The 144179-nt window shown below is 34.3% G+C and overlaps 1 protein-coding gene across 1 annotated transcript; it reads left to right on the forward strand.

The window, feature by feature from the left end:
- The first annotated feature begins 13668 nt into the window (after positions 1–13668).
- On the forward strand, positions 13669–113908 carry LOC143237329 (TWiK family of potassium channels protein 7-like). Its single transcript, XM_076476452.1, has 2 exons — positions 13669–14891; positions 110453–113908. Exons 1-2 carry the CDS (start codon positions 14441–14443, stop codon positions 111154–111156), a joined length of 1155 nt encoding a protein of 384 aa, XP_076332567.1. The 5' UTR covers positions 13669–14440; the 3' UTR covers positions 111157–113908.
- Positions 113909–144179: the final 30271 nt, after the last annotated feature.

Below are 144179 nucleotides of genomic sequence, written 5' to 3' on the forward strand. Positions count from 1 at the left end.
AGATTGTGACCATATGTAGCGTTTTACTGAGCTCTGGTGTTATAACTACAGTTATCAGGTTTCGTGCTTTAGGAAAATCTAGTTCAATTTCAGGTTTCTTCGAATAAAAATAAACCAACATCGGCTTCATCGTTTCATTCGCTTACTTTTCAACAAAAATCTTCCACCTATTGCTCTTGTACTGGAAAGTACTTGCAATCCCTTTGAGTTATTTTGCGTACCTTATTATTTATATATTCCAGTCTCTTTATTAGATGATCACAGTGTTAGATTCATTATCGATATATTCGGCTAAGCTGGGCTTCAGTTATTAGTCAATTTTTGAGCTTATTCATAGCAAACAATTCTAATTAGAAATACCACGTTTATCCGTCATAATTTTAACTTTATACACTAAAGCTAACTTAACATGGCGAATTCCTCGTTGTAATAAACAAACGTTGGCCTGCTTTCTATAATTTGTTTGTTTGGAATTTCTCGAAAAGCTACACGAGGGCTATCTGCGCTAGCCGTCTCTAATTTTCCAGTGTAAGACTAGAGGGAAGACAACTAGCCATCACTACGTACCGCCAACTCTCGAGATACTCTTTTACCAACGAATAGTGGGATTGATAGTGACATTAGAACGTCCCCACGCCTGAAAGGGCGAGCACGTTTGGTATGACGGAGATTCGAACCCGCCACCCTCAGGTTACGAGTCGAGCGCTCTAACCACCTGGCCACGCTGGGCCATTTCCTCATAGTATTAAAGTACTCGTTACTACAGAGTAAAAATTAGCAAGTTTTTGTTTGGTTATTGCCTCATCCCTAACTTAAGTAAAATTGTATTTTTTCTATAAGAAATTATGTTGTAAGTAATTTAATGTACTGAAAAATACTTTGATACAATTGTTGTCATTCCTTTGTATTCAGTTTGCCAGTTTTAGACCTCCTAAACAAACAAAGTGAAGATAAAGATTTATAGCTTTCTAACAATACTGTTTCTGTCCGATATATTATTTATGAATCGAAAGGCAGCGTGGGTTTGTAACTGCTATGCGAAGATATCAAATTCAAAACAAATAAGCATACCCGCTAGGTCTTAGCTAGCGCTTCTACAGAACATTTAATGTCATTCGCAGAAACGGTGAATTACAATATGCTAATTTTCCTCTGTTACACTAAGTAATGTAATGTTTTGTATATAATCCTATACGGATTAGATGTTTGTGCGGAAGACTTTAGCTGTGGAATTTCAACTACTATATTTGCAAAACGTTTGCAACTTTCAATGCATGTTTTTGGTTTATTACAGAGAAGTAGATGAAAAAACAAACAACAAATAAAACTGCTACTTACATAACACAGAATCATAGCTGTAGCTTTTTAATGAAAATGTAAAGTTTTATTTCTGTTTTTTTTTTATATTTGAATGGAATAAATCTAGAGAAATGCTATCTTCCCTGAAGCACTATTTAGAACAATTTAAAAAATCTGAAAACAGCTAAAATGGGGTAGAAAACAACATATGAAATAAAAACAATGTCTCACCACTGTTAACTTAGCATTATCAGGTACTTAGCAAAACTAAACATGACAATTAAATACATCCGTTGGTGACATCACAAACGTTACGTAGAGTTTAGCATAAGTACAAACCACCTTTTATGTCTTATTCATTACAGGTTTATATTCCTTTATTAGTGTTTTTTTTTATTTTACGTTTGTTGATATGAGGTTCATGACAAATAATTTTAATTGTATTTATAGTACAATGTTCTGTATCCTTATAATATTCTTAGACATGTTATGGAGCATGTTCATATTCCACTGTTCTTGTATTTAAAGTTTTACCTTTCTCCACAACATAGAGACTATTACAATACCTACAATCTACTTCTTTCTCAACAGTAGTTGGTTTAATTCTATTTATTAAGATTGTATTCAGCTTTTCCTGGTAAAAATGAACTTTTCAACAGTTGGAAGCTTATATATATACTTTTATTTCTTTCCATAACCTTTTTATCGTATTTGACAAGCCAGGTACATACAGAATTATACTATAAACCAAATCATCTGATTTAAGTTTCTTTTTCTTTTTTTCCTGTCAGCTAATCAATTCCTAAGTATATTCTAACCACACTAATGGGATAATCATTTGCTTTTACCAATACAATGTCTAGATAATGGACTTCCTTATTCAGCACTCCTTTTCAAAGTGGGGGTCTGGCATGGCCAGGTGGTTAATCCGAGGGCCGCGAGTTCAAGTCCCTGTCACACCAGACATTCTCGTCCTTTCAGCCGTGAGGGCGCTATGATGTACAGTCAGTCCCACTATTCGTTGGTAAAAGAGTAGCCCAAGAGTTGGCGGTGGGTGGTGATGACTAGCTGTCTTCTCTCCAGTCTTACACTGCTAAATTATGAACGGCTAGTGCAGATAGCCCTCGAGTAGCTTTGCGTGAAATTCAAAAACATAAAAAGCAAACTTTTAAAAGTGCAGATAGTTTTTTTTACAATAACGAATAAAGTTTTTATGATCCATATTTTTGAAACATGTGATGAGCTGACGACCAAAGTAAAGATCAGAATGTGTTTCATTTTTAAATACCTTTGTTTCAAAGGCATTATAAATCCTACTAACCTACTATGTCATTTAGAAAAAATAGCTCACCCTCATTCTCATTGGTAAATTTGGTATTAAAATGTAATGAATTTAAAAATAATGAAAACTATTCTACCGTTTGTCCAGAAACAAACCCAGCAAATGTATTATTAACATATCTGATAAAAAGCATAATCATAGATTAACCGTACTTTTATCTTTATAATCCAACACTTTTATAAAATGTTAACCAGAACAGATGCTAATGGACTGTCCACACATTAAATTGAAATACAGTTTGTGTTGACGTAAAGATTAACATTCGTTCTAAAACTTTTGAAGAAGGTTGTGTTCTTCTATTTTCATCTTCTATAAAACAATAAAGGGCACAATCAATAGATTCATTAATTAGTACTTGTATAAATAATGAAACAACACCAAACTAATTAAAAAAAACAAGGGCTGAATGTACCTAATAACTTAGTAATACGTTCTGTATTTTATTTGCAACAAACTCTATCTGCGATGCATAAGTTCTCAATATCCAGGCCAAACATTTACCTCAGTTACGATCAACCGCTTCTCTAGTGGGTACAAGTCTGAGAGGTACATCTTGTTTACGTGTCTGATGCAACTCGAAAATGAGTGTTTTTGCATCACTAGGTCTCAAAAGTATAAAGAGAATCATTCAATAAGTTTCGTTTCTTTAAATCAAATGAAAATAAATCCAGTTTTTTATCTTTTTTTTATTTGGGCGGTTTATAACTTACAGTTTATAATGCTTTGGATTATTCAATAATTCCCTTATTTGACTTATATAAGTACAATAATTCATCACTACAACAGCAATCAATATCTTTCGCAGCATTCGTAATAACTAGATTATTTTTTCTCGTAATTGTTATGTTAGGCTTAATACATTTCGACCTAATCTCTAGTCTTCTTATTTTCTTGGATAGAAACTCCTATGACGTTAGATAAACACCAATTCTTTGGTACCTGTGGAAAGTGAGCATAGTTGTTCCAATGTGGCTTTGCTCTAAAACAAACAAACTCTTGAAATTACAGTTTCACATTTCTATTCAACTTCAATGAGTCATTTGAGAGTAAAGAGACAATATGATTTATTAATTCTAATGAATCACAACTTTGTAATAAATTTACTGCATTAAGCTACTTTAATTAAGAAGTAAAGCAAGCAACAAGTTTCTTTTGTTTTGTAGTTCGATGTGATCAAACCATTAAAACAAAACTAAAAGACTTATTTTTTATGCTTTAAATATAGATTGGAGGTTTTGAGTATTATTAACAGAACAATGTGTAAGATCTGCACAAGGTTGACATCTTTGGTAAAATATTTAGTGTTATCAACCTGAATGAAATTTTATGCAACACCTAAGCTAAGCAGCTAGGTCATAGGCTCCTAATGCTTAAATATAGTCAATCCTAATTTAGAAATTTGTAACACCCCAAAAGTGAACATACAGAGTATGTTCATTGACATATCGCGACTTAAACCTTGGATGTTTTGATCCGCAGCCCGGCACTTAACTACTAATTCAGATCTGGTGTTTATTTTCTGTAGGTAAAATTATTATCATTTCCTTGTATAACAACATTAATAGAGACAATAATAATAAATGCAAAAACTTGTAAAAACATTCTGCAACCCCTCAAGTGGCACAGCTGTATGTCTGCAGACCCACACTGTTAGAAACCGGGTCTCGATACCCAAGGTGGGCAAAGCATAGATAATCCATTGTATAGCTTTGTGCTTGGATTGGAATAGCCAGGCGGTTAATGCACTCGACTTGAAAGTTAAGAGTCACGGGCTCGAATCCCAGTCATACCAAATATGCTCGCACTTTCAGCCGTAGGGGCGTTATAATGAGACGGTCAGTCCCATTATTCGTTGGTAAAAGAGTAGCTCAAGAGTTGGCTGTGTGTGATGATGACTAGCTGCCTTCCATTTAGTGTTACACTGCTAAATTAGGGACGGCTAGCGCAGATAGCCCTCGTGCAGCTTTGCGCGAAATTCAAAAGAAAAAGAAGAGCTTTGTGCCTAATTCCAGTCAATCAATCCATCATCCTACATTTGTTGTTGTGTTACACTTGCAATAAATGTTTCCACTTAAATCATATCTTAAACTTTAGTAATCTCAAAACTTAAAAACTTAGAAGGTGTAATATACCATAATATAAAATATTATTCTCATTAATATAACGAATCGTTCCAATGTCCGAACAGAATTAAGTACTTGGGAATATTAAATGGCGATGAAAGCTGTAAAACCAAAAACAAACAAACAACACAATATATATGCCCGTCATGGCTAAGTGTGTTAAGGCGTTCGACTCGTAATCCGCGAGTTCAAATCCCAGTCGCACCAAACATGCTCGTCCTTTCAGCCGTGGGGGCGTTATAATGTTACGTTCAATCCCATTATTCGTTGGTAAAAGAATAGCCCAAAAGTTGGCGGTAGATGGTGATGATTAGCTGTCTTTCCTCTAGTTTTACACTGCTAAATTAGGGAGGGCTAGCGCAGATATCCCTTGTGTTGCTTTGAGCGAAATTAAAATAAAACAAACACAATATGTATATTTGCTTGTTTTTTTTTTAACGCAAAACTACACACCAAGTTATCTATGTCGTGCCTACTGCAGAGATCAAACGTCGGAGATCAACATTATAAACTCCAAAGTTACCGGTAGGTCACCAGGTGAAAAACAAAAACACAATGTAATTAAAAATACTACCAAAGGCTACCCTTCTTTATGCATGCACACACACACATAATTAGTGAGAAATAAAAGTAACTGTTGAACAGAATTGTACCCAAAGAGTCACAAAACTAACATAATTAAACAAGAAAATTAATACCATGAACAAATACAAATGAATTAGGGTAAAATCTGAGTCTTATAACGCTAAAAGTCGGATTTTGATAGTCACAGTAGGTAAAACAGTGTAATTTTGTGCATAACAACAACAAAATCAAAACAAAACAAAATCAGTTACGTGAATAACTTTGAAGCTAAAACAGCGGATGTAAAATCTACAAACAATGAGGAAATATTACATTTTATAATTCAATCCAATGATCAGAGGCATTATTCTATTATTGATTCTATCCCATAGTAAAGGGATTTGTTCATTATTCGTTACCCTCTGTGTCGCTTTCGACCATTATTTCTATTAATTAATTTTATTTTTCCGGAATGTTTTCTTGCAGATGAACAAACTTAGATACAGAAACAAAAATACGTATTTGTAGGTCTACACAGTCTCCAGTTCTGGCCGTTTAGAGTACAAGGCGCTCTTAAGGTTTAAAATAGCTGTGTATCAAGCAGCTTTGGATATTGATCCTATAGCCCTAAGGATATGCGTCAGATAACCGATCCAGCAGTTTGCCACTTATAAACAGACATACACACACACACATGTAAATTTTGTTAAATAATAGTTTGGCTAGTTCAATTATTATTTACTGCCATATAACACCCAAGCTCCCCTGCAGGATTATAATGTTCCAGTGTGATTCAAAGAGGCCTCAACGTACCAGTCAAACATAACCATTTTCTTTATTACTTCCATAGCTACCTCAACCCGCCAATTCTTTAATTTATTTATCTGTTGCCGTTCGCTCTTGGGACTATGATGGTCACATACTCCAACGTACAGATTCTTTTATTATTATATATAAGACGTTCTATTATTTATTCATCATGTGAGGATATAAACGCATATGAAATGTTTAATATTTTGGCTAAACGAAACTAAAGTTACTTGAAATAAGCCCGAAAGTATATTCCTGGAATGTTTCTGGTGCCTATGATATTTTGGGTTTCTTGAACATATATAACTACCAGATTTTATAGAAAATATAACATTATTTAAGTCCTGTTACTTTTCAGCTACAGAAAATAAATCTCTTTGAGTTCGTTCAGCGTGTGATGCTACCTGGTGTTAGTATTATATTTTTTTAAATAAAATTTAGTTATTTAAAACATAGTGGTTTAACTTCTACCTATAGTGGACGGCACTGTAAAAAAACAAAACAAGTTTATTCAGTTTTGACTTGTTAAGTTCATCAATTTACAAAGCAAAATGCTTCGGAGCGCCACCTTTTTTATCGGGTCGAGGGGAGATGATAATTGATTAGTTATTATGTATCGTTCTTATCTTTAAGATACGAAACTCTATAACCCGAGCGCTTTCAAACGGTGGATCTTTTTCCTTTATGGGGAAGTGGTATTACCTCGAATTATTCTTTCCTTGACACAAAACATGAATGCAACGACAAGTGATGTGATTAAGTTTAGAAGTCTAATATTTCTCATGTAGAAGAATACCTGCTGGTTAAAATAAATTATTTTCAAACGTGGCCGTTCACAGCAGCTACCGTAATGCACATTGCACAAATGAATATGTTGAAATCTCTATGATAAACGCAGCTCTTCAAAATAATATATAGCAAACAGAAAATCTCATATATTTACCTTGGCCGTATTTTGAAATATTTATATTTTTCATAAAATCCGTCTCTAGACAATAATTTGGTTTACGGATAACTTTCCATTGTTATAGCATGAGAAGGAGACACCTATTTGTGGAATTACTTCGTTATACTGGGTACTAGTTACACAAAGACCAGAGAACAAATAAAAGTAACTAAATTAATGTAGAGTTATACTGGGTACTAGCAGCACAGAGACGACAGGGTATGTGTGTGCATTTTACTGCAGCAAAGCCACATCAGGCTATCTACTGAGCCTACAGAGGGACATTGAACCTCTGATTTTAACGTCGTAAATCCGTAGACATACCGCCGTGCTAGTGGGGGACTAAGACGACACCCCCGAAGGAAATTTACAAAACATGAAACATGCGTATAATTAAAAATAGTAAAGCAATGTTAAACAGTATTATTCCGCTTCACATAAATAGAGTTTGTATGTAGAATACAGAAGAATCGAAATAGAACCGTAAAGAGATAAGAACACGCAAGCTTTCTACTTTACAGTACACATGTGCCAACATAATGAAGTGTGCACATTTCTCAAAGGCCCATATAATGAAGCTAAAGGTCATGAAGTTGTAATACAAAGAGAAAATAATAAAAATCCTCAAAACGCTGTATCTGATTTTATAAATTTCATTTTGGGAATGGAATAGTTATGAGTACAATTATTCAATTTAAAAGTAGTATACTGTTCATTTCATATCCATGAAAATAGAAGCAAGGATGTAGTATAACATGTGGTATAAATAATTGTAGGGTTTAATTAATAACCTTAAAACGTGAGCGTAGTTCTGCTAATTTCACAGTCTCTCAAATATATACCCCTTGAAAGTACAACACAATTTTATTAAACTCACAATTACATTAAAGATTATAGCTAAATGTAAGTCACGAGTATGTTAATTTATTTACCATTAATTTCTCTGTCTGATATTTAATATTCCACTAGGGCCGTGGTGTGCAAACTGTGAAGCACACTCTAAAGCAGAGCGCGGGGAGTCAGTAGGGGGTTTGGTTTGTTTTGAATTTCACGCAAAACTACACGAGGAATATCTGCGCTTGCCATCCTTAATTTAGCAGTGTAAGTCTAGAGGGAAGTCATCACCTCCCACCGCCAACTCTTGGGCTACTCTTTTACCAACGAATATTGGGATTGACAGTAACATTATAATGCCTCAACGGCTGAAAGGGTGAGCATGTTTGGTATAACGGGGATTCGAACCCGCGACCCTCAGATAACGTGGAGTGCCTTAACCACCTGGCCATGCCGGGCCGTCATTAGAGGAAAGACTCATTTTAAAAATTACCGTACAAATGTGACTACTCTTAAGTAATATTGTAACAAATATAATTACAATTAAGTAATAGAGTAACGAATATTACCATAGTGAAATGACACGTACAGTATATACACAAGTAATTTACACGTGGTGGAGGGGGACGCAAAAAATGAATATTGAGAAAAAATGGGAACCATAAGACTTTTGCATACCATTACTCCGAATATTTACGTAAATCTGTATGAGCGTATGTTTTCTTATAGCAAAGCCACCTCGGGCTATCATCTGTGTCCAGCGAGGGAAATCGATACCCTGATTTTAGCATCGTAAATCTGAAGATTTACCGTTTTTCCATCGGGGGTACAAATCCATATGTAAAATATCATTGATAAGAGGTTGAGCAACTCAATTTAATAAATTCAGTTTAAGAGCACGTGATAACTGAATATGTAAATAAACGTATCTAAACGTGAATTTGCAAATTGTGAAACTTTATAAAAGATACCGGTTTGAAATTTTATAGGTACTAGTTTGGAGTTTCCAATACAACTGTTTCCAAAAGCTACTTTTCCAGGAACGATACGGATGAGTGAAATGTAAAGAAAACAGAAAATATCTTAAAGTACTAAATGTATCTAAAACAGAGCCTTTAAAAACAGTGTTTACCTGTCTCCCTAGGAAACGGTTTTGTAACTATTCTATATCAATATAGAACTTCCTAGAGGAAAAAGATAATTTTAAAGCTCACTCTTGACGGCAGTACGAATAGGCTTGGTGACTTGGTGGGGTGGGGGGGTTGAATAAGTTGCTCAGATGATGGTTTCCCTGTGGGTGTCTAGTCATCAGTGTTAATAGATTATTTCAAAAGATAATATATTATACACATGTTATGTACGCCGGAATTACTGGACAATAATGTGAATTCATACTGAAATAAAATTACAACACAAGCCATCTTACGCAATATTATTTTCCAACAATCGTATAGCGTACATAAGACCTCTCAAGAATTACACTGTAAAACCTCCTAGCAATCTTACATAATAATAATTTCCAGTATCCTACACTGCAACACCCTAAAAGATTTAACATCATGACTTTCTGACAATATTCCATCACAAGATCTTCCAATTATCTTACATCATGGCTTTCATTTTATTATAAGACTCCAAGAACCTTACATCATAAGGTAAGAGTATAATATTCAACAACTCGTAAGACTTTCTGACAATTTTACACTATAAGAACTTATACCAGTCTAAAATTGCAAGACCTCCTAATAATGTTAGAGCATTAGAGTTTTAACAATTTTACATCAACGTTCTACCAATTTTAGTTCGTAAGACCTTCAAACAACTTTTCGTCCACTTGCCAACAATTTTACAGAGCATTGCAAAAGCATTTGCTTTTCAAATAAGACTTCATATTTATAATCTACAGAATCTGCTCCAAAGTGAAAATTCTGAGAAAACGCCAATCTTATGAAAGTAAGCAAGATTTTCAAACAAAAATTAGAATATTCTCAACTGCATAAGTATTCAACTCCTTTGCTCTGCCTCTATGTTATCAAAGTGGTTAAACTGACTTCAGAGTAAATGCATCTGTTCAAGATACAACTTACGCAGTGATATGACAAGTCAACTATAAAAACCAAGAACTTTCCAAACAAGTCAAGGATAAAGTGTTAGATGAGCATAGATCAGAAAAAGGTTACAAGAAAATTTCAAAGTTGCTGATTAACCCTTTGACTGTGGTGAAGTCCATCATTAAGAATGTTCTTTATACCATCCAGTCACTACCCAGATCAGGTTATCCTTTCAAGGTAAGTAGCCGTGCAAGCAGGACTCTGTTTAGGGATACCACAGTAAAGTCAATAGTGACTTTCAAAAATTTTCAAAGTTACGTGTCTGAGATGAGAGTCAATGTTCATACCTGGACAGTATCCTAATCCCTACACGAAGCTGGCCTATATGAGCGAGTGGCAAGAAAGAAGCCATTACTGAAAAAGAATCATGTTAAATCTCGTGTGAAGTTTACAACAAAGTACGTAAATGATACTGTAGACATGTAGCAGAAAGTTTTGTGATCAGACGAGACGGAAATTGATCGCATTAATCTAAATTCAAAGCGTTATGTCTGGCACGAGCCCCACGCAGCACATCACCTTAGTTAACACCATTCTACCTGTCAAGCATGGTGATGGAAACATCATGTTATGGGAATGTTTCTCATCAGCAGGGTCTGGAAAGCTCATCAGGATTGAGGAAAAGATGGATGTTATAAAGTACAGGGAAATACTAGAGAAAAAAATCTGCTTGAGTCAGCCAAGAATCTAAAAATAGGTCGAAAATTCGTATTTCATCAGGATAATGACCTGAAGCATAAGTCAACAGAAATGTTATACTTAAATGTGCATCGTATTTGTTTTCTTATTTATCACTCCACTCACGTGATTATTCTCCCATCATTCATTTGAAATAATTCGAAAATCTCTGAAGATACATCTCATTTTACAGTTTTGCTGTTTGCTTGAAATAAAAGTGGCCATTAGAAACCTTGTTATTACTGATTATAAATCGCTAGCTTCGTTTCTAAAGTCAGATCTTGTATTATTTCTGTTTATTTGTTATGAGAATATTTATCGAGATTCTGTGGCTATGAATATTTCCGTTATGACGCTCTTTTCATGTTATCCCATAAAGTAGGAAGTGTGGTGTAAGAATGGTATCAGATCTTCACAAAAAAAATCTAAGCCCATTACGGTTTGTGATGTTTCTCATATTTGTCTTCAGGTATACAAAAGCCAATACACATGTGAGAAACTGCACTGCTTCGGAAACTTCTGCAATTTAGTGTTAGCGCTTAATATAAACACTCAATAATAAATAAGAGTAGAATAAAAATTGGGATATTTTTTCGAACAAAATTAATGTTTAGTCCTTCGTTGTGTTGGACTGGTATGTGGTGTTCCTCGGGGTATATTGGTTTCATGAACTGAACAATACATGTAAATAGTCAGTTACATAAATGTCGTCAACAGATGGTGTTAGTGTTGTTAACCATGGACGTGTTTAACGGCTCTTGATCTTTCTAAGTAAAGGAGATAAATCCAGTCAAATATATCCACTTTACTGAATTGCTCGACATACAAGAACATTGTACGTGTGCATAGTTTTGTTCGTGTATAATGTGTAAGGAGCGTATATTCGCACACGTAAAACGTTAACTTCTATCATGAGAGGTTGCCATAGCATTTTAACCGAGAACAATTCTTTAGTGAGCATTTCTATCTTCTGTCGTTTGTGAAGAAATATGTTTATCTAGGTAGCTAAAAAGTAAACTTTTGTTAACGTTACAGACTTATAAGATTCACTATAAACATTGTATTTATTAGTTACAAGATTAGAGAAAACAGACAAAATAACTCGACCGATGATATTTCGAGGGTAGAAAGGGTCACATTAATAGTTAATATAGAAATAAAGAAATCCAATTACCGAGTTCCTTCCGTAAGTGGAACTTCCTCCATCAAATTTGTCGCTCAAAAATGACGAAGCTATCGAGTTTTATTAAATGCACAGAAGAGATTTAACTGACTTCCATCTACGAATGAAAACGTAATTTAAGGTATGTGTGTGTGTGTTTTTCTTAGCAAAGCCACGCCGGGCTATCTCCTGAGTTCACCGAGAGAAGTCGAACCCCTGATTTTAGCGTCGTAGTCACAGAACATTTTAAATACTGATAGAAACTATAAAAGGAATGGTTCTTCTTTGAGGACTAAACATGTTGAATAGTTTGTTTTTTTAAAATATAACTAACCATAGGGACATATAATAATTTCTTCAGTTACTCAAGGGTAAAAAATATTAATTACAACTTAGTGACGAAAAACATAATTATATCGTTCTGTTCAGCTTTTCATGAAATGAACTAGTGTCGCATAAATTAGAAAAACAACAACAAATAAAACATATAGCTGTGGTAAAGCGCCTGATAACCTCTTCAAAGGAATACGTCATGTAATCTGTTAAAGTGTAATTTCATCGTTGTAGTGCCGGCTTTCCTCGAAAAGGAAAGCGCAGTTAATTATGGCGGATATATAAAAGACGCCAGTAATGCATATACGAAAGAGAAATTGGTCCGCAGTTCTGGATGTTCAAGAATAAATTAAAACCATGTTTTTGAAAAATTTTGTTAGTTAGATTTCATGCCAAACTACCGAGGACTGTCTGCGCTAGCCGTACCTAATTTTAATGTGACATGTTTATTTGTTTCAGTGTAAATCCACACATTAGGTGATCTGTGCTCTATTCATCGTAAAGAACTGAACCCTGGATTACAGCACTGCAAGTATGTAAACTTACCATTGAACCATCAGAAGACTTTCTAACTTATATACAAAGTGAAGGCAATTTGTCGACATTACCCACCGCCTGCTCCTGAGCTTCTGTTGTTAGACTGAATAGTGAGATTTTATTGTCACTCTTATAAGTCACTCACAGATCCAAATGCGAAGCAGATGCTAACTACTCCACTAACCCTCACTCATTATTTCTCCCACAGATGACTTATAACTGGATGACAAAAAATCATGAGCTGTTAAGATATTTATATAAACCAACTTTATCCAATAATATCTCCGGAAAAAAGTTACTGAAATACACACATATATAATGTTTAATATAGAGTTAATGCAGCCTATTAGGAAAACAACAAACGAAGGAAAAATAGAGAGCAACAAACCAACAAGCTATCATCCTGATGAAACTGACTTAATTACTGACAAAAGTTGAGTTTTTGTAACATGTTTATCGCCGTAGCATTCTTCACTTAGTGCCATTGGCGTTTAAAGCTTTGAATGTTTCTATTTTTTAACTAAGCGTACTTTGTTAGGTTTGTTTTGTTTCATATATTCGTGCAAAACCACAAATAGGCTATTTGCTCTAGCCGTCTCTAATTCCGAATTGATAAAATAGAGTGAATGCAGCCAGCTAGTCAACAGAACTTACTCTCAATCCTAGGGTTACCCTAATCTAATAACAGAATTTAATAGTTCCTCTCGTAAAAGCACCCCAACGCGATTATCATCTTTGTGTGTGTATGTGTATGTGACAAAGAGATGCGAGCCAGAAACCCTTGGATTCATAGTCGAACACACTAATTGGCTACGCTAGGCCGCTTAGGTAAAAACTGCCAGTGTAATACCGAGACTCGCGTTTCTTGTTTTGTTTTTTAACTTTCATGCTCCAGAATTCTGAGACTTGTACTCTTTCATTACTCAGTGTAGTCAGATAGTTTCGACCTTCGCTGACGTCCAAAAGGGAGCGCTGTTGTATAAAGGAATTTTTCTCGATGTACGCTTCCACACGCAGAGCTAGGGCGCTGAGAACCCGAGTCAGTCAGCGTTAAGAGGCTGGAAGAGTACTTTCACCGGTATATTTTGTGGAAGTTTTACAGGTAGCCTTAATGCTACATAACAGTCACTCTCTACGATGTATCAGTCGTTGCATTCTTTATTGTTTCTGTTAAAGCTATGTCGGTATGACTTAGTCACCTCGGATAACTGCTTTTCCAAATACTTATTTCAAAGCAACGGATCTAAAGAGAAACAAGTTTTGCAGGATCTATCGCAGCATGTTAAACCCCCGTTAAAGATGGCTGTTTGAATTAACGAAAAGAAAAAAAAAAAAAAGAGGTTATTTAACATCTGCATGTAAACCCTTAGAACACGTGTTTTGTATATCTGAGTTTTCATAATGGTTTTGACGAACACAAGAAAGTTCGTTTTTTTTTCTTTGTCCAACTACCTCACACAGACATTTTGGAAAAACTTCATGAAAACTATTTTGTATTGAAAGAATTAGCCGAGTATGGTTTCTGGTTTTCTACTAAAGGCCTACGATTTGCTGAAATCTTTACGCTAATAGAAGGAATTCTCTCTCATGTATGCTCTCATCGTAGGCACAACCGTATAGGAACAGTAAATATTGAGCCGAGCCTGGCTACCTGTGAAGGTTGGCCCGGCTCGGCCACTGGTCACTCGGTGGCAGTTGACTATGGCTTTAGAGCGAAAGCGTTCCACGAAACGTAGTGGTTCCCGCTACTCCGGTAAGAAACGTCCGCCGGTCAACAAATGCAAGACGTGCTGTCGCAAGTTCACGGCCTTCATGTTTTCGCATGTCGGTTTATGTGGTCTAGTGGTCGGCTACACCATCATGGGCGCTTTCGCGTTCAGGGCGCTGGAGGCTCCTTACGAAGAAGAAAAGGCAGGGGAAGTGACAGATATGAGGCAGAAGACCGTGAGGCGGCTGTGGGACATCACTTACGACTTGAATGTGCTGTATAAAGACAACTGGACTCATCTCGTAGCTGCAGAAATTAAACGGTTTCAGTCAGACTTGATAGCGGCTGTAAAGGACGGGTATGACGGGAAGGAGTTAGGGGCGGTTCAGCAATGGTCCTTCTCTGGAGCGTTCCTATATTCTCTTACAGTTATTACTACTATAGGTAAGTTACCAAGTTATCAAACTTGCTAAAGATAAATTCCACTTCTCTTATATACGATATTATGAACAGTTTAGTACAAATACACTAAAACAATGTTATTTCGTGATTTGTACTGTTTTGTATATATTATATAAATATTGAGTTTGCAGAAAATCTAAAATGACAAACAAACAAAATAAAGACAGGGAATTTCTCAGACAATATTAAGATACAATAGGACTTTTCGATGTTTAGTTACGTTACCTGGAGAAAAACTACGTTTTATTCATCTTCCTGGCCAAGTTTCATTTGCGATTGCACAGCTTGAAAGACACAATGAAAAAGGTTTACTGCATCGCTAACCAAGTGACAAACGAACCCAATGTCATCAGTTGTTCCACACTTTTACAATATTGTACGGATCCATTAGCAACATATTCGATGAAAAACATAACTGAACAATGTTTCCTGGTGTCATTCTTGGTAAAGAGAGAGAGACCTGAGAGTCCATTATCTGATGTTTTGCACAGAAGAACGTTATAATTTTTTTAACAGGAAAAATAAATCTAATTTTGGAGAAGTTAGGTAAACTGATTTTAACACATGAGGATGTGATTTTTCTTAAAAGCTACTGAGGATATGAGAGGATGTATAGACAATATAAATTTAGAGCACATTGAAACGTTACAAATGATACATTGCTGATTTACGTATTTGTGTTGGCAAACCTAAAAGATCCGCACGTTTCCTGCTGGGACAGCGGTACATATTCGGTTTACAACGCTAAAATCAGGGGTTCAATTCCCCAAAGTAAACCCACCAGCTAGATCGTTGTGACCTTACTAAAAAAACAAAACACTCACAAACACACATAGATCGGCGCTCCTTCCAACGTTCGCCTCTTTACCATTTGTGTAAGTCGTGTCTGCTCATAATCCAGTTGCTTCACGGACATTATTTTTTTTCACTAAATGAAAACAAAAATATTGCTAGTATGGAACATGATCCGATAGCACGCTTTCTACATTAATATAGAGGTTAATCAACTGTGACGTACTGATAAACTGGCTGGCCCTGTAAAGCTCATTTAACATTTCTTATTACACACTGCACTAGATACTGCAGACAAAGCAAGGGTCATATGATCAATACAGAGTGATTCGCTATGAGTTTGTAGGCGAACGCAAAATTTTTTCGGGATGTAAGAATCCTACACTTAGTACAAACACCAATACCATAACGGTTTATTGCTTAGGTCAATGAAAATACTTATCTAAGCTCCTTAAAAAATAATGGTTGTATCTGCATTTTTAACATAAAATGCAAATAATCAGTTTTAAAAAGTAGTTTGCTATTAAGAACGATCATTAGCGAACTTGTAGTTGATTTTTCTGATTTACATATTTCATATCCGACAACCTACTAGCGGTTATTTAGAAGAAAAACAATAGCTGTTTTTTATATTCAGTGTATTACAAAACTTAACTGTTACGTGTGGGTGTGCGAAAATTGTGTTTTGATTTTGCTGTACTGAACAAATGATTTACTTCTGAAATACATATGAAACACAGTACCTGATAGTGTTACATGGTTTAAAATGCCTTTATTAGTAGATCAATGTGCCAAGTGTTTCAAAATTCTGAAAATACTAAACATAATTTTTTATTTGAGCATCATCTGGTGAAAGTTATCGGGAAAGAAATCCATGAGATAAATGATTGGTTATAAATAACGAACATTAATAATAATAATTAAATTAAAAGACTATTATAGAAAAACGTTTGATGTTTGAAAAAAACAAAACAAGAATAAGTACAATTTTTATATTATTTGTATTATGAAGAATGACATGAACGTCGTTTCTTAGTCACTATGATTCTATCATCTCCTTTAGTTACTCTGTTTCTGTCATCTCCTTTAGTCACCCTTATTCTGTTATTTCCTTTAATCACTCTGATTCAGTTATCTACTTTAGTTACCTTGTTTCTGTCATCTCCTTTAGTCATCATGATTCTGTCATCTCCTTTAGTCACTCTGATTCTGTCATCTCCTTTAGTTACCCTGTTTCTGCCATCTTCTTTAGTCGCTCTGATTATGTTATCTCCTTTTGTTACCCTAATTCTGTCATCTTCTTTAGTCACCCTGATTCTGTTATCTTCTAATTACCTAGATTTAGTCATTTTTCTAAACACCAAGGCTCAGCTATTTCGTAATCACCGATGTTTAGTCATTTCCTAGTTATGAAGATTCAGTAATCTCCTAAATACCCAAGATTTAATCATCTCCTAATAACCAAGATTCAGTCACGTTTCTAGTCACCAAGATTTAGCTATCTTATAACCAACAAGATTCAATTATTTCATAATTACCAAGATTAATTCATCTTTTACTAATAAAGATTCACTCATTTCCTAGTCACTAAAATCCATATAGCTTTTAGTTACCAAAATTCGTTTATTTCCCAGTCGCCAACATTTAAGTTTCATTCTTTTTCTAGTTCACAAGATATAGTGATTTCATTGACCAAAATTCAAGTAATTTTTAGTCATCAAAATTAAGCCATCTCTTACCGACCAAGATTCAATCATCTCTTAGACACCAGTCCACCGCTGGAACGGCGGTAAGTCTTCGGATTTACAACGCTAAAATTGGTGGTTCGATTCCGTTAGGTGGACACAGCAGGTACCTCGATGTGGCTTTGTCATAAAAAAACAGACACACATTCCTAGACACCAAGATCAATATCATCTAGTCATCAATATTTAATGATCTCATAGACTATTTTATTCTAGTACCGCCTAAAATAATTTCAAGTGTCACAGCTATTGAGGTTTTCTTCTTATTTACATCTTATTTCAAAATTGTATCTATAGATAAAAATACCATATTAGTTTTTTGAGTAATTCTTGATGACGAGAAACCCACTTGAAATAAAAATGTATCTCAGAACGGCTGGTATCGGTATTAACACTTTTATTAATAAACAGAGAACAACGTTTCGACCTTCATGTTCAGGTTAATCTGAGAATGACCTAGGAAGGTCGAAGCGTTCTTCCCTATTTATCAATAAAAGTGTTAATACCCATACCAGCCGTTCTGAGATACATAGTTTTTTGAGCTTCAAAAAAGCAACAAAACGTATTTGGGAGATTGTTCAAGCATATTTTTTATTTATGTCAACATGGCATAAAATCGGTCTTTTTAAGCTTCCGTAGTGCATAAAGTGTAGCAGCTTGGTTTATTCATTAGCACATATATTTACTAACACAAATTCAAAATCTTCTAAACTGTAAACTGGATATGGTTTTAAAACTTGAAAGGACACTTCAGAATTTAAAACTTGGAGCCACTGCTAAGCCTAATCAGTTCGAAATAATTATGTCACTGGTTAGCTCTAAGGATCGTTAAATTTGTGATCTTTCAAATGTTAATGCTAAGCTAACACAACATAACAAATTTATATCATTAGGATTTGGTTCCGAAACTATACCTCGCAGTTTGTACTGTCTCTTGGTGAGACAGCGGTAAGCAATTTTCCAACAGTTTTTTCTCATGTGATTTGTTGTTAAGAATTAAATAGTTTGTCAATAATATTAAAAACTATTGTCTAAAAGCCATTAAAATATTTTAATAATTACGCCACTAACTGTGAACGTAAAGCGAAAAGACCACAAATAGTTCAAGAAATAAACAGAGAGATTTACTTCGGTTGGATACATTTCAATTCCGAGATTAACAATGGGTGGGACATAAATTTCCGTAGGATTTTTACACGTGATGTGCTATGTAATTACCTCTCTTGAAAAATTATTATAATCGCGGTTATTTTTAGTTTGGTATTTTGTTTTAAAATCCTGAAACAAACCATCATCTTTCTTTCCCGTTTATTTTTATTTTAAGTTACAACGGACAGCATTGCCAGAAAAACAATAACAGACAAGATGTCAGTGAAAATTCAACGTACAATATCTTCATTATGGTTATTTCTCTCACAGAGGGCCTGGCATGGCCTAGCGCGTTAAGGCGTGCGCTTCGTAATCTGAGGGTCGCGGGTTCGCACCCGAGTCGCGCGCAAACATGCTCGCCCTCCCAGCCGTGGGGGCGTTATAATGTGACGGTCAATCCCACTATTCGTTGGTAAAAGAGTAGCCCAAGAGTTGGCGGTGGGTGGTGATGACTAGCTGCCTTCCCTCTAGTCTTACACTACTAAATTAGGGACGGCTAGCACAGATAGCCCTCGAGTAGCTTTGTGCGAAATTCCAAACAAAAACAAACAAACTCTCACAGAGTACCCTGTTCTCTGTGTTTCTATTTTTTGTAGTGCGTAATTTATGAATTTTGAGTATAAATATAAATACTCACTGCACTGTCTAAGTGATTTTTCAACTTTTCAAGGCTACAAAAATAAATAAAAGCAAGTTTATTTTTAGCGCAACTATTCCATTTATTAAACTGGTAATCGAAACGTATCTGACGAAGTAATAATAACGCATTGCGCTTAGGAAATTATATCTACATTAGCAAAATCTTTGATATGTTAAAATTACCTCTCCATGACTTTACACTTTCAAAGTTTAATACGGTTGTTATATATATTCTATACTTACATATATATATATATATCTGTGTGTATGTATGTTTGTGCATGAAGGTACTAGTACAAAAATTAGGAAAAAAATTCAACTACTGCTTTTTGTTTCGCATACTGAGCTATCTGCATAGGGCCCTCTCTAACTGTTAACTAGTAGGCTACAGAAAAGGCAGTAACCATCGCCAATCTTGTCTGCCTGAATAGTGAGTTTTGAACTTTACTTTTATATCACAATAACGGTTCCAATGCACGTTTTAATAAAATGAGCCTTGAACCAGGAACTCTCGGATTCACAACACTAGCCCCTTAACTAACATATGGGTGAAACAAATACTGGTTCCTGAAGTCAAATTATTGTCTACATGGTTGACGGTTGTTTATGAAAGTGAAAGAAGTGTAACTAGTTTGTTACATTTCTGGATGACTAATCATTATACAGCATATTAATTCTTGTTTAATGTTTTATCTGTTTGATATTATTCTGCAGATGTAAGTGAACAGTGGATAAGTGAATTATATTTATATTGGAAGTGCTGACTAAACAGCTGAATATATATATTTTTTATTTGGGTTTCACCACTTTTCTTTTTATAGTTATTTGCCAAAGTTTTCTAAAGTCATTCTGTTTCACTTTAGACATTTGTGATACCTTGTTCTCATTTTGAAAACAACTGATTGTGGCTATCGTATCGGATTAAAAAAAAAAAGATTTTCCCAACCTAATTGTCTTTTAAACCATATTTAGGGTAAGGGAAAGCGCAAAAACAGCTCTATTGATTATTAACTGGCTCCGTAGGAGAAGTTTGTTTGTTTTCGAATTTCGCACAAAGCTGCACGAGGGCTATTTGTGTTAGCCGTCCCTAATCTGGCAACGTACGAGTAGAGGGAAGGCAGTTAGTTAACACCACTCACTACCAACTCTCGGGCTAGTCTTTTATCAACGAGTAGTGGGATTGATCGTCACATTATAATGTCTCCACGGCTGAAAGGGCGAGCAGGTTTAATGAGACAACCTTTGCAGACATTCAGTGTTTGAGTTACTGCTAAAAGAAAGAGAACTTCATCATTGTTTATTAAGGTGCTACGTGGACTCAAACCTCCCAGTAGTTCATCACTAAGTTTGAGGACTTATAACGTTAGTAATTGGGTGAGCACTACATAGGTAGTATATTGCGTAGCTGTGTCGTTAACAAATACAATAGCAACAACAAAAAAACAAACATAAAAACAGCATTTAGTTGTTAAGTCTTTCTTATTACAGTGATTCCCATGAAGTTAGCTTTAAAAATGTACGAAATATGTAAGTGGAACATTGCTTAACACATCCTAGCTCTTAATACTTTTATGGGTTAGTATGTTAAACTGAATGGTCTGTAGAATTAGTCCCCTGCTGGGACAACGGTAAGTCTATAGATTTACAGCACTAAAATCAGGGGGTTTGTTCCCCTCGGTGGACACAGCAGAAAGCGCGATGTGGTTTTACTATAAGAAAAATACACACACACACTGTAAAATTGAAAATGCGTATAATGTTAAAAACTTAACGTTATGACTGTTTCCCATTAACTTAAGACTACATTGTATTTTGTATTGATTTATGAAAACAGAGGAAGGTCCATGGAATGTTTTATAAAAGTAATATAAAAGTAATACATTGGAAAAGACTGTATTTAAATATCGCAGTATTGAAATAAAGTGTTTTCATAGACAGTTTGTTTAACGCTTCTGATACAACAATTGTGCGAAATTAATTTTAGAAAAAACAGTGTTGAACAAACGTTAAACCATCAGCGTACTGGTTGCAGTGAAAGACTAGATGTATCGGAAAATACATTAGCACGTAGCCACTTTACTGGGTGTTGCTCTAGGTCAAACTGACTTTTGGGAAACTAAGATATATATATATATATATATATACAGATATGCTCATGTTGTGACCAGCTGAACACTGAAAACCGATGAACACCATTTTTGATAAACGGACGACAAGAAATATAATCGTAAAAAAGTGTTATCGCAGAAAGTTAATGGCGAACAGAGATTCAGATACTGTGTTTTTTAACACAAGATTCTGAAAGTTCCAATTTTATCGTTTGAGGTTTCACACATTACTCGGCTCTTAAAAAATAAGCATACAAGCAGAGATTTGTTTTCTGCCTGCTGACTTAACCATTTAACGTTCGTACTGAAGAAACCTGAAGTTATTTAAATCTACAATCTTAATCTGGTTATATTCTGCTTAATACAAGCGTTTAGTGAAAAGATTTAAAATAAATATCAGATGAAAATTTACAGAGAAACAACGGAGTTACCTCTGGAACACTGGACCTTTAGCTTTGTTTGTTTGTTTGTTTTGAATTTCGCGCAAAGCTCCACGAGAGCTATATGCGCTAGCCGTCCCAAATTTAGCGGTGTAAGACTAGAGGGAAGGCAGCTAGTCATTACTACCCACCGCCAACTGTTGGACTACTCTTTTACCAACGAATAGTGGGATTGAAGGTCACATTATAACGCCCTTACGGCTGAAAGGGCGATCATGTTTGGTGCGATGTGGTTTTGAACCCGCGACCCTCAAATGACGAGTCAAACGCCTTAACCCACCTGGTCATGCCGCGCCAGGACGTTTAGCTAGTCAATTAAAAACATTCTGTTATTCATTATTTTGTGTGAAGCTCATAGTTTTTTTTAATGATGCCTCCGAAATAGTTTTTATTTTTTATCATTTGTAAGATAATAGCATACGAGAAGGCAAAGTTAAACGTAATTTTGTCTTGTCAAAACAATTTTCTGAAAAATAAGAGAACAAAAAAATTTACATGCCATACATCTGTCCCGCTGAAGTCGTGGTTTTGTATGTACTTATAACAACGATTCTGGTATAACCTTTTTATCATAAGACGTTTGTCCGTGAAAGCGATTGATGAGTTTTTATTGAACAGTACTAAGATTACATTTCTATGTGTTTTATGAAATGTTTTACTGTTCATGTTATGAAATCTCAGTTTTACTTTATCCATGAGGAAACTTTGAACAAAGTAAAAGAGCTATACTGTATAAATGAGTGCACATTTGCAAAATTAACCTGATAATTTGCTCAATACACGTGAAGCAAAATTAAAAACAAATTATTTTCGATTAGATACGCCTAGAAGTGAAAGACATACGCATTTTGGCATCAATATTATGAGAACATTAACGCTAAAACTTATATTACCCACAATGTCAAAACTACACTTATTAAATGTGCTTCTAAAGATGAATTTACAGGAATAATAACAACATATAACGATACATAACATCAAATGTCTATTCATAACATACAAAAGAAAAGGAGACTGGGAGATTTTTTTAAAATTCTTATTTCATGCTTAGTTAAAAATGTAGGCTTACAGTTCGCTACCTCTAACGATCTTACAATTGCTATGAAAAAAAAAGTTTCAGTTTTCAGCTATTAATACTTAAAAAGTAAGTTTCTCTCTTATATTACGAATATATTTATAAGAATGTCTGTTAAATACGTAAAATGATTTCGTGAATTTAAGTATTTATAGAGTTGCAGTAATCTAAGTAATTCTAATACTTGTTTGGTAGTGAACAGTGGAAATTGTATGACTAAAAATTTATATTCCTCAGTATGTGAAAACATCAGAGATTTTTTATACTTGTTTTTTTAAAAAAACGTGTCAGTGTCTCGCTATTTTTGTTTAATATCATAAATATTACTAAAATAAGTTTATATTATGAAATACACGATCATACGAATGAGAACTCTACTCTTGAACATAATTTAATATTGATTTTAAACTGTGAAAATTCGGTCATTTCGAACATTTTCTTCCTTGGTATATAAATAAAAACTTAGAACAGAAACACACATGAATTTCCTGTTTTAAACCACGATTTCTTTTCTCTTTTATTTTTGATTTTTGTTATTTCATCAAACTATATCAAAGCAGTGCCTTGTTTATGTGTGATGGCGCTTATGAGATGTGTATTTTTTCATTGGTTTGTTCACACTTGATTTGGAACATCTACGAATAGATTTAACTGGTAGTAGGTGCACCTGTAATTACGTGAATACATCGATATGAACAATATGAAGTTGTTAAACCTTTCGGGATTGTCTAATATCACTGAATTATCCACTTTCTTTAATTCAGTATTTCCATTAGTTGTGTTTTATTATACATCAAAATATATACAGTTGTTGATTCGTGTATACTATACATGCTCTGATGTCAGTTTTCTTTCTGTTTTTGTATAAATCGGAAAACTAGATAGACACACTGAAAACCGTAGCATGTATTCTACAGACTCACTTATCACGCATAGTGTAAAAGCTCTTAGCAATCATTGAAATTACAGGTTTCGTAGGTTTGTTTTTAGAATTCGTTCTTTATTCACGTTTGAGATATTATTCTATTACATTAAACGCTGAAACTTGAGACGCATTCGGAAAACTTCTAGATTTTTTAATACCATTAGTACATCCATCCATCCTCCTCTTGGATGACTCATCATTAAGTTTAAGGGAATATAACGCTAATATTTGGAGCTTCGTTCATGCAGTGGGCATAGTGTAGGTAGTTAGTTGTGCGACCTTGTTATCAGGAACAAGGAAAACAACAATAAAATAAGTGTACATTCTTCCAGCTTAATGCGAATGTTCTGTTCATTTCATAATGACCTGAAGAATGTTCATATTTCCAGCACGTCATGCTTTTCGTAAAGTTTCGTCGTAACTTCTGCCACAGTATTGGAAAACTCCTTAGAAACAATTTTCTTTTGAGTTTCTTAAACGATAGAGAATTAGGATAAAGGATGGAATGACACAGTCACGGTGAGCGAATTAGCTTTTATTTCGTACGACTAAATGTATTTAATTAGGGCTAGTTTTTGTATTATATCTTCATTGAAGAAGCGAAACTTGCTGTTTACGCAACCATAGTTATTTAATTTTTTTTGTAAATCTTTTAACCCACAAGATTTATTTTAATACATTTTTAAAAATAAAAATAAATTTAGAAAAATGCGGCGCCGCGGTGGTGAATATTTTCCTATGAAATTTCTCACAGGAGTAAATACTAGACTCTAGTAGTCTAGAAGATACTACAATATTACCTATGATGTACTGTACTACAGACGATGGTAACAAAAAACAACAACTAAGTTGTAATAAGTAACTAAAAATATAACAGAGAAGATTAGCTCTAGTGCAATGCGCATGTTCTATCTATTAGTTATATCTACCCAACACACACACAGACATATATAACTGTCAACAGTTCATGATTTGAAAGTGAAAAAAAAAGCCAGAAATAGTGAACAAGTAGCACAATAATTTGTAGTTATTTTATTATACCTTTGTGGACAGTAATAGTGCAAATACACGTATTTATGCTTACTTATCTTATTAGAGGACACAAACAAACCATGTTTTGTACACGTGTAATACAGACTAGTTTGTTAAAATGCAGTTGAGCCTTATATACACTTTAACAAGTGATAAATATTCAACCGTGTTCCATGCAAAACGCGTTAATATATTCTTTATTCAGTCTCATAATGCGAGCTAATTATGTTGTATCCGATGAATGTCCAACTAATTTTTCTTTAAAGTTTAATCCATTTTACTTTTTACTGTTGAATTCATGATTGGGATTAATTACTTTATAGAAAATTTAATTAAAATTGACATCCTCTTCGTTTTAAAATGTGGCGAATGCCTAACTAAAGTTTCTGTAAAGTCTGATCCTTTTGTAGGTTTATTAAAACCCATTTTAATGACGCTTTTCTTCTTTATGAAAAATGATTGTTTTTTATTACCCGCAACGCCTCATAAAACGGTTTTCAGTTGTTGTTTTTTTCAAGTACAAACTTTTAGCTCATAGCTTCATTATCTATTGACCGATTTGAGATCTAATTAAAGTTTTTAACTCAGGAGACCATGCTATTTCGATTGATGTATTTAAACACGCCCAAAACCTCATAGGTTAGTTTATTCTAATCATACTTAAAATAATTTCAATTTGAGGGTAGGCTAGTAGAGATCCTGATAAGTAATAAAAGTTTCACCCCACCTTTGGTATTGCTTATGCATAAAAATATATTTAATAAGAAAAAAGGTGTCATAGATTATTTTCCTACATTTCTGCTTAAACTAATTTCAAGTGCCACGGCTAATGAGGATTACCTCTTATTTTTAACTTTGTGTCATTGGATCTTTTTTCAACTTATTATGTAAATTTTCTATAAGTATAGATAGAATATTTTTTATTCTTCGCCGAAAATATTTGTTGTTGTTGTTTTTAAGCTACGTAAAATCGTCATGTGTCAAGGAAGTGTAATCCATTAGGTGCTCATCAGGCAGTGGAAAAAAAAAACAATAACTTTTAAAAGTGTTATTTCAACCTATCAATTTACTCTTTCTTACCAACAAAAACTGAAAATTTAGGTTATGTTACAAAATGAAAACATTCCACCATAACATGATAACATTAAGCTTTGAAAGTATTTGGATTTGAGTTTTCAACTTGAAAATATCTCACGCTTATATGGACTGATCAGCTAGCTCAGCTAGCCCTATGATTTAGGCGTAGTCGTCCTTAAATGTGAGCTATTAACAAGAAGGAAGACGGTCAGTCAGAAGCACCCATTATCCAAAGACTTTCTCCGCTACGTTCATTATTCACCCTCAGCTGAAAGTGGTGGGCGTAGTCGGTGATATCATGTCTCGAATCTTGGACTCTTCGATTTGAAGTCCTATAGACTTAACCATTAGGCTTCGGCCAATTCTGATTATTAACATGTTTTTGTTAAAGGCGCCAACATATTCCGCGATCGTGGTCTACATTAATCAGAATTCAATATCGTGTTCAATAAGCCACAGGTTTTTTTAATTGTGAAGTAACGTGTTACGTGACAATTGCCGTATTTGGGTAGTCTTAATCATTTTATAACGTGTAACGAAATATTCTATCCATTCAAGTTTTGCATTATCATTGGAAACTATACACCTGGGTATTCTTAACTTATTACAGGAACTCTGAAAGATTTTAAACTAAACGGTTGGCGATGTCACGTTCTCAAGGCAAAACAATTAGAATGTACTATTTAGATAAAAAGTGACAATGATTACGTCCCAATGCGAAGTTATTTATGAGTTTCTAAAATGGCTTCAAACAGAGATTGAATTTGATTTCAATAAAAAATATCACTTTATGAATTAAAAACAAAAACATCAATAAGGAAGAAGACCTGTTATAATAATATGTATACATATTATTGTATTAAGTCTTGTTTTAACTGTAATTGAATATCTTTGATCTGTTCATTACTTACATTACTACCCTCTGTGGGATTATAAAGTTGAAATCGTGGTTTCGATACTCGCATTGCAGCATGGCATGACCAAGTGGTTAAGGTGCTCGACTCTTCTCGGAAGGTCGCGAAATTGAATCCCCATCACACCAATTATGCTCGCTCTTTCAGCCGTGGGGGCGTTATAAAGTGACGATTACTCCCACTATTCGTTGATAAAAGAGTAGCCCAAGAGTTGACAGTGGATGGTGATGGCTAGATGCCTTCCCTCTAGTCTTACACTGTTAAATTAGGGACGACTAGCGCATGTAGCCCTCGAATAGCTTTGCGCGAAATTAAAAACAAACCAAACCAAATACTCGTGCTGCAAAAAATAGCTAGCCCATTGTGTAACTTTGTGCTTAACCATAAACAAACAATTTATTATTCTGTGGATTTCAATAAACAATACATGTATATATATACTTCAAACAAAGGCTCTGCTTTTATGTTTGAAACGTTTACTCTATCGCATTTCAATGTTCATGTTCGAAGGCCAGTTGAAAATGTGTTTATAATTATTTTTTTTTTACGCTGTCAGTGTCGATGAACCACAGGCAAAACAACGTAAACCATTTTCTGGCTTTGATATATTTTAAACAAAAAATATTGAACAGTAATAATAAACACAAAATAGGCTTAACACATGTTAGCGTTTTTCTTACAGCTAGAAATGGTATGTCTATTGACACAAACGGAAAGGAACATGAATCAATTTTATATCTCTGCAGTAAAAGGGTAACAAGTGTTCATGTCTGTAATGATTGATTATTTGGCTACATGAATGCAATAGCAACACAGTTGTGATGTTTTTTTGTATTTTTTATCATTAACCAACGTGTGATTTTTATTTTAAATTAGGTCGTCTCTCTCTCTTTTTATAGCTGCTCGCCCTTTCAACTGTGAGGGCATTTTAAAGTGACTGTCAATTCCACTATTCGTTGGTAAAAAAGTAGTCCAAGAGTTGGCGGTGGGTAGTGATTAAAAGTTGTCTCCCTTCTAGTCTTACACTGCTAAATTAGGCACAGCTAGCGCATCTAGTCCTCATGTATCTTTGCGAAACATTCAAAGCAAAACAGACTTTTTTCATAACAATTGATTCGTTCACTTTTTGTAGGAGTCTAAATATGTGATATGAACATATAAGAGCTCACCAGCTGAGAACGAGTGAAAATTGTCAGGTCTTATCTGTCCAGCTAGTTCGAATATAAGGATTGCCACTAAAACTAACTTTTAATTCCTAACACAACTACTTCTAGCGAGAGAATGGCTTGTCTGTCAAAGTCTCTCTAAATTCCAAATGCTAAATGTTCTGTTGGAGGTTGGAGAAGTTTGTCTCGCTGAAATGGCATTAAAAATAAATTTGTTGGTGTTACGAAACAGAAGCGACACTTGGAATTTTAACGTTTGCCCAGTGTTGATCTTCTACGTGCTGTGCACTACAACACTTGAAAGGCGAATATATTAAGTGTATACACAATGAGAAGAAAGGAGGAAAAGCTATTATTTCCACGCTTCATTTGGCGGGTACTCACGTCGGATGCTGGTAGTGGGGCACTGTAATTATACTAGTTGTGAACCAGTTATTAATCGAGTTGAGAAAAGTACCTGATAACGGGAAAATGTTGTCAAACTATTGTAAGTTTGCATTAAAATGTTAATATGTTTTTTTTCGTTACCCATTCCAACCATTTTCAAACTGTATTAATCTCAAAGTGGATTCCTCGTTACCAAATAATTTTGTCCCAGAATTGTCTTACAAAGAATTACACAAGGGTTATCAGCATATGATCGTCCTTTATTTTGAACTCATAAAGTAGAGAAAAGCAGCTAGTTAAAGCATCCACCGTCAACTCTTAAGTTACTTTTGTCTCCTTTGAAAGTGTAGAGCTCGTTCTTTGTGGCAACAGCTGGAGAACCATGAATCCTTGAATTCACAGTTCGGGCACTCTAGCAACGTCCCCCATCCAGCTCTTAAGAAGAGCAAAAGTCTTACTGAATAATTATTAAAAATAGTAAAAGCTGCATATTCATTATGTTTATCCAATATTCTTGCCATGTTTTGTTTCCTAGCCTTCTGTTTAGTTTTATGTATTTGAGGCACAAATATGGAAATACATACATATAAAGTCTTGATTCGTTCGTAATGTTACAGCTATAATAAAGCATAACTGAACTTCTGATGATCGAATATTAACAGTTTTAATGTCTGCTAATAGCCTCTACGATTATCTCGGTTTAATCCTTAAAACAGTAGTTATCATTTTTTATTTTTTATACATTTATTATTTTAAATATATTTTATTAGATACTAATTCCCAAGTAGATGGTATTCTATGTTTGGCCAGTCAGTCTTCTGCCATTTCCAGAAAGGTCCTATACTATTTCCATGATTGTTGTACCCAATCTGAAACTTTTAGATAGTGCATTATCACTTGCCTGGAGTCTTCCCCGTTACAACTTGAATCAGCCGTTTGAATGTTTTTAAGTCGACTACCTTTTTTATCAGATATTTGATGTAGAAGTTTTTTCATCTTATTATTTTAGTATTGTTTAATAGTTTCCTTCTTTGAAATAATGAGTTATTGCTGATAAATCAGCTTTTTTGATCTTTTATATCCATTATACTCCTGAGTTTTAACGTTTGTTAGTGTTTTTTAACGTGTTAACATTCACAAGCAATATTGTGAATGATGTTTTTCCTGTTCACAGAATCTTCAGGTGGTTTGTTGTGTACTAACTGCGATGGTACTGTGTTGTGGTTTTTGACTACTGTTCTTCGTAATACTGCTTACATAACTTCAGTATGTTTCCACGAAGATATCTGCTATAGAGAGATAATCCCGTGTTTCTTTTCCTGTTTATTCTCAGTGTGCATTTTTTTATCAAGTGTTTCAAGAATCCATTGTTAAGGGTTGTGTTTTTATTTCTTCTTTGCTATTTTAAAGAAGAAATAAAAACACGTAACTCTTGTGATAAAATATAAATAATAAAAAGTAACAAGTATTTTGTATCTCTTTATAACATACATTAAATACATACATTGAATATACAAAAATTAACAATTAATAATTGGATTTAGGTTACGGTTTAGCTACTAACCGAACCGAAGCCAACACCATTGTTATAAAACATCAACAATAACTATCTCAGTCCATTGTTATTCTCCCAAGTCAGCCTATGATGTATCCAATGACTTCACATTATCTTGTGTGACACACAAAAGACACCTGAAGTTTTCACTCACATGGAAACGAGCAATCATAAAAGACTTACACATTGACTTCAAATGTCTCCGAGTGTCGTTAGCAGAATGCGGTGTCGCTTTCACGCCAATAATCTATAGGAAAACTGAACAATGTGGATCATCATTCTCTCAACGTATAAAAAGAGGATCACCGTTTCAATATTCTGATTTCAAGTATTTAATACCACACCAATACTAACTTGTTCTCACTGTTCTTGAAATGTCACGAATGGTAGGGAAGTAAAGTTTCCTCTACCAAATATACGGATATAGCCTAAATAGCAGTCTTTTACCTTTCAAATCGCACGAAAGGTTAAATGACGGGCAAATGGATAATGTCTTACAACTGTAGTTTTTCATCCTTTCATTCTTTAATTGTTTGTACAGTTATTTTTCGTATATTCAACGTTTCAGATGATTATGATATTTTATTATATTTAATTTCGGTTACAAGTTGTGTTTCTATTTCGTACCGTTACCACAGTTGACTTTTGATGACATGATTTTCTTGGTACAAATCTGAGTTTTATGAATGTTTTTTTAAACACTGTAAAAACTGGCGTTGTCTTCTACTTAGTTTTCTCTCATACTTAATGTAATTCAAGTGTTAGCTTCAAGTAAGGTATGCTTACGAAATTTTCACAAGGAGTTTAATCATAAATGTGGTTTTCCCTTAAAACATTTTACTCAATGTGAGCCATTTTCTTACAAGATTATATTTAAAGCTAAATGCTATTAAATCAATTTTATTGTGAACCTAACCACAACTAGATATGGTTAAAAAGGAATATAATCCAACATTCTGAAAATGGTTCGCACCAAACATGCTCACCCTTTCAGCCGTGGGGCATTATAATGTGATGGTCATTCCCACCATTTGTTGGTACAAGAGTAGCCCAAGAGTTGGCGGTGGGTGGTGATGACTAGCTGCCTTCTCTCTAGTCCTACACTGCTAAATTAGGGACAGCTAGCGCAGATAGCCCTTGTGTAGTTTTGCGCAAAATTCAAAGCAAACAAACAAACAAACAAATCTTAGAATTACAATTAAGAAAATGTTTGCTAAAGAGAATACTTGTTATTAGATTTCTATGTGCATATTACAGTGATAAGGAATAGTACAAATACAAGCTATTTGTAGTACCATTCTGTAATACGATAAGTTTCATTATTAGACCATGGGAAAAGGAAACCCAGGTTAATTCCACAAAATGGTCCATTGGTGCTGAATGGTTGAAAGGAGCGTAAGTTTGTCCCACAGGAAGTAGCATTCTGTATTCATTGGGCCAGAGTAATGGTTATTGTATACTTAAGGTAATTGGTATACGTAAAACTTTAATCCAACAAATTAAGGAAAACCTTCCAGCAAAACTTTAATCTCGTGTGTGTAAGAAAGATAGAGAGTAAGGTGTTTTGTTTGTTTAGAATAAACACAAAGCTACACGTTGGATTATCTGTGCTCTCCCTCCACGGGTAACGAAACCCGGTTCTTAGCATTGCGAGTGCGCGGACATGTCGCTGTGCCACTGCGTTGCGGAGGTAATAGGATAGGATTGTAAATTATTAAGTCACTGTAAAAAGTCACTGAAATTAGGGATTTCACCATTGCCAGGAAAACATGACAATCCTTTGTATTTGAAGCTGGCTATAGCTTCATATAGAGAATTTGACTGCTGAAAATAGTTTTTTACAATTTCATCCAATTGTTGAATTTGAAGTAGAATTTGGTAGTTAATTTGTTGCTAGTAACAGGTGTTGTAGAATATTTTTGTTTTCTTTGTGTCGTTTTAAAAAGCTCTAATTACCTTTTAAAGTGATCAGTTATGATGACAAAGGCCAGCCTAATTTAATGTTTTGTTTGGTAGTGAGTGGTTCTACGCCTCCTGTTCCTTGCAGCTTTGGTTCCATGAGCTGATTATCAGAATCATATAACATCTCTATAAATGTACGAAATCGTTTCTGGAAAACAATTGTAAGCCCTTTTTAACTCTCCTTGATGTGAGATAAATGTTTCAGTTAGTCCTTTTTCATCTTCAATACTAATAATGTGATATTACAAACACATTTTGAGGATCCACATAAGTTAAGATGGCTGACGTTTCAACATTTTCCAGTCTTTTTGGATATGGTTAGTATTTTTCATTACGTACTGTTTTGGGAAGATACAAACAGAATTAGTCTTATTTTTATTCAACAACAGAGGTCGCTTAACTCGTCTGAATGGAAATTCTGTTGGGTAATACGATACTTTTCGAGCTAGTGTAACGTAATGACGGCCCCAGGCCCACAGGTTGTATCCTAGTCTCTATGTAAATCGTGTATGAGTCATAATTGTAGAAAACTCTCTTTCATTATTTAGTCTTGGGGCTGACCTAAATATTCGTGTTGTTATTTTTTTATAATTGTATTTCGTCATTCTCTGTGGAAGGTCAGCCACGGCGCAAGTTGTTTAAAATAGCCTTCACTTCGGAGACAATACGAGCGGTTCCAGTTGCTCGACCTGGCAATCTGCCTATACAAAAATAACTGTCTGTTTGTATGTTTGCCGCACAAGCAGAGACCTTGCTTTCTTTCCTTTTTATTTTTCTTATGCTCGAATAACTATAATCTTGTGGTGTTATATAGTTTAGATGCAATTAGTCAAATACGAGACAGACTCCTTATTTCATCACGTATGATATTTGTTGATACATTTCCTGTTTGTTACTAAACATGCTAGTGAAGTTTGTTTTGAGGAAATTCCAACACATACTCGCAAAATTTGTTGTAATTTTCATGACAGTTTTTGAATAGTGGTGTTATCCTTGCTTCATTTACCCACCAGGCTTTTCTTAGGATTCAACATGCCCGGACTGTGAAACCAAAGGTTTATGGTTTGCGTCCAATTGCCGTGAGAACGTTAATGCTAAAACAGTATTGTATTCCTAAATTTTGTTTTAATTATCTATATAAACAATATTATTTATAAATCCTTTTGTACCCGTGCTGCGAGTATATTGGAAAATCAAAATACTCTTTTAATAGCACTTTGTTGCAAATAGAATTAAAAGAGGTTATTAGACCTAATACTTGTAATAATCATTACACTAAATTGCAGATAAAATAAATTATTTGCTGTTGTGGCTAAGCCTAGTTCTGGGGTGTTGAAATTGAGCGAAAAGCGTAACGATTAGTGGCTTGTGCTAAATAAAAGACTAGTCTGAAATCCAATATTGAGTTGGAATCAGAAATGGACTACTTTAGCCGTTCGATGAAAAATGTCTACAAGTTAGTGTGATTTTTTGTCATAAATATGAAGCCCATTATTTAATGAAATTTCGTTCTTAACACGTGGGATTTAACGTTATAAAAACTTTTCGAATTATCAATTTGTTTAACTTTGTATGTATTTTAATTTCATTTGTGCCATTATAGTTTGTTTTGTTTTGGAATTTGCGCAAAGCTACACAAGGGATATCTAGCCATCCCTAATTTAGCAGTGTAAGACTAGAGACAAGACAGCTAGTCATCACCACCCACCGCCAACTCTTGGGCTACTCTTTTACCAACGAATAGTGGGATTGACCGTACATTATAACGCCCCAACGGTTGAAAGGGCGAGCATGTTAGATTACGAGTCGAGCGCCGTAATTACCTGGCCATGCCGTGCCTTTATGTGTTGATAAGTTCCAATAAAATAATCATAAATGTTAAAAGTTACTAGGCGCATTTAAGTCCTTTCTATAAATGTGTAATATTGCGTTAAGCCTATATATACACAAAAAGGTGGTCTGAAGCGTGTCAAACTATACATTGTAAGACAGAGAATATTTGAAGATTGGATGAAATGTGACGCATACTCTGATTTACAGTGTAGAGTCGTTCTCAAATAACTTGGGCCGAAACTGTGGAACTGAGGACTTATGGTTCTTGACCCGTCACTGCATAAACCCCAACAGTCACATTCTGCACTTGAGGCCGCAAGTATATAATATAAAATAGTGGACAAATCTCATTATTCGACTGCAGTTGCCCAGAAGTTGGCGGTGGATGCTGTTGTCTAGCTGCCTTCCTTGCAGTTTATCATTTCAGAATTTGGGATAAATATGTCCAGATAGCCATTTGTGCAAAATATTTTAAACGACACCAACAACGTTTTTCATCGATATACTGTCGACTGAAAAAGATTTTTCTGACGATTTCATGGAAGATTCCTTTTCTACTTAGGATGGCATCAGATATCTTGTCAGTATTAGATACTTAATTCTCGGAATTTCTGAAGATGTGTCTCATAAAGGCGTTAGTGTTCCGTAAATCAAGTTCATGTCAGTTTAAGTGTCAGTGAGATTTATTGTACAGAGTAAAAAAAAAAAAACTCTTATTTTATATTTCTCTAAAGCTTGATAAATCGTAAGACCGCGAAGAATCGTGATGAGTCATGAAGTACTGTATTTAAAATACTGAATCACTGATAAACCTTAGATCTGGGAGATCATTCATTATTTTTGAAACAGCATCATTTTGATTATTTTGTAGTATCGAACGGATTCGAGGTTGGTTTGTCAGCTACAAAATCCACAGTTTTACCAGGGTCAACTTGGGACCCTATTTTGTTGTTTAGCAAAGACAATGATTTTATCTTTAGTTTCAACCTACTAATAAGACTGATTGACCAGTGTTGACGTATAACCAACTGTTGAAGTAATTCAAAAGTGTCAAGTTTTTGTTTGTTTGGGAATTTCGCAGAAAGCTACTCGAGGGCTATCTGTGCTAGCCGTCCCTAATTTAGCAGTGTAAGACTAGAGGGAAGGCAGCTAGTCATCACCACCCACCGCCAACTCTTGGGCTACTCTTTTACCAACGAATAGTGGGATTGACCGTCACATTATACACCCCCACGGCTGGGAGGGTGAGCATGTTTAACGCGACGCGGGCGCGAACACGCGATCCTCGGATTACGAGTCGCACGCCTTACGCGCTAGGCCATGCCGGGCCCCCAAAAGTGTCAAGAAATACCATAGTATCAGCTATTCATTATAAATGTACTTATGTTTCCTTTTTAACCTTCAGAAGAGGGCCCAGTATGGCCAAGCGTGTTGAGGCGTTCGACTCGTAATCCGATGGTCGCGGATTCGATGGTCGCACCAAAACATGCTCGCCCTTTCAGCCGTGGGGGGTTATAATGTGACGGTCAATTCCACTATTCGTTGGTAAAAGAGTAGCCCAAGAGTTGGCGGTGGGTGATGATGACTAGCTGCCTTCCCCCTAGTCTTACACTGCTAAATTAGGGACAGCTAGCGCAGATAGCCCTCGAGTAGCTTTGCGCGAAATTCAAAAACAACAAAAACAACCTTCAGAATTCAAAGAAAACAAATTAGCGTACTATTAATAATTTAAAAACTATTTGAGAAAATAAATTATTTGTGTCTTTAAAAACAGAACCTGTGAATGTTCTAAACGACACACCGAGACCATCCAGAGAATAATCACTTTAATCCACAAAATGATGGCTACAATTTCAAATGAGAATTCTCCAACCCTCCCCCCCAAAATCATTATTATAAAATTAGGAGTATTTTATTCTATTTTATAAAAAATACTAAATAACGAACAAAGGTTTCAAGTTCATGAAGGCCCACAAGTCTCTTAATCAACAACTGTTTTCACGAGAAAAATAGTTAACGAAATAGGAATCTCAGTAGCTCTGTTCAGCTATATAAAATTCATATATATGCAAAGACGGCTCGTTTGGGTTGGGAAAATATTTTTACGTAGAAGAGCGAACAACGTTTCGACCTTCTTCGGTCATCGTCAGGTTCACAGGCTTTGTGAACGTTGTTCGCTCTTCTACGTAAAATATTTTCTCAAACCAAACGAGCCGTTTTTGCATATATATTTCTCTACAAGTGGGTTTTATCGACATCACTGATTATATAAAATTCAACTCCAATAAACTTTTTGTGCCTTTCGCATACGTAAATACTGTCGGATTTTGGATGCCGACTCATTTTGGAGGTTTTATGGAAATTTGTTCAGAATTTACAGACTAAGATTATCCACGAAGACATTCGCAAACATCTATTAGAATAAAAACAGACAGCATTTATTAATTAATTATCCTTAACCACGGTCACCAAATCAAACCTAATCAACGATGGATAAAGTAGTTCCAAGACCAGCATGAGGTTCGGTCATTGCTGTTATAAAGTGTGGTTAAGTCTCAGTATGTATACACTTGTTTGTCTTTGAATTTCGCACATAGCTACACGAGGGCTATCTGCTCTAGCTGTCCATAATTTAGCAGTGTAAGACTAGAGGGAAGACAACTAGTCATCACCACCCGCCTCCAACTCTTGGGCTACTCTTTTATCAACGAGCAGTGGGATGAATCTTAATATTATAACGCTCCCACGGCTGAAAGAGTGTTTGATGAGACACACTGATTTTAACCCACGAGCCTCAGATTGCGAGTTAAGCACTAACCATCTGGTTAAGCCTATATATACACAAAGAAAGTAGTCTCAAACGTGGCAAACTATACATTGTAAGACAGAGAACATTTGAATCGGATTATGTTATATTGTTATTATGAACTATGGATAAAAATATCTTCAAAAAACAACATCAAAGTTAAAAGTAACGTAAATATTACAAAAAAGATAACACTATAGAATTTTCCATCACTATATTTGAGAATATTCCATGAGGATAGCATTTAAATTCTGATGTATTTTAATCGTACTTGAAATGAAAAAGTACCTCTGTTATATAACGGAAAGTCTGTGGACTTTGAATGTGAACATCTGGGGTTTGGTTTTTCTTGGTACTGGTGTACAGTGCGTTACTAGCCCATTATGCATCTCTACACTAAACATCGTACCGAATAAACTAAAGGAAAAAAAACCACCAACAACAACACGCATTCCGCTTATTTATCAGTTATTCTTACAATACATTATCCTTAAATAAAATGTGGAGCATAGACACGTGCCAACTGTTACTTTTGATAAAAAGTGGGTAACAAACACAGCTTAGTGTTACGTTTACCTCATTTCTCGCAAACAATTATTATGGTTGTGAGTAAGACACGACCTGAAAATACTACATACATGTATATATATACATCCATACGATGACTTATCTACCGTACGGAAACCATGGAAATAACACTACTTTTCAATACATAAACTAAACAGTTACACGAAAAATGTACGGGCTGTTAATACGGTTGATTCAAATTCTACGTATTGCGAGTTCGAATCCCTTCACCAAACATGCTCGATCTTTCTGCCACGGGCTCGTTACAATGTTTCAGTCAATTACACTTTTCGTTGGTAAAAGAGAAGCCTAAGAGTTGGCACAGTGGATGGTGTTGACTGGCTGCTTCCCCTCTTAAGAAATTACCCTTAAATTAAGGAGGGCTAGCACGGACAGTCATTGAGTAGCCTTGCGAGAAATTTCCAAACAAACAAATATATTGCAAAAAACAATTTCTAAACATAATTTTGTTTTCGAATTTCTGAGAAAACTCCTGCCGCAGAAAGACACTGATTCATCTCTAACATCAACAGCATCTACAAAGCCTGATGAATGTCCTGTTTCTCTCGAGAAGTACGTGATTGTTATTTGGAAAATTCGTATTCGTTTTCTTTTCTCTTGTAAGACAATCACGATCTAGTTTTCTGGTGTTTTTTTAATCAGTGTTTTTCCAGAAAGTGCAATTTAGCTTTAGCTAAAATCTAAAAACAATCTACAAGGATTGGTTGGTTGTAATAAATGTATATTCCCCAGAATTTTCTTTCCCCCAATGGCACAGCCGTACGTCTGTGGACTTACAAAACTAAAAACTGGGTTTCGATACCCGTGGTGGGCAAAGCACATTGTGCTTGTTCTTAACTTCAAACAAATCAAACCGATAATCTTAATTTAAATGTTATTTTTAAGAACAGTAAAAATAATTCACGTTTTCTATTAAAAACTGCTTTCGTGACTTTATTAAAGGATATTCATGAATAAGTTCGATAAAGGCAACGTAGAAGTCGGACGTATATGGGAGATATAGGACGCTGTTTTGAATAATGTAATCATTCACTTACTGTATGTACAATACGGCAGGTGTCACTGTGAGATTATATTTTTAGCAGAGTTACGATCCATACCTTTAAATCTATTTTCATCTGCCATGAGTGTCTTTCTAACGCATTGTTTAGAGTGGTCAGTTTTATGATTATTTAGATATAAAACGTCATTGAACATCAATAAACGAAAACAACTTTTAGCAACTGTGCAATTCTGAGAAGTGGACAATTTAAAACCGCTGTACGAAATGTTTGAGATAATTCAGCAACATCAACGACCTCGCAAAAAAAAGACAATCAAACTGATATAAATATAAGTCATCTTATGATATATAATTTCTTCTGGTGGTACCACTGGTTGCTCGGCGGTAAGCCTAAGTGCTTGTAATTCTAAAAATCGAGTTTCAATACTCGCTGTGGGCAAGGCGCAGATAGCCTATTGCGTAACTTTGCACTTAACAAGAAACATCCATTCGTACATCTTGTGGGTTAATGAATCAAAATTCATTGGAAACATCTGTTAAAGTGTATTGTTGGTAAATATGATTATGTCGTTTGATAAGGTTTTATGATTGATAGTTTAAATTTGCAAGTACCTTTAATCTTAAGTATCTTTCAGTGGCTGATACCATAGGACATAATGCCACAGCTAAGAACTACATAATTTAGTTAATAAAATGATATACCATTACAATTAGCTCCTTCTCACGACTGACTTAGTAGCAAGTCTGGGACTTATAACTCTAAAACCTGGATTTCAGTATCAGATTCGGACACAGCAGAGATGGCTCATTATATAGTTTTGTGCTCAGCAACAAATACTAATCATTACAGTTATATTGTACTTTAGGCTCTAAACTAATCGCACTAGATTAAAATTATGTAGTAATGTTTTGTTGACAATTTTGTGTAATTATCAATTGTATTTACTATTTGTTTTATACTGCCAACTATCATGGAGAGATTTCTGAACAAATCAATGCACAATTGGACTTTTATATAAAAGAGATGCTTTTATAATGGTACACATTACGAAAAAGGCTGTTTTTACAAATTTTTACAAATGTTTTACAAATTCTCCCTAATGAGTGTTATCACTGTAGTGATATCTGAGTCTAAAATAACATTTCATATTAAACGAATCATTAGTTTGTTCTTAGTGAGTTTCATGCGATCTCACTGAGAGCAACAATATAATTTTTTTTCAAAAAATTATCAACTAATAGTGTCGTACTGATTAACTTTAAGTTGTTGTAACATACTGTGATTAGCTTAGAGCTATGCCCTGTGGCAATGGTTCTTAACCAATGACTCATAGACCTGCCAAAAAGTAGAAACATTGGATGAATGTAGAATTATTTCTTAATAGATATACATATTAATAAAACTCTAAATAATTGGAAATTTTGTTTTTACTTTATGAATGCCTATCTACGTGTTATGAATTTTATACCTATAGGACGTCACTGTAAGGCCAGGTGGTTAAGGCACTCGACTCGTAATCTGATGGTTGTGGGTTCGAATCCCTGTCAAACTAAACATGCCCATCCTTTCATGGGGGCGTTATAATGTGACAGTTAATCTCAGGTCATCGTCCAGATCACACAAATCAGAAATGTCATTCGCGAGATTGCGAAATAAAATTATCGGAATTTGAAGAAATATGGCCCCAAGTTGTTTATATAAACACAATGTATTATAGTCAACTTTATGTGGATGATCTGTAAAACCGATAACTATAAAATTTTATTTATTCCGAAATAAGCTACCAAACCGAATTTTGATATCATTGATGTTCAAGATTTCGGACTCTGTGCATACACAGATCTAATGTGTACAATAGAACTTATGATAAAATTCCTGCTTACTTTATGAGAAAGTCAGTTCGTCCCTATTTACCAGTCTATCAATTTTTAGTTTTCACTGTGTATTATTTCGTGTTCCACTGACTGTTTTCCTGTTTCCATAGCGCTTTCCCCTACCCACAGTTCATCCGTGTTGACGTAATATCTTCTGTCTAGTTTTCAACCTATTCATTTTCTTATTCAGTTTATGAATCTTTCAATTTGTCAACCTGTTTGTTTTTTCTTCTCTCTAACATGTATACGTGTATTAATTTTTCAAACTTACTTTTATTTTGTTAACTGTGAATCTGTTTGTCATTTATTTTCTATTTTCTTTTAGTTATTCAGCCTTTTATATGTTTTCTTCTGCTGCATAATAATGACTTTTTCTCTCTTTCTTTCTGTTTATACCTATCTGCCTATCTACTATGCAGGTATATGTTACCACATAAGCAAGTGACAACATCTGTGCGAGGATGGCATGCTGCCGAGCACCAGATTCGAGCTGAGCCTATTCTGGGTTCGCTACGTCTACTGACGTCATACTCTTAACGTCTGCGTTCTTCTCTCTGTAGATATTATAAGGCAGTCTAACTATTGGGCTATGTACTTTAGGGTTATCTGCATCTCTGATTGATAAGAATTTCTAGAAATCCATTTGCAGGTTTCAACCTAGTAATAGTATTGGGATTCAGTAGTATTTTTTGTTATGTCCTTCGATCTGAAACGCATCTTCACGTTTCGTTACTTATTTTATGTGGTATACAATTACACATAGTAAAAGAGAAATATTACGTTATAACTAAGTGAATGAAAAGTTTGATGCAATACTGGATTGATTCAGTAATATGCATCTATCTACAAATGTCCTAATTAATTTTATTTATACAGGGAACCAATCGGGTTTTATAAAACTGTTGTATGTGCTAATATGTTCAGCTCTTATTTATATCTGATATTTTGAATCAGAGCAGTATTTAAAATCCAAGGTCAGAGTTCCCTAAAGTTCAGGCATAGCTAACCCTAATTTGGAACTGTTGTTCATATGAAGAGTAGGCAATCAGTAAGTAACACTCTCCGCCTGTACGACTACTCTGAACCAAATAACAGGATTGCCCCTCCCACCTGAAAATAAGAGAAGCGTGTTCACGGGCGTCGTAGCTTGATCCTTAGACACATTGATTTGCAGTAACACGACATACTACTCACTAGGCTACATCCGATAATTAAACACTCTTTTGCAATTATAAAAATTAAAATATATGTACATGAAGAAGTTTTCACTTTACAACTTAACACGATTCAAGATTCACTGTATGGTATTTCATACTTTCAATCAGCCAGGTACAGCTGGTAACTACAAATTCTTAGCTAGTTTCTGTTATGTGCAGTATGACTATTTAAGATTTTTGTTTTATTGTTCTCAAATAATCCTTTAAGAAACTATTCTTATGACACTTAGAACATATTTACTGGAAATATCCAGTTTTTGCTTTACGAGAAACAAAATGAAGTTACAATATTGTCTATGGCCCGGTGGTTAGGGAGCTCGACTCGTAATCTAAGGGTTGTGGATTCGAACCCCAGTCATACCAAACATGCTCACCCTTTTAGCCATGGGGGTGTTATAATGTTACAGTCAATTCCATTATTCATTGGCATAAGAGTAGCCCAAGAGTTGGAGGTGGATGGTGATGACTAGCTGTCTTCCCTCTAGTCTTACACTGCTAAATTAGGGACAGCTAACGTAGATAACTGTAGCTTTGCGCAAAATTCAAAATAAACAAACAAACAAAATATTGTCTGCCATTTATTGATGTCTTTTAATTTAAACTGAATTTTTAACGGACATTTTTTTCTATGATTTGTTACAAAGCACAGCCTCTTGGTGCTATCTCCTGTGTCTATCACGAGGAACTGGACAACAGACTTTTGTTTGTAAGTCCATACACTGACTCCTTTTTCCACTGGTGGACTTTTCATTGTGTGAAAGAAAACAACTGAATAATTAAATATATTAGTTGATTTTATACTGAAAAATGTTATTTCTTATCAATGGTCATTAAGTCGATTAATAACACTAAGTTACAGTGTTAGAATCCAGGATTTGATCCCCGCGGTGGACAATAGCAGATAGCCCAATGTGGCTTAGCTCTACAACAAACAAAAACATTAAGAAATTTATAAAGGAAGAGGTAGAAAGAAAATTATCCGATAAATATGTTTTATTTACAACATAAAGTAGGTGAATTTGTATATACTGGTATATTTTCATATATTTGTTTTTTGTTGTTGTATAAGTTTAATTGATAAGCTATTAAACATCACTATGAATATCTAATTAAATAGTAATCTTAGTTTATTAAATATTTACAAAAAAGTTTCGTAGACAAAAATAAAAAAAATTAGATAACTTCGACATTAGCCACTTCTCTTGTAAGTCCTGAGCATGTTTTATAAAACTCAGCTTAGTTTTTCTAACTTTAAGATGTCTTAAAGGGATAAGTCACGAGTTAAAGATATAATTCCCTGTTTATAAACTTCAGGTACAATTACTTGGTTTCTAATCTGCTAAAGCTCATTGGCAGAACTCTTAACATACCTCCACTTCCTCATCAACACACCATCCTGAAATAGGGAGATTTTCTGCTTCTTATTCTGATACGGCTCCTATAGAGAAATCTGACTCAATCCTTTTTCTGAGTATCTCAGTCAAAGATTGCCTATCCGCCCTAGCTTACGCTGAAGGAACCAACTTGTCTCCAGAACCAAAATCTACAAATAGAAACATAGTACTTAAATCATAACTGTCATTAGGATCTGAAATTTTATCCAGCATAGCCGGACATTTGCGATCAGACTCCTGGCTAGCCACAGTCAGTGACCTAGTAACAGCACAAAATGGAAATATTACTGAAATAGCCTTGTTCAGGTCTTCAATAGGAATATCCGACATAACCGGCATGACACGAATCTGGTCACCTGCATCATCATTTTCGAAAAATAATGAAACTCCTTCAACAGATACCTCAGCAACAAGTCCAGCTGTTACAGGGTCAATAACATCTGGATCCAATATAGAGCTACAGAAGTGTAATAACCACAGATGCTGTGGATCAAAATATACTATCTCATCAGGGGTCAGCAAGTTTCCTGGAACTGAACTTGGGGTGCTCCAGTATCTTTAAACAAAGTAATAAGCACAAGGACACAGAGAACAGAATGACTAGCATTAACTGATGAAACAATTCCACTGTCCATAAAACGATCAAAGTCAAAAAGTTCGAGTTTCAAAACTGTCATGCACTTAAATTCATTAGAACTAACTGAGTTGTGAAAATGAAGCTCTTTAGGTTTACTCTTATTTTCAGATTATTCAAGGTTTTTCTTGTATTCTAATTTTGTAAAATTCTATTTGAAATGAACAGGTCTTTTACAATAATTACAAGTATTTGAGTTTTCAACTTTTCTTTCATAATTTGTCTTATTTGATAAGCCTGATTTGGCTGTTTTTTGTTTTTATTTTTGTTAGAAGTAAAACCAGAATTTCCACAGGTTTTGAAGTTTTACTTTTTCGAACAAACTGAATAGTGAATCAAAACAAACTCATCCGCCAATTGTTCAGCTTCTGACAAAATCGCAGATTTTTATGTTTGATATGTACTATCGTATTAAAACGTGCCGTGTACAGAAACAACTCTTTAAGATTTATTGCTGAATAAAATCTCTAGAGTTTTCCCTGTTAATTTTGATTAGGATAACATAGATCATTTATCTCTAGAAGCTTCCATAAGTATAGATGTTTTCTCAAAACTAAAAAGAAACTATCAACATCATTCTCACTGACAGAAGAAAATATTTACTAACAATGTTATCAGTTTTTTCCATACCTTCCAGTCTGATCCTCAGATCTAGAATGACTTCGTTCTCTCTTGGTCTAATTTTTCCTTCTGTTTTTTCTCTCTTTCAAGTTCTAGTTCTTTTTCAAATCCGAGATCTTCTGCTTTAAATTAAATATCTTTATGTCTATAATTTGTTTAAAAGTCAGATTTTGATTTTGTGCATTTTCAAAGTTTGAAAATTCAGAGTTAGCATTTTCAGTTTGTGACACATCTACTGCATTATTATAATATTAACTTTCTAATCATCGACATAGTATTTACTCTTGCATTTACTTAAATTAGCTAGGCCTAATTCCAAAATTCCTTTTTTTTTGTCTTGATGGAAACAGTAAAGCTAAGTTCTTTACATATTTTTTTCAACTGATCTTTTCTCAATTTCAGAAGTTCTTCCCTTTCGATAAATTATGTTTCCAAAAACTCTTCGACACTGAAATTTTCAACTATTTCAAATAAACATTTCATGGTTTTAATATATTTACAAACTTTCACACCAAAATAAAGTATAAATTATTTTCAAATTAAAACCGAGTTTGAGTATTTACGCAATAACATTTTAAACACATCTAGACTAAAGCTTTCTAGATAATTTGTACAAAACACAGATAATACCTATTGCTCGACTATACAAATTCTAAAGATTTTCTCAACTTCTTACAACTAACTCTAGCTATTGTCTTATTTCGTATCCTGAACGAATCTCCAGTTGTTACGATCTTGTGTTACCGTACTGTATATACGTAAAAAACCTAAAACCTTTGTAGTCTTATGGATATATATTATAACACATAAAACATAAACATCGCATACTAACTTATATACAATAATTTATAAAAGTTGAGATTAAATCTTAAATTACCAGCTCTTTAGAGTTGTAAACAAAAACTAAGGATGGGTTATAACAAAACCTACGATTAATATTTCGGTTCAAAAACTCTTTCGAGATCAATAGAGAAAATCACTGTCTGAAACGGTTACTCAAACTAAACTAAACCAAACTTCTAAAAAAAAACACTTCTTTTTTAATAGAAACTTGACACTATTTATATAGAACCGCAAACTAATCCATTATTTATATATCAGTAATCAGGTTATACACCTGTAGTGCTTCACTTGTAAATTTTACAAAAATATAGCATCATAACAATAATATGTGCACATACAGTGTGAAAGGGTAAATAAAGCGTTAGGAGATACGACGCCATGTTTATTGTTAACGGATTTCTTTTGTTCATTTATTCTTTTCAATATTTTTGAACGCTCTGTTTGTACACTGCTCGCACTTTTATTAATGACTTTCACTAAGGTCGCCAGCATAAAACAAAATCCAATGGTAGGTGGGTAAAAAAACAACAACAAAAAGTCATCGCGAAATAATTTACGGTGATAAGTTAATCCATTCGTATAATAAACCTCATAATGGGTGCTGTGGCGAATACTTCTCCAATTGTTAGTTAGTTTCGAATCTTGCGCAAAGTTACACGAAGGCTATCCACACAAGCTGTCCCTAATTTAGCACTTTAAAACCAGAGCTTCCCCCTAAAGTGAAAACTCGGTAAAAACATAGATAACTAGCCTTGTTCTGTGCACCTATTCTATTAAAATATTAACAATAATTACCTCGGAAGGCTACCTAGTACGAAATAAACTGATTTTTAGATACAGAATTAGTTTTGTTTAAAAGGGTTTTATACGTCAAAATACGTTTAGTTGAAGAACTGTACTGTGAGTACCATAATTCATGTGAAATCAAATAAGTGAGATCTTGACATGGTGGAAAAGGATCTGTTAATAAAATCATCAGCGTACAGTCACAAATGTCCCTCCCTTCCCATGAAACAGAGGTAATTCCACGGACTTGCAACACTAACATCCGGGTTTCAGCGCTCTGCGATGGACACAGCAGATAAATCAGTGTGTCTTTGCTCTTGTTGTTTGTTACTAATCACAAAGCTGCAGAAAGTTCTATCTGGCCCTAACCACCTGGCCAGGCCTGACCGCAGTCTTTAATAAATCCATGTGTATAATAAACCTCAAAATTCGTGTAGTGACAAACACTTATTCATAATATTTTATTTCGGGAGTTGGGGTCTTTCTCTTGCTGCTATGAATAGGCACACTTATCCGTCACTGAAGAACTTGAGCCGAGAGCGGACACGGTATAATGGGTGTGTGTGTATGTGTGTTTTCTTATAGCAAAGCCACGTCGTGCTATCTGCTGTGTCCACCGAGGGGAATCGAATCTCTGATTTTAGCGTTGTTATTCCGTAGACTCACCGCTGTTCTAGAGGGGCATTGGTCTCATGGTTAATGTGCTCCGACCGTGAAGGAGAAGATTCATGGATGGCAGCCTATTGCTGCAAAAACTTACGTTGCACTTTGGGGTTGTGAATGCGCTCGCTATAAAAATGACTGGTGGGCGCTGTTAACTAGCTGCTTTTCCTGAAGTGTCTACCGGTTTAAAATCAGGGAGAGACGGCTCTCAGAATGTATAGTGTTTGAAACAAAATAATGGATCCTGAAATCTTGAAAATATTTCCAGAGTTTTCTTATTTTGCTATTTATTTTCTCCCGAAACTTGTGTAATAAAAGGTTAATTTGGGATCTCTTCTTTTTCGTGAGATAATTTGTTTGCACTCTTATTCATACAAATTAAATTTAAACTATTTTTAAGTTATAAAGCATTTTCTAGGGTTTGTCAATATCTTGCTCATTCGTTTCTGTCTTAGGAAAGTCAGTTTTTAAATTAGGCTCTGAATTTAAGATGTCCTGAGAAATAGTTACAGAAGTTTTATTTTACTATATCTGTAGTGCCATATTTCGCTCTTGGCAAACATAAACAAGTGAATGAGTTTGTTTATAGCTAATTATCAATTAATGTCAAGTCAAAAACAAATTTCGATGTATTTGGACTTGAGAGTTATATAGAGGATTTAATATTATATCAAAATAATTTTGGAACCACACCACGTCGCTATAGTCCATGTCGTCACGTCTGATCAAGCTTTTTCTGATGACCATGCATCTTAACATTACTTCTTCAGCATAATTTTCATCCCAGAAGGCTCCTCGTAAGACAGTTATGTCCAAAATACGCCATTCTTCTGTGGTATATTTGCATAGTCTGATCAAGCTTTTTCTGATGACCATGCATCTTAACATTACTTCTTCAGCATAATTTTCATCCCAGAAGGCTCCTCGTAAGACAGTTATGTCCAAAATACGCCATTCTTCTGTGGTATATTTGCATAATCCATCTAGTGTACGAAGATGACAGTTAGTTAGTGCTCGATTCGTCAGTCTTACTGTGTACAACTTCACGCTGGGTACAGTGTGTCTTTGTATGAAATAACATTAACATGAGCATCTGTTTCATTTTCCAGCTTCTTGAGATAAGAAGCGGGTAAATTAGAGGTATGACTGAAAGTCTTACCTTGCTAAACTTATACTCTGTTGGTCTTGTTTCTAGACGAATATCTGTTGTTGTCATACGTGGATGGCTTTTACTGCTGACCTTTGCTTTCGTCAACTTTAATCTGTTACAAGACATCTCGTTTTGTTTACTGTGGCTTGTTCCATGTACCTTTTTGGGTGGTCTTGGTGCTCCAATATAGTCCATGTTCCTTTATTTTCCATCACGACAAGATATATATATATATAGATATCACTCTCTCGAACTTGTAAATTCCTAATACAGACACACTTATACGTTGTTCAATGGTAAGTTTACTAAAATTCGGGATTCAGTTCTCCGCGGTGCCCAGAGAAAAGATAGCCGAGCCCGGCATGGCCAGATAGTTAAGACACTCGACTCGTATTCTGAGGGTTGCAGGTTTGAATCCCTATCGCACCAAACATGCTCACCCTTCCAGCTGTGGGGGCGTTATACTGTTGCGGTCAATCCCACTATTCGGGGGGTAAAAGAGCAGCCCAAGAATTGATGGTGGGTGGTGATGACAAGCTGCCTTCCCTCTAGTCTTATACTGCAAAATTAGAGACGGCTAGCATAGACAGCCCTCGTGTAGCTTTGCACGACATTCAAAACAAACCAAAACCAGCTAGCTGAACAACAGCACTAGTTTCGGAAAGGGCTGTTAATTACCTTTCCAAAGAAAGCGATAAATGTTTCGTGTCATCACACCATCTACTCAACAACAAATTGATATTGATTGTGTTTAAGTGGTTGAATGAATTGAATATTCACTACTGTTTTAATATAGTATACTCAATACTGTATGTCCTGTAAATACTGATATAAAAACTCATATTCGGATTAGGTTTAACATTTCAGCTAAAGTGTTTTTTATCATGGCTGAGTGCATCTGGTGTTAACAATGAATAACAACTATTTGTTACATGGTTCTTATTCAGTAAGTCTTTGACAAATTCCACCCTATTTAAGCACGCATTTCTTTCAAATCACCTTCACGTAAAGAATGCAGGGTCTAGCCGAAACCCCTATTTTTATGACACAAACTGTATCTGCAAATCTTTGAAACATTCAGTATTTTATAGATCGTAATATTTTAGATAGTTTCGATGGCCTTATGCCTATGGCGCATTTTACAACTTTTGGTGGTATTTATGGTGTGATAAAAAGAAAGTTGTGTTTAAAGAAACTGATGGTGGCGTGTTCTTGCCTCACTGTCTATAAGATGATCAGTATAGATTACCGTAGGATAACATTGCAAGCGAAGCTAAGAAAAATTATTTACTTTATAACACAAGGAAAAGAAACAAACGTGATAACTGCGCATAAATAATAACCAACTTAATCTATTTAACGATCTTGGGCTACCATAAATCTTTCGGGCAATTCAGCTTTGTCGCTTACTTTCTTTTATAGCTACGTTTTAGTGGTGCGTAAAGCAAGAATTCCCCCGTGTTACTGTAACACCGAAGTTTCGACTCGAGCGCCGTCAGTTGACCAATTCCCTATGCTTTATTCGATAACTTTAATTACATCAACTTTGTCGAGTTCTTTATTAAAATAAAGTTAACTTTACATAGCCTAACGTTAAAGATCAATACGTAAGTGTAATAAAGCGCGAATATTTATACATATATATATATATACACTTACTTCACGAATGGAGTAAAATAATATATATATCCATATATTTTAAAAGGTATAAACCTGGACAAAATGTCATAGTAACGAGATGGAACAAAGATATAAATAATGAAAACTTTAGTCGAGCTAAGCCAAGTTGGACGTGAAGAAGTAAAAACACTTAAAAAGACTCATTTTGCAGGTTAAGTTGTATTCAATAAGATATAGTGCAATCAGCCTTGTTTCCTTTACTTTTATATCTATCTTATCCACCAAATTCGAACAATTATGCCCAATTTCACTGTGGAGTTAACACTATAAATTGCACTCCTAAAACCTGCTAGATATTTTTAGCGAGATTTGCAAAATTTGAGATAAAATAACAGAAAAGCTAAACCAAGGCACAGTTTTCATGTACCAGTTGACTTCCATGCACAAAATTATAGTTAAAAAAATCGATATGCTAAACGTATTGGTGGGAATGGTCTTGTGATTAGCGTACCCGGACGGAATCCAAGACTTCATCACTTGCTCTGTAAGTTTTGTATAGGTATGCTTAGCAAAAATACGTTGACTATATAATCCACTTAATTTTTACATGGACGTTGAGTGGAATTATCTTGAGAAAGCCTGAGATTTTCTCTGTTTTCTTATTGGTTATGTATAAGTTAAGATTTCTTTGTTTTGTTTTAAATAAAAGTTCAAAGCAAAAAGGCGATAAAAGTGTATTCTATGGGTGGTTGTTGTTAAGTGCGTTAGCTGAAAACAGTTGCTACGTATGGTTACCTGGAAACGATTGCTAAGTACCTGGTTTACTGGATGCGGTACTTGACTGTGTGATTAACTAGAACTTGTTGCTAAGTGTGTGGTTACCTGAAAACAATTGTTAATTATTTGATTAATTTAAAAAAACAATAAAAGTAATTGCTTATTTTGGTTTACTGGAAACATTTGCCAAGTGTGTGATAAAGAGGAGATGGTTTTTAACGTTGAGGCTACCTGAAAACGTTTGCTAAGTGTACGTGTTAATTGAAGATGGTTGCTGAGTGTGTGGTTTACTAGAACTGTCTCTAAATGTAAACTTAACTGAAAACGTTTATTAACTTTGGAGTTAACTGGAAACTTTTGCTAAGTATGTGATTAGGTGGAAGCGTTTGCAACATGTGTGGTTAACTTGAAACGAGTTTTAAATATGAGGTTACTGGAAATGGTTGACACGTGTGAGGTTTTACTGGAAAATGTTATTAAATGTAAGGTTAACTGGAAACGACTGCTATGTTTTCGGTTTGGTGGAAACAGTTGATGAGTGTGTGGTTAATTGGCAACTGTTGTTAACTTTGAGCTTAAGCGTAAGCGGCTCTTACATGTGCAGATTAATTGGAAACAGTGGCTAAGTGTACTATTAATTAATTAGCAATGGTTGTAAATTTGTGAAGTTAACTGAAAACGGAAGCTAGAGATTGTGGTTCACTGGAAACGATTACTAAGTGTGAAGCTAAGTAAAAACAGCTGTTAAGTGTGTTATTAGCTGGAATTGGTTTATAACTTTGAAATTAACTAAAATCAGTTACTAGGTGTGCAATTAATTGGAAGTGGTTTCAAAATGTGTGGTTAAGTAGGAATGATTGGTATCTTTAAGGTTAGCTTATTTTTTCGTTTTTTTTATTAGAGAAGAGAGCCACACTGGGTTATTTGTTGTGTCATGCAGGAATAGAACCCCGAATTCTAGCATTACAAGCACGCAAACTTACCGCTTTTTTACCGGGATATTAATCAGAATAATCATTTACAATCGAAAGACGATTTTACTTATGGTTGTTTTTCACTGAACTGTATTTCATTTGATTACAATTCAGATACGTTCTAAAAGACAGAATCAGTTCTCGTTATCTGAATGAAAACTTCCAAGTAAGTTGAATAAAACCTCGTAAAAGCTATAGAAGTTATTTTTAGTTAATAATTTCATCTATTGATTAGGTAACTTAAAAACTTGGAGTAAACTGAATCAAAACTAACAAGGAATACATGTATATATATGTAAATCAGAATAAAATAATAGAAATGTGTAACAATATTTGTCGCTCAAGGTGCACTTATTAACATAATTAAAAATAAATTTTGTTTCCAACTCTGTAGGTATAAAGATTGTATTTTCATCGTCAAATAATGTTTTATTTCTATTTTCTATTTAATCAGTTACTTTGCGAAAAGTAGGACAAAAGTATTATTTAAAATCTAAAAATAATGTGGACATTATTATAAAATACTTTGTAAATGCAATTTACCACATTATCTGCAATATAAGAAAACAACCGAGCAATTAAATGTAAGTAATTTAATATGCGGTTAAAAATTAATGCCTAATTGGATTTTGTTTTATTCTGATTAAAAAAACAAAAATAAAACTTTTTAATCAAATTGCAGAGAGTTTCTAATCAAGTTATTTTTACATTTGCTGAAAAGATAATTTAAAAATATGACGTCTGATAAAATAAAGTAAAAAAAAAACAGATTAACGATATTAATAGATAAAAACAGTATTACCAACTTTTATTTACAATATTGCTTGAAATTATTAACTCTAAATTTGTAATTGTGATTCGACTGTATAGAGTTGTTTCACATAAGTATGTTTTAGTGTGGATTGTTGTGATTCGACTGTATATAGTTATTTCACATAAATATGTTCTAGTGTGGATTGTTGTGATTCGACTGTATAGAGTTGTTTCACATAAGTATGTTCTAGTGTGGATTGTTGTGATTCGACTGTATATAGTTATTTCACATAAGTATATTCTAGTGTGGATTGTTGTGATTCGACTGTATAGAGTTGTTTCACATAAGTATGTTCTAGTGTGGATTGTTGTGATTCGACTGTATAGAGTTGTTTCACATAAGTATGTTCTAGTGTGGATTGTTTTGATTCGACTGTATAGAGTTGTTTCACATAAGTATGTTTTAGTGTGGATTGTTTTGATTCGACTGTATAGAGTTGTTTCACATAAGTATGTTCTAGTGTGGATTGTTGTGATTCGACTGTATAGAGTTGTTTCACATAAGTATGTTCTAGTGTGGATTGTTTTAATTCGACTGTATAGAGTTCTTTCACATAAGTATGTTCTAGTTGAAATGTTTAATGGAAAGTTTAGTAATACGTACGTTGTCTTACAATATTAATAAACCTGATATCGGTCACAATTAAAACGATCGTACAGTCAATGAATTGTTTGAATATTATCAATAATTTCGTTTGAGAGCGAAACGTTCCAAATTACTTCAAATACATATCGTTTATGTGATAAAGATAAAAGAATACGCTGGAAGTAAATTGATTTATAATGCAAATCAGGAGGTCCCCAAACTAGGGGCCGCTTACCTCTGAATAAAAGCAAATAAGTGTTAAGGGAATGTGCCCCAGTGTTGTTAAGGTACTCTTGTATCTATAAATTCATTGGGTGAGGGCCTCAATCAAAATGTGGGGTGTTTTGGAGGAGGGGCTGGATCTTTCTGCGAAAATCCGTGATCTAAAGGATACATCGAAAAAAAACAATATTTGAACTCCAATAGCTATTTGGATGTTGGTCAATATTTGAAATTTATAAAAAAAAACACAAAAACAATTACTACATTTAACTTTAATAAGTGGCTACAGCAACAGAAATGAAAGACAAAATGAACAGGTATTTATAAATATCATTACAAAGTTCAATAATCTGAGAAGACGAAAACACATCCACTCGTGTCTGAATACAACGAGTCATACTAAATACCTGAGTTTATGGCGAGCCGTAAATATTTACATAAGAAACAACGAGACGTAACAATGCACTTGAGTACAGCGAGTCAGAAATATGTATGTGTAAGGCACGTGAATAGAACAGTTTTTAGAATCTTTGTGGTTTTGAAATGTAACTACCATCTATGTAATTTAACTAGACGATATATTCTTTTCCGACTTGGTAGACTTGAAATGCCGCCGCACGAGTCAAAACAAGGCAGTCATAGATTACGTCACATAAGTTCTTTATCTCTCAGTTTATTTATTTTTTGAATTTCGCACAAAAGTTGGCAGTGTAAGAGTAGAGGAAAGGCAGCTACTCATCACTGCCCACCGCCAGCTCTTGAGCTACTCTTTTACCAATGAATAGTGGGATTGATCATAACATAATAACGTCCCCACGGCCGAAAGGGTGAGCATGTTTGGGGTGAAGTCATCTCTCAGCTTTAAAATTAATAGTATTTTTTGCTAGCATAGGATATGTAATATATATATTAGTTTGGATGGTTGGCTGCGATTAGAAACTAAGGTGTACAAAGGTCTATCCATGATCCGCTCACCACGGGAACTAAAACCAGATTTTTAGCGTCGTAAGACTACAAATATATATATGAATGAACTCTACAGTTAAATTTCAAACTATATGTGGTGTTCTTTAGGTCAACCTATAGCAAAATTGTAGAGGTTAAGATATATATATATACACTGCTGGCCCTAATCTTAAGGCCAATGAACATAAAGAAAAAGTATGCATTTTGAGTTGTTAGACTCAACCACTTATTTGAATAGAGCTTCAAAAGATGAAAATAAGAAAAGGGAAAATAAAAATAAAATTTTTTTTTTAGCATTTAATAGGGAAAATATGAACACAATGAAATTAACCTAAATACTAGCTGGTCAAAAGTTTAAGACCATACTGAAACGAAGCTTTGAGTCTGAACTAGGACTACCTCTCAACTTGTAATCTCATGTGCACAAGTAAAAAATAAAATAATGCAAAATATCGTCCATTGACTTCAGGTGTTTGTAGAAAGGCGTCAAAACATTGCTTAACTCGAGAGTTAGATCCAGCTTCCATGTACAATTCTGAAATTTATGACGTATTTTGTCACGTTACTATAACACATGTGTTGCATTCTTGAAATTAGAAAGACAAAATCTGGAAGATTCACTGGGTGCACAGTATATTATTGAAGAATTCACCGGGTGCACAATATTTTAGTGGATATAATTTAGGTGCTTGTTATATCGAATGTTCGTGTTGAGATATTCATAGGGGCACGTTATAGTAACCAGTTTTTGATACTTTCGGTAATTCATCAGACAAGTAAGGAAAACAGAAAATCCACGTGATTGTGACGTCATAGGTTAGAAATTGTCTCCGAAGGGTTTCGCTTCAGTTTTTATTCTTGTTAACAGTGTTTACACTTCAACGCGTGAAATAGTGACAGTTTTATGATACACGGCTCATGAGGTGACGATGTACATGAATTTATAAGCTGAACTATAGAGTGAGCAATCACAAACACTACTCTGAGATATCATAATGATGGATAATGATTAGCATTTTGTACCTCATTATCTAAGTGTATTAACATTCAATAAAAACCACTGATGTGAAAAAAACATCATTATTGCCATGCATTGAAATTATGTCATAAACCTAATGAGACTGAACTGTAGGTGATATGAATGTATGCTCCTACTACTGCTGTGATAAATGTACGTAATAAAATTAAATTACTCACGGCTCTATAAATAGTTGTAAGACATGTGATTTGTTATCAATATTCTTCACATTAATCGTGATGCACAGCCTTATCTATTATTACTTTACTTGTGTAAACTGGGGTGCAAATTTCAGAGTGGGAATGATGTAATGTATCGTAGAAGGAGAGGCATCTCAGTAGTAGAACCCACACCAGTGGTGACGGATACATACATTCTTTCAGATTTAACATCTAATTGTAGGTCTCAAATATCAAATACAACCAGAACTTCATAACTTTGAGCATATATGAACTGTGATGTCCTGTATCTAAAACCACATTCTTCGTCTACAGACAAGAGTGAGAAAACTTCTGTACACAGAAACACAAGTTGTTTGAAATGAAATAAAACAATCATTAGAGTAGGTACATATTATTATGTAATGGTCTCTTTCCTTCAAATATAGGAAAACATATTTATAACTGATGTTAACATCAGTAAAAAATAAATAGATAAATAAGAATGAGAAATATATTACTTTTTACTTCCATTAATCTAAAGCTAGAAGAAATGTACAATTTACATAACATGTCTTATACACTACGTATAAGCTCTTAGTTTCGTTTTCTTTTCTCCTTCGATAATTATAGAGAACACACGAATGTTGGGTTACGTTTCTAACGTTTCATTGACGTCACTTGCTGATGTATCTTTTAAAATATATATAATTTTGTGTGCATAAGTGATTAACATTGTTTTCCGTTTTTACATCTTTCGGTGATTTTGGTCTTATCCTAGGAAAATTAACACTTTATTCAAAGGAATTTTTTCGTCTAGTGTTTCAAACCAACTGTTTAATAACGCATATATATACTCTTCAAAAAAAGAAACGCAAAAGTCAAAATTTGAGACAAATTGTTAACAAGTTTATTCCGGGTAGTTCTGTATGACATGTCTGAAACTTTGCACATTCACTGCTGAACATCCAAAGTCTGCAAAGGCGAAGTCCACGCTCACTAGTTGAAGTTTAACGTCACTCAACGTCAATAACGAGTATGCCCCCCGTGAGCATCAATAACTGCCTGGCATCTCCTGCCCATGGAAGCGATGAGATGACGAATCACATCCTGTGGAATGGCTGTCCACTCAGCCTGCAAAGCTGGGACGGTCCAACTCGTCCCAAAGATGTTCGATGGGGTTTAAATCTGGTGATCTGGAGGGCCAGGGAAGAACGTTGATCTTGTGGTGTCTCAAGAAGACAGTGGTGAGTCGGGCTGTGTGAGGACGGGCGTTGTCATGTTGAAAAACGTCGTTGACGTTCACCATGATGGGTTGCACATGGAGCCTAAGAATCTCGTCGACGTATCGTTGAGCTGTAATATTCCCTCGAATGTGCAAAAGGTCTGTTCTGGCAATGTAGGCGATGGCAGCTCACATCATGACGCTGCCACCACCAAATCTTTCAACTTCCTGCACACAGTTGGCTGCAAAACGTTCACCTCGGCGACTGTAAACACGGGTCATTCCATCCTGCCTACGAAGCATAAAACGTGATTCATCGCTGAACCAAACATGCCTCCATCGTCGATGTGGCCATATCCGATGTGCCCGAGTCCACTGTAGTCGTTCTTGACGATGTTGCTGGGTGAGGATGACGTCTCTGACTGGACGTCGAGGTCGGATTCCTGCATCTCGTAGACGGTTGCGTACGGTCTGATCGGAAATCCTACGCAGCCCTGGTATGGTTGAGGCAGTAGACGTCGCAGTGGTGGTTCTATCCCGAAGGTGACGTAATCGGATGTAGCGATCTTGTGCGGGCGTGGTCACATGAGGTCTGCCAGATCGTGGAAGGTCACGAGTTGATCCATGTTGTTGGTGACGATTCCATAGCCTTGTGATGGTGCTTGGGTGGACATTCACAGCTCTGGCAACATCTGATCGAGATTTGCCTGCTTCCAAGCGACCAATGGCGTTGTTGCGTTGTGTTTCAGTCAGTCTTGACGTAACTGTATTGCGTGTCGGTGGCTTAACACTGAGCTATGGAAACCGAGAACCCGTCACTTTTATAGGGATTTTGCACATGTTGCACTTGCAGAACATGCAGATCTCTCAAACAAATTTATTGGACACTAATGCGTCTTGGCGAAAAATCCGATGTTTTCCTCCGTTTTCAAAGTGCACAACTTTTATTGTCATTTTGGTCTGACAATCAGTGCCTTAACACGTGTCTCACATACTCTGAGCTTGTAACGTTATTACATATATTTCTCTTTAAAATAAAAAAATATCCCTTTTGCGTTTCTTTTTTTGAAGAGTATATATAAAAGTTATATTAGCTGAAAATCAAATTATATACATGCATACTGTTAATGTAAGACTCGTGAAAGCAACTGAATAAGTATTAGATTTTTGAAAAAAAACAACAACAACAGTAACAAAAATTGTATCAATTTGACAACAAAGATACAATCTGGACTATCTATACTCTGTCCGCTCTGAGTATCGAAACCCGGTTTCTTGTATCGTAGGTCTGCAAACACAGCGCTGTGCCACGACAGAAGAAAGTATATCTGTGAAGTTGTATTAGGTACGTTTCAACGAGTTTTTTGCTTATCAAAAACACTGTAAAATATATAAGGTTTTGTTTTAGTGAGTAAGATTTCTAATACCGCAGAAAAATTACACAAGATAGTATATTTCGATCTTCAAATTTGATAAATAAATAACGTTAAAACTTGTTGCCCTCTTAGGGACAGTTTTTACAGATTTTGTGAGTTAACTTCTTAATTTAAAAAAAAAAAAAAGCAAAAGAGAAACGTTTTATCATAAGCACAAGTCGATAACATATAGCAATAAAATGAAACTAACCCCATGCGTTTCTATTGATTCTTCCTTAAGTGGTAATAAAAACATGAAAGGCAGAAAGGAACCTGTAACTATACTTAAAGTATAAACATATGTCAAGCCCATCGGGTGTTCTTTAAGTGTCAAAACAAATAAACTTATGACAAAGAGGACATTGTATAATCTTAGATTAACAAGAATCTAGAAAATATAATAAAATTATGTTGGGCCTAATGATTAACGTGCTTCTGTGAATCTAAAGGTTCATGGTATGTGGCTCTTTTCCGCAAAATTTCGCTTCTCAATTTTGTGCGCATAAGTGTGACAATTTAACCTTTTCTTTTTTTTGCAGAGAAGAGCAGCCCATAAGTTGGCAGTTTGTGCTGTGGGCTAGCTAAATTAGGGACATCCATATAACGTAGATTGCCCTTTATGTAACTTTGCGCTTGTAAACTTTGAAAGAAATCTGAAACGATGCTTTTAACAATTGATTGTAACTATGGTTTATCTAGTGCATTGAGATGTTTTTATTTTACTTCGAAAAATCAACTTAGGGTATAAGGTCCACGCCATTGTGCCATTAAACACCCTTTGCACTTTCAGTGTGGGTGCGTTAGGAAACTTTTAATAGTCCTGCTACTAATCTTAGAATTGGACAAAATCCTTTTGTAAGTAACTGCTCATCCATTAATCAATAATTCGAAATTAGGATTATTTATACCTGAACCCAAGTTATCTCCGAACTAGCCATTTAGTTCATGTGTCGCATAATATAATCATTCAGACTGAAAATTTCAATTCCAATTATAATCGGGACCGGTGTTAGTGGGGTGGGGTTGTGGCAGGCCTTCTGAAAATCTCTGTCCGCCAAACCAGTGTTGACCATTATTCTAACTTCAAATATATTTTAAATTTGGCTCCTTTACATATCTCATTGTCCCCTCTACCCAGTCAAGAAAAATTAGAGCCGAGACTGGTTACATGTTACTGGCATTTTTTGGAAGTCTAACTAACTTAACAGTACACAAAGATTATCATTTCGAAAGGTTATTTTTAGCATGTCACTTTCTTAAACCATTTTATTGTGTAATAAGTTTGTTTGTTTGTAGTTGTCAATTTTATAAGTCCGCAAACTTAGCACTGTGCCAGTGGGAGCCGTGTAATAAGTAATAGGACACACTTTAGCTTCCCTTAACAATTTAACTGTGACGAACTGAGAAATAAATGAATAAGAGCAAAGTTCCAGTAGTCGGTTATATGAATGTCTAATTAGCTAATAATTAATGTCATTAATTAATTCATATCAACAGCTTAGTTAGTTTTAAATATGGCGTGGGCGGGTGGTAAGAACTTTCGACTTGTAATCTTTATGTCGCGGGTTCCTATCCCCTTCGTCATTAATGAGCTATAATGCTACAGTAAATCCCACTGTTGATTAAAAAGACTAGCTCAAAATTTAGTTATCACTGTTAAATTAGTGACAAAATTTAAAACAAGAATCGCGTAATGTAAAGAATTTTCAAGCGTTCGTGAGCAAAACAGAAAATATCTTCTGGTAATAAAATTTACTTATCTGTTTAATTGTTTAAGCGGTTTCTACGTCGGCTACTGTTTGACTGATATTTATTCGATCATAAAATTCAATTAATATTCAGCTTAAAGGGATTTTTGAATGTTAAATAAGATAATTCTTTGGTATTCCAAACCTTTTCAAAACAAAATCTTAAATATTATTAATAGTTATACCGAGTTTTCTATAAAGGTAAATCGATGAGACGGTAGTGATGGTTACCACGTGAAGTGATGATTCAAAAGTATAATTTGGTTTGGTTTTTGAATTTCGCGCAAAGCTACACAAGGGCTATCTGTGCTAGCTGTCCTGAATTTGCCCTCCAGTGGCACAGTGATATGTCTGCGGACTTACACACTAAAAACCGGGTTTCGATACCCGTGGTGGGCAAAGCACAGATAGCCCATTGTGTAGCTTTGTGCTTAATTCTAAACAAACAAAATGTCCTGAATTTAGCAGCGTAAGACTAGAGGGAAGGCAGCTAGTCATCACCACCCACCGCCAATTCTTGGATTACTCTTTTACCAATGAATAGTGGGATTAACCATCACATTATAACGCCCCCACGGCTGATAGGACGAGCATGTTTGGTGTGACGGAGATTCGAATCCGCAACGCTCAGATTACGAGTCCAGTGCCTTAACCACCTGGCCATGCCGGGCCAATTCAGGAGATAATTACTCTGTTGGTATGCTGGTTTTTCTACTTTGTGGAAAGTCGTGATTTCTGGGGTTTCAATAATTCTTTTTCTGAACATTTTCTGATCACAAAAGCTTCACGTGTTGTAGCAAGACGTGGAAAATCATCGTTTCCACTCTATAGATAGCCAGCCTTCCATTTTCAAATTACAGAGTAGAAAACAAACGTAAATAAAACAAAACAACACACAGCATCCACAGCCGGAACTCCCAGCGTGGGTATAAAGAAATCTGTACACGTGCGAGTTATCAAAAAAGAAAGATAACCATACTTGAGCGTGTGCAGGATAAATTCGATGCTATTGTAATATATATTACATATTTAGTTCATTTCTTCTAACCTAGATACATACAAACACACGTACCAACTGAAACTTGCGTCATTTCATTACTTCAACTCACACGATATTGACTCAGTCGTTCCTTCTCTAGGTATTTCCTATAACTGCTTGTTTAGCTTTTCTTAAGGGAGGATTCGATTTTATTCTGTGATTGTTTCTTTTTCTATCAAATATATAATAAAGTGAAATAGGTCAAAATTATAGGAGAAAAGAAACACTATTACTGAGATTTATTGTAATGGTAAATGTGGAATGTTATAAAAGTTAAAATCTGTAACAGTTAGAAATGTCGAATTTATGTGGTAGATTTCCGGTCATGCTGGCTGCTTAAAGTCTGTAACTTATGAGCTTAATTATTAAAAGAAATGCTATCGTTCAGTGTCATGTTTCTTCTCTCTACTAAGTAATTTTCTGTTTAAATTATGATATTCATACTTCAAAATAAATGTTCGAAACGAGATATCTATCGCAATGTGGACGGCCTTTGTTTGTAGTGTGACATTAGCCTTTTATAATAAATACTGTTTGTATTTACCATCTATTTTTGCTTTTTTAAACAACTTGACAGCTAGAAAAACTTGATTTGGAAGAACAAATTCGTAGCACGAATGTTATATATATATTTTTAAAAATCTTATATGAATACAGATTTACTGTGGTGGGTAAAAAACACATCAAAACCAAAGATGGAAATACCGTACATTTCTTGCCCTTGTAAACATACTATGCTTATAATATGACTGAACTATGACAGACGAGCCACTGGGGTCTTGAAACATGAAAAGAACTTAAATATAAATTTACTTTGATTATCTCGTAGTGATTTTATCATTTTGATTATATTGTTTAGTTTTGTGTAAATTATGTAATACTTTCATGTTCGTGCTTTATCTGGAACATTTAAGTCGTTAAAATTAAAATAGAACTGTACAAAGCATAACTAGCTGTAATCTGAACCAAAGTAGCACATGGCTTATATACAAGATTATAAAGAAATGTTAACTGCTGTGTGGACGGGAACAGATAATCTTATATATGTGTATATATATATTAATTCAGCGCTGTAATAAGATACACTCTACCATTTGAAGACTACTGTATAATTGGTAACTACAGTTTCACAAAGAGTTAATTTTTATATCAGTATAAGCAAACCTTACACTGATCTTGAATAAGTTTTATACTCTAGATTTTTAACTTGCCCTTTATGAATTTCATAAAAGTAGAATGGGTAATGTAATTCTAATTAACTTTTGTTTCTGATTTAAGCCAGCATAGCATCGTATTACGCGTGCTGAATATATATACTCTGCAAAGCTTTAGAGCTAGCGGTTATTATTTTATTAAAATCTGTCATACAACCCAGCCCAACATCTTTTAGCACTGCGCCTAGGATAATTAACAAGGGGATCAATCGGCGTTTTGGGATATTTCGATAGCTATCAATGAACAAAGTTCGTCACAACTTATAAAACAAGAACAACAACAGTGAGAAAAAAACAACAAAATATTAATGAAAATACAGCATGATCAAATCTATATGAAATGAAATGTACTATGTTGGTACCATACTGGGCATTATACCGTCCTTCATTGCAGAAATGTCATTTTAAATTTGAGAATCGCTAAGGAAATCATCTAATGCATCGTGCACCTGCTTCAACTTCAATACTGCTTCTTGAGGCTTTACTGTGTAGTTAGTTTCAAGCAGAATTGAAACTAATGATTTCTTACGTGTAGTTCCAATCACTATATTTGAAAATAACGATACTCTTGTATCTGTTTCACTGCCAATACAGTAATTAATTCACGAATATCCAATTCAATTGATCGATTGAGGTATCTTAGAATAAGTTCTTCCCTCATACAACTCGGACCCACGGTTTAGCCTTATCGCTATACTTAAACCATTAGATTCACGACCACATCCAGAACATTTCAAACATGTTTAATTGCTGCATTGTTTTTCTTTACATTTGCAAATCAACTTCTCCATGTTTGTTCTCAGGTAAGGTGTCTGGTCCAGTGACCTAAACCTCGAAAATAGTGCCAAGCGTCTTCTTTTTGTTTAATCAAAACAATTCAGACTCTTGCGGAGTGATTTTCGGATCCACATCAAGATTCCGGGTTGGCTCGTGAGGCAGGAGATGAATATTATATACTATATCAGAAGAATAATCCTACATCATAATATAGTTCTATTAACAGTCAAAGGGCTGATTATTGTCACCCTGATGTTTTAAATGGGCTATTACATGTTATATGTTCATCAGATTAAACATGTTGTAATTAGAAAAATACACTTCAATTATTAACTAATGATATCAAGAAACACTTAATAAAACGTGTAACATCTCCTGAAAAATAAATTGTGGAATAGGACAATTATTTTCGCAACAGGTAACATGTATTATCCGTTAAATTCTTTAATGGCACAAATTTTGTTTTAATGTATAACACATGTTGGAACGTTAGTTTCTGTCGTAGCACGAATTACTATTGTAACATATTAAACTTGTTATAACGCAGTATTTGGAGAGATAATGACTGATATCAAACATTTACTGTTTTTATGCTTAGTCATACGACTTGTTTCATAACTGTAAAAAATAAAATAGATAATTTGATATGGCTAAAACAAGTTTAAACTTTTATCTTTCTGAACAGAAGATTCAAGTGTTATATTGTAAAATATAGTCTCTAAATACACCGTGTATATCTAAATGTAGGACGACTGGATGACTGCCCAACATCAAAGGTAGAAATAACTTGTGTTTTTATTTAGAGTTCGGAAGTGAAGGCTTAATGAAGTGTGACGCAATTCTATATTTACAGTGCATAACCACTCTTAAATAGGTTAGCCTGGGTATGGCCTAGTAGTTAGATTACCGGACCGTGGATTCGAGAGTCCATGGTTCGTGCTTGTTACACCTTCCTCAAAATCATATTCCACACATAGGACCGTGGGTTTGTTATTAGAGAGGTTGTTAAATTTGACTATTCGATTAGAACAGGCCCGAGAGTTGACTGTGAGTGCTTTTTACTAACAGCATTCCTTTTAGCTTGTGAACATTTTGTGCGGTTTGTGCAGACAGCCCTCGTATTGTATTGCGGGAATATTCGTGAAACCAAATTTTAAAATAACTTGGAATTATAAAATACGTTTGTGGAAAATTGTAAAAGAAGGAATTGAAGATATTAAAATATAATAGTAGATTTTTACTCCAGACAATATTAGGGGACGCTTTTCTGAGGAGTTAGAATCTTTTTTGAAGAAGTGAAAATTAGAATTGAGCGAAATTTGAACCGGTAATTCTATATATCAGTAAGTTAATGCTAGAGCTTTAAAAGCTTATCAATAAAGCCCACGAGTTATATCAATCCTGTCATTGATTGGTAAGACCCAAGAATTATATCAAATCCTGTCATTGATTGGTAAGGCCCAAGAGTTATATCAACTTCTGTCATTGATTGGTAAGGCCCAAGAGTTATATCAAATCCTTTTATTGATTGGTCAGACCCAAGAGTTATATCACATTCTGTTATTGATTGGTAAGGCCCAAGAGTTATATCAAATCCTGTCATTGATTGGTGAGACCCAAGAGTTATATATGAAATCCTGTCATTGATTAGTAAGGCCCAAGAGTTATATCAAATTCTGTCATTGATTGGTAAGGCCCAAGAATTATATCAAATCCTTTTATTGATTGGTAAGGCCCAAGAGTTATATCAAATCCTGTCAGTGATTGGTAAGATCCAAGAGTTATATCAAATTCTGTCATTGATTGGTAAGGCCCAAGCGTTTTACCATATCTCGTCCTTAATAGCCATCTGTGTGGTTCATCTCAATTTTTACTTCTTCAAAAAATTCTGATAAGAGTAGATGTTCATCACCCTATTTCAACAAGTTTACCTCTGCCACCTTCAATAAAGTAGAATAAGAATTGTTATAATACTTGTCATCACGTTATTTATAATAAACCCATTTATTGTTACACTACTTTTTAATAGCAACATCATTAATTTCATAAAGTTTTTCATAACAAGAATGGTGTTATTTTAACTTATGACGCGTTTCTATACGACATTTTTCTTTGTAGTACATACACACCAACAAGAAAGTCTAAGACTGATAGCTCGTTAATCTTGTCTTGAGAAATGTTGTGGAAACTATTTAATACGCTTCAAAGGGCACTGACGTAGAGAAATTCTAGTAATACATGCAAACAAATATAAACATTCAAACAAATTGAGTGAAAAATCATGCAGAATTACTTTTAGTAACTGATTATTTTGTCATTAGGTACAGGCCAGGCATGAGTAGGTGGTTGAGGTGCTTGACTCGTATTCTGAGGGTTGCGGGTTCGAATCTCCATCACACCAAACATTCTCGCCCTTTCAGCCGTGGGGGCGTTATTATGTGACGGTCAATCCCACTATTCGTTGGTAAAATAGTAGCCCAAAAGTTGGCGGTGGGTGGTGATGACCAGCTGCTTTCCCTCTATTCTTACACTGTTAAATTAGGGACGGCTAGCGCATATAGCCTTCGTGTATCTTTGCGGGAAATTCAAAAACAAACAAACTTTTCTTCTGTTCATTAGTTTGAAATTAGGAACGAGTATACTTAAATCCTAGGGAGTCTTAAAGTGTACCAGAACTTAAGGCTAAGTACCCTAGGAGGTTAGAATATCCGTTTTATGTGTTGCAGTATTTTTACCTTCTTTTATTATCGCAGGTGGTTTTTACATTGTGTACAGTGAAGTAAACCAATAAGTATATTAGTTTTAATTAGCAAATTATATTACATTACTGAGAAATTTCATCGTTTTAATTGACTTTCCCAATCGGGAATGCATGGTCCATCTGTATTTCATTAGTCTTGAATAAGATGACATTCAGGTTGGATAATTCCAGATCTGTTCACATCGTTATTTATGTTACTTAAAATATCATCCACTACCGTGTGGCATAAGTCGTGCAGTTTTGTTATTCAAACTTCTTGTTATTTGAAAATTACTGGATTAGTTTTCTTCATTTTAAATAAACCACATTTGTAGTGCTTTTTACGCCTTTTAGATCCCAGTAGACATCGTGACAATTAAACATTGAATTATGTCATGATTATGTTTCATTAATACAGTAATAACACAGATTTTTCATCACTGTTTTAACGTGATATTATATACAGTTACGAAAGTGTTTTTACCCCTGCGTCGTGAGTAGTTTTTTCCTTCTAACTTAAAAAGTATCACGATTAAGATAACGAAAGTAAGGTATATTATAAATATTATACTAACACACATCTACATAAATTTTTATGTAAATTAAATGACAAATAAACTGTTTATAAACAAATAACCAAACATAGGAGGGGCAGAAAGTGTTCGTGCGTCTACTTTAATGGTCAGTTGTGTAGCCTTTCAGGTGAATTACTTGGCGCAGTCTCTCCTCATAACCCTCCATGATCGTTTGACAGTACTCGGCCGGTATTTTCTTCCATTCTTCTTTACAGAAGGTCTCCAACTCTTGCAAGTTTTTCGGATAACACTGATGAACCCTGGTCTTCAACTCATGCCAAACGTTTTCAATTGGGTTCAGATCGGGTGACTGCGGTGGCCACTCCAGAACGCTTGTATGGTTACTCTGCAACCAGGATTGCACATGTTTCGATGTGTGCTTAGATAACGACGCCCAAGCCGCGAGTTCCGAGCGTCATTCTTGATATAAGTGCCTAATATATCAACGTACTCTTCTTTTTTTCATGATTCCGTTGACGCGATGAAGGCTGCCTACACCAGAACAGCTGAAGGAATCTCATAGCATGATCGAGCCACCTCCGTGTTTAACTCTAGGGACGGTGTTCTTTGGAAGATTTCGTTCCCCTTTCATACGGAAAATATTGCGAACATCATTGTGACCGAAAAGCTCGATTTTAGTCTCTTCTGACCAAAGAATACTCTTCAAATGGGTAAAGGGTTTATCTACATGCTTTCTTGCATACCTCAATCGTGCCTCTAAATGAACAGGCTTTAAATATGGAGTACTACAAAGACGGCATGCTTTGAACCCAGAAGAGCGTCACATGTTAGTAACTGTAGAGGTGCTTACTTCAACCCCAGTTTCCCTTACCAGTTTCTGTATGTCATTACGTGTTAAACGAGGCTTCCTACTAATTTCTCTGAGAACCTTCTTCTTGGTTCTCTCTGGAATTTTGGTGGGGCGTCCGGAACGAGGGAGGTTAGCAGTTGATCCTGTAAGCTTAAACTTGGCAATTATGCTTTGAACAGTAGATTTCGACACATTAAGTTGTGTAGCAATACTAGAAAGAGACACACGAGACTTGTATTTTACAATAATTCGGTTTTTTTGAATCACTGGACAGTTGTTTCCTGTTTGCCATGATGACCAAGCATATAATGACAGAGACGGCGTTAAATTGCCGGAAGTACATTTTTTGCTGGCTAAATTCCCAATAATTATGAACCTAGTTCTGGAACGGTACAATGTAGTTTATTCGCCAAACTAAACAAAATTTTTACGGGAATATCAGTTTTTCACACGTTCTGAACTGTACGAACAGTTTATGCTCCTCCTATTTTTGGTTATTTGTTTATAAACAGTTTATTTGTCGTTTATTTTATATAAACATTTATGTAAATGCGTGTTAATATAATATTTATAATATATTATGCATCTATTAGCCTAATCGTGATACTTTTTAAGTTATGAGCAAAAACCACTCGGGACGCAGCAGTACGAACACTTTCTGTTGTAACTGTATTACTGTAACTGGTGACCGTGCCCAACTTGGACGCTGTGAAATTGAAATACGAACTGTTTGGAGAATTTTCTTACGAGATTTACTGCTCACATGACCAAACCTCCGGGCGTGACTTTGTAGATAGTGTTCTCGAAATGTAAGTCCGAGAATTCATGGTTCATATCACGTTGTGATAGAAAAACACTCCACAGTTGTTGGAGAATAAGAGTGTATTATAAAATTGACAGTCAAATCACACTATTCGGTCGTAAAAGAGTAGTCCAAGAGATGGCAGTGGATGTTGACAACTTGCTAGCTGCCTTCAGCCCAACGTATAGTGAGAAGGTACGAATGGGATAGTTATGCGCTAAAATTCTAAAACAATGTAAACAAAGAAGTGATTTAGATCGACTGTTTCTGGAACTGAAGCACAGTTTTCGATGCCACTGAAACGTAAATACACAACAAGACACCGAATCACTACGACTTTGCATTAACGAATGTTTCGTAATGTCTCTAACATTTTTCTGAATATTATATTTTAAGAATGATTTGTTACACCTTTGCCAAAAATAGAAACGTATTTCAAACATTTTTAATCACTCGCTTTTAGACCTACTGTCACTAGGATGTAGCAAAGATTATAAAATATGAACCAACCCATGTTCATGGACATGTAAACACAGCTAGAGAGAGAAAAAAATAAAAATAAGGCTGTCTTGTTCATTCATTTAATGACGTTCCTGACACATTTTTTTTCCTGTGTATGCTGAAAAACTAGCACACCCGGTATAAACTTATGAACCTGTTTGTTTATCGTAAAAGTTTTAAATGTTAAATGACTAACTATATGTTAACTTTGAATAACTAAAAATATGTTTCTGCCCACATAAAATAACATGCACGGGAGTTTCGTTCGACAAAGTTAGGAAGGCGGGAACAACGACACCTGGTGGTGAACGAGAAGAAAGGGTGCGCCAAATATTGTCTACGACGTTGATTTCTTGCTGAAACCTTGCTGAACAGTTGCCAGTCATAATACTTAGTGAAAGGACAGCTGCTGTCGTTATCATACACAGTGTGCAAGCTTTCTAAGAAAGATAAGGCGGCAAACCTGCTCTCAGGGGGTGTGAGGATCTTTTAAAAAGAAGAAACTATTTCTGGAAAGACGTTTGCAAAAGCATTTAGAAGTTTAGGTTCGTGTAGGGATGATAAAAGATAACAACTTGTAATTCACGTTATCAAAATTGCCAGCAGTTTCTTATAGTTGTTGACCTTTCAGCGAGTCGTAGCTTACGTTTTATAAAATTAATTTACCACATAGAAATCGCATTTATATAAAAGACCCTGTTTTAATCTCTTTACTTCATTAAACTTGAATACTAAATAGTAATTCCTGGTTAATAGACAAATGCAATAGAAGCTTGACTTCAGTTAAAAATCATAAAGACGTTAAACCTTTACTCGTCGAATAGAATAACCCCAGCAGCAGAATGGCAGCTATTTACTTTTATATTCGACACTACCCAGTTTAGGGCGATTCTATTTGACTGAAAAACGTCCTGTATTTTAGTTGTTTTTTATCATGTTCTTTATTGCTGCTTCACAGTTCGTAACACTCAATTCACTTTTCAGATAATTTAGTTGAAGGAATTGAAAAGACAGGCCTGATGAATTATAGAGTCGAACAGAACATGTTGAAAATATCAAAGAGAAATGAACAAAAACAAATAATTAAACTGTCTGTGGCTTAAAACATTTTATCATCAGTACTAATGGGTTGGAGCAGTTCCTCAAGAAGATAATAGGATCACTTTTTGGCAGCGGAATATTTTATTTTAAAGCTAGAAATAAATAATGTGAAATACACGTTCGGAGAATTCGTAAAGTAGCCCTGTTAAATTAAAATACTATACCTGTACAAAAAAGCTTGCCAACTTAACATTAAATTTGCGATTACAACTCAAGACACTATAAAATATCATGAATAGGTGGCGCTGCGGTTGACATTTTTCATGAAGATGATTCAGATAAAGGATGCAGAGTTAATTTAGATAAACAAAAATAAAATGTTTTTTTTATGTGGGTTACCTGAAAAAATAATTTATACTTTGACGGTCAACGTGATCTAGTGACCCTCTAAAGGAGTTTTCAGTCTTTCCTCTACAGTGTATGGAGTAGTTGTTCCCTGAAATAATGGTATTATGTAAATTTATGTACGTTATTAACGTCAGTACCAACCAATCCAAGATACATACTTTAAAATCTGTAGTTCTTTGCAGCACAAAGGGACGTACAGAGAGCTAATAGAATTTCACAATTTACGAAAAATTTACAGGAACTACATACTGGATAGGAAGTGGTTAAATGTTGAAAAATAAAGTTCAGAGAAAAGCCAATAAAACACTTCTGAATTTGAATTTTCCATCGGAAACAATAAAGAATTTAGTATACAGAAAATGTGCGACTTTTATTTTGTTTTTGTGGTTAGTTTAACAAAGAAAGTTTTGTTTTTGTAGAAAACTTATAATGCACATGGAGAATGTAACTAGAAGCGAGCTTGACACAACAGAGGACAGGATATAAGTAAAGAAGTAAGTAATAAGTAAGTATGCATCAAGTAGAGTTTGTTTTGGTTTGTTTCAAATTTCGCTCCCTGGCAGGCGCACTAGGGCCCGGCATGGCCTAGTGTGTTAAGGAGTTCGACTCGTAATTCGAAGGTCGTGGGTTCGAAACCCGGTCGCACCAAACATGCTCGCTCTTTTAGCCGTGGGGGCGTTATAATGTTACGGTCAATCCCACTATTCGTTGGTAAAAGAGTAGCCCAAGAGTCGGCAGTGGGTGGTGATGACTAGCTGATTTCCCTCTAGTTTTATACTGCTAAATTAGGGAAGGCTAGCGCAGATAGCCCTCGAGTAACTTTCCGCGAAATAAAAAAACAAACAATTCAAATTTCGCCCAGCTAGTCATCACCACCCACAGCCAACTCTTGCGCTACTCTTTACCAACGAATAGTGGGATTGATCGTAACATTATAACGTCCCAACTGCTGAAAGGGCGAGCATATTTGGTGCGACTGGGATTCAAACCTGCGATCCTCGGATTACGAGTCGAACGCCTTCACCCACTTGGCCATGCCGGGCCAATAAGTAAAGAATAATTAACAAAAGAGGATTCATTTATCTGCAGGGTAACTGTGGAATAAACTCATACACAGCAAAGAATTAAGAACGTTTGAAAATTCAAAGCCGAAGCCCACAGAATGAACACATATAGAAAATCTAGTTAAGCAAATCTACATGATTTCCAAAGTTGCTGTCTTAAAGCACAACCAAGCAGGAGTCAAGCCCAGAAATATATATAAATTTAGATATATTTTTAAGTTAAATTCATAGTTCAGCCTCATATTCTGCATAAATCAGTTTCATGGTTGTTGGAGTTATAATCTTAAATCTTATGGCAATTTGTCAAACTTGACAAAGAAATTAAACGTTCGACTAAGTCTTAACAATTTTTTTCATTCTTAAAAAGGTTAAGATGAAATAAAAGTGTTCATCTTTATTCAATAAAAAATGGCACGTTTTATAATAATAATTTATTCATTTTATTATTCAGCTTGCAAGTAGGTAACTAACGTTTGTCTCTTTAGGATATTCGCATAAGTATAAATAGTGAGATCCATCAGTAGATCTTGTACCCACTCTCGGTTCCAAAATACGAATAGGAACCTTTTCGACAACTGGATGTGAACTATAAACTTTTTGATCAACATTCCGGCACGCTAATCACTGGGACACGCACGGCCTGTAGAATATGCTCAACTTTCAATTTTCAAAGAAATAAAATATCGACCCCTTTTAACTTAAATACCCAGTTTTATTCAATTAATCGAAAAATATTAAAAGCCAATTTTATCATGTTTTTATGGTAAACATGAGACTTATTTTGTAATTATAAAATTTTTCACTTACATTAATTAACTACTTTACACTAGTTTCGTCACAAATGTTTAATCTGTACACCATTTTTTAAAATACTGAATAAGTGTATAAGCAGAAGGTCAGAATTCGCCTCTCGCATCATAAACCTGTAAGAGTAAACTTAAGATTAAACATATACAACCCCTGATAGCAACGGAAAGTCATGAGAGTTAACAGATAACTATAGAAGCAAAGAGGTATACTTACCTGCTTGTTTCTCTCTTTTGCAGGTTCATTGCACCTTTATGTAACAAATATTTGATAAATGAGACATAATTTCACTAAACACAGCTTGTACTACACGATAAAAGTCTCTGTACGTTTTCCTCTTTTCATGATGAAACTTATTCGCTGTATACAACCTTTAGGAAAGAAATATTTAAGAACGTGCACTAAAACTGACTGTTCTTTGTTTTGTTTTACAATTTACCTGATATTTTGCAGACGTTCATGTTTTGTTAGAAATGTTTTCAGTTTCAATCAGCGAAAATAACGAAGACCCTGCCAGACTTATAGGTCTTCATATGTTTCATTGTTAGCTACAAAACGATCGTGACTTCTTTCTATGAATTGCCTCCAGGAGTCAGAATTGTTAGGAACTGTGAATCTTGAGTCTGCTAGTCAAAGAGTCACGCAAAATATTCTGTGACCTCGATAGACTTCGTTCATTTTTATTTACCCAAGCAGAAGTGATTTTAGTTTATATCTAATTTTATAACATAAAGTACTATTTTAGTTTCAACGTATAAAACTGTGACTTTTATCTTGTATAATAAATCAAATTATCGAATAAAGATTAGCTGAGATAGCAGAAGTTCAAATTATCTCTTCCATGTTTGGTAAATAAAGTATACCATTATTCCATGATGCTCTGGTTTGTGTAACCAGTGTTTCCCAAAGTGTAGAGCGACCTCACCTCCCACCCCAAGGAGTGATTATGGTAGAGTCCATATTGCAATAATGCAAAATTAACACATTTTTATTAATTAAAATAATAAGCAATTGCTATAAGACATATATCATTTTAATATGTATCCTGCTCCGGCATGGCCAGTTCGTTAGGGCGCTTCACTCGTAATATGAGGGCCACAGGGTCGAATCTCCATTACACAAAGCATACTTGTATTTCATTCGTTGTGGCGTTATAAAGTTTTAACTAATCCCATTATTTGTTAGAAAAAGAGTAGCGCAGATAGCCCACGAGTAGCTTCGCGCGAAATTCAAAAACAAACATGCAAAGCTACACAATGGGTTAACTATGCTTTGCTCACAACGGAAATCAAACCTAAGAGTTTAGAATTGTAAGACGATAAACTTACCCGCTGATGTACCTAGTAATGTTAAATTAGTGTAGATCAGTGTTTCTCAACCTTTTAGGCCTAACAACAAACGAAATATAGCTTAAAATATTAAGACACGCCAAAGGATATAACAATATAAACTTTTTTTTCTAAAGTTTAGATTATACATGTATTATTCATTATAATCTGTGGTATATTTGGGCCTGCTTCGCTGCATAAAGACGCTCTATTCAAGGCTCATTAATGCTTATAACTACTCAAAGATATTTGAAATGTTTTCCTTATTTTGTAAAGCAAGACTCTAACGAGTCTAACCAACTAAAAGTTAGATGAAATTACTTGTGAAAAATAGAAGTACGTAGCATAACTTGGTCAGCGTCACGGCACACGAAATGAGAAACACTGGTGTACATAACAAGATGTAGCTTTTACTAATGGCAAAATTATACGTGATGCTATAATCTTCTTCTAATAGAAATATAATACTGTCATGCAAGATGTTTTGAAATAATGATACAAGTATGTTTTTGGCAGTTATACTGTGTTTAACAGACTCGTGTGTACAAATTATTTTGTGAACATATTTTATTAGCAACGTTGACAACTTGTAGTAAGTTTATATATCAGGTTAATATGCTTAAGTAGCTAATTTATAAAAACCACATATTGATATCTTATTCTAAGTTTCAGTTTGTGGAATGTTCACAATAAAGATTATTTGAAAAGGTGTAACATTTTATACGTCTTATTTTAAAATCGACATTTTGAGCAGATTTTGTTTTCAACAGAAGAGCCGAGCATGGACGGTTGATCAGCATGCCTCGACTTTGAATCCCAAGATTTGTGGCTCTTGTCCCGTTGCATTTGGGATCATGAGTTCACCTTAAGACAGATAATGAAATTCCACTATTTGATCTGACAATAGAGAATAGCCCAGTAGTTGATGCTGGTTACAACTCAATAATTAAATGGCTTACATCTGTAGCTTGATCAGTAAAGAATCAGGTACATAGATCTTATGTGCCTTACCTATGTTTTAGACTACAACTTTATCAGGCTTAAACAACAATATGTCCTCTGAAGTTCTCTGAAATGGTTAAGAAATGTCCAGTTTTTATTGATTTGAATAAATTAGACATTTTCTGATAAAGCTTAAGCAATAATTTGCTTCTTTCTCTTGTACGTGTAAGGATGCATTTACATAGTTCAATCACATTTAAACATCACAACACTGTATGTATGGAATGATCTTACCATTATTAATATTATTTGAATGATATAAATAGAGATAAGTCGGTCAAAACCACCATATTATGAGTATATTATGACACATAACACGTTCCTTTCACTTTTGAGAAGAATTACCCACGATGGCTCAGCGGCAAGTCTGAGAGCTTAAAAGTGCCAAAAGTTGGGTTTCAATACCCCTGATGGGCAGAGCGCAGATAGCCCACTGTATATCTTTGTGCTTAGATCCAAATAATCAATCAATTAATATCCCTCTCTTTATATTATGCTTCTGAGTTTGTAAAGCAGTAAAATAAAGATCCTGAGTCTATTATGTTTACTGCTGTAGCTGATATAGTTTTTTTTCTTGGATATGTATAGTAAAAGATTTACTATAAGTTCTGTTACACTTCACTGTTGTTGTTTTTAAATTCATTCGAACAAAAGATTCAGGCCATTGAATTTCGCGTGCCCAGAAACGAGCTGGATTTGTTTGTGTGTGCATACAAATGGCAGTGCTTTCATTATTTTCAAGAGGTTCTACTGTATGTCTTTCTACGTATTTGTTATAACTCCATAATTTTATGGTCGATTTTTTTATATTCGTGATTATGAGGTAATTGTTACGTCACAGACGCAAAAATAAATGACACAAAACCGCTTCGAGTTATTATAATTATGTTTTAGTTATCTTTGCTACCTGGACATTTTTGTTGTTAACAATGATTTCATAGATCGAGGACCCGGCGTGGCCAGGTGGTTAAGACACTCGACTCGTAATCCGAGGGTCGCGGGTTCGAATCCCCGTCACACCAAACATGCTCGCCCTTTCAGCCGTGGGAGAGTTATAATCCACCTGGTCACGCTGGGCCATGTAATTAAACACGATGGGATATGTGTGCTCTGCCCACCGAGGGTATCGAAGTCTAGTTTCTAGCGTTGTAAGCCCGCAGACACACCGCTGTGTCGCTGGCTGACAGTGATATGTGTTTTGATCTTTAGATACTTTTGAGGTTCCGTTTATTTTTTTGGATGCATTTTTGATCTATTATACCGTCGTTGATCTCTATAAGGTTTTGTGGCTATGATTTACCTCATGAATGCTTTTTTGTGATCACATTTGTTTTATTAAACTTTTTCTTGGGCATATTTAACCTTTTGAATTTTTATGGTCGCATTTCTTTTGTGGACATTGTTTAGTCATATTTTATGCGGAGAAACTTTTGTAGTCATGTTTTATTTCATGGGAGGTTTTTGGTAATGGTTGTAGTCTTGCGAAAGTCTCTTTAGCCGTACAAGCTTTCTTAGGTCCCTATTCTATCCTGAAAATATATTGATCACAAAAATAAGTTACTTACGTCATTATTTACTTTATAGAGAACATTACTACTCTTCACGTTTTTCATCTACTAATAAAATATTAAAAATAAGCCATTAAATTTAACAAAGATAAACATTCTTGATGACGAGAAACCCACTTGAAATAAAAATGTATCTCAGAACGGCTGGTATGGGTATTAACACTTTTACTGATAAGGAGAGAAGAACGTTTCGACCTTCCTAACCTGAGGAATGATAGCTAGATGATATTTTACCACAAGTGATTTCAACTTTAAATCTTTATTACTTCTTTATACCAACGAAACTAAAAATTCATAAATTTAGAATAAGATTTTATTCTAATTTTGCTTTTTGTAACGAATTCCTTTACTTCAGAAATAACAGAAATAGTATGTCTACACGATAATTAAATACAGTAAATTCTAGGGAAAATTTTCGACCTGTTTGAGTATATATTAACTAAATAACATTTTTATACTCTAACACAGGAACAAGAAACTACAGTTATTGACCATTTCAGATATTTACCTTCACTCGATGATCCCTCTGGGTGAAAACTAAAATACTGTACTTTAAAAAAGAATATGACAAAAATTAAGAATGAACGGAAATTTTCTTGTCGGTATCAAGATAAAAATGATATAAGTTTTTGAACAAGTGCTTTTTAGTTTTGTTCCATTGTTTATGTTGTTGGCAATCGGAATACAACGCAATTTGCTGCTTGCTCTGACGCCGTTGGGAATTGAACCCGGGATTATAGCGTTAAAAGCCTTCACATTTACCGTTGTGTCAGTGGAGGAAGTTTTTGTCAAACTTTAGGCCTTTTTTTTCTAGAAATATCTAAATTAGCAATACTGAACAAAGGTTTGTTTGTTTGTCATTAAACACTAACCTACACAAGGGTTATCTGCACATTGTCGTTTCTAGTTTTGAACTGATAGACTAGACAGAAGGCAGCTAATCAACAGAACCCAATTCCAACTCTTTGAGCTACCCTTGTCTGACTGAATAGTGGATTTAACCATCACTCCTGTAGTACATTTATGTGGAAATAGGACGCGAACCATGAATCCTCGAATCCACAGTCTAGACACACTAAAGACTAGTTCACGATCTGCCCAAAATTCGAAAGCTATCAATAAATAATTGATTCTTAGCTTCTGTTTTATCCTGTGTTCTTCATGCGGTATAGCTGAAACCATGACTACGTAGTATACCTTAACATGATATTGTCAGAAAAATGAAAAAAAAAAAAAAATGCAACATACATAATATTTACTGCAGCGGATTACTATAGATGTAACCGGTAAATTGGTCTTTTCACAAAAATTCGTTAGCTTGAAGTAGCATACTATTTAGAAGATGACGTAACAACTTCGTATTTGGCAGTAGCTAAAAGGTCATGGTAATACTGACATGATAACCCAAAATAAAACCTGCACACTACACGGAACAAGAGTTTCTAGTGAATAAAAGACGTTTGATGGTTACTAATAACCTTGGTTTACGTGAACCAAACTTTGTTTTACATTAAGTTTAAGCCACCCGACTCGTTATCTGAGGGTCGCGGTTTCGAATCACACCAAACACATTTGCCCTTTCAGCCGTGAGGATGTTATAATGTGCGGTCAATCCCACTATTCGTTGGTAAAATAGTAGCCCAAGAGTTGGAGGTGGGTGGTGACGACTCGTTGCCTTTTCTCTAGTCTTACATTGCTAAATTAGGGACGGCTAACGCAGATAGTTCTCGTGTAGCTTTGCGCAAAGTTAAAAACAAACAATTATGTGAAGTATTTAATCTACCGACGCATTCGTTGACACGTTTACGTAATGCCAATATTGAAATGAAAAGTCTGACATTTCTAACACTGGGTCAAATTTGGTTCTTTTAAGTGAATAAACATGAATTAATTAATATCCATCACTTTGTTTGTTAATAAGACAGATTGGTTCTATGCTCGTAATTAATTTTGGCATTTTTATATTATTCAACTCACGTGCTTGAATGAAAATTATATTAATGACTTGAATGCTGCTACTTTGTTATTTTATTTGGTTGTCCAATATAATTATTTTAGATCACACAATATATATATATTATTATTATTGTATTTGTACTATTTTTTAAGCCGTGTTTTGGGGTTAATTTGTCTATTATTTGTTCTGTAAAGTGAAATGTTGAATCTCCTCACTGGTGACCAGTCCTTTTTACATACATAATACAGGGTGTTCAGAAAGTCACTGTGCACTTATATATTTATTAACAGACAAAACTGCACAGTGACTTTCCGAACACCCTGTATTATCTCTGGTATATTTTTCTGAATATTACTATTTAACCTAAAGACTGGAGATTTCACGCATAGGATATTTGTTTTGTTTTCTTCTTCAATGGAAGTTAGTGAATGTTGATTGTCTACTACATTTAATGTTACAGATGATACATGAATATATATATATATTCATATAGTAGTTGTATATAAGCAATTATATTCAACTGATTTTTAAACACCTCTCACAATGTTTCATAAAACGATTTGAAGTTGGTTTATATAGATTCTTAACTCAACAGAGCACGGATCATATAATCAAATCCAATTAAAAATATTCGTAACACCTCTTTCAAGAAAAGTGGGGCAGGAAAATTTTGGGTTTATGTGTATGTATGTAACTAAGAATAATGCAACTACACAATGGGCTATCCGTGATCTACCTACAACGGGTATCGAAACCCGGTTTCTAGCGTTTATACCGCTGTGCCATTGGGGGCGCAGAAAGTTTTGGAACTTTCTGGTTTAATTAAACTTGGAAATTGGTAATAACGTGTAAGGAATATTTAAATTAATAGTCTCAATTCAGATTTTTGACACTTTTTATGTTGAGTCGCAACATGTTAAATAATAATGGATATTTAAAGAAACGTGTAAAATAATTATCCAACTGTTTGAAATTTTGAAAGGCTCATACTGGGCTCCCCAATGAAGATTAAAGATGATTTAGAAAGCGGTTGTCAAAAGTATTCAAACGATGATATGAAAAAAGCTGTTTGGAAGTTTTTCAATAGTTTATGGTTTCCTCAGTTGTATATGCTGTAATATACCAGTATGATGTGAAATAAGCGGGGTATAATTACAGTTTCTATAACGTCAGGGGCCCTTGGTCTTGTTCAAGAGAATGCCACCAAACTTTGAAAACTTTCGCCTCTTTTTAAAATGCATAAGAGGACAAGACCACGAATTGAATAAAGGCTGGTTAAAAGAAGGATGAGCGACCTCTTCACTTGTTCCAATGTCTGGGAACAGTTGTGCTTTTGAATAAAAAATATCGCGTCTACGTACTATTGAGATACTATGAATGTATTACGAACAGTTTTTAAAAAGAAAACAAGAGTGGAGCCATTTTCAAGATGGAAGTGGTTGATTTTGTTGTTAAAGCACGTTTTTCTTCTTTATATATTGAAAAAGGAACTTTCTCAATATTTTTTTGCTTTTTTATTATTTATTGCTATTTGACTCTTTTTTTCTTTCCGATGTTATTCATTCACATCAATATTTCACATGATCTTTATTGTCTGTCTCTGCAGATTTTGACAATGTTTTAAACGTTATTCAAATAGTTTGAATATTTAAAAAGATATATTAATTACGTTGTTAGTTTTAGTTCCGATCAATGTAAGTAGATTGTTTTGATCAGAAGTTAATAAAACTCCTCTCAAGTGGTTTAGCAACATTGCTGTTTATTGCGAGACACGTTTTCTTTACAACTACAACGTGATCTTTTGTAGTGAAAATAAATAGCTGTTTCTTTTTTCCATAACATAGAACATATGAAGAGAAATGCACGCTTATAAGGAGTTTAAATTACAAGAAAATACGTACTCATAGGGAACTTACAATACAGAGAAATACATTTTGACAAGGATGATAAAATTCACGAAAATTCATACAATAAAGATTTTCAAATAAAGAGAAACACCTGCACATAATGCTTTTAACGTATGGAGATGTAAATGTAAATGTTTGTAGTATTTTAGAATACAGACAAGTGCATGTCTTGAAGAAATATAAGTTTGTAAGAATTTCAGAATACAAAACGGACATTTCTATTTAAACTATTTTCGTTAGACGTATCTGAGATCGTATCGCTGTATAAGGAAACTATATTATGCCAGTGAAATGAAAAAATAAGTTTGTTAATTAAAATTTTACCCAACAAAATAAGACGAATCAAATATTCCTTTTCGACAAGTCACTTCAAAAGTTCACCCAATTACAGGCTGTGTAATTAACTTCAAACTGCAAGTCTTCGAAAATTGTTCATGGTTTGGTTCTATACTTTCATTTAAGTTTGTTTTAGTATTTACTAAGTACAACTAATGTATTCTTTTTCACTCAGATCCCTTTCGCTTACTCGGGGAAACAGCGTAATTTGAACCTCCAGAGTCCATTAGTGTTTGTTATAATGGCAATCCCATGCTTTACATATGAATAGTTTAAAGTTATAATGATTTTGAATTGTACTTCTAGCGGTTTTAGTATAAACACGTGTGTTGGAATTAATGTAATTGGGGAGGTATGCAAGGTACTTCTTCATTGGGTAAAAACATGAAGTTGCTTTTGACAGATTCCCTTGTTCTTGGTAATATCAAAGTTCCGAGTCCATGTTTACATGCGTTTCATCTTCAAATGTTGTTTTAAAAGACAGAAAAGAAAAAATCACGTGTGATTTGTCACGTGGAGATTTTATAACATTTCCTAATGATGATACCTTAGCCGAACTTCAAGTGTTTACATTGTTTCTGTTGCTAACACGTGTTACCTTTTATCACTAAACGATGCCATGCCGTAAACTATTCCAAAATGAGTTAGTAACGTGTAAGTTTTTAAATTTCGCAAAATGTGTAGGTAGTGCTTAAAAAACAAACCGTTAAAATATTCGTTTGTACGTGTGTTAAAAAAGATACACTTTTCTAAAAATGTCTTAAGACTACGGACTCCTTAGCATTGTTCTACTCTCGACATGAATGGCTCGTCGTAATTTGAGTGTCGCGGGTTCGAATTTCCATCACACCAAATATGCTCGCCCTTTCAGCCGTGGTCAATCCCACTATTTGTTGGGAAAGGAGTATCCCAACAGTTGGCGGTGGGTGGTGATTATTAGCTGCCTTCCCTCTAGTCTTACACTGCAAAATTAAGGACGGCTAGTGCAGATAACCCTCGTGTATGAAATTCAAAACAAACAAACAAACCCTTGACATGTGATATCTAGAAATGATATGAGCACGTGGCTTCAACGTGTTCTGTTTCCAGATAAAATGAAGATCGTGGACGTAAAAGATGTTAATTTAGTAGGTCGTGTAATTACTTTATTTTTTGATAATATTCACACAAAATAATTTTAGAATACTATAGCTAAGCTTCTTTTAATTTAAGGATGAAATCTTTGAAATAATAAAATACCTATAAGTCCTTTATTTACGTAAAGAACTGTTCTTGCCAACTTTGTATACCATTCATTCAATTAGCTTTTCTTGTCGCTTTTCTTTAATATTTAGCTTCGCTCAAATTATATAACTTACTCCGATCAGAAGCTATTAATATTTATATAACATCCATATATTATAATTTTTGGCTATTTAAGAATGTTTGAAGTACATGTAAATCAAGATAAAATTAATTCTTAATTTAAAAAGAAAACGCGATTCAGCGTATTAGGACGGAAAGTATTTGTTTGGTTGCAGCTACACAGTGGGCTGCTTGTGTCCTGCCCACCAAGTGTATCTAAATCCAGTTTCTAGCACTGTAAATCCAGAAACATACCCCTGTACTATTGGTTGCTAGCACGGCCAACACTAATCTTTTAATGTTTTTCAAACGAGGTATTGTTACATGATGGAATCGACTACAGATTATAGCGTTCGGAAAGAGGCATTACCACATTCTGACTGAACACATTACATTAAATGGTAATTTATTTAGTTTCTTTCTTGTTTATCTGGCTTGGCGATAAGAATGAGGGCTTGTAACTCTAAAACGCAGGTAACCCATTATGTAGCTTTTCACTTAACAAGAAATAAATAAATATTATTACCCCCAGTGGCTCATCTGAATGTCGCTAGAAATCTGGTTTCGATAAACGTGGTGGGCAGAGCACAGATAGCCCACTGTGTAACTTTATACTTAACAATTGGTTTGTTTGTTTTGAATTTCGAGCAAAGCTACACGAGGGCTATCTTGGGCTACTCTTTTACCAACGAATAGTGGAACTAATTGTCACATTATAACGCTCCCACGGCTGAAAGGGCGAGCATGTTTAGTGTGATGTAGATTCAAACCCGCGACCCTCAGAATACGAGTCAAGCATCTCAACCACCTACTCATGCCTGGCCTGTACCTAACGACAAAATAATCAAACAGTAACTAAAAGTAATTCTGCATGATTTTTCACTCAACTGAATTTTATAGAAATTACAATTATTTTTAACTTTATTCTGCCGAATATGATAAAAAGAACAATTTAAAACGTCATTAAATATACAGATCTAGGTTCTCTGACCCTAATAATTTGTAATACATTATAACTCGTTATTTATAGAATTTCTCTTCTTTTTAATACAAAGCATTTATCTGGGCTTTTTTATTTGTTTGATAGATTCTTGTCAAACAAAAGTGCACATAGAACCATCTGTGCTTATCTCACAGAGGGTAAAAAAACCTGAATTTTAGCACTATAAGCCTACATAATTATTATTGAGCCATCGGAAGGCTAAAATTAAGATTTTTGTATCTTAATGTTGTAATCTGGGTGATTAGAATTTAGAAATAAAATTGTTTCGCTGTCAGATGTTTATTAACTTTTCAAGGACAAAAACTAGGTTTAAATATTCTCCATCGTCAGTAACATAAAAACCAATAGAAAATTAGCTTCAGAATTTTCTGCAACCTCTGTAAACGTGGAACACTTGTCTGTTTCCCGACAGCTGGAATAATGAATAGTTTTATTCATGTTCAGTTCCGTGGGTAATTCTTTTGTGAAATCATTCAATTCCTATCACAGTTTTCTTTGGTTTCACTGGAAACGTATAAGAATCATTTTTGGTTTAGACTTAAATTCATACCCTGGATTTTTTTTATGAATAGAACATACAAAAATCTAAGATATGTTTTTTGGCCTTACAGTGATATGGTAGGAAGATTATATCCTGTAATTTTACCCAAGCTAAGTCGATTACGTCGCACTAGAAGTCATTCTAAATTATGATTTTGTTTTTTGTTTCTTGTTAAGGGTAAAACTACATTATGGGCTATCTGTGCTGCTCTCACCATGGGTATCTAAACTAGAATCTTAGAGTTATACTCTCTCGGCCTGTGGCAGAGCGTACGGGCCCGGCATGGTCGCACCAAACATGCTCGCACTTTCAGCCGTGGAGGCATTATAAAGTGACGGTCAATCCCACTATTCGTTAGTAAAAGAGTAGTCAAAGAGTTGGCGGTGGGTGGTGATGACTATCTGCACTAGCCCTCGTGTAGCTTTGCGCAAAATTAAAAAAAACAAACAAACAGCGTACGAGAGGCTCAATCATAAGACCTATTTTAATGTAGTTTACTAAATTAAATGTGTTGATTTCAGTGCTTTACAAATTGGGTAAAGCAAGAACTATAACTCCAAACTTTGAAGACATAAATATAAACCATCGTTTACATGTAAACAAATCTTCAAACGATAATCCACTTTATATTAGTTCTGGTATCAACTAACATCTAAGGTGTTCTAAGAGATCTAGATCTGAGCAATACAGTTTTTACAGACTGACCCAACTGGATGTGGCACAGCAGTATGTCTACAGACTTATAACGCCAAAATCCAAGTTTCGATACTCGTGGTGGGCAGAGGACAAAGAGCCCACCGTGTAACTTTGTGCTTAATTACAAACAAACAAACAAGTCCTGGGCAGAGAAGTAATTCTGAAGAATTAAGTTTTCTTCTTTATTGTGACGTATCTCTCTTGAGCAGGTTGAGCTAAATCGGTTAAACATTGTGTAATTATTTCATTTTAATTCGAATAAATGTCAAAGATGTACGTCGTACTAATATCTTTTCTGTTTTAATTCAAATACTTCTGTTTGTAAAAAAGATTAAATACGTTCTTTAATGATGTTACCAAGCATAACGATATAAATTACATCTCGGCAAATACAGAAATATAGTCGATTAAATGAAAATCTATTTGTAGACGAAACAAAATTAATTTAACACGTGAAAAGACAATTCATACTCTTGATAACAAAGAAACAGAACGACTGATATACCGATCTGAGTAATTATGTAACAGATAAGTCTGCTAGGATAGCTACAATAAATCTAAAATTACATTTGGACCATTAACTTAACAGCGTAGTAATGAGGTAACAGAGTCTACTCCATCATATGTATATGAGGAACATAACATAGATCATTTAGTAGATACAAAGAAGAAAAAACTAAATTAAAATAGAATATTGCAGGTAGTTTTATTTTCTTACAGACGAGTGTTGTTTTACAAGACGTGAGAAGAAAACTTAGAAAAAGGTAATAAAGAATAATCTGACACGTCTAAATGAAAACTTTTTTCTAGTTTCTATGTGGTGTTTCGAGACGCCCTTCAACGGGAGGTAAAAACCGTGCTGAAGTGGAATTAGCTTTAACTTTCTTGTGGTTAGCATCGACTGTTAAAATCATACATAAAAACAAAACCCAAACATCGTATTTATTAAAGTATGGTAATTTAACGTAATTAACCAATATGTTAATCAACAGTAAATAATGTCTTCAATGTTATAATTAATATAATGAAGAGTTGTTTTATAACCATTTAACACTATCCTAGAACGTTTGTTATTAAGTAATCTTTACTAAATCTTTTACATAGTCTTTTGTGGAAAGTTCGTTAATAATCTATAAAAGAGAAGTAGCAATAGTTCCAAAAGCACGTGAAATACAGGAAACTGTTAACTTATCCCATTCTAGTATTTTAACATTCATCAGTACAAATGGTCGTTTGATGTGCAAAGATATCATGCCCCATTTGTAAAACATCATGCGAAGTGAGTTTCATTCTCTTGTAATATTTATAGCAAGTCAAGTTTGCTCCTATAACAGCCCATGTCTTGTTGCACTAAGGAATCAACTGGTATGGAATATAAATTTGTTCTCTGAGCCATTGCATATAACGGCGTATAGAATGACGAAACAAAGTACTAAAACCGCTAGGCGATCTAGCATAAACGTATGAAAACGGAATAGCTTTGATTTCAGTCTGGTCTTATTATATATAGTTATTCGAAGTGTGGTTCGATCAAGAAGAGAGATGCCAACACACTATCCTCGAAACACCAGAGGTTAACATCTTCTTTTGTTCTACAATCTTTTCAAATGCACAGTCGCACCAAACGTGCTTGCCCTTTTAGCCGTTAGGGCGTTATAATGTGACAGTCAATTGCACTATCCTTTGGTAAAAGGGTAGCGCAAGAGTTGGTGGTGAGTGGTGATGACTAGCTGCTTTCTCTCTAATCTTTCACTGTTATATTAGAGACGGCTAGTACAGATAGCTCTGTGTAGCTCTGCGCAGAGTTCAAAACAAACCTCTTCAAATGCTGTCTGACATTATTATTTATTTCAACGACAAACATGGAATTCTTAGGTAAACTGTCGTTGAATTAGAGGAACAAACTAATTTGAAATAAACAGTCGCCATAAAGACGGTGTAATGTTGCTTGAGCCTAAATGTAGAGATTTAACCCGCGATTCTACTAAAGCAAATTCTCCACCGATTATTAATCAGATATTTTTCATAAAGTTCTTTGCGAGGAATAAGGATTTTTTTCGGATAATCCATTCAAGCTTTATAAATCTTCTTGTGACTTATTCTTGAAATCTATTTTACCGCTAGGAAAACAACAAGAACAAAATGAAATTGATTTACCAGAAGTTGTTGCTCTAAAGAATTATAGTTTGGGAGACGAATGTGGTTCAGTATTTAACGTATCAAACTAAAATCTAGTTAACCTCCCTCCCACGAAAACTCACTCTCCTCACTTCGGGACCATGAGTATTATAAGTGTGACAGTCAAGTACCAATGTTTGATCAGATAAGAGGTGCCCAAGAGTTGGCGGTAGATGTCCTTGACTAATTACATTCCTTTTAGTCTATCAACTCAAAGTTAAGGATGGCTACAGCAGATAGCCCTTGGGCAGCTTTGTGGGAAATTCAACAAACAAACACTTACAGTTTGGTAACAATATTCTACTATGTGCATATTTTCATACGAGCATAAAACACTTGTGCTACGCCGTGAATATTTAAAGTCTTCTTACAGAGAGCCACAATGTACAGATCAAACCCCTCCAAGACTCCTAGTTACTTCTTTATCTATCCCAAAAGGAATCTTACCAGACTACAAACCCCTTTGGAAAGTAGGCTTCGCAAGCTTATGATTGGGGGTATCAACACAGTTTTCAACATGATGTTCTCGAGGGGGAGGGGAGCTGAATCATAACAAATTATGGTTCAGTAACTCTTGAAACATACTTCTAAATTTCTATAATGTTTTCATGACCTTCTGGGAATACTGTAGCTTCTCTTGATAGGGGGAATTCATCACGTAGCTGGAAATCTCCCAGCGAGTTTGTTTCTGCTAGTCCCAAATCTTGGGGAATAGTTCGCCGACAAACAGAAATGAATTCAGAAAAATATGAATTAACGTAGAATGTTAACGATCCGAAAAAAAGTTCTTTCTAACAACTGAGGTTATAAACTGTGAAAAGCAACTTCTCCTTCTTGATGAGTTTGATAAAAGGTCACTAAATGGATTACGTCACCAAAAATATAGTTAAAACATAGTTAAAAAATATAAGTGATTTTAGTGTCTTTATTAACAGATTACGATAATTTTGTGAAGCTGCGATTTTGGAGAAAAAAATGTATCATGTTCGATTAGTTTCTAGTTTTATGTTTTGAAGTAAATAATAAATAAATGACACAAACAGTGCCCTCGTTCTGTATCATAAGAATTGTCGTTTCTTTGTTATCGACATCCACGTTTTGAAACCTTATGATACTAAAAGTTGGATTTTGATCGTTAGGAACGTATAAACCGCAAATATAGATATATGTTCTACCCTGATATTCTTCCCAGATGTGATTTCATGGAGTGCTAACTTGGTTTCCTTTTCATCAGATGATTGGGTAACTGCGTATGTGGTAGCTTATTCTCATTAGTACGAAGTTTGTTTGGACAATAGAACAAGGATTCATCAAACTGAACTATAGTATATAATGTTTCTTTTTTTTTCTCTCTCTTTTTTAATTTCGTACGTTTCGAACGGTCTCATTCCGATAACATTTACTAATTAATGAATTGCTTAGTGTGACGTATCGTTGGCTTAATCAGATATTTTGCAATGAAAATCCGATAATAGGACTTTCTTACCACGTTTTTATATACCGAGTAGCGTTACTTTTCTTTTCCTTAATTAGCCCTATAACATATATATATTTTTTTAAATACGTTTATGCTATAACAGCCTACGAGATGTGGAATAAGTTCGCACCTTTGTTTTGCATCCAGTTACCTGATTCTGATCTTGCTTAGACATTATCTTTACATTTATTTACAAAATGCCCAAAATCAGATATACTCTGAACAGTTTGTTTTTCGAGCAATGTGTTTCTTGTTTCACGAAATAAATAACGTGTTCTTTTTATATGACGAAGATAAATAACAATAAAAGCACTTGTAGTGTGTAACAACTTTATTCAGTTCAGAGGCGGATAGTCAACAGTGCCCACTGCCAACTCTTGGGCTACTCTTGCTGACCAAACAGTGGGATTTGACCGTTACTCTTAGATAGCGCTGAAGGATCCTATATGCGGAATATTCATTTTTGGCTACGAAACGCAAACCATGAATCTAAGCACGCTAACAATAGGCCACGCGTATGATAGAAAACCTTCATAAATATCTGAGTCTAATATAATTTATCCAGTATCTTAATACTGATTATGGTATTCATCAGTTTTTGTGGAAAAAATTTTTACATAACTGCTTACTTTGCATACTCAGAAATACGTTAAATACTATGTTATGTACGTTCTTTATTTTTACACAATTATTTCCTTTGCATACTCTTTATTTTTATATAATTGCTTACTTTGCATACTTAGTAATACGTTAAATACTCTGTCATGTGCATTCCTTATTTTTACATAATTACTTATTTTGCAAGTAATACGCTAAATTCTCTCTCAAGTACGTTCTTTAATTTTCATTATCCTAATAGAAGTGAAGTGTATTTCCAGCTGACAAAAAATATCGCGAAATAATTAAGTCTAAAATTTTAACGCCTTTAAGTTTATTATTCAGCTATATAAATGAGAAGTTTTTAATAATTTCATTTTTTATATCAAGCAGCAATTTATTTATGGTAAATTAAAGTGTAATTCTTGATAATGCCACACAAATGTTTTCTTATTAGAATACTTTATGTAATTATCCGCAATCAAAAACAAATTGTTCCAGCCGGGTTGTCGATCGTTAGTGATCTGGATTTCTTTTAATAATGTAATAATGATTGCGGTTTGTATTCGTTTTATTGAAAAAACAATAATAAAAAGAAACGTGCATACATTATAATACCCTAATTTTAGAGTATTCTATATTTAGTTGCTTGTTGTTTAGCACAAAACTGCACAACGGATTTTTTATGCTGTGCCTACCGAATTAATCAAATCCTGAATTTTAGCGTTATAAATCTTCAAGCAGTATTGTGTAAAGGAATTACTTATGAAATTTACACGTAGTTTTAAGATGTAACCTGCATACACCTTGGTTTTGCTACACTAGCAGAGGTAGAATTAATTCATTGTTAATAAACGTATTTATTCCACAGTTATTCAACCTAAATAATATTACATTATTTTATGGAGTTAAATTTGAATCATTTAGTAAAACATCATTTTCTTGTGTTGTTAACAGGAAGTTAAATCAGTATCGGTTTCTTGTGTTTATAACAGGAAAGTAAAACAGCGTCAGTTTCTTGTGTTGTTAACATAAAGGTAAAACAACATTAACTTCTTGTGTTGTTAAAGAAGGTTAAACAGCGTCAGTTTCTTGTGTTGTTAACATAAAGGTAAAACAACATTAACTTCTTGTGTTGTTAAAGAAGGTTAAACAGCGTCAGTTTCTTGAGTTGTTAAAGAAGGTTAAACAGCGTCAGTTTCTTGTGTTGTTAACATAAAGGTAAAACAACATTAACTTCTTGTGTTGTTAAAGAAGGTTAAACAGCGTCAGTTTCTTGTGTTGTTAATATAAAGGTAAAACAAGATCGGTTTCTTGTGTTGTTGAGATAACTCCATTCAGTTGTATGGTTTGTTCAAGTACATTGCTGTTTACTGCATAAAATCTCTTTAAATTACATTTTAAAATTATTAATTTAATTACTGATTTGCTTGGTCAGTTTCTTACTTAGTAAATCAAATATGAATATAACCGAATCCTGATAATCCAATGCTTTAAAATATACATTTTCTCCTTTTTAGGCTTAGGCAGAAAGTAATATGGTCTCCAGAATACAGCAAATTGAGAATAAAAAACTAAAAAACTGCTTTCACAACGTGCCGTTTCTTATGTCTGTTCCCCCAGAAACGATAAATAAGATATCTAGGTAAAACTAAATGAAAAAAGAGTTAATTTTCGGTTTTCCACTTCTTTATATTTCTTAAAAGTGTTTGCAGCTTTTCAGACAAGTACATATTACATAGGATACGTTGTGATAGTCTCCTTACACATTACATAGGGTATGTTCTAATAGTCTCTTTATAAAATACTTTGAATAATCAGTGAGCGAAAACAAATAGTTTAAGTAGAAGCTTCTAGGGAAATTCTAACAGCTAAGCCTCTTTTTTTTCCCTAGAAAGGTGAACTGAACTCGTATTATTTAGCAATAATATTAAATTCTGTTTAACTGTTAGAATAAACAATTTTAAATGTTCGATTAAAATCAACTATGTTACTATGAACAAATTTAGAAGACATTTCTTAACCATAAAAAATGTGTTGCCTTAACAACTTTTCATGTAAAATAATTCTGAATATACGCAATCTTGTTGCTATGACAACGTTCAAAGAAGGTGCCAGTTAATCTTCAAAACTAATTTAACGCATTAGTCAATGACAAATGAGCAATGTCCTGTAAATGTGTATTTTAACATTTTAGCTCTTTTACCTTCCGTTCGCCCCATCCCTTTCTTTTTCAAACAAAGCTAATCCGATAATGGATCCCGTGATTTCATCTTATAGTAATGCTAAAATAACTAGACGGTTAGTTCTCATGGGCTATATACATTTAATTGGAAAAGTGTAAATCGATTTTGAGGAACACTTATACTTTCTCACAGATCTTAGTTGAGTTTCTTTGGCACTGATCCGAGCAATATTAATGGTGACGCCTATAGTTGCGAGAGTGCTCACGTGCGTCATAAAGTAATATAGACGTCTGCGCGGAGACGAAGCTGGTTGAGTTTTGTTCATACGATAGGTTATATAAATCTTGAGTTCTTAAGCACCAGATCTTGTTGTATAATCTGCATATATAGAAACACACAGAGAATTTGTACTTTACAAGCAACTCGCGATTTGATATTTTGATGGGTGCAGTTTATTATCAGATTTCAAGTTTACTAGTGAATGTCAAGCGTTGATGGTCACGTACGTAACCACTAGACGATTTTAAGAACTTCAATAAATCATTTAAGAAATAATCCGCTGCAATGAGGTGACTCTAATTTTGTATGTCGTAAATGTCGGAGTTTTATACATGTTCTGCTAACTGTGGCGTACCGGTTAGCAAATACATTAGAGGTACCATTTCTCTTCCCGCTGTTAAACAGAGCCTGGTACCCGTTCTCTGCAGGCTATTAACCGTAATACAGGCCATGCTTTGAAATTTTACCAGTGTTATGTATTATAATTTATCTCGAACGGATTTACGATTTATTTATTATGTTACGTGCTACGATTTCAAATAGCCGGAAAAATTAATTTAAATTTAGAAGTTAGTTGAATGTCAATATGCATGATACTTATGATATTTGTCTACAAGATTGATATACACAGTTTTCTTTTTAACTTACAAACAACAATACAATTTATAATAACAGTTATTACAAATAATGATTTATACACAAAAGTTTTATTAACTTACAAACAATATTAAGCCCTTTATTTAGTCTGGAACTGAATAGTTTGTCTTCGGATCACGAGACGCAAATTACTTTTATTTTAATACACATGTACTCTTCACTTGACATGAATGCCAGCTAGCGCCATTCTTCACCCGTGAGTTTTTTTTTGTTTTTACGTCGAAAATATCTAATGTTCTCGTAGAAATACTAAAATCCAAAGTTAATTCACTGAATTTTGTAATGTTCGAAATCTATAAACGTTTCTGGTCAAATAATTAACTGTTAGCTTTCTGATTATAAGCGTTTGTCTTCCCCTCGGTGGGCTCAGCAGATAGCCTGATGTGGCTTTGCTATAAGAAAAACACACACTCATGTAAGCGTTTGTCACAGTAATAGCTTCCGAGGCTTATAGTGCACCGATTGTAGTGACCAAACATTATTTTATTACTGTCTTTTGGCGTGTCAATTTATAATCTTTTTTAGAAGACGTTCTCGAAAGTTCACTTAGCAACAATATACTGTCAGTTACTAGTATCACGTACACACCTAGTACATTGTTAATCCTTATGCTCGAGAATCTTTTACAAATTAGAGAACAGGCGGGGCTTGCGCGATACACATTTAACAATACGCGTTACATGGATTAGACTAAAACAAACATAGATATTAAAATAAATGTATAACAATAAATTCGTTACACCGGTTTGGTGTATACTTATATAGGCTTTCCGTCGAGTTTTGTAAGTGACTAGTCAAGGAAAATTAATTTCAATATTTTATTAAAAGTTTTTATTGGACTAAGCACTAGTTATTCAGTTTTATCGGAATTTATAATTGAGAAGTACTTGTTAATTGTTGGTTATTTACTTGATCCAAAACTTTTGATTCAGAATCTAAATTTTCACCAAGAACAGCTGTTTATATGTCTAGTCACTGAACGGATGAATTCTCTCTTCTACTCTCTAATGTAATCTTCACTGTATATATTTAACATGCTTCTCCCAAGGATCTTTTACGGTTGAAACGTACATTTACTCATGAAAATTTCACCAGAAACATTTGCACTAGTACTATTATATATAGATTTAAATACGTGAAAGAAATTCTCCAAACATCCATTTTCATATGTTGTATTAGCATAGTCTATCATAATTTTTATAGCATAATATTATTATGAATATTTCTTATTTAGTGGAAATATTTCATTTACAAATCGTATCATTAAGTATAGTCAACTTTACACACAGATCTTTATTTTACTTGATTGTTAATTTTCGTGTTTACTCATAAATTTTTATGGACCTTTAACTGCTATATTTATTGATTTTATGATGCTTTAACTAGTATGTTCATCTGTTTTTACCTGAAGCTGTAGTTAATGTTTTTTAAGTTGCCACCTGGATCTTTTAACTCATGCATTTCTCCACTTTTAGTTTTAACCAAGACATTAATAATTGCAAAATAAAGCTTTTAGTTGTTTTTCAAATACAGGACTGAATATTTTGTGAAGTAAATTCAAGGCTTCTTTAAAAATTGATTTCTATTTTATAGTATACTTTGCCTTTTGTTTTTTATCCACAGTCACAATGTAAACCTTTGTTAAGTGTTCCATTTTCTCCCCGAAATGGAAGTTCTGTTTACTTCAGTGTGTGGCCCTCTCTATCTTTGCCATCCGTTAAAAGGTTTATCCAGAAAATACTGGTAATCGACTTTGCATATTCTCTTGACAATCTTAACTCATCAGTCACGAGCAGTCATTATTCATGTAGAAAACAAGCATATCTGAATCTGTTTTTATGGTGTCATGTTCACTGTAAACGTCTGCCAGATCAAAGAAACACATCAATAAACAACTAGTTCTGAATATGTTAGCACATTCTGGATACTCAAGATGCTCTGATTTATTACCTCGACGTATATTCAGATAAATATACACGTACATATGTGCATACATATATATCTTTGAGTATGTAAATAAATACACCTGTCTTTATTTATATGCATCTGCTTAGTTTTAAATAGTGCAATTTTCACCTATCTAATACCTCGGAATTGGAACGTTAAGCGATTTTCCATAGCTTACTGAAGTTAAAAAAAATTGTTTTAAACTATCTATTTATCTGTCTGTCTATTCGCATGTGCTTTGAGGCCTGATTTTACACGTTCTTGCATAGAGGAACATGAGTACCTACACGTTACGAAATCTTCTTTTGAAAAATATGTGCTTTCACTAGACACTATTTCCCTTCCTTCAGTTGATGAGCAATCATCTTCAGGGCTAATGACGCTAAATATAGGGCTCGATTCCTGCTACAAGCACAGCGTAGAGGCCCTTGTGCAGCTTCTCACTTAACAGTAACAAGCAAATGACTTTCTGTTTTTCTGTGATTTCACCTGTCTAGTTTTCCTACAACAAATTACTCAGTAGTTTTTCTGAGTGGTTTATAGTTGATTTGATATTATATAAATAACTAAGTAAGTCTTTTTTAGCTTTCTGTTTAGAAGTCATGGTAGCGTGTTTATCATTAAGGTATACTTTCACGAAAATTATGATTGGCCAGACAGACACGAACGAAGTAAAATTTGTTTACGTTTAAGCGTAAAACTGATCAATGGGCTATCTGAAATGTGAACGTCGCATAAATCGAAATCAGGATTGTAGAGATATAAGCCATCAATCAAGCTGACTGTCATTACTTGATCTAAAGGTTTCGAACAAGCAATGAAATATTTACGTCACCTGCGTAATTTCAGTCAAACATATAAAGCATAGTTATACTTACTTTCCTGGAATACTTAGAATATTACTGTAGAAGTGAATAGTAACCCAATAAATAATTATTTCTAATTTGTTTATGTGCTGAACTTTCTCTTTGTAAGTATTTGACTACTTTTCCTTGAATAATTTTCCTTGAATACATTTTTTTACTTCGTATTGATTTGATTATTGATTACTAGACGCGTAGTTTTATGTAGTTTTGTTACAATTATTTTTCATATTAATAAGCTCCTCATTAGTTTTTTTAACTTTTAAATAATTACAATATGTATTGCAATCTTATGTTATTATAAATTATTATTTACCCGTAAAACCAATTGTTTATAAAAACAAGAGTAAGTCCTCAGAGAACTAAGCAGCTAAATACCGAAATTATAAGTAGATAAGGTTTTAACTGGTTCGATGTGTGGAACATGAAGAAGAAAGATCTCTGAACTCTTTAGTTGCTCCCGAGTTGGTCGTCTCTATAGAGAATTCGGTAACTGTGTGTCTTAATTCACTGGATGAATGATTGTAACGAACAAACACATACAGGATACTCAGTATGATAGCTCATCAAGTCTCTTTCTCTTCCCTAGCGAGTTTGTTTGTTTGCTTTAGAAGTTTACACAAAAATATAAAACGGCCATATTTGTTGTTTTGAATTAAGCACAAAGCTACACGATGGGCTATCTGTGCTCTGCCCACCACTGGTATCGAAACCCGGTTTTTAGTGTTGTAAGTCCGCAGACATACCGCTGAGCCACTGGAGGGCAAACGGCCATATATAACTCCATGAAGCCGTCCTCCAATATTCAACTGATAGGCTGGAGTGAAGTTGGTTAACCAATCACTCCCATAGACCGCCAACTTCTGTGCTACTTTTATCTAATGACTCTAATCGAATAATGAGATTTGACTTTCAACCTCATAGCGCACCTATAACTTCAAAGTCAGGAAAGGATTTTGCGGAAACGGGTCGCGAACCTTGAATACTTGGGTTCATGGCCGCTTTATTTATTTATAACCATATAGTCGTTTTTGTACAGCAAATAAATTTTCAATCAATATTTGACAACTATGGAAAATATTATTTTTATATTAATTATATTACCATGGTCCATTGTTCGAGACTCGTTTCGAATATCATTTGTTAAAGAAATAAACAATCCATTTATACGCTCTTACAATTAGCAGTCGTTAGCAATTTATCTTTAGTCTATTAAAAATGTTTATATTATATCTGAAAATAAAAGTTCTTGTATTTAATATTTTGTGCATTAAAATAGATTTCATTATTATTGTAATAACAAATCGTTCTGCAGTTCAGCCATATTCCTTCTAACAAGGGATGCGAAAACTTGCGATTAACAAAAATTCACAATTTCACCCTTTTATGATAAAGATCAAACAACGCTGTAATAATAGAATACTTTGTATTGGTAATTCATTATATCTATGTGCGGTGAGGCCTCATACAAAAAAACAAAGACGCACTGAGCACCTGGTGTTTGTATGAAATCACGTGTGTTGTGCCTAAGATTTTGTTATTCCAAAAGACAATACTACTCAAACAATCAACAAACCTAGCTGCTCGCTGTTTCAAATGTAAATAATATATTGTATGTGCCCAATGAGCTATTGAAGTAAAACCTAGATGATGGAGTTTTTAGTGTGTTTCAGTATGTATGTATAAATATATATATATTTACATAACTTAAACAACCATTCTTTCATCTTCGGGTGATTCATAAGTACCATATTTTGATAGGAGGAGAGTAGTATCTATAGTTGAAACTGGGATATATTGAAAGATATTACATATTTTAAGTACATATTTAAAAAAGCAGGAACAATTATTTATCTAAGTAATATATTTTTGTTGTTTGAGCATTGTCATGAAATTATTTTTAAATTCTAGCTGTTTACTTAGCCAAGCATTTTTTCTTTCACATCTATGTTTCGGGTTCTATGTTGATCTATGATCCATATGTTTCATTCGATTGGATTCTACTCCAGGATGGAGGTAATCTTGATTTTTTTATTTGCAAGAAACTAACACTTGCAGAAAATGAACGATATATTTAGCATTTTGCTGGTTTCTTTGGCAGGCCGATACCTATTCCTATCGTGGAATATATTCCTACGGCTTGGGGGTATGATCAGAGAAATGACCACGTTCAAAATTGATTTTCAGTAAATTACACGCCTTTCAGAGCGGAGATTTCGAAATATTGAACACGAACGTGTCGCAAAGAAGCTATTTGGACAGAAAAACAAACAAACAAACAAAAAACGCGTTTTCCCTTAGTATCACCCTGTATTTTAAAGACTCCAAAACAGCTGTTAGAGGGAGATATTGTTGAATCAGCTGTAAATTTTCTTCCTTACTTCAGTCTAGTTTTCCACTTATTGAAACGCACACATAAGCAGCTTTCCTTATAGAATAAAACTAATATTAAATAAAGTCAGATAACCAGTGTTTCAGAAAACACAGAAAGTTGCCGAAGTGTTGAAAGCCAGTTCATCTGGTATTTGTTATAAAAATAACTTGATCTGCAGATGTTGTTTTTTCACAGTTATTTTAATTTGATCACGTTGGAAGTGAAATCACAGATTGTAAAAATACAGTTTCAAAGCTGTATTTTATCTTCTCCAAGTCATTACTAAAGATGCATGTCGTTTAATATCAAAAGTCATCAGTTGGCTTGAAAGATGACAGTTTGTATGTGCTTGTGTGTATGTGTTTTCGTATAGCAAAGCCACATTGGGCTATCTACTGAGTCCACCCATGATTTTAGCGTTGTAAATCCGTAAGACTACCGTTGTACCAGCGGGGAACAAGATGATAGTGAAACATCTTTTCTTATTTTATTGTCAACTTTATTTGATTTCTAGCCTTAAAAAAACTGATGTACTTATAGAAGGTTGCTCCCTACCCTTGGCCAAGAAGGAAATTTACATAACGTGTAGGTTAACAGATGAACTGCAGAAACTGTCTACTGATTGATAGACAGTATCACATGCAGCGAATAAAAATGTGTGATCCGCCTTCTGTGTGGACAACGTAGTCAGTTCAAATTGACTGTGAAATCATTGTTTGAGATATGTAAATATAGTATGATAAATTAGTCATTGCTTCGACATCATAACCAAGATCACTTACTGGAAGAGACACCAAGTACATATTTATAAGATGATCAAATTGTGAAAGTAGATTTCTTGAAAAATGAGTCTTTTCATCGAGCAAGACGTTAATAAAGATCCTATGGGCTAAACAAAAGCTGAGTGATATGTCGAGCTTGAAGCTGGAAAAGATGTTTGACGATAGTTTGGAAGGTGATACGATCATACAGTTCACTACATATAGTGGGAGTTGGTAACTTAACGTGAAAGGCGACGCAGATATCGTGACGCTATCTGTAGACCGTCATAAAAAGAAGATGCGGCTGAAATGTAGGAAGTGTGATCATATGTGAGTCAGGAACGTACGATAGTTTTGTACGTATAAAGTATGAGAGGTGGATTTAGTTCCTAGGTTGATCTAGATTAGCTTTCCAGAAGGTGAAGCCGATGCAAAGCCTTGTTACTGAGCAGAGATAAAAGTTAACACCAAGGTGTTTAACAGCAGAAGAAAAATGAACTGGAATGTGACTGATGAAAACATTAAAACGTTCTGGGTTACGACTCGGTCGAAATTTCTTTCAAGCGGGATCAAATAATGCAGGCTTTAGTTTTAGTACCAATTTGATTTTACGTATATCTTCATTCAAAAATTGTTTTAAAGTAGTTTTATAGGACTTTTTGTTGTTTTAAAAATTAGTAATTATTGTTTAATATAACAAAAAATGAATAATTTTTACACGTATTTCATATTACTTACAATTATATGAATTACACGGATAAAAATCACATGAAAAGATTGTTGTATGTGTGTATGTACAGCTAAAGGACTACACTTTCACGAAGACCCGCCACCAGGCGGACGAATCGATTCTATTGAACGTGAGAAGCCTAAAGACTGTCTTTTACAGGAAATCACTTCTCCGCTGACATGCTTTTTCACAAAGTAATTAAGGGAACCAACAGCAAAAATTGAAGTTCACTTCATTTTCTGATTTCTGAAAGAATTTTGTTGGTTAGGTTACAAACATGCCACGTCATGATTCGACGAGGAAATTAGTGATGTCATTAAAGGTTATTACTATTGGTCTGAACTGAATGGTTGTAACACTTGAGTAACTTGTGTAACGAAAAAATTGATTTACGAGTCTTTTCGGAGTTTTCTTGTGAGATTAGCAGTATCATTTCACGCATATGATTATGTGCTAGAAATAAAATACGGAATATATATATAAACATATGGCGCAATATGAGTGCAAAAATGGACGAATTAATTGTTTATATGTGCATAGATTTTCACGTTTGATTTCAAATTTGTGGGAAGTGACTGTCACTAAGATCCACACAAGGAAGCATACAGACAATGTTGTTTTAACCTAACAATATTAAAGATCAGATTAATGTCATAGCTAAGGTTTGAACATGTCTAATGCAAGTAAGGTACGTGTGGTAACATTCTAACACCTTAAGAAAAAAATTAAAACATACACTTATTGGAAAAATTAGTCCTGTCATTTTTGTAATGAAACATTTAATGCTTCCATTGAAAACATAAGCAACAGAGAAAGCTCGTACTTAAAGACGGGAAACTATGACGAGTAAAATATTTTAGTTTTGATTAGACAATATATACACAAATATTAGGAAATATAGAATTGATAAATCTTGATTTTCCATGATGCAAATTTCCAAACTTTCTGACCTCTGATCATTTTAAATTTTCAGGTGTTCTTTGTAAGTGAGATACGGTTTCTAAAGCATGTATTAATTTCCGATTTCTATACATTTGACAGTGTAACCAGTTTATCCTGGTTAATGCCCGTAAATGGTGCATGTGCACACCGTCCTGCCGTCCCTGTGAGGCCAAAAAAGCATGTTTATTTTTAATGAAGCCATACTGGGCTATCTACAGTTTCCACTGAGTGGAATCGAACCCCGGATTTTAGCGTTGTAAGTAAATGGTCCGATTGGACATAGTTCTTTGCTAGTTTTCGTAAAGACGAATATATATTATGGTTTTTCACAGAGTTGCGTATATAACCTGGTCACCATTTTGAACCTGATATCAACACATCTTAAGAGTTTAAATATGTTTTTAATCATAATGACGTGCAAAACAGTATCTGAATGACGTATTATAGGCAAATTCACCCGGGAAAACGTTAAAAGGAGAATAAGACTCGATGAAAGGTTTTTTTTCAGTTACATTTCAAAGCATTTTTTTTAATTTTCGGATATTAATAATTCCTAGAAGCTTTTAGGAAAATAACATTATTGAGTTTTGTTTAAATATTACAAAACTAATCAATGTCAGCTTCATACGCTAACCAACAAACCGCATCTTGTCAGTTAAGTTAAGCCTAAACCGTACTTTACCTGATTATTTTTACTGCACTCCACACAACGGACTACTTATGCACTATATAGGTGGCAGTAGAGAATTTTCAATGATTACATCAAACACTGGTTGAAACAGGTCAATTAGTGTTGTTACCTTTTCAGCATTTCTGGTTTTGTAGCAAACGACTTTTTAATAACTGAATATTGCAGTTTTAAAAGTATCGAAAGTAACCCAATTTACAAGTTGGTGTATAAATTATATTGTAATGTTTGTATACATTGGTGCTTATAATATGTGTGTTTTTTTATAGCAAAGCCACATCGGGCTATCTGCTATGTCCGAAGACTTAACGCTGTCCTAGCGGGAGGCTACTTATAATATACACTACTGGCCAAAATCTTAAGGCCAATGAACATAAATAAGGAATATGCGTTTTGCGCTGTTAGACTCAGCCACTTATTTGAGTAGAGCTTCGAAAGATGAAAATAAGAAAAGGGAAAATAAAAAAAACCTTTTTAGTATTTAACAGGGAAGATGTGAACACTATGAAATTAGCCTAAATACTAGCTGGTCAAAAGTTTAAGACCCATTCTGAAACGAAGCGTTAATCGGTAAACACGTAACGAAATTTAGTCATTTGTGTTCAAGCATTAGCGTTGTCAACATCTCCCACTGACATCTCCTGTGTTACATTGGGTAAAAACATGGCAAAGGCTAAAAAGCTGACAGAATTTGAACGTGGTAGAATTGTTGAACTGCAAAAGCAAGGTCTCTCTCAACGCGCCATCGCTGGTGATATTGGGCGTAGTAAAACTGCTGTTGCAAATTTCTCTGGGGGATACGGAACGAGAATTTCAAGTGGTCAGCCCAAGAAAATTTCGCCGGCGTTGAGCAGGAAGATTCGACTGGTTATCCGGCAGGACACCAGCCGATCGTCGAACCAGATTAAGCCCCTTACGGACGCAGAATGCAGCTCAAGAACAATAAGACGGCATCTACGAGAGAAAGGCTTTAAAAACCGTAAACGTCTTCAAAGGCCACGCCTCCTTCCACACCATAAAACAGCTCAGTTAAACTTTGCTGAGAAACACCAAACATGGGACGTAGAAAAGTGGACGAAGGTTTTGTTCTCTGATGAGAAACAAATTAACCTGGACGGTCCAGATGGCTTCCAACGTTACTGGCACGATAAGGATATCTCACAGGAGACATTTTTTACACAGTACAATGGAGAAAGTTCCATCATGACTTAGAGTGCTTTCTCCTTCCATGGAACAATGGAGCTTCAGGTTATACAGGAGCGTCAAACAGCAGCTGGCTATATTGGCAAGTTGGAGGGAGCATCCTTATTGACTAAAGGCCCTTGCTTGTATGGAAATGACTGGACCTTTCAGCAGGACAACGCTGCAATCCACAATGCCCGCAGGAGAAAGAACTTTTTTTATGGCGAATAACGTGATTCTTTTGAACCATCCAGTTTGTTCACCCGAACTGTATCCCATTGAAAAGGTTTGGGGGTGTATGGCAATGGAAGTCTATAGAAATGGACGTCAGTTCCAAACAATGCATGATCTTCGTGAAGCCATCTTTACCACGTGGAATAACATTCCAGCCAGCCTTCTGTAAACGCTTATATCAACTATGCCAAAGCGAATGTTTGAAGTTATTCGCAATGACGGCCGTACAAGTCACTACTGAGACCTGTTGTCGGGCATTTCCTACCCTGTTTATGACTTATTTTTGGTATGGTTTTAAACTTTTGACCAGCTAGTATTTAGGCTAATTTCATAATGTTCTCATTTTCACTATTAAATGCTAAAAACGTTTTTTATTTTTATTTTCCCTTTTCTTATTTTCATCTTTCAAAGCTCTACTCAAATAAGTGGTTGAGTCCAACAACGCAAAATGCAATTTTTTTTCTTTATGTTCATTGGCCTTAAGATTTTGGCCAGCAGTGTATTATGTTGGTGTGTGTCTGCGTGCGTGATGTAATGTGATACCTAAATAAGAAACACTACCTCTAGTGTCTTATCTTCTCCTAACAAAAATAAGTGTTCTGTATTAGTCTGTATCATTTTCTTACGCGCTTACTTTTTTATTCGGACACATATTAAAAAAAAAACAATTATTTCGAAACTGTCTTATTTCTATTTTAAAAAAGTCAACTATCAATGGCCAATCTAATTTTTTACAAAAAACAAAAACAAAGCGATTATAGTTTTAGTCAACGAATCATTAATGCAAATTACACAATTTATTCAATTTTGTTTGTTTTAAGGTAATCAATTATCCTCTATTTAGAGATGGAAGTCAATTTCATTTTTCAATCAGACGTAATTTTACTTCTCCATCACTGTCACACCAACATACAACAATTGACTATTTAATAATATCTCTCAGACTATAAGAAATATTTCGGAAGTTCGTTTTATTAAAAAATTCTTCTCTTTCCATCTTTCCTTGATTACTTTTTAATGTCTAACTGTCAGAAGAAAAAATCAAACTTAAACACCGTCACATCACCCGCTTATCTGCTGAGCAGAATAATCGAGAAAACACAAATCTTTTCTAAAGGAGTTCATATTTTAAAAGCATTGTACGCTATTATAGGATTTTATACAGTGAAAAATGCTTTTAGGATGCGTCATTTTCTTTTAATGATGGAAAAAAGGCAAGTTTTCTGTTCTTAAAGCAGGAAAACTTTAAACCATATCTTTACTAGAGGGCTATGAACGAAAACAATAGCGTTATAATCAGCTATATCAGTCGTGTTACCTCAGAAAGACGAACTGTTGTAAGAGAAATCACGAGACAAAGAGGTAAACCCTCAATAATTTCAAATTTCTAAAGTAAATATAACAGGAAATACTTTTATAACTGAATTTTAACAAGAACAAAATGGCTCAAAGGTCATTTGCAAAACATTCCAAACTGCAGTGCGATGAAAATGAAGTGTCATTTATTGAAATGCGTACATTAATGACAACTATTTTTCATAAATGCATTTAAATTATATGATAAATCACAGAAAATAGTGGCTTGCCGAGGCTACGCTTGCGCTGTTTTGTCTTGCATTTCCGCATTATAGTTGTCAAGGTGTTGCTTGGAGCCGTTTTATTTCACTGTAATATATCTACAAACGGATTTTCCATGGGAATTCTCATTTGTGAGATTTGTATTTCATGTTACTGAATATTCATGTAAGTGTACTTTAATGACTTACTCTTTACAGAATAGAGACAGTTAAGTTTGCTCGTTTGCATGAAGCGGGCTGGTTAAATTATTTCCATTAGAGAAAGATATTTTCCGCTTTTGGTAGCAGTAACATGCACTATAATAATTTCAAGTTGTGTTGGAAATAATGTTGGTCCAATTATACATGCTCACATGTTTGGTGGTAACTCGATACGTTCTTTCACAATCTGCGTATTGTCGAGTGTATTATCGAAGCTCAGTCTTTACACGTTTGATCCACAAATGGATTTTGTTACTGATATGAACGTACCTTTCTTCACCTTTGAATTAATATTTATGTACTTACTGCTAATGGATATACCAGCTATATCCACGAACAACAACTGTTTAATTTATTCCATAAATATGAGTTTCAGGAAACAATCATCGAGGTAAGAATGTTAGTTTTCGGTAGGATCAGTGAGTGTTTCTGTTACGAGGAATGAATATTGATACATTCGAATATTTTTGGTCCTACAATATTTAAACTTCTTTTCACGGTAAGGCTGGGCCCTAAAATAATTTGCCGAGTTGCGGAATAGAAAGTCTAAGATTGCAGGACACGCTCCTTACTTTTAATATTGGACGCATTATGAAAACGACATTTGAAAAAGACGAAAAAACATTGTTTTACAAGAATATTATTATAAAAACGTTGGTTGAAGAAGACGAAAAACATTGTTTTACAAGAATATCATTATAAAAACGATGGTTGAAGAAGACGAAAACACCTTGTGTTACAAGAATATCATTATAAAAACGATGGTTGAAGAAGACAAAAAACATTGTTTTACAAGAATATCATTATATAAACGACGGTTGAAGAAGACGAAAAAAATCTTGTGTTACAGAAATATCAAAATAAAAACGACGATTGAAGAAGACGAAAAAAACGTTGTATTACAGGAATATCAAAATAAAAACGATGGGTGAAGAAGACGAAAAAACCTTGTGTTACAGGAATATTAGTACAAGAACGACGGTTGAAGAAGACGAAAAAACCTTGTGTTACAGAAATATCATTATAAAAGCGACAGTTGAGGACGATGAAAAACGCCTCTGTGTTGCAAGAATATCACGCTTACTAACTGCCTTCCTTCTGGTCAGTAGTGAAAAATTAGGAACTATTAACCTTAGTCGTATAGTGGTATATGACCTAACCTGTTTAGTGCGCATAAGGTGCCATTCAGGCTGAAGTCAATTAGTCTTGATAATACATTTTCTACTGATCTTAAACAAAACATACTCTAAGCATGACTTACTAAGCCATCATTACAACCTATTGTGGACACAAAATGAGGAATCAACGAACGATTAGTCGATGTCTGTTCGAGAAACCATGGTAGTTCAAACCAAGAAGTTTATTTCACAAAATAAAATCTTCATAATTTATAGGTCTCAGAAATTCGAAGATCACTTGAAAGATCGGAGAATACCATCAAATTAGTTAAATAGAAAATGTGAATTAGCCTTTAAATATTATTGTAATACATTTTGTTTTAAATGTCACAAAAAGCCTTGAAAAACTTTGTGAGACGAGTTACTTTTTCTAAGTTAAATGTGAGGCTTAATCTTATTGACGGGTTTTATAATATTTAACTTAGCACAGTTATCAAATAAGATGTTATTAAGTTGTGTTTGTTTCAGAGCAGTGTAACACAATGGGCTTTCTTTGCTCGCCCACTTCTGGATCGAATCTCGAATTTTAGTGAAATTAGCCTCCACAATTTTACCATTGAGCCATTCGTGTCATTACCGAATTTTGTGAAAGTGTTGTATGTTTTTAGTTACTTTTCCTTGATGCAGGTTTTATTGCTTTGTTAAAATAGTGTTGTTATTTTTGGATAAAGTTTATGGAAAGTTGGTGAAAACACTTTCGTCACTTTTTTTACGATTTATTTTATGGATATTATAGGAAAGTTCTCAAGCATTAAAACAATTCGAGTTTATGTGTTTCGCACTCGAAATGAAACAAAAGGCCCTGTGGTGTCATGTTTTACTAGAACATATTTTATATGGATTAGTTATGTAAATCTACAAAGGTGTCTTGATTTATTATTTACTTGCTTCAGAAACTCGCGCAATGCAAAAAAAGCACAAGTTCTCTCTAACACATTGATAGAGCTAAGAGACTAAACTAAAAGGCAGCTTATCAACAGTATTCACCTTAAACTCTTGGGTTAATTTCATAGAATATAACGCACTGATGGCTCAAAAGTGTAGTGTGTGTTGTTGTTGTTTTTTAGAACGGGTTGCGAATCATTAACCTTCGTCTTCAAGTCAGACTCATTGACCATCACGGATTTACAACGCTAAAGTCAGGAATTCGATTCCCCTCAATGGACTCAGCAGATAGCTCGATATGGCTTTTCTATAAGAAAAAGACACACACACGTCACTCCCTAGCTTACCTTAACTGAATAATTTTCTGCTGCAAGTTATACTCTATAAACATGATGTACAAACTAGCTACAATCTTGTATATACGCTGTTGATCCAATTGTACTAAAACAAAATCATAAAATATTACCAACGGCCTGGTCAATGTATAAACTCGTTTTGTTTTTTTTGGCGACACTTCTTGAGAAATGATTTTGAGCTTTATGTTTCACATGAAGGAAACGTTATGTTGGTCGTTCAAGACAGTTCAGGAAGCTTTCGGTGTTATTCGTTACGGAATATGTAGACAAGTGTGCGTAATACACCTCTAGAATTGTTATCCGTTACGTTCTTCAAAACGTATTTTATAGAAAATGTCTTTTTCTTCATTTTATTGCTACGTAGAAACGTTAATATAATTTTCAACAGCAGCACTGTGCTGTTCTAAAGGAAAAAAAAGATTTCATACACATTCCACTTATTGGTACATAAACAGAAACCTAGCAATAACTTACTAAACAACACCAGTTGCATTTAGATACAGTGGTTGAATATTAAACTTTTGTCTTTGATCTTAAATAAAAAGAAAACCACTTATACCTTCTCGCTTTCTGTTAAAGTCTGTGTAATCTTAAAAAGAAAACAAGAAACTATACATGACAGGAGTGGATTGGACCTAAAGGACATGAACTGCTCTTACAAATTACTATGGAAACCAAACTACAAGAGAACAGAATGTTTCTTTACAGGGATTAGATACAACAGAACCTGTCATTTCCTTTAACAGCAAAAGCCCTGGCTGCTAATTAACTTTATTATCGCGAAAATGCTAATAATGAATTAATTATTAATTTATGTTGTTTTTGGTTTTTTTACTTTCTGAAACAATCCGCTTGGAACAAAAAATCATTTGGACTCTGTCTTTCCTACGTCGTCAAAGATTTACTTCCTTAGCTCATTAGTATCAGGTAACAAAGAACTCTACTCATGGAGATAATGTAGATCCACATAATATTTCGCCTTCTTATAACCAGCTTTATACATTTTAAAAAAACAGGTCAAAGAGTAAAAAAAAAATAGTGTTAGAAATAATGAGACGTAGAAATGGCCCGGCATAACCAGGTGATTAGGGCGCTCTGAGGGTATCGGGTTCAAATCACCGTCTCACCAAACATGGTCGCTCTTTTAGCCGTGGAGGGGTTATAATGTGACTGTCAATCCTTCTATTCGTTAGTAAAAGAGTTGGCTGTAAGTGGTGATGACTACTTACTCTCTCTCTCTCTAGTCTTTCACTGCTAAATAACAGCTAGTTCGGATAGCCTTCATGTAACTTTGCGCGAAAGTAAACAAAAACAAAAACTTAGATAGAAATTTTTAGAAATTTATCAAGGTTGTATAGAGGTCAAATTCGTGACACACAAAGAGAGTCAACTTTGGATTTTATTACCTCCCAACAAATGTTTTACAAATTTTGTAAATTTACATCTCATGTGGTCATACTGTATTACAAAATAATCTGTTTTTGTTTGACAATTCATTTATGTAAACCCCCCCGTTTCCTCTATAAAAAAACAAACAAACATTCTTAAATATTTTTCCATGTTGATAAGAAATAGCTGATACGACTGCCAACTGTTATGATAAGATCACATACACGTTTGTTGCCAATATTTATTTCAAATACTCTCAACGCTAATGGTTTTAAAATTCATAGATAGTCAAGTAAATCTCATTTCCTCCATCTTGTATCGCTTGGAAGTAAATTTTATTGTAAAGTATTTCAACTCGGGTATTTCAAAAAACGATTACGTGGCCGGAAAGAACGTACTTTTTATTAAAGAAAAATATACCAATAACGTGAACTACGTCTGGGGCTGCTATGTTAATATCTATAAGGCAATCTGTCCCTCCTTCTATGAATTTTTAAGTTGCTACACTAGGTTGATGTACGAAATGTTGTATAATATATACACCATTATCTTATGTTCAGAATACTATTTTCATATAGCCGTTCCTTAATTTTGAGCTAAGAGACTAGAGTGAAGGCAACTAGTCAGTAACACCCTCCGCCAACATTGAGATAATCTTATCTTACTGAACAGTGAGATCGGGCCGTTACTTTTTTAACGTATGTACGATTTCAAAATGCGAGCGCGTTTTGTTTTTCGACAACGGGTGTATGTGTTTCCTTATAGCAAAGCTACATTGGGATATCTGCTGAGTCTACTAAGGAGAATCGAATCCCTGATTTTAGGGTTGTAAATACGTAGACTTACCGCTGTATCAGCGGGGGACTTTCGACAACTGAAAAAGTCCATGAATGCTTGGATGAACAGTTCGTTGTTTGTGTGGAAACTATAGAACAAGCTATACATAACAGTGTTTTCATATCACACACAAATGGTAAATATAACATTGTAACCATGTCACAAGAATAAAGCATATTTGACAGTAGTAACATGTCACAAAACAAGATAAACACGACACTATTGCCATATCACAAAAAGATACATATATATATATATTTGATGGTGTTGACACTTCACAAAAAGTAAGATATGACAATGTAGACACGCTATTAAAACACAACAAAACAAAACCAAAAATATTATCCTAATGCTATCGTGTACAGATTATCAAAAAGCTATGCATATAAGGTAAATGGAGTCTTTATGGGTACGGGAAATCATAAAGATAAATATATTAACTGTACGCTATCGCATACGTACAGATAATGATACAGCGAAAGACGTTAAGTGTGGTTTGAATCTCGCGTAAAGCTACACAAGAGCTATCTGCACTAGCCGTCCCTAATTTAGCAGTGTAAGACTAGAGGGAAGGCAGCTAGTCATCACCACTCACCGCCAACTCTTGGGCTACTCATTTACCAAAGAAAAATAGTGGGATTGACGGTAACACTATAACGCCTCCACGGCTGAAAGGGGAAGCATGTTTGGTGTGACAAGGGTTCGAACCCGCGATCCTCGGATTACGAATCGAGTACCTTAACCACCTGACCATGCCGGGCCCGTTAAGTGTGTTTGCTACTACATGCATACTTGCAACGATAGAGCTAAATACATTAAGTGTATACGCTACTGCATACGTACTTATGACCATAGAGCTAAATATATTTAGTACATGCTACTGTATGTATACAAGTAAACAGGGTGCTACAATATATTAAATGTGTGCCATAAGAACTAATCACAGATTTGACAAGTGACAAGGTTAGCAATTCATCATGCTTTCCAAAATATCAATTTTCTTCGCACACACAGTTTTCCTACATATCCAACGGCGTTTTGTGAATCTGAGGACTAAAGAGTTTCCAGCTTAAGAGCTGAGTAAACGTATTCTGAAATTTCCTTTTTTTCTTATTGACACATAGCGTTATTGCTGTTTAGTCCGTTGTCTTTTCTTTTAATGGTTTCTAACTGCCAGAAAAATGTGTTGTTGCTTTTTCTGCTATAATCTAGTGAGGTAATATTATAATCTTTTCACAACGTTTTCCTTGTTTCGTCTCGAATATAAGATCACTCTAGATTTGTTATCGTTATTTATATCTATCGAGTGTAAAACACGCATTTTTGGTGTAATCTTTTGTTACAAGAAAAATGCAACAAATCTTGTCACACTCAGCTTTCAACATTATTGGTATTCGGAAACAATACAGAAAAATGTGTTCTGTGTTTATAAACACCATGTAAGGAATTTGTTCGTTTCTATTGAAATTCATTCTTTTTACCATAATACTGTTAGAGTATTATTTCATATACAGAAAAAAATAATGATATTTTTATGTTTCAGAGACAAATATAAAACCTAAAAGATTACTTTCTACTTTGGAGCACAAATTTTAAACAAATATAATTATACCGTATTTGGAAAGATAATGTCAACGTAAATGCTTGCAGCATTATTTTGAAACTGGTTTTTAAAAGGTTATTGGATATCTTTTTCATCTTCATGTAATTTCTTTCTAAATAGAGTGGAAATAAGACACCGAGGTCAGATTAAATCCTGTTATAATCTGGGGATATGCCAAAGGAATTTAAGAAACCCATTTCCAATTTGATACCTTGTCGTAAAATAGAACAATGTTCTATATATTCGCCATCTGAAGTCCGCTTACTTTCAAACTTATCCATTTCAAACTAGGCGCAGAAAAGTTTCATCTCGAAGTCTCAGTTTATTACCTTAAACAACATCAGGGTTCTGGTTTTGTTGTTTTCTTTCTCGTTTGGATGGAAACTGAACAGTGAAACAGCTGCCACTAGACTGAAAAGTCTATTCAAGCTTGATATTCACATATTGAATGTTTCGGTCGTTCGTGAATTTTAAATGTGAAATATTCAACTGTAGTTTTTCCTTTTCCAAAAGCGCTGCGTCAAATTGGTAAAAGCGGGAAATATTAGAAGCATCAATTACTTAAATTTGTCTTTTTCAGGGTGATTTAGACCAACCAATTAATATCCAATTTCTTTTTGAAAATTATTTTATTCTTAATACCTTTGATGCTATTGATTTTAAAAACAGAAGCTTTAATGATAATTATACTTTATTTTTCAATAAGTTTAAGAATGGTTTTTTATTAATAATTTCGTAACTTCGAGTGAAATGGATATTGTTTGCCAAACTGGATATCTTTGTAAAATATAAAAACAAAATTTTAGTTCGATTTTCACTGACGAAGATTTATTCCTCGAGCTTTTTGTTGTTTTCTATTTTTATAATCTCGGGATTTTGTTTACTTACAACTTTCTCGACAACTTATAACATGGAACATTTTAAGATTTTTTTATTGATAGAAATGTTATAAATGAAAGGAAGTTTATACTTACGTGGACTGAACAGCCTGGTTACACATTTCTAGAGATCTTGTGTACCTGTCCCTAATATTGAAAATTCTCACCAGAGAAAGGACAGCTAGTCGACAACGCCGACAGCCATAAGATCCTTGTCTGGCTTTTTAAATAGAATAACTGAATTTACTGTCACTTCTATAACGCACCCATCCACAAATGAAGCAGCAGAGCATGTTCATGTCTCGAACCTGTGACACTTCCTCCTCCATTTCAACAAGTTAATCATTAAGTTACATTTTGTAACACAGTGGTAGAAATTCGTAAAAATACTAAACCATGTGGGTATATTAGACAACTATTTTATTGTGTTACCGAAAACGACAAAATGGCAACACGATGTGTTATTATTATTATTATTTATAAAAAGCAAAACATTCCCTTACCAATGTAAACTCTTATTAATAATAATACATATATTATCCTTTAAGCCTCTCATAACTTGCCATGGTCTTTCATTGATATAAACAACTAATTGCTACTAATAAATATTAAGAGGATACTTTCTGTATGCCTCTTATGATTATTGCTATGACTGTTCATTTATATAAACAAGCACTGACTGTTATTTTGTTTGTTTGTTTTTGAATTGCATGCAAATCTACAAAAGAGCTATCTGCGCTAGCCGTCCCTAATTTAGCAGTGTAAGATTAGAGGGAAGGCAGCTAGTCGTCACTACCCGCCGCCAACTCTCAGGCTACTCTTTTACCAACGAATAGTGGGATTGACCGTCACATTATAACGCCTCTATTGCTGAAAGGGCGAGCATGTTTGGTGTGATGGGGATTCGAACCCCCGACCCTCGGATTATGCGTCGATCGCCTTAACCATCTGGTTATTACTATTAGTAATAATAGGATGCTTTTTTTGCATAAATCTTTGTTTGTTGCCATAATCTTTTATTTTTTCAAAACAGCTTAATATGTGACACTCAGAGAAATTTATTTGGAAGAAACAAACAAACAAGAGTATATCTACCTAATCGTATAAAGGATTCCAGAAAACAGACGGGATTCTGAACAAAAATGATATTAAAGTTGAATTTATGAGTGCTATTTGTAAATGATTTTGTTTAAAAATTATAAGATTGTTCACAGACTTTATGGACATGAACCATCTGTATTTAAAATAGGTGAGCACTTAACACATAAATTCAGAAATAGTAGAAATTTAGTAGGGAAAAAGTGTGTGTTTTCTTATAGCAAAGCCACATCGGATTATCTATTGAGTTTATCGAGAGGAATCGAACCCCTAAATACATTGGAATAAATATAAATATTCTTCCCGTAATATGTTTGCCAAAGTGACGTCTTTAACTATCATACGTTTTGTCGCTTCACAAGCCCGGCATGGCCAAGTGGTCAAGGCACTCGACTCGTATTCTGAGGGTCGCGGGTTACGAATTTCCGTCCCATCAAACATGCTTGCCCTTTCAGCCGCGGGAGCATTATAATGTTACGGTCAATCCCACTATTATTGGCGGTAGGTGGTGATGACTAGCTGTCTTCTCTCTAGCCTTACACTGCTAAATTAGGAACGACTAGCGCAGATAACCCTCATATAGCTTTAGCGAAGTTCAAAAACAAAGTGTTAGCTTTGTGCTAAACAACAAACAAACAAACAAAGTTGTTTTGATATTCTTGTTCACTTTAGATCGCTGCATACCAGTGTGTGTGTGCGCATTTGTGAATGAGAAAATGCCACGCATTTCTACTTCGTTATACGTTAACGTTAACCATTTTCTCTCTAAGGTTTAACCTTTGTAAATAATCTTTGGAGATGTGCTTCACTATCAGAGATATTGTTGATATTCATTTTATGTCAAAATTTCGTTTACAGTAAAGCTATTATGCAATATCCATATTCTTTAAATCTCCAGCAACTACTGTAAATGTGGCGTTATAGTAATCTAATAAAATATATAATATATATTTGTCATTGTAGAGCATTACTTATAATCAATGTTGTCACGTTATTTTGTTACCATAATTTTGTGATGTCGTACAACTATTGACAGTAAAAAATTTAGATATTTCATTGCTAATCACATAATACGTTTTTACAGGTTACGGAAACATAGCACCAAGAACAAACTGGGGAAAGCTGGTGACCATAGTATACGCCATTGTGGGCATTCCGCTGATGTTGCTTTATTTGACCAACATAGGAGATATCCTCGCCAAGTCTTTCAGGTACGTCTATGGGAGGATGTGCACCTGTAAGCCGAGTGATCCTTACAGAAGAGGAAGAAACGTCGAAAACTACAGAGTTCAGCATGTTGTTGCACATAACTCCCCTGGTAGACAGAATGCTCTAGAACCCGGTATCCAGGATAAGCTTCACCTCCACCCTGAAGACGAGGTTAGAATTGAAGCTATTCCAAATGAGCTCCACGAAGACCTAGACTACCAGAAACCTCGAGTGTCTGTACCTATCACGCTTTGTTTAGTAATTATGGTTAGTTATATATCTGGAGGGGCAGTGATCTTTTCCTTATGGGAGGGGTGGGATTTTTTGGATGGGTCCTACTTCTGTTTTGTTACCCTCAGCACCATTGGATTTGGTGACCTGGTACCTGGTGATTCCGTGGTCAGTGATCGGGGATCTCAAGAAAAATTGGTTATTTGTTCTCTCTACCTACTGATTGGCATGGCACTGATCGCCATGTGCTTTAACTTAATGCAAGAGGAAGTCATCAATAAGGTACGAAACTGTGGCCGGAGGGTAGGAATCATTAAAGACACAGATGATGATGATGACCTTGCGTGATAGAAGATGTGAATTGGCTGATATTTATAAACAATAACATTAAATTATTTACTAGTAGAAATATAACTTTTATTCAAGAAACTGGAGCTATAAGAAATTGAATAAAGTACCTCATTCAAGAGTTTTTGTTTTGGAGACCAATAGATTTTTCCCCACCCGTGGCGTGAAATAAGAGAATAAGTGATTGCAGGTTGCATACCTATTCTTGCAGAGTCGAAACTATAACGATATGATGTACCTCACTTGTTACTCTTCCATTCAAAGGTGTAGTTTAGGCTTGAAACCAACAGGTGCTCAGTTTACAGAATGTGACACTTTCTTCCAGTGCTAACTCCTAGAAGTTCTCAGTTGAAAGAGGGATGTCTGACCTTTAAAGAGAATTTGCCTATTTCATTGTTCAGCGGTACTCTGGTCTATGTGATCTTTATAGAGAATTCACGTATTTTGTCGTTCAGTGATACTTTCTGTTCTTGTTTCTAATGTGGTATGTTGGAAACGTTAGGGTATTTCCTTGTGACCACTTTCATCTGTATAAATGGTTTAATATGTACCATGTGTTTTTCAATGTATTCTTATTTTGAATAATTACATTTTTAACTCGCTGAGCTCTAAGTTCATGTGAAAAAACAAAACAAAAATAGAGTGACCTTTTTCACACTTTGCATCCGGGGTTTCAAAGTTTCAAATAAAGTTCGGCTGTGATGTCATAATAAATTCTGAGTGATGAAACAATAATTCAAAATTCTATCCATTCTATATCAAACTTTCGCTTCCATGAAAGCTATTATACAACAGCCACATTCTTTTTATCTTTAAACACTGCTGCAAATGTGGCGTTTTCGTAACCCAATAAGATATGGAAATATATTAATCTCATTTTGGAATATCAGGTGTCTTTTCAATATTTCAGAAATTTCAATATCCAAATTTCCTTGTCCAAGGAGTTTCCCTTCTTATTTTTCTTAGCCAGTTTTAACACTATAATGTTATCTTACACTATTCTTTGTAGGCTCTGAATACAGACTTTTGTATAAAATGTCGAACACAGTCTTTGGTAGCCTTAGGAGCGAAAAAAAACATAGAATGGCAGGATTTTATGAATTCGCTGAAGCATCTGTTCAGTCGCTAGTTCGAAGCCACTTAAGTCTCAGTTTATTCTTCTTTAATAAAATTCTAACTTTATAGAACGCCTTTAAATTTCCAATGACTTTATGCATGGCGTAATAATAACTGATTGTGATCTCCTTTCAGGCAAAGTTTTGTGTAACATCACACACGTTAAAATATATTGCACCTCTTATTTCAGAGGTAAGTGTTCTAGAATTCCCTTTTAGAGCGTATTTAAAACTACCCTTGCTGTGTTAACGTACCCTCTTTCTCGGTCGTATCGTGTGCCCTGTGACGCGTGTGTTATTAGGTGGACGTATGGATATATTTAATAATGTAATGTTTTCCATAAAAAATCCTTTTTTTTAAACATTATTTAGCTAATCCCTGTAAAATGGCGGTGCATATCATTCACGTTGCAAAAAAAAAGAAACATTTCTATGTAGGGTTGTTATACAACTAATACAGATATACATATTTTAACAACACATTTGCAGTGTTTCATTCTTAGAAATGAGGAAAGTAGATATATATTACATAATGATTTTTTAAGATATTCATATATATACAGATCATGTTTCCTATTTCAAATACAGGGTGTACTAAAAGAAATTTCAATCGAGAGTTTTCATTGCATTTACTGTGCTTATGTGAGACAGTTGAACACTTCGTGAGAGCTAATAGCACACACACACACACACACACACACACACATACTTTAATTGTAAGGGCTGTTCAACCACGTATTTTTCATAATTTTGTGTGTGGATAACGAGGCCGGCATGGCCAGGTGGGTTAAGGCATTAGACTCGTACTCTGAGGGTCGCGGGTTCGAATCCCGGTCGCACCAAACGTACTCGCTGTGGGGGCGTTATAATGTGACGGTCAATCTCAATATTCATTGGTAAAAGAGTAGCCCAAGAGTTAGCGGTGGGTGTTGATGACTAGCTGCCTTCCCTCTAGTCTTACACTGCTAAATTAGGGACGGCTAGAGCAGATAACCCTCGTGTAGCTTTGTGCAAAATTCAAACAAAACAAACTGTCGATAACGATAACTATTTCGGCCCACAGTGTGCAACGTTACGTAAACTATTACACAGAGTGGATCGAGTGATGGACAGATTAAAAAAAAACAAAGAGCTGTATTTTGTTCATATATTATAGTATTATACATATGGTAATTTGGTTTGGTCTTGAGGCCAGAGCAAGGTTTCTTGAAGGTGGAGAGGAACTTAGTTTATAAAATATAACTTTTTTATCACTAAAATTCACACTACAATTACCAGTTTAAAGCTAACCATCATGGAAAAGGCTTTAGTTTCCTTCTACGCTGATTAGTCGCTTTTGTAAAATCGTAATAGAGTTCAGTTTTCTTCAAAGCCTTCAAAGGAGTTTTAATTGTTTAATACGGAACTTAATTTAAAAACTAGTAGAATCAATGTGATAGGTGCTCTACATAAAATGTCTTAATTATCTCTAACTTTTTCCTTGACCCTAAATATACAAAGTATAAACCAAGGTAATCTTATTTGTTTTGTTTTTTCACGTATAATCTTTTCAAAATATTTCATAATTATTTCTTATGAACTGGTAAATATTCATATGAAAAAATCTAATAAAATGTGATTGTTATCACAATACAAAATCACGCTTGTTTATCTAACAATAAAATATCTTCATAGGAAAACTTTTTCATAGCTCACATAAGAAAAAAATCTGTCAATTAATCTTTGAAGTCTGTTGCTTCCATGAACGCATGCTAAACGTTTTGTATCCGGTCCTTGTAGCTTTGTACATGTATCAGTTAAGCTAACCCTTCCCAAAGTTTTGAAACTAGCAGGAGTATTACTATGGGCTGAAAGAATCTAGAATGTTACCCATACATGGTGTGATCTAAAAGCAGGTTTTCAGTGTTACTGAGCCCGAATCTGGTATGAGATTTTGTATTCATGATTCCCCTCGGCACCCCTGGGGTGCCATGTTTGAAACTACGTTCACACTCCCACTTATCAGCTAGGTGGTTAAAGTGTGGATCATATGTACCTACAACGGACGATTGTCATAACAGTTTTCTTTACTGGAAATGAAGGCTTCACTCATGGGTAGCTATAGAAGTAATTGGGGATAATGGAGGAACTCGATTGTTATACTGGAGCCTTTTATAAGGAACTTTTAGGCCTCATAGCCGAAAGCAAGCGTTTTATGCTAGTCTCGAACAGTTCGCTCGGCTCGGCATGGCCAGGTAATTAAAGCGCTCGACTTGTAATCTGAGGGTCGAAAGTTCAAACCTCCAACACATCAAACATGCTCGTTCTTTAAGCCGTGGGGTGTTATAATGTTACGGTCAATCCCACTAATCGTTGATAAAAGAGTAGTCCAAGCGTTGGCGATGGTGGTGATGACTCATTGACTCGTACTAGTCTTACACTGCTAAGTTATGGACGGTTAGCGCAGATAGTTTTCGTGTAGCTTTGCCCAAATTAAAAACAAACTCGAATAATTTTTTTTACTAGGACAACCTCTTTCTTATCCAGCACAGTTTCGAATATGGTCAGTACCTTAATTAGAACATATGTACAGGTTTCACAGAAAGCATTGCACAAAAATTATGTTATCAAACCTCATAGCGATATTTAACACCTAAGTTTTTTCTCGTTTGGTTTAGAATGTTTGGCCAAAGCAACATATCGCGTGTAGCCTTCCATAATCTGGAGCTGATAATCTAGAGGTGAACCTCATGTACAGATACGAAGTTATTTATTATAAGGCCTAATTAGTTGAAGGAGTTGTTTCAAGCAATTTAAATAAAAGACAGTGAGGACAGAATAAATACTTATACTTACGAAATAAGAGAATAAATAATAATAAAAAATAAATAATAACAAATAACAATAAAAGTCAGATTATTTTTTTTTCTGGCATGATTTTGTTCGATTATGAATCAAATAGTTTAAGACAGTTAGGTGTTCTATTTTCAAAACATTTATGTGAATAATAAATATTTCGGACATGAAAAACAAACTTATAACTTTTGGCTGGATGAACGAAATGTTAATACTTTTTGTATTGTAGTCTAACATCTAAAAATAATTTTTAAAGCATCTTAATTCTTTAGAGGGTACCAGGGGACCTTAGAAATTGAAACCTTTTGAATAATAGAAAGAGTTCTTATTTGATAAAGTTGATTTAGATTCATAGAATTTTTAACAAGGAAAAAACAAGTTTGATAGAATACAAATTACAAAAGACGCTGCCCTTCCTTTCAATAAAACTGACTGCAATCTGTTATGCCTTTCATTTCGCTAAAATTGACTATAATCTGTGCTTCCTTTCCTTCCTATAAAACTTACTACAATCTGTGCTCCCTTTCTTTTCAATAAAACTGACTACAATCTGTGCTGCCTTTCTTTTCGCTAAAGTTGACTACAACTTGTGCTTCCTTTCTTTCCTATAAAATTTACTACAATCTGTGCTTCTTTTCCTTCCTATAAAACTGACTACAATCTGTGCACCTTTTCTTTTCAAGAAAAGTGATTACAATCTGTGATGCCTTTCCTTTCAATAAAACTGACTACGACCTATGCTGCCTTTCCTTTCAATAAAAGTGACTACAATCTGTGCTTTCTTTTCTTCCTATAAAACTGACTACAATCTGTGCACCCTTTCTTTTCAATAAAAGTGATTACAATCTGTGATGCCTTTCCTTTCAATAAAACTGACTACGACCTATGCTGCCTTTCCTTTCAATAAAAGTGACTACAATCTGTGCTTTCTTTTCTTCCTATAAAACTGACTACAATCTGTGCACCCTTTCTTTTCAATAAAAGTGATTACAATCTGTGATGCCTTTCCTTTCGATAAAACTGACTACAATCTATACTGCCTATCCTTTCAATAAAACTTACTACAATCTATGCTTCTTTTCCTTTCGATAAAACTGATTATAATATCTTCGTCCTTTCCTTTCAGTAAAACTGACTACAATCTGTACTGCCTTCCCTTACGATAAAAGTGACTACAATCTGTGCTGCCTTCCCTTACGATAAAAGTGACTACAATCTGTGCTGCCTTTCCTTTCGATAAAAGTGACTACAATCTGTGCTGCCTTTGCTTTCAGTAAAATCGACTATGAACTGTACTGATACACATTAGTTGCATACCATGTGAACAAATACATGTCAAGTATGGTTAACACCATTTTTGTTTCACATTATAGTAGTTGTGTGGTACCAAGTTTTGATATTCAGAGTACCACAGAAAGATAATCTAGAAACAATTGTATTAATGGCAGTATTTTCTACATTTTGTTCGCTCTGGAAAACCACCCTGAACTTTATTTTATATCCTCTCAGTTTTCCTTGTAAAATGTAGTATTACACACACCTTTTATATTGGGATGCTTGATCTACTTAATATAATTGGAATTAACAATGTACAGAGAGCGACTGTTATAGTCAGAATAGACCTCTACAACAGGAAGTAGCTTCAAACTGTGTGATAAAAAATATTTGATAGAATTTGATGTCACTGAACATTTAACTAAGTAAAACAATCTCAACATGATACTTTGACCACAAGGTGTCCAGTGTCTCCTCTTGAGATGATACTACGTTTCAATATATTTGTTATTCAATACACTCAATCATGAAGTCCTTATTAACTATTTGTATATTCCAAACTCCCGTGTTTTATACTACAGAAATATTCGTAAGAGGAATTAATCCGATTTCTTCAATAAACACATGAAAAAGTCTAAAACCTTATGGTTACGGGGCATAATTTATACATCTTAGTTATTGATTAAATGAAACGCTAATATCAAAATATTTTATAAAATTGGACACAGGTTTAGTTAGATATTAGTTATAGCTAAAAATTTGAAATGTATTAGATATGACGTTGTTAGAATTTTGTTGTTGTTGTGAACAGTTGAACGGTTAGTGTGTTGAGTTTTTTTTCTGGAGTTTTTTATTTGTTGATATAGTTTGCTAGTAGATTATAACCCGGACTTCACAGGGAGCTATCTTTCCTCGGTATTATTTCCAGATGAAATTCTCAACACAGAGAAACAAAAGAGCCACCCACGTCAAAATTCCACAAGATAGACATAGTTTTTATAAAGTTTAAAGCCAGCAACCTTTCTACTTGCCCACGATCCTACAAGACGCATTTCGCCAAGATTTTAATACATGAATTTTTTAAACCAAAATTGCACTTGTTGAAACAAGTGGGTGTATAGAAAACGGAGGTTCAATATATAAAAACTATACAAAATTTCGAAATTATAACAAAAGAGGAAATGGTTTGTATTGAATTTTGCGTAAAACTACAAGAGAACCACCTGTTTCTAATTTAACAGTGAATGACTAGAAGAAAGACGGCTGGTTATCACCACTAGCTTTGGGGTACTCTTTTTCCCAACGAATAATGGGCTTGATCATCACATTATAATATCTGAAAGCGTGAGAATGTTTGATGGAACAGGGATTAAAACCCGCCACCCTCAGATTGCGAGTCAAACACTATAACCACATGGCCATAAGAGGATATATAGAAAGTGATGACTTTTAAATCTTTCCAAATTAATTCAGTATTACGACAAAAGGAAATGGATAATCAGTGAGTTACGAAAGCCAATGAGGGCCATCTAGGCAAAAATAGTTTGACCCATCTTCAGCAGTCCAATTCTGGTGATTATTTGCTAATAATACACTGAATTATAAATTTAACAAACAAAACACAAATCCAATTCTTTGATGTAATATTAGGGATAGAGGCATGAGGATTGTAAATGCTGGGGAGTAACTAGTTGTTGCTTCGAAATGGTTCTCAAAAACTGTCGCAACGGTTCTGTTCCCCTTGTGGGCTTTTTAATAATTTCAACTATGTAGCAAGAGGCCTATTCGTTACGGAACGATGGTCATAATACGTGCCCCTGAGTAAAAAAATAATAATTCTATATATTTACCACGTAAGTAGCTGCCCCATCTATATGTACTTCACGGTAAATAAAAGTGAGACAGACAATTCATCATAGGACAATTACTTCAAAAATCTATGAAACTACGACGTGGCGACAAACGCAGAAATTAATAAGATGAATATCGATTCGTTCATAAGTCTACCAAACTGTGACGTAATGCATAATAAAGGATTTAAGCTCGATTCAAGTGCGTGTTGTTATCCAAAAAAACATTACCAAATACTGTAAAATGACGAAGGGCAACAAAACTGTGAATACAGCTACTGTTTCAATGGTGTGCATAATTAGTTCACATTTCTATCAAACTATGGCGAGATGAAAATATCTATTGAATTCGATTTATGAGTGACTTGTTTATTTCAAAAACATAATAAATTGTATCTGATGGTAAAAGTACGATGACGAACAAAGCGGGCACTAATATTAACAGAATGTGTTATCATTAGAAGAAAAAAACAGCACACGAAATTATGATGTCATATCGATAAAATAAAAGTTGGATAAATAATTTTAGCACTTGAATAGATAATGTTAAATCATTATCACCTACCAAACTATGGCGTGATGACGATAAGAAAAACGAATAATGCTGACATTTGATTTAGGGTCGTGAATAATTTTCCTAAAATCTCAAATTAGGACTACATAACAAAAGAAAGAAATGAATCGAGTTGCCACCTGATTCACTAGGACTATTAATAAAGCGAATAGCACAAATATAAAACAAACATTTTTTTTAAAATATAATCAAACTGAAGATTTTTGTTTGTAAGCGTATGGATATACAACGGGCTATCAGTGCACTGCCAACCGCGACTATTGGCACCTGAATTTTACCATCATAAGCCCGCTGAGCCATCAAGAGATTAGTCGGCTCGGTTACTAGCAAATAATGTGAGTCAATTTCACCCAAAGTAATTTGTTGTTGAGGTATCTCAAATCATCCAATGCGTATCATTTTGTGGAATACAGTGTCTTATAAAAGCTTCGATCTGTGTACAGTTTTACTCTGTTGTATATTTACATAATGCTTATAGAAATACTGGTTCAGCAGTGTGTGGCAGAAATAAACTGCAAGCACATATTTCGAATAAAATAAACTAAGTATTAAAGCGAAGAAGTTTCTTGTACCTTATCATCTGTTAAGTTTGGATGCTGATACCTTTACCGAAACAATGAAGTAGACTTATTTTAACTGGTTCCTAAAAAAACGCATGGGGGCCCTTACTGGGGACAGTTTTAGTGCGCATTCTTGTCGAATGAGAGAATGACGTCAAAATACTTAACTACCTTTGTTCTAAGTGCTCCACAAGAACCATCTTAAGTCTTGTTGTCTTACTTGTCTTTCACACACTACTGTGACAAATGGCAAATATCCAGCTTCCAATAGTGAAAAAAATAAACACCAGCAGGTTAACCAAAATAGGATGGCTATCAGTGAGTATGATCTTCTAGGCTTCTTATATATGGAGCTTTAAATCACATGCACACGTATAATCTGCATCCAGGTTACCTGAAGCGATATTATCCAGGAATTAAAATATAGTCTTTTTTCCAGTCCTTCTAGCAACAACAAATAAAAAAGTTTATAATACTGGCGGATTATTGTATTTTCTTAATCTTAGTTTCAGAGCATCCGTAACATTAGCTAACATATTACGATAAGTATATTTGATGTTTCCAGGATCAAGATTACAACAAGAAATAACAGTGTTTCAATAAATAAAGAAAACCGGATCTATCAGAATATATTCTAAAGGTACTGACTCCAGAATGTACCATTAGCATACAGACAGAAGTTCAGCAAAACTGTGCTAAGCTCGACTTTCCCACTCTCAGCTAGTTATTAACTGTATTGTTGTAGATGATGTGACGTCGTACTGGTTTCCGATACAATCTGTTTTTTTTGTTTTTTTTAGAATTTACTTGATAGTTTTTACTGATGAAAAACTATCCGTAGTTAAAGATGTTAATGTTTTTTTTACAAAGCTCAGATTGTTAGAGTAACCATTTTTTTACTACTTTTTAGCCAAATGACTAGAAAATTGATTTTTCTTTTTGTAACGTAGCAAATTTACTAGTTAATTAAGAGCCCAGGAAATCAAGAACTTCGTCAGAGCTAGTACTGCGTAGAGTAAGTAGATCAATGCTATAGCAACGCACGTGCATAGACTACAAATGCCACTGAAGCTACACACCAAACTAATGCTCGTTGAAGCAATAACACATTCACGTTCGAATGAAATCATTACAACCAAATCTTCCATGACTACTCTTTAAGAAGGTCTAGTTTCTTAAACTTCCAACGTGCCTGCTTAACGTTTGTATAAAAATCTTGCTAGGCGGAATGACTGAAATTGCTGTAGTTGTCTTCGGAATTTTAAAGTTTTTTTATATATTCTATCATCATCGTAAATAAACGACGTCAGTCTTGTCTAAGATTCTACTGGATCTCTAGATAAAACATTTTTCGATTCAGGACAAAGCTAATCCCATTTAGAAGAAGAGAAAAACGTATAAAAAAGACAGAATGGGAAATATGTTTTCAAGCATACGACATCTTAATAAGAAATTAAAACTTCGCTGAAAATGTTAGCAGGTGCGTAATGTAATTCTATAATTACGAGGAGGACTTGGTATATTCTAATCATTAAAAGTGTTTTTAGACATTGTTTAATCCTAGCTGGACATTAGTTACTAAGTAACTTCTGATCTATGTAGCCAGTTTGCTTTGATCAGCAGTTATTGCTATTATTTTGAGACGCATTTTTTTTTTTCATTTAAGTACATTTTATGTCTCTTCAGGTAACATATTTAAAGATATTTAAGTCTGTCTGTATGTTTTGCGTTCACGTGTGAAGCTACAGAATGGAAAACGGCTATGTGGTTACCATGGTTATTGAACGTAGATATTTAGTACGGTAAGGCCCCAAACTTACCGTTAACTACTACAGGGAGAATAATCAAACATTATAAATTATTTTCCTCAGATAAAGTTGTATTATTGATGACTTTAGTCACAAATTTTTAGAACATTTATGAGGTTACTCAGCTTAAATATAATAATTATAGCGATAGTTATAAGTGAATTAATCATTATTTTATACATACATATATATGTGTGTGTGAATGTGGAAAAAAGTGTATATTTAGATACATTTGAATAAGAGGTATAGCATGATTTATATATATTTCTAAATAGACATTATTAATACACTACACACATAAATACCACCTACTGGTATCAGTGGGAAGTGGAATTTGAAAGAAAAGTGGAAAGATTGTCAAACTGTGACTGAACAAAGTATAGAAAAGGTTATTTGTTGAATTTTGTGTAAAGTTACACGAGTTTTTCTACAATAGTTGACGTGATTTTTGTTTTTTACTAGCACTGAACTAGGAACCTCAAATGGACAGACAGTTCGGTACGTTTACCACTGGATCTTACAAGTTTTGGAGTTCACAATTTTAAAATAACCATTTTTCTTATGATTTTCTCTATTTTAGTCAGTTCTTTTTCTATTCAACTCTTCACTAACTGTAGATCTATTATTTATGACATAACTTTGACTGACGGGAAAAACACAAAGATCAGACTGAGTCTCAATCCAGTTAAACATCTTCCAATAATTCAACCACAAGACTTTCTTCACTTTGCTAAACCCAATTTAAACATAGTTCACTATCTATGACAAATCAAACACTAGACTATCTTTAGTAGACTCAATTTCAATACCTATGAAAAGTCAAACACCAGACTACCTTCACTTTACTACACTCAATTTCAATATCTATAACAGATCAAACACTAGGCTATATTTACTTTACTAGACCCGATTTCATATCTATGGCAGATCAAACATTAGACTATCTTCTTCACTTTGCTGAACCAAATTTCATTATCTATGACAGATCAAATACTAGCTTATCTTCACTTTACTAGACCCAGTTTCAGTATCTATAACAGGCTAAATACTAGCTTATCTTCACTTTACTAGACCCAGTTTCAGTATCTATAACAGGCTAAACACTAGCTTATCTTCACTTTACTAGACCCAGTTTCAGTATCTATAACAGGCTAAATACTAGCTTATCTTCACTTTACTAGACCCAGTTTCAGTATCTATAACAGGCTAAATACTAGCTTATCTTCACTTTACTAGACCCAGTTTCTGTATCTACGACAGATCAAACACTAGACTATCTTTACTTTGCTAAACATCTGTTTACTAAACATCAGTTCAACATCTGTCAACAGCTGGAACACTAGACCTTTTTCCATTTCACTAAAAGTAAATTATACTCTACTGAGACTGGAACAAGAAAGAGACAAGTAACTAGATACGCAATTAAAGATAGAGCCAGAAACACTGAAGGACACTTCCTTGTATCGCTTAGAAATCTTACAAACTAACTACTCTTGAATTTCACGAGGAAATATGGTCAACAATTTCAAATTTCTGCTGTGTCCAAATAATCCTGAGAACACTTACAGTACAACACCACAATTTCACGACGCTAGTTTAAAGTGGCCAAAAATGAACTTTCATTAATTAGTTGTAAACAAATATTTTATTATTCATGCACTGTTACGTAAACAACAGAAAATTAAAGATAATAGTATGCACGTTCAAATCAACCTTTTAATTTAGGTCTACACTGTTAAGTTAAAGTTTTACAATGAAAGAAGTGAAGCGAATAGATCCCTCAACGTCAGTGTTACTGTATTTAGTAGTAAAACTCAGACTGATAAGGGTGCACCGCCGTTACGAAGCTTACTACACTGACAAGAGTTCAAGAATTTTACAAGTAAACACCATAAAAGAAGCTAATAGCGATGTAAGTAAGAAATAATATCACTGCTACACGAGTGCAGATCCTTAAAGACCGGATATCTTATTTCTGGTTTGCTACTTGCAATTTGAAATACAGCTGAGTGGAACTGTAAAAGTTTATTTATTTATTTATTCGGTAACTTTAAGTCACCGATAGGCTTCACGAAACACACAGGCTTTCTAAAAGTTTTTTTTTATTTTCTTCTTAAATTATAACACCAGTTTTCTTTATTAGCTACAGATTTTTCTGAAAGTATGGATACCACCAATACTGCTCGAAATGTTCATGTATCTTACATGTAAAATGAGTGACTATGTCCGGTTTGTTTCTCTTTCAATTCTTTACATTCTCAACCCAGTGAAGCAACGTTGTTCTGCAGACCTATGACGCTATAACCCGGGTTTCAATACTCGTGGTGGACAGAGCACATATATCCCATTGTATAGTTTTATTCAAACAAGCAAACAACAGTTATCTAAAATCAGTGCTTATAACTCGCAAAAAACAACATGACATTACTCCATAACGTGTAACGTGTTTACTCCACCAAATGTGGTTTCTTCGATTTTTAGAGTAAAGTCATATTGAACTGTCTGCTGTGTCCACTGGGAAAGTCGAACTCCATATTTTAAGATCGCAAGTCAGTAGACTTACTACTGTCTTACTGGTGAGCCAATTACTAGTGAATATTTTAACAATAATCATTGATTTGAGGATTAATGAAGCTACCAAATACACCAGATCAGAATATAATCATAAGAAAAACAATAACTTTTATGGATATCAAGTTATTAGTTTCTCAAATAATGCTGACCAAATAACATCTTGAGTGCATACAATAACAATGCTATTCTACAGCTGATGTATTAATATTTGTTGTTAAAATACTAATTTCATCACTAAATTCTCTCAAATAACAAAGTCGTCCGGAACTTCACGTCAGTTACAGATTAGTTTCGATACCTCATATTTCAAAGATTTATTATACTTAACAATTAATTAAACTTATTTATTCTAATTAATAAAACTAGTTATTCTCTTTATTGTAGAGCTTCTAAGTATTTGCTGAACTGAAGTGATATAACTTAAGCCTTTCTTCTATTCATTATTATTGCAGAACTTAAAGACATTTTGTTATGAGCTCTTTGATCTTCGCACGTAAAATAAACTCAGAAAATAACCTCTGAAGTAACAACTTAATGTCATCTCTCACGATTTTTATTAGGCTTTATTATGAGCTGCTTGATTTTTGCACGTAAAATAAAGTAAAAAGAAACATCTGAAGTAACAACCATTTTATGTGATATCTCATAATGTCAGCATGTGATTTTATTAGACTTTTTCAACGAGTTGCTTGATCTTTGCACATGAAATAAACTCAGAAGAAAAATTATAATTGAAGTAACAACTTTATATGATATTTCAAATGTCAACATGCGATTTTACTAAGCTTCATTTTTATCATTTTTACTGACTTATAAATTTAGTTTTCCTTTCTTCTTTTGTCGCAAAAAGAATCTGAGTTACCTACGCTTTCGGCCCGGCATGGTCAAGGCACTCGACTTGTAATCCGAGAGTCTCGGGTTCGAATCCCCGTCACACCAACACTCTCGCCCTCTCAGCAGTAGGGGTGTTATAATGTGATGGTCAACTCCACTATTCGTGGCTAAAAGAGTAGCTCAAGAGTTGTCGGTGGGTGGTGATGACTAGCTGCTATCCCTCTAGTATTAAATTGCAAAATTAGGGACGACTAGCGTAGATAGCCCTCATGTAGCTTTGCGCGAAATTAAAAAAAAACAAACCTACGCTTTCCTATTTATTTTTTAAATATTCAATTACTTCAATTTTTAAAAAGATGCCTACTGTCTGCTCTACCGTCTAATGGTGTTGGGATATTAAAAAACAAAAAGTATACTAACTTTCAGATTTTATTAGTAGCAAGTATATTCAGGACTTTGAAAAACCTTTTACATTAAAGTTGTGAATATTAACACCGGCAGGTTTTTTTTCACATCACTCTTAAGCATTCTTTTTGTTTTAATTATTTCATTTTTAGTTCCTTCTGTTTATTGATTTCTCTAATCCATCCATTTCTTGTGCCCGGCATGGTCAGGTGGGTTAAGGCGTTCGACTCGTAATCCGAGGGTCACGGGTTCGAAGCCCCGTCGCACCAAACATGCTCGTCCTTTCAGCCGTGGGGGCGTTATAACGTGACGGTCAATCCCACTATTCGTTGGTAAAAGAGTAGCTCCAGAGTTGGCGGTGGGTGGTGATGACTGCCTGCCTTCCCTCTAGTCTTAGACTGCTAAATTAGGGACGGCTAGCGCAGATAGCCCTCGTGTAGCTTTGCACAAAATTCAAACAAAATAAACTATCCATCAATATGTAATGCCATCCGTTGGGTTAAAAAGATGTTTAAGCGCGTGCACAATACGTTTACCATGTATATTATACCTGTATATAAATATATACAATATATATAAGAGAATTTCGTAGGAATGTCAAAAGTGGATACCTACAGAATAGTAAAGTAAGCAAGAGATATCTTGTAGCGATAGTCCTAACCGTCTAGGTGCTAGCCCGTTGATGTGATCAGGTAGGTAAATAGAAATTTTTGAATTGTTATACCAGAATACATTAGCAATTATTTATCCCTTGTGTAGCTTTGCACGAAATTAAAAAAAAAAATCCTGTAATATTTTTAACACGCGTTTTATTTTCGTATTTTCTTTCGTTTAAGCAATTACATTTTTATCTTTTACATTTAATTAGTGTAACTATTAACTTTCTATACTGAGATTTATATTGCTATTTTTCCTATTTTTGTACCTTGCATTTTAAAGTTATAGATCTTTGTTTCTGCTTACTTTGCTGTATTATTTTAATTGTCTCTGTTTTTAGATCCTTCTATCTGTTGCAGTGAGACATATCTACGAGATATTATTGATAAACCAACTCTCTCGCTGAGCTTATATTGCTCTCTAACCAGCGCCCCTAGTGGCATATACTCGCCCTTTCAGCCGTGGGGGCGTTAAACGCTATGGTCAATCCCACTCTTTGTTGATAAGAGAATAGCTCAAGAGTTAGTGGCGCATGTTGTTGACTAGCTGCCTTCTCTCTAGTCTTACACTGCTAAATGATGAAAGGCTAGCATAGATAGGCCTCGTAGAGCTTTGCACGGAATTCAAAACAGACAAATTGTTAATCCTAGCGTATAACATAAGTCGGTTCCGTCTCAAACCACTTAAAGATAAGCACGATAAGAGAGACACTTCTCTCGTGAATAGTCGATAGCTACTTCAACATGATATATTCCGTTCAAATGATAAAAAAGTAAATAAGTCTTTTCCTTTTTACCTGATCGACTGTGACGTCTTTGTTGATTTCAAAATATCATGGCCTGGGGACAGATTGATTGTTTAAGATGCGTTGTGGGGCGAAACGATATAAACAGCTAAACTCCAGAGAATTTGTACCCGCATTTACCCGGGTTTCTTCTTTAGTTTGTTTCATTAACATGTTTTCTTTTTATCTTTTGGTTTTGTCTGTTTTCAGATCCCAGTTATACTTCTGAGGAATAAAATTCCACTTTTATTTTCTAAGTTTCATGCAGAATTTTTGTCAAACATTAAGATATACATCAGTTAATATTTCGTGGATAAGTTGTTCGATGTATAATGACAGTATTCCATAAAGACAAACAGTATTCATAAGACCGAGAGGGAGTGAAGAAAGCCTGTTCGTTCCTCCCTAACACTGAACCTTAACTACTGCAAATTAGTTATGGTTTCATAGATGTAATTTTAAAGTCTTCAAACGAGTTGAAGTTTATATATTTTTTTCAAATTAAATTAAAGTTAATCTTTTTTTTTAATTGTTCTGTGAAGAAATTCTATTTTGGATTATGAAGTTAAATTATAGTTTCTTTACTTGTATTTCTAAGATATCAAATGTTTTAATAACATCTTATCACCTGCTTTATTTTCAATATTTTTATGTCACATTAAAAGAATACAATTAATCGTTTTTTTTTTCTAATTATTCCACATACAAAAAATTTGGTATCAGACTAATGGTTTAGTTTGTCAAACTTCACGAAAAGCTAACAGAGGGATGTGTGTGCTAAGCGTTCCTAATTTTAAAGTGACAGCCTACAGAGAAGACAGCTGGTGAACACCACCCACCGCCGATTCTTGAGCTACTCTTTACCAACGACTATTGTGATTGATCACAAAGTTATAACACAACCATGGTTTGAAGGACGAAAATGTTGGGTGAATGGTTTCGATCACGTAACCAGCAGGTTGCCATCCCTAATTTAGCAGTGTAAGGCTAGAGGGAAAGCAGCTAGTCATCACCACCCACCGCCAACTCTTGGGCTCTCTTTTAGCCACGAATAGTGGGATTGACCGTCACATTATAACGCGCCCACGGCTAAAAGGGTGAGCATGTTTGGTGTGACGGGATTCGAACCCGCGACCCTCGATTACGAGTCGAGTGCCTTAACCCCCAGGCCATGCCGGGCCCTGAATTAATCGACTGAAAATTACATTTAGTCAATAGCACCCACACCAGCTCTTGTGTTAATGTTAATTGACCGAATAATTGGATTTAATTTTATCTCTCTTTTCTCTCTTTTTTTGTGCATCCACAATTTAAAAGTTTGAAGCACGTTTTTTTTTCCGGCAATGAGGTGCGAACCACGAATCTTCTGGTTCACATTTCGGGAACACTAATTACTAGGTCATGACCAGACCTTTAGATCAGATATACTTTTTTCTGAAACATACATATGTAAACAACACGAAGTTAGAAAACTTAAAAGCCACAATATAATACGACCGTATTTTGTACACATCAATCCAAATGGGGAGAAAAAACACCATTTACAACATCCACTGTGAATTTCAATACATTGGAGAAAATCTACTAATAAAAGATAGTTTCGAGAGCATAATAGAAATAAAAGACTCTGCTATGGCTCATCAGGCAGAATAGGAAGGTCAAACGATAAAAACTGAACAATGTTAAAATAATACGATTTGAACCAAACACAAGAAAACGAAAGATAAGATAATCTTGTTACATTCATCAAACTAACAATACGCTCAGTCAACCAACACAAAACCGACAAGCTTGGGAGGTGAACTAGAGATATATTACCACACCAAAAGATGAAATGTGTTGTTCCCTTCACATTCTTTGGTATATTAACAGAGGGCGGTGCTTCAATGTCGAGGAAAAACAAAATCGAGGAACAAAGTTGCATTTCTGATAAGCAAAATACAATTAGACCACCAGCATCTAAAGAAATTATTACTGAGGTCAACCATACCGTAGTAGAACAAACCAACATAACCGCACGAGTGCAACAGTGTACTATATATGTTTGGAACTTCCAATTTTAACTGTTTTTAAAGCTCTTCTGTCAACCTTGCAAATTCTTCCTTATAAGCTGCATCATGTTCAAGTACTCGAAAAAACAGATTTAACCCAATGCCAATATTTTATAAACTGATCATGTACACTTTACTGTTTCTGGAAGTGTCAACGTGTAACTAGTCCACACGTGACATTTCAAATGCACATTTCCAATATGCTAAGGTGACAATGTGGGTTTTTTCTCACAGCTGACTTTGTTAGTGGACCACAATTTTTTTATAAAAAACATCATATGGTAACAATCATGTTATAAATTGCTCATATAGATAGTATTCCAACCACTACTGTGTTTGTTGAATCACAGCCGACCTGAAGATGTCTCGATTAAGCGAAACGCGTCGTCGGCAATGAATATAACTAATACAGTATGCTTGGCATGGTCAGGTGGTTATGGCGTTCGAGTCGTAATCTGAGGGTCGCGGGTTCGAATCCCCGTCGCATCAAATATACTCGCCATTTCAGTCGTGGGGCGTTAAAACGTGACGGTCAATCCCACTATTCATTGGTAAAAGAGTAGCCCAAGAGTTGGCAGTGGATGGTGATGACTAGCTGCCTTCCCTCTAGTCTTACACTGCTGAATTAGGGATAGCTAGCGCAGATAGCCCTCGTGTATTTGTGCGAGAAAGTCAAAACAAACAAACTAATTCAGTATGGTTCAAATATTACTATTATTATTAGACATTCTTCTAATTTATGAAAATCCGCGAGGGAATACATTAGGAATGTAGTGTTAATAATATAATAGGCCTGACATAATGTCTTATAATAAACAGAATTAATCATATCATGCTTCGGCATCTTCTAACATTTGTTAACATTATTATGATAAATACACCCAATGAAGCTCTTACGTTTATTTACACAGGTATAATTATTTTATAATTTTTCTACACGCTGATTGTTTACTTTGAAATTTATGCCGTATTACTTCCTTAAACGTGAGAGGCCCAGTATGACCAGGTGGTTAGGGTGCTTGACTCATAATCTAAGGGTTGCGGGTTTGAGTACCCGTGAAACCAAACATGCTCGTCCTTTTAGCCGTAGAAACGTAATAATGTGACGGTGAATCCCACTATTTGTTGGTAAAAAGTAGCCCAAAAGTTGATGGTGGGTGGTGATGATCAGCTGCCTTCTCTCTCTTCGTCCTCCAGTGGGATAAGGGTGTGTCTTTACAACGTTAAAAACCAGATTTCGATATCTGTGGTGGGCAGAACACTGATAGCCCATTGTATAGCTTTGTACTTAACTCAAAAACAACAACAATTCCTCTAGTCTTGCACTGCTAAATTAGAGACGGCTAGCGTAATCTTCGTAACGTATAACTTTGTGCGAAATTCAAAACAAACATATCTTAAACGTGAGTTACATATATATTCCGAAATAGTTTAGTCTTCAACCTAACGACACTTTACACATCAGAGTTTTCTCTATCTTAGCTGTTCGTTATTTCGAGCTACTGACCAGAAGTTATGAAGCCAACCAGCAGCACTTACTGCCTCAAGTGCTTTGTCTGGTTTTATGAACCCAATACGGGAGTTACTGTCACAGCTGAAAGTGTGGAACGTTTTAAAAAAATCACATCTCAAACCCTGGACCCTTCGAATGCAGCCGGACACGTCAACCTTAAAGCTTCGCTAGGGTAAAAAATAGTTACGTACTTAAAACTTCGAGATGTTGAATGTCAAAATGAATGAATATTTATTTATTTTGTAATTGTCTATTCTTTTTTTTTATTGAGGTGAAAAATGCTGAAGTTGGCGAAACAACAAGGTCGTTAGGCCTAATGTAAGTGATATTATACTATACTACAGACGTGCTTATTTTACTTCTATTATTAATTCATGGCAAATTCAAAATTAGATGTATGTTAAAAACGATAAAATAACATTTTAAATTATTCTTCGTATTCTGACTCGTTGCTCAATAGGCCTTTCGTTTAATCACATAACTCGTCAGCTAGGCTAGACTTAAGATGTCTAAAAGTCTATCTGAAATACTATTTAAATAATGTACAAAAGATTCGGTTTTATTTTAAAAATACTGAAATTAACGAAGAAACAAAAATCATACAAAATGTGATTCTTTATCACTGATATTAATCACACCTAATTTATCTCTATTTCTCCAAGGGATCGTCTATAAATTCAGGGAGTTAAAACATTAAAATCTCCAGGGTGGACAGAGCGCGGATAGCCTATTTTGTATAATTGAGCTAAAACAAATACACACGTCCTTTTTTGTCTTTTCACCAATTATTTATATAAAATGTAAGGTTAAATCAATTAGCTTTAACTTTCACAATTAGACTCTTTACGGCACGTTCTAACAGATATTTAAAATATAATTACGAACTAATTGGTAAAAGCTAGTTAGTTATACTTCATAATAATTTACATAAAATTTCATAATCCATACACTTTATTTTTCCAGAAGCGGGTTTCACACGCTGTCACCTAAAAATTGTAGTCATTATAAGTTCATGTATTCAGCAATAATTCATTGTAACCTAATGAAACATGATAATCAGGTAGTCTATTTATTCTTTCTCGTCTCCTTTTCCTTTGCAAACAAAACTACTGTTGCAGTTAAATGTGATTTTTTTACACTGTATTTAACAAATGGTGTTAGGGAACACAAAGTATATCGTATTTAGTGGCGAAAAATGGGCAATATGTAGTGTATTCATTTAAACCACGTAAAGCCACTTTGTATGTTGCTCAACCTAAAGCCAATTTGTATGTTGCTCAACCTAAAGCCACTTTGTATGTTGCTCAACCTAAAGCCACGTTGTATGTTGCTCAACCTAAAGCCACTTTGTATGTTGTTCAACCTAAAGCCACTTTGTATGTTGCTCAGAACGTTGGAGACAGTAAAAAAAACAAAAACGAAAAAGAGTTGTTATTGTTTTGAAGGTAAGCACGAACCTACACAGGTATCGAAACCCGATTTCTAGCGTTGTAAGTCCGTAGACATACTGTTGTACTACCCGGGGTACAAAAAATGTCAACCTTCCTAAAAGCTATTAGATATTTTGATGTAAATTAATGGAGTGCTAATTCAGCCTTCTTCCTTGAATGATAGCCGATGATTTAAGGTACGATTATTCATTGTATGAGAAGCAAATTGATCAAATAAAATTTCAAATCGTTTGGATCTTCCTTCATTATTTATTTTTCTACTTAAATAATATTTAAATAATCACTAAACGAAAAAGTATTTTAGAACTAATAATAAAATATGTTAATGACTGGTTCAAAGTAAATTGAATACTATTAATATATGGTATGTCAATATGTTTACTGTTTGTTTGTTTTGGAATTTCGCACAAAGCTATTCGAGAGCTATCTGTGCTAGCCGTCCCTAATTTAGCAGTGTAAGACTAGAGGAAAGGCAGCTAGTCATCCCCACCCACCGCCAACTCTTGGGCTAATCTTGTACCAACGAATAGTGGGATTGACCGTAACATTATAACGCCCCCACGGCTGGGAGGGCGAGCATGTTTAGCGCGACGCGGGCACGAACCCACGACCCTCGAATTACGAGTCGCACGCCTTACGCGCTCGGCCATGCCAGGCCGGAATATGTTTACTTATTCTAAACTAAACAATGGAGATTGAAAGTAATAACAGGCCAGCATGGCCAATTGGTTAAGGCACTCGACTAGTAAACCAAGGGCCGCGGGTTCGAACCCCCGTCGCACCAAGACATGCTCACCTTTTTAGCCGTGGGGCGTTATAAAGTTACGATCAATCCCACTATTCATTGGTACAAGATTAGCCCAAGAGCTGGTGGTGGGTGGTGATGACTAGCTGCCTTCCCTCTAATCTTACACTGAAAAATTAGGAACAGCTAGCGCAGATAGTCCTCGTGTAGCTTTGCGCGAAATTCAAAACAAACGAGATAAACTGAAGTAATAAAAACCGTTATTATATCACTAATACAGTGATGAAACTTTGGTAATTTTCAAACGTAAAGAATATATTTAGGTTCCAAAAATTCAAATTCATAGCTAAAAAATGTCATTCTCTGTTTTATTTTCTTTTAGATTTAACGATTACGTTTCTTTGTGAATCTCAGTCTTTTGTTATGACAGATCCACATTCATAACAGTTTCCGCTCAGTTAAGAAAAAACATTCTTTCGTATTGGGAACTTTAATACAGTAAGTGATTTCCAAGGTATTCCTTTATAACTTAGAATGGCGGACTATCTTTAAAGAAATGATTTTTCTTATCTCACTGACTGACAGTATCACAAGATGTTAATCTCAATAAACTCCGAAACGCCTCAAGTGATATGCCAAGATGGTCATGTTACCGTTTACCGGAATTCACAGCTTGAAGACAACAAAAGTACTTTAATTTTTGTTGCTGCCAACTTTCCTTAAGTAACATTTTTATCTTGTGTTTCAAACAAGTTTGGTTAAGCAATTTATTTAACTTTAAAAATAAAATTCCCATTGTTAAGTGGTAGACTGCTGTTCACTGCTTGATACATATGTATTTATTGTAGGTACGCTTACATTATAGCTCTAGTTCACTGTTTACCTACTTGTATTATATATCAGAAACCAAAGGTATGGAAAGTCGTACATGTTACTGAAGGTAATCAAACAGTGGCAGCGACAGTGGTTTAAACCAGCGCCCTCATCATTTGATTCAATAACTTCACGTGTGAAAGGAGTCAGTTCTTTTGATTCATCACATGTTTTAATTACATTCAAACAGTGACACACGTTAATAGCTGTATGGTTTTACTACATTATTCTTTAAATATAGACAAACGTAGGAAGTTTACGTTTTTGAATGCATTATTTAAAACATAATTATACAACAACAGTTATTTTTTGTTATTAGATTGTTTCAAATACAAACATGCTACAACAACTGCATATTGTTAATGCACGTGGTTTCGAACGTCAAAACGACTTCCGTAGTTGTGTGTATTTCACCGCTGTACAATCTGTAAACTCATTTATCAGAATTATCAATTTACGCAATTCCAGTATTCGTAGTAATTATATTATTATAATTATTAATCTTTTGTGTAGTTAATTAAAAAAAAAAGTTCATCGAATAATTTTGTGATTCCACAGTAAAACAGGAAGTATTAAACCATTGAGCATATCGGATCAGTTATTTTGTTTATACTTTTGTATTTCTGTGTTAGTACAATTGTGAGCTGTTTGAAATCAGTTACCAATGTTATCTGTTCCTTACCAGTGTAGCTCAAAATAATAGATCATTAATTAACTTTTAAAAGTAATTAAAGTCACATGACAAAAGATATGTGAATAAAACATTTATATTCGTGCTTCTTAAGATAATATTCGAAATTTACAAATTTCTAACATTGTGGTTAAATTTTGTTTTACAAAAAATAAAATTTTTTACTTGGCAAACTAAATGTTCACGTTTCAGTGAAATCGTTTGTACAATCACCTTTAACGATTTCAGTCTCACGGAAGTTAGCTGATTTGTGACCGGATTATCTTATTAAACTAGGGACTGTGTACCAACCTTTATTATCTTATATTGGTCACTCGCAGAATAACTTTACAATGACACTTTACTAATTTTACGTTTTTGATATATTTGAAACAATTAATGTGACAATAAAATAAACCTAATTAACTGTCACCTAGAAAGATTATGAGTCCAATTGGCTTTAGAATAGATTAAATAGCCTCATACCCACCTTTTGTTGTTTCTATCCTGTGGAGGTGAAGTAGACTGAAAATCAGGCAAAAAAACTATTAATACCAAAAATACAGATAATTGCGAGAGGGGCAGGTTTGAGATTTAAAATATAACAATTTATAAAATTTGAGACTTCGTACACTTATTGATTGTGTAATGAAACGTCAGCGAATATCATTTGTGACTATCATATTACAATGTAATATATGGAAAAGAAACAACCAAATAAATTCACAAGTTCGAGGAACTATCGGTAAACGTGTTGATTGATGAGTTTAGAGAATACGTAGGACATAAATTGAAAACCTTTTTAGTTTTTGAATTTGAATAGTTCAAACACAGTTTTGAAAAGAGAAGTAGTAACTGAGCTAAAAGTTCAAGATAATTTATAATTTATATAAAGTAAATATAAAAAACAAAACAAACTACTGATATGTTGCATAAAATAAATTAGTTCATTACACGTCTTTAATGTAAGTGAGTAAGGTAATATTACAATAATTCATAGTGAAGTCGAAATATGTCAACCAGCCCTAATTAAACCTTTTTCAAAAACATTGCTCATTTTCTATACGTCAATTTGGATCGTTAATTTAATGAAATGAAATATAACACAATTACATATTATCCATAGTTATGACGTTATAACTGGATGAAAAATATTAATTATAAATAGAGACAATCTTCTCGGCTGTAAAATGATCAAGGATTCTACCAATTATCTCAGTTGTAAAGTGGTCAAACATTCTACCAATATTCTCAGCTGTAAAGTGGTTAAGGATTCTACCAATTTTCTCAGCTGTAAAGTGATCAAACATTCTACCAATTTTCTTAGTTGTAAAGTGGTCAAACATTCTACCAATTTTCTCAGCTGTAAAGTGGTCAAGGATTCTATCAATTTTCTCAGCTGTAAAGTGGTCAAGGATTCTACTAATTTTCTTAGCTGTAAAGTAGTCAAGGATTCTACTAATTTTCTCATCTGTAAAGTGGTCAAGGATTCTACATTTGACTCCATTTGCTTCACTAATTTATCGATCATAACACAAGGTTTGCAACATGAAATATATCAGCCCGTTTTAGGAAACAAAACCGATATTACTACTTACTGAGAAACGCAGTTTCGTTTTGTATTAGCTTTTATCAGCCCATCTTGGTTGAGGATATATAATGTCACCAGTGGAGCTTTATGTTTCTTTTGGCGGAGGTTTACACTCTGATTGTGTATGTTTACTACTTTTCATGGCCCGGCAAAGCCAAATAGGTTAAGGAGTTCGACTCGTAATCCGAGGGTAGCGGGTTCGAATCCCCATCACACCAAACATGCTCGCCCTTTCAGCCGTGAGGGCGTTATAATGTGACGGTCAATCCCACTATTCGTTGGTAAAAGAGTAGCCCAAGAGTTGGCGGTGGGTGGTGGTGACTAACTACCTTCCCTTTAGTCTTACACTGCTAAGTTAGGGACAGCTAGTGCAGATAGCCCTCGAGTAGCTTTAAGCGAAATTCTAAAAATAAACAAACAAAACTTCTTTTCATCTAGAAAAAATATTGTTCGACGCTGACCGGCTTTTCACCTGCTTCTAGCCTTCGTGTTTCTCTCGCTTTCCTGGTTTCAAGACTGTGATGTGAAACATTAAGTTCAGCTTTTGTAACGAAACTCACATTACGACCACCTAAGGTCTACAGTTTCGAGAATATTTTCTTTTATCAACTCAGTTAGGTTAATGTTAAACAATTTCATGAGAGGAGTATCTGAAAGGGGCAAATTTCATAAACATCGTGAAATAAGTTACTATTTTCAACTGCGAAAGTTTGATATTTTTGAATAATTAAAATGTTGATAAAATGTTAGCAATCGCTATCTAAACAACGCTCACCTATGTTGAAACAAAAGAGTTGTAAGGCTTATATACTATGTCTAATGGCAAACTATAAATTATAATTATTTAAATTCAGTGCTTAACATTTCTTTCATTTTTGAAAAGTATCTCATGTCTAAAGTCACTTGTATAAACTTTTCCTTCAGTCATATTACATATTATAGATATTTTGTCATCTTCTTAAAAATCATGAATTCTGTAAATATTAATTGATCGATAAGACCAGATTCATCTTTGGTAACAGTTGTGCTGGTTATATTTTTTATTAATCATTAAAAATAATGCAACGTCTAGTTAACTTGACGATAACGAAAACGATTTATTTCTTCAGTTGTAACGTGTAACTTCTACAAATTATGTTAGTTAATAGGCCTAACTCACAAATGAGACTTAACAGTTACTCAGTTTCTAAAATTACATCTCTAAAATCTGTGATACAACACAAAACTGGCTGACTAACATAGTCAGCAACCGACTGACAACACGGTAACTAACTGAGTTATTAACAAACTAATCAACATACTTATCGACTCGTTGACACATTAACTAACTAATTGTCTGATTCACTAACTGAATTATTAACTCTGATGTTTTTATACACGTACACAGTTACCCCTTCCTCCCAGTTACGAAAAGTCGACACCTCATGCCAGATCTGGACACTCAGAAAATTTCTAGAAATTGCAAATCATCGCTACATTATACCAAAACTCCCTCTAGTAGACAACACAAAGCAATTAATTTAAAATATTTTATATAACTTACGTATATCAGATTAACGTTTTCATAGATTTTCGTAAAGTTACTGTTTACAGTTAACAAAAATATTATTCATAGATAGCTATCATTAAGTTACTAATTACATAAGTTAAAACACAATTACAATTCTGAATTAAAAATAAAATCTTTTTTGCCTTATTTACAGTCTTTTAACTCTCCTCTTAGCAAATATTTTAATAATTTCATTTTCCGTGACTTATGATACAAAGATGAAATGAACCCTAGTCCTTTATCATCACTTGCTTTATTGTCACTGGTGGAGCACTCCAAAGCTAAATGATTGAGGAAATCCACCGGTATTTCAGCCTTCGTTGACATTCTAGACGTGGTTTGGACAGGAACCTCTGAGTCTCTGGCAAGTTCATTACTTTACGTGAGATCTTCACTAAAGTAAGTAATTTAGCTGTCTTTCTATCGCTGCTTATCACAATAGGTTTGGACTACCTATTCTTCTGTAAACACATTCCGTAGCCTGTTTTTAATTCTTCCGTTCTATTTAACTAGCTGTAAAATTAATCTTTCTGACTATCATCAACAGAAAATCATCTTACGTTCCCCTAACTTCTAGACGGTAGTTTTAATTGATCCGATATTTTAATGGTTCAAGCTGCAATGCCACCTATTGGTCCTCCTTTAAAGATGTACATATTTTTTACTTGAGTCCAGTTTGAATAACCTCATCTTCTCCAGAATCTAAGAATTATTCACATGTCAGTGAATTCATCATTTCATTTAATCATTCGTGTAAGATAGTTGGAAGAACATTTTCACAACTTCCCTAGGTTCTTTTGATGTCTTGTTCTTCCATCCCACTCTGCTCCTGAATGTGCTTTAGAAATTTATTTCTAGTTTGAAAGATAAGGCAGTCACCAATAACTGATAATTTTTATAGATCTCAGTTGTAAAATTATTTAATGTTGTTATGACTGTTCTTTTCAAATGAACGAGAAGACTAAATACTTCTTGTCTATTATATCCTTTCACCTTGGAAATGACTTTGAACTGAGACTGATATGTCTCCTGTGGTGCATTTCTTTCATAGTATATTGGTTTTACTATTGAGTTATGTTGTTGAATTGGTTTGTTAAATTATGCGACTTGATGAGGTGGTGATACAGCTGGAGTAGTCCAGGAAGGCTCTGAATTCGTCATGAGTGTTTGGAGTTAAAAGTTTCGAGAAGATGCTGAGAGAGGTGCGACTGTTGTTGTTCTTCCATTTACAAGTTGTTTTTCCAGATATTTTATACTTTCATTTATGTTATTTTCTACGTTTGTGGTTATTTGATTTAGTTGTTATAAATTATCTGCAAACGCTAGATGTAATATTGTATTTTGTTTCTACCTTCATTGGTCTCCTTTTGAACTTCATCAATATTTATATTTTCTTTTTAAGTCTTCAATCTTTTTACTGTTATTTCTCTCTATATCTTCCACAGCTTCTTCGATCTTGTCTTCAACAACATTTGTTTTTGTTCTTAATTCTGCCTTTAATGTCAAGTCTTTTTCTTTCAGTTCCTCTCTCACGTTTCCGTTTCTTCCTTTACGTTCACACCCGGCATAACCAGGTGTTTAAGGCACCCGACTCGTAATCTATAGGTCGCGGGTTCGAATACCCGTCACACCAAACATGCTCGCTCTTTCAGCCATGGGGACGCTATAATGTAACGGTCAATCCTACTATTTGTTGGTAAAAGAGTAGCACAAGAATTAGCGGTGGGCGCTGATGACTAGCTTCCTTCACTGTAGTCTTACACTGCTAAATTAGGGATGGCTAGCGCAGATAGCCTTCGTGTAGCTTTGCATGAAATATAAAAACAAACCTTCTGTTTTTTATTATTTTATTTGTGTATTTCCTTTACATTATTCTATTTTCGTCTGACTATTTCTCCTTCTTCTTATTTCCGCTGTTTCATCTTCAGAAAATTTTCGATTTTACTTTGAGCATGTGTTGTTCTTCATCTTGAATTTAGTCAAGGTTATATTTTATATAGACCAAAATAACCCATGTTATAATACCAATGTTATAAAAGATGTTTATTGTTGGGCGCATTCTTTCTGATTATGCAGTAAATATAATGCAAGCTTAGTCCATTCAACAATAAAAACAGCGATTTTCTTTTTCGACTATAACGTACAAGATCCACATAAAAAAAATTCGATAGGCCTAGTTAAAAAACTTAAAAGTCACTTACTTATAAAATTTCCTCTCGTATCTAAATTACAACTGAAAACTAGCTCACAATACATTTAATTATCGATCAATAACATAGTAAAGGATTCAATAACTAATTGATCAACTCTCTGACTGACTCCCTGGCTCACTATCTCAACGTCTACTTAACAAAATCAACGTCTGAACAACCAGCATTTTTATATAAAATTTGTATTTCCCAACTTGCCCCCCCCCCAGTATCTCAGCGGGTATGCCTGCGGACTTCCAACGCTAAAAACCGGGTTTCGATGCCCGTGGTGGGCAAAGCGCAGATAGCCCAGTGTGTAGCTTTGTGCTTAATTAAACAAAATACTTTCCACATTTCAAGAAAATTCGAAATGGTATATAAAATATATACACAGAGGAAATTTCTAGTCATTAAACATCATTACGTCATATCAAAGTTCTTTCTAGCACAAAACATCTAAATTAAAATTTTAAAAATATAACCTACAAACAAACAAGTCATAGCATATCTTAAAAAAAGTACTGCTTTTTACCGCCATCTAATGTTGGCAAAATCATTATTACTTAATTTTCGAAATTTAAATTTTCCCCTTGTGACAACAGTGAGTTATTTCATTTAAAATTTTCTTAGAGCCTCCTAGTGTCTATGTCATGAAAGTAATTTAGCTAGTTGATAATAATTAATCTTAGCATATTTTGTCGAAAACAAAACACAAGTATTATAAATATTTAAGAATAAATAACATTATCACAACTTTTTGAAGGTGTGATATTACACCTTAAAAATGGAGTATAGTATATTGTAAATTACAATACCTTCCTTATTGTTTGTAGCACATCTGAAAAACTTAGACGCGAAAATCGGCATTGTTTGAAGTTTTCGTTCTACTAAGGTTTAATCTATCTAGAGATAAATAAACTCTTTAGTCTTCGAAACATGGCTTTTCTTAAGACAACTGAACTGTATCGATAGAAAAACGAGCAAAATGAAAAAAGTATTCGTGGAGAACTACTGTAGCCTATTTATGGGGAAAGCACTTAATTCTCGTAGGACATAAAACGACTTTAGTTTTTCTCGGTTGGTGGTCTGTATTACGAAACAAAATATAAAAAAATAACTTACGAAGTTAGGAAATTTTGAACAAACATTAACTTCTTCACAGAACTTCGGAAAATGGAAGATGTTTTAACTGAACAATACTCGCGTTTCTAGAGCAAACTTAACTCTGTCTTACAAAGATAACTTTGTAACTTAGTGAAAAGTATGGTAAGCAGCGTTGGTTGTACATAAAATTAGTATTTGAAATATTAGAACTAAACATTTATGATGAAAAATCCATTAAGCTATCATAAAGATGGAAAAAAGCGAACTTTTCACCTGTACGATTTCTTAAGCTCACCTAAGTTTTACTCTATTTAAAAGATTTTTTTTTGAATTTTATATATGCCTCCCCAGTGGCACAGCAGTATGTCTACGGACTTAAACTGCAAAAAATGAGGTTTTGATATTTAGATATTTAAAAGCCTACCAGCATGTCTGTAGACTTAAAATGCTAAACATCGGGGAGAGTCTATTTTACATTATAACGTACCTAGCAACAAACAAACGGTATCTTAAAACATCACTTAAAGAACTACTTTTTATCACTAATTAAAAGGTATAATCTCGTCCTAGTATATATGTATATATATTCTATAACTTTTCAGTTATCTAAGCGCTAAGTTTACGGACGTACAGTACTTAAATCCAGGGTTCGATTCCCCGCTTTGGACACTGCAGATAGCTCATTGTTGCTTTGCTCTAAAACAAACAAATAAACTTTAATCACGAAATTAAAACAAAATCCATGTACCACACATTTAATAAAGGGCTGGCCAGAAATTCAGGTTTTGAAAACCGGTCGTGGCCCATAGTCCTTTGTGAAGTTAATAAACAGTTTGTTATGTAATGGATAAAGCAGATTACTATTAGAAGCATGTATAATATAATATAATATATTTGTTGAGGTTCGATATGGAAGAAACCGTTTGTTAAACTAGACATCAATTAATAATATGTGTATATATCATTTGTTGATGCCTAGTTAATTGTGCAAGAATCCAGCATGGTAAACAGTTTTTATATAATTTTCTATCCAGTAATCCAAATGAATGTTAAAAACTTTCCTTATTTCTAGTAAATGTGTATATCACATGAGGTATCTAGATGTTTTATTACTATTCTTATTATCAAATATTAAATATGTCGTGATGAAATGGTCAGTTTCTCATTTGGAGAATTTTTAAAATAATTTTCACTGAAAGAATATCTACATTTATGTCAAAATATTTCATAACCACACCTTTTATGACATTTTTTTAGACCTTAATTTTTGAATGATTTCAGTACTGCAACTGTGGTGATATAACTCTGTTATACTAGTGCCTTTTCCTGAAGTAGTCATGCTTTCTACTCTCACGGGTATGATTTAGGGCGCTCAAATCCCAACATCAAACATGCTCGTTTTTTCATTTTGGGAGCGTTATAATGTGTCGTTCAATCCTACCATTCAATTGCAGTATCCCAAGAATTGGTGGTGTGTGGAGTTGATTATGTCTTCCCTCTAGTGTGACACTTCCATATTAGGGAAATTTAAACGAGATAACCTCCGAATAGTTTTCCACAAAATACAGCGAACAAACAACAAGCAAAACCTTCATCTGATGTCTGAGTTGCTACACCACTTTCCTCTTTTAACAAACAATCAGATCAATCATAGATAAGTTCATAAAAAGGAAGTCCAAAACTTAAAATGGGAAGTATTTTACATCCACTTTGTCAGTGCAATAAAAATTCTAATTTTAGTCCTAATTGTTAAACATATTTTAGGGATCCCCTAGAACACCATTTTAGTAGATTGTGTGATTTTTTTACTTTGCTGCTTTGGGTCTCAAGCTTGCTAGTCGGTACTGCATTGTATATATTGCTGAGACTAGTATTTGTATTTATTTATTGAGTCTGATATTGAACTCCATATTAACGAGACTGGTGTTACACTTCCTGTTACTGAGTCTATTATTACACTCAATATTACTGGTGTTACACTCAGTATTACTGAGACTGGCGTTACACACAATATTACTGAGGCTAGTATTACACACAACATTACTGAGGCCAGTATTACATTCACTGAGTTTGGTATTGTACTCAACATTACTGAATCTAGTATTGCACTCAATATTAATGTGACAGGCGTTACACTACGTATCAATGAAACTGCTGTTACACTCAATATTACTGAGACTGGTTTTACACTCAATGTTGCTGAGCCTGGTATTGCGCTCCATATTGCTGAAACTGGTATTACACTCCACAAAATTAAGGTTATTAAATAATCCACTTTTATAGGTCTGTCCGGGTGTTCTAAATAGCTACTTTGAAAACACCGAACTGTGTTGGCTTTCAATTTAAAAAATAATTCAATATATTTTGTTTGCTCTAAAGCTTTTTTAAGACAAATCAACAAATATTGTCCTATTATACAAAATGTCCAATTACCAAGAGCAGTTTTACACCCAGGCGCCAAGATTCTGACAGACTGTAGTTATTTAGGCGAGAGCGTTGAAATGTAGTGTAGCAGTGATTGATAGAGTTGGGGGGGAGGGTATGAAACCAGAATGATGGAGAACACACACCAAATACAAATTATATGAATTCAGTGCTGATTTGTTGTTTGTTTGTTGCTCCAAACACAAGTTTTCTTATGTTTGCAATACATACACACACACACACATATATATATATTTTTTGCCCGAAGGGTGTTTTTATCCTTTAAAGGTATAGTACCTCTACTTGTAACGCTGCTGGTATTCTTCAGGTATTATGATGTTTAAAAAACTTCCACTGGTTGAACCTCTCTCCCAATGTTCGTTATTTCTACTTTCACCAAATATTTGTTTTAAACGTAAGGCTATTTCTCATTTATTTTTTCAGTCTTTATATTTTTATTCTCTCTTTTCACAATCTAACTGTTAATTTCCTTCTTTATTTTCAACTATTTCAAATAATCCTTCTTTGTGTTTGGTTTGGAAAGTTATAATCTATTATCAGTAGAGCTTCAACTAAAGAACAACAGAGCTTCTTAAGTAGTCTATTTTCGCTTATTTTTGTTCAACAATTAATTAAAACTTACCAAAGAGAAACACTGCATTCTTTTCGAAGTTGAGTTTGTTTACCAACAGAAGTTCAATCTTGACAATTGCTTTTTTTTTTTAGTTATAAACATAAAACTTAGAGCAACAACAGAATGGAACTCGGACTTTAAAATTATATCGAATTACAGAGTAGCCAAGTGGCTAGAAAAACTGGTTATGCTCGGTCGTAAGACAGACAAACAAACAAATGTAAAGATGGATGGAAGGCAGTGTTTGAAATAGGTAAAAAGATAACATTTTGTTCAGAAAAGATGTGATTGATGAAAGAACTGTTTCCATCTGGTGATAAAATTAGAATTTTGTGTTTTTCAAGCAGATAATGCAAGATATATATTAGTGTCAATATTTCAGGTGATATTATGTTTCGAATATGAATTCAGTTCTAATTTAACAGCGATTGATTTATCAGGTTTGTAACAATTCCTATTTGGGTTGAACTGTTTTACAGCAACGTGGAATATAACGACAACATTAGGCATAATGTGCAATTATCTAGGAGTTAGAACATAAGAGCGTTCGAAAAACTTGGTGAACGAATAAATAACCTCAAGCATTTCATTTTCAGTATGAAAAAAATTAAAGATAAAAGTAAAATTTAAAAACACATATTCTGCAGGAACTTCACCATGAAAGTTTGTGCAGGCTATGCAAACAACCAGAACCACTGACTGACCTTTCGTTTACTTAACAATTAAAGACAAATGTTATCTCTGTAAACAGCAGGATGTCATCGCAATATTTTAGGAATAGCAGATAATTCATAGTTTCTTTACAGGAAGCAGACTTCATGGTTTACTGAAGAAATAAAACTCTGTTCTACTGAAGTGAATACTATTCCTAAATCCAACGAGTCGTTATTTGGAATTAAACTTCAACGAGAGCAATTCAACTAGATAACACAGTCACAAACAAAGTGCATGACATGAT

This window comes from Tachypleus tridentatus, chromosome 13 (assembly GCF_004210375.1).
Source record: "Tachypleus tridentatus isolate NWPU-2018 chromosome 13, ASM421037v1, whole genome shotgun sequence".
In the NCBI taxonomy this organism is placed as follows: Eukaryota; Metazoa; Arthropoda; class Merostomata; order Xiphosura; family Limulidae; genus Tachypleus; species Tachypleus tridentatus.

Coding starts and splice junctions, on each gene's coding strand:
- LOC143237329 (XM_076476452.1), top strand. CDS start 14,441: ATGGCTTTAGAGCGAAAGCGTTCCACGAAACGTAGTGGTTCCCGCTAC. Junction 14,892..110,452: donor TACAGTTATTACTACTATAG/GTAAGTTACCAA, acceptor ACGTTTTTACAG/GTTACGGAAACATAGCACCA.